General features: G+C 58.4%; 10 protein-coding genes across 16 annotated transcripts; 5 read left to right on the top strand and 5 right to left on the bottom strand.

The window, feature by feature from the left end:
- The first annotated feature begins 2486 nt into the window (after nucleotides 1–2486).
- Nucleotides 2487–8519, top strand: PGAP6 (post-GPI attachment to proteins 6). 3 transcript variants are annotated; one of them, XM_058680406.1, is made up of 13 exons: nucleotides 2487–2628; nucleotides 4660–4837; nucleotides 4928–5120; nucleotides 5388–5515; nucleotides 5639–5907; nucleotides 5977–6296; nucleotides 6756–6846; nucleotides 6932–7055; nucleotides 7132–7268; nucleotides 7352–7530; nucleotides 7605–7751; nucleotides 7927–8043; nucleotides 8167–8519. In XM_058680406.1, exons 1-13 carry the CDS (start codon nucleotides 2502–2504, stop codon nucleotides 8461–8463), a joined length of 2307 nt encoding a protein of 768 aa, XP_058536389.1. In that variant the 5' UTR covers nucleotides 2487–2501; the 3' UTR covers nucleotides 8464–8519. The 3 variants fall into 3 exon arrangements, with proteins under 3 accessions (XP_058536389.1, XP_058536391.1, XP_058536390.1); XM_058680408.1 differs by lacking the exon at nucleotides 2487–2628 and adding an exon at nucleotides 4168–4315; XM_058680407.1 differs by lacking the exon at nucleotides 2487–2628 and adding an exon at nucleotides 4457–4520.
- Nucleotides 8520–9356: 837 nt separating this feature from the next.
- On the top strand, nucleotides 9357–11539 carry MRPL28 (mitochondrial ribosomal protein L28). The gene is made up of 5 exons (XM_004596784.3): nucleotides 9357–9677; nucleotides 10354–10506; nucleotides 10588–10722; nucleotides 10800–10886; nucleotides 11238–11539. Exons 1-5 carry the CDS (start codon nucleotides 9390–9392, stop codon nucleotides 11343–11345), a joined length of 771 nt encoding a protein of 256 aa, XP_004596841.2. The 5' UTR covers nucleotides 9357–9389; the 3' UTR covers nucleotides 11346–11539.
- A 6415-nt stretch (nucleotides 11540–17954) lies between these two features.
- Nucleotides 17955–51275, top strand: AXIN1 (axin 1). 2 transcript variants are annotated; one of them, XM_058680399.1, is made up of 11 exons: nucleotides 17955–18100; nucleotides 22974–23928; nucleotides 37034–37174; nucleotides 40080–40176; nucleotides 41962–42099; nucleotides 46104–46621; nucleotides 46960–47130; nucleotides 48620–48865; nucleotides 49681–49788; nucleotides 50535–50702; nucleotides 50796–51275. In XM_058680399.1, exons 2-11 carry the CDS (start codon nucleotides 23054–23056, stop codon nucleotides 50920–50922), a joined length of 2589 nt encoding a protein of 862 aa, XP_058536382.1. In that variant the 5' UTR covers nucleotides 17955–18100; nucleotides 22974–23053; the 3' UTR covers nucleotides 50923–51275. The 2 variants fall into 2 exon arrangements, with proteins under 2 accessions (XP_058536382.1, XP_058536383.1); XM_058680400.1 differs by lacking the exon at nucleotides 49681–49788.
- A 116-nt stretch (nucleotides 51276–51391) lies between these two features.
- Nucleotides 51392–54183, bottom strand: PDIA2 (protein disulfide isomerase family A member 2). The gene is made up of 11 exons (XM_004596588.2): nucleotides 53969–54183; nucleotides 53329–53535; nucleotides 53121–53254; nucleotides 52909–53046; nucleotides 52654–52770; nucleotides 52442–52567; nucleotides 52173–52370; nucleotides 51976–52096; nucleotides 51720–51901; nucleotides 51531–51629; nucleotides 51392–51447 (listed from the first exon to the last, which is right to left on the bottom strand). The coding sequence occupies exons 1-11, from the start codon at nucleotides 54174–54176 to the stop codon at nucleotides 51403–51405; spliced, it is 1575 nt and encodes a 524-aa protein (XP_004596645.2). The 5' UTR covers nucleotides 54177–54183; the 3' UTR covers nucleotides 51392–51402.
- Nucleotides 54184–54322: 139 nt separating this feature from the next.
- Nucleotides 54323–56269, bottom strand: ARHGDIG (Rho GDP dissociation inhibitor gamma). The gene is made up of 6 exons (XM_004596589.2): nucleotides 55970–56269; nucleotides 55257–55457; nucleotides 55094–55177; nucleotides 54934–55010; nucleotides 54781–54844; nucleotides 54323–54689 (listed from the first exon to the last, which is right to left on the bottom strand). Exons 1-6 carry the CDS (start codon nucleotides 56040–56042, stop codon nucleotides 54490–54492), a joined length of 699 nt encoding a protein of 232 aa, XP_004596646.2. The 5' UTR covers nucleotides 56043–56269; the 3' UTR covers nucleotides 54323–54489.
- Nucleotides 56270–57366: 1097 nt separating this feature from the next.
- RGS11 (regulator of G protein signaling 11) lies at nucleotides 57367–61447 on the top strand. The gene is made up of 17 exons (XM_004596783.2): nucleotides 57367–57502; nucleotides 57629–57725; nucleotides 57832–57882; nucleotides 57964–58070; nucleotides 58482–58533; nucleotides 58638–58696; nucleotides 58771–58847; nucleotides 58947–59028; nucleotides 59196–59264; nucleotides 59567–59596; nucleotides 59669–59730; nucleotides 59805–59918; nucleotides 60009–60124; nucleotides 60193–60280; nucleotides 60359–60497; nucleotides 61152–61234; nucleotides 61351–61447. The coding sequence occupies exons 1-17, from the start codon at nucleotides 57440–57442 to the stop codon at nucleotides 61445–61447; spliced, it is 1386 nt and encodes a 461-aa protein (XP_004596840.2). The 5' UTR covers nucleotides 57367–57439.
- Nucleotides 61448–62641: 1194 nt separating this feature from the next.
- Nucleotides 62642–80540, bottom strand: FAM234A (family with sequence similarity 234 member A). Of its 3 annotated transcripts, none has more exons than XM_058680427.1 (12): nucleotides 68121–68253; nucleotides 66583–66687; nucleotides 66094–66210; nucleotides 65756–65944; nucleotides 64818–64948; nucleotides 64594–64726; nucleotides 64368–64497; nucleotides 64058–64198; nucleotides 63830–63905; nucleotides 63562–63717; nucleotides 63203–63305; nucleotides 62642–63135 (listed from the first exon to the last, which is right to left on the bottom strand). In XM_058680427.1, the coding sequence occupies exons 2-12, from the start codon at nucleotides 66635–66637 to the stop codon at nucleotides 62924–62926; spliced, it is 1443 nt and encodes a 480-aa protein (XP_058536410.1). In that variant the 5' UTR covers nucleotides 66638–66687; nucleotides 68121–68253; the 3' UTR covers nucleotides 62642–62923. The 3 variants fall into 3 exon arrangements, with proteins under 3 accessions (XP_058536410.1, XP_058536409.1, XP_004596839.2); XM_058680426.1 differs by lacking the exon at nucleotides 66583–66687 and adding an exon at nucleotides 80463–80540 and having other exon boundaries at nucleotides 62643–63135; nucleotides 64597–64726; nucleotides 68121–68420; XM_004596782.2 differs by lacking the exon at nucleotides 66583–66687 and adding an exon at nucleotides 80463–80487 and having other exon boundaries at nucleotides 62643–63135; nucleotides 68121–68420.
- Nucleotides 80541–81044: 504 nt separating this feature from the next.
- On the top strand, nucleotides 81045–102084 carry LUC7L (LUC7 like). Of its 2 annotated transcripts, XM_058680443.1 has the most exons (11): nucleotides 81050–81202; nucleotides 82302–82371; nucleotides 83184–83278; nucleotides 85811–85909; nucleotides 95169–95279; nucleotides 95832–95975; nucleotides 97175–97351; nucleotides 100252–100340; nucleotides 101033–101062; nucleotides 101248–101415; nucleotides 101766–102084. In XM_058680443.1, the coding sequence occupies exons 4-11, from the start codon at nucleotides 85814–85816 to the stop codon at nucleotides 101905–101907; spliced, it is 957 nt and encodes a 318-aa protein (XP_058536426.1). In that variant the 5' UTR covers nucleotides 81050–81202; nucleotides 82302–82371; nucleotides 83184–83278; nucleotides 85811–85813; the 3' UTR covers nucleotides 101908–102084. The 2 variants fall into 2 exon arrangements, with proteins under 2 accessions (XP_004596644.2, XP_058536426.1); XM_004596587.3 differs by lacking the exon at nucleotides 82302–82371 and having other exon boundaries at nucleotides 81045–81202.
- Nucleotides 102085–104757: 2673 nt separating this feature from the next.
- Nucleotides 104758–105629, bottom strand: LOC101532728 (hemoglobin subunit theta-1). Its single transcript, XM_004596781.2, has 3 exons — nucleotides 105286–105629; nucleotides 105007–105211; nucleotides 104758–104917 (listed from the first exon to the last, which is right to left on the bottom strand). The coding sequence occupies exons 1-3, from the start codon at nucleotides 105588–105590 to the stop codon at nucleotides 104774–104776; spliced, it is 654 nt and encodes a 217-aa protein (XP_004596838.2). The 5' UTR covers nucleotides 105591–105629; the 3' UTR covers nucleotides 104758–104773.
- A 1713-nt stretch (nucleotides 105630–107342) lies between these two features.
- On the bottom strand, nucleotides 107343–108076 carry LOC101532088 (hemoglobin subunit alpha). Its single transcript, XM_004596586.3, has 3 exons — nucleotides 107929–108076; nucleotides 107654–107858; nucleotides 107343–107491 (listed from the first exon to the last, which is right to left on the bottom strand). Exons 1-3 carry the CDS (start codon nucleotides 108021–108023, stop codon nucleotides 107363–107365), a joined length of 429 nt encoding a protein of 142 aa, XP_004596643.2. The 5' UTR covers nucleotides 108024–108076; the 3' UTR covers nucleotides 107343–107362.
- Nucleotides 108077–110571: the final 2495 nt, after the last annotated feature.

The following is a 110571-nucleotide window of genomic DNA, read 5'->3' as shown; positions in this document are numbered from 1 at the left end:
CACGGCCACTGGGCACAGCTGACGGCTGATGTCCAGCCAAGGGTCACCCTGGCCCTGCGGGCCCCCAGGAACGCAGGGGCCTCTGCTGAGGGCTGCAGCACTTGCTTGTTGTGGGCTAAGGAATTGACTAGTGCTTGTTAGGTTGCGCAGGAACAGAAATAGGAACTGGACTTGGCTAAAAACACCTAGACTAATTGGACTTATCTGTATCTAATATCCTGCTAAATGATGATGGGGGGAATATATAAGGAGAGGTGAAGGAACAATAAAGGGATATTTGGTGGAGACTTCTACCATCACTGGTCTCCTGCCGGATACCCCAGACCCTTTCTGTGTCCACGTTACTGGCTCTGCTGGCCGGAGCACTTGCTGAATTTGTGGGTCAAAGCCCCTCTGGGGCGCTCCCAGGCTGGCCACTGGCATTCCTGTTGGCGGGGTTGGACGCCAGTGTTCTGTGACTCTGCCGGTTTCCCAGATGGCTCTAAGTGTTAAATGCTTGATTTTGGGGCCCACGTGGGAGTGCAAACAGTGAAGCCGCCAGCACCCCTATGAGCATGGGTTCTAGCCCTGGCAGCTCCACTTCAGATTCCGCTCTTGCTCATGCAGAGCACCTACACAACACGGGGCACAGGAGGCCAGGCTGGCGTCATTAGCTCCTGGCTTCCACCTGCCAGCCCACTGGGAGAGTGAACCAGTGGACAAAAGATCTTTCTGCCTCTCCTTTTTGCTTTATATCTGCCTTTCCAATTAAAAAAAAAAAAAAGGGCCTGGCGCGATAGTGAAGTGGTTAAAGTCCTCGCCTTGCACGCACCAGGATCCCATATAGGCACCGGTTCTAATCCCAGCGGCCTAGCTTCCCATCCAGCTCCCTGGATGTGGCCTGGGAAAGCAGTCGAGGACTGCCCAAAGCCTTGGGACCCTGCACCCAGATGGGAGACCCAGAAGAGCTTCTGGCTTTGGATTGGCTCAGCTCCAGCTGTTGCAGTCACTTGGGCAGTGAACCATTGGATGGAAAATCTTCCTTTCTGTCTCTCCTCATCTCTATATATCTGCCTTTCCAATAAAATAAATAAATGTTTAAAAAAAAAAGGATTGTAAATCCTCTGTGATGGGCACCACCACCTCCATACTTTGTGTCTTGTTTTTATTTTTTAAAGATGTATTTATTTATTTTAAAGATATATTTTATTTTTGTTGCAGTTAGATATACAGAGAGGAAGATCTTCAGTCCGATGATTCACTCCCCAAGTGGCTGGAGCTGAGCCAATCTTAAGCCAGGAGCCAGGAGCCTCTTCCGAGTCTGCCATGCAGGTGCAGGGTCCCAAGGCTTTGGGCCGTCGTCCTCGACTGTTTTCCCAGGCCACAAGCAGGGAGCTGGATGGGAAGCGGGGCTGCAGGGATTAGAACCGGCGCCCGTATAGGATTCAGGTGCATGCAAGGCGAGGACTTTAGCTGCTAGGCTACCGTGTCAGATCCGTATTTATTTATTTAAGAGACAGAGCTAAAGAGAGGGAGGGTTAGAGGGAGAGAAACAGCTTCCATACACAGCTTCACTTCCCAGAGGCCCAAAGAGCCATCCTCGCGGGTGCAGGGGCCCAAGCGGTTTCCCAGTGTGTGAAGGTGCAATAGGTGGGCATGGAGCACCAGGTAGCCCTGAGACTGGGAAGGAACCGAGATCTTCCCACTGGAGGAATTCATTGCCCAGTTCCCCTCCCGAGGTCCCTGTGACTGGAAAAACTGTCTTCTAGATCTTTCCTGGTCTCCTTCCCGACGATCCATTCTTTGAACTACCAGGAACCTGCTGGTGGTGGGGGAGCGGTGAGCAGCTCCTGCCACTCAGCGAAGAGAACGTTCTGTTCCTACAGTGTCAGAAGCGCTTTTTCATCTTCCGATGATCAGCAGCTTCTGCACCAAGGCCAGCCTCGCCCCTTCCCGTGACACACCCACGGATCCATCCTGCGACCCTCTCCCCCCGCAGGCCCATTCCTGCCAGCAGGGAGAAGTCACAGGTGCTGCCGCAAGGGTCTCCTGCGCGGTCCAGCGCCCCCTCCGCCCCTCAGGCCTGCGACCACTGCACCCCTTTCCATCCCGCCTGACTGCCCGGTGCGCTCCATCGCCGCACCCGCCTCTGTCCCACATGGCCCGTGCGCCCTGCCCTCTGCCCCTTGCCCCTCCACCTCGCACAGCCCTCGTGCCTTGTCCCGCGTGACTCGGCCGCGCGCCCCTCCGTCCCCTTCCCACCCGCGCCCGGCTGCGCATTCCCTTTCCCACCCGCAAGCCCCGCACGGCCGCCCCGGCCCGCGCCCCCGCCCCGCCGGCTGCCTGCGGGGCGGGGCCGCGCAGGCGGAAGTGCCCGGGGCGCCGGCGACTGGGACCGGCCGGGCCATGGGAGGCCGGGGCAGAGGCGGCGGCGGCGGCCGCACTGGCGGCGAGGACTACCCGGGCGGCGGGGGCGGGCGGCCGGGGACGCGGGCCGGGTAACGCCGGCCGAGCGCGCAGCCATGGGCCGGGCTGGCACCGGGGCCGGGGGCGCGGCGGGGGCGGTGACGGGGCCGCTGCTGCTGCTGCTGCTGCTGCTGCTGCTGCTGGCTCGGCCCCCGCTGGCCGCGGGCGACGGCGGGAAGAGCGGTGAGCGAGCGCGGACCCGTGGCTCGGGCTGGGGGCGCGCGGAGCGCCGGGTGCGGGCGCGGATTGTGACTGAGCCGGGGGCGCCTGTGCGCTCACCTGGCGCGGGCGCGGGGTCCCGGAGCGGGGTCCCGGAGCGGGGCTGGCTCCTCTCCCCTCGCCCCACCTCCCTAGGCGTTCAGGTCCAACCCGACCTACCCGCACCTGCGGGCGTCCCCCCTACCGTGGAGGCTCTACGGGCCGGGCGGCCGGGCACTGGGAGCTCCGGCGCCCACTTTCAACAGCGACCCGAGCAGCCCGGCGGTCCGGGACCACTGGGGTCCAACCTGGAGTGGGGGGCGCGGACTTGCCAGTTTGTCTTTGTGTTTCCTCTCTCTGCTTGCGGGCCAGGTGGCTGGACCAGTGAGGATGCTGCTTTTCCGGGTCCAGCTCGGGGATGAGCCTGTGGCCCTGACCGTCCCTCCGGTTCTGCTGCCAGCCCTCCCTCCCTGAGCTCTAGTTTCTTCCCGGGCTGTGCCTCCTGGTTTCCGAACTTGGCACCGCTTCACATGAGAGGCAGCTTTCCCAGAGGATCGAACACCTGATTAAGTTGTTCCCCTGGAGCCTGCTGCCCTGTTTTTTTTCGTCCCTGGGAGCAGCAGGCTCCTGGGTCACTGTGGGATGGGCGGTGGACTTGGTGACCCGGGTGGGATGCCTGGCAGGAGCCTTGGGGGCTATGAGGCTGGCGGCTCCCTGGTGCCGGGTGTGCAGCAGGTGCATATCCTAGCCTGGTTCCCAGCACAGGCTGGGGTTTGTGTGTCTCTGGAGGGTGTGTTGTGCCAGCAGGGATGCCTGGACCTGTCTCTAACCCTTCCAGAGGCCAGGGGTGGCTTGGGACCACTTAGTTTCAGGGTGGGTGCCAGGGACAGGCTGGGTTCTGGGTAGCAGATGTGTGATCTGCAGGTGTGCCCAGGCTGTGTGCTCAAGGGCAAAGAGGCCCTGGCACCTGCCCTGGTGGTGGTTAGAGCAGCTGCTGGCAGACCTGACATGCTTCCCTGAGCTTTCCTGCCTCCTCCATTCTGTCCTGTGCAGCCTTGGGGCCTTCAGCTGCTAGGTGTAGGGGCATACACGTGGGCGGCCTGGGATGAATCCTCAGTGGACCCAGCCAGCCCAACCTCCACTGCAAGCTTGACCAGTGGCTGACAGGGCCATCTGACAGCTCTGGGGGCCTCTAGGGAAGGGGGCAGCAGGTTGGCAGTAGTCCCCGCGCCCTCACAATGGGAGGAGGGAGGCTTCCTGGGTGGCCAAGCCCTGCTTGCTCCACAGCACATTCCTGTCTCCAGAGCTGTACTGCTCATTAACCTTAGCAGGAGGGCACCCAGAGGACATGCTGTCCACCTCAGCCAGGACCCGGGAAGAGTGCAACAAGCCTGAGGCTGTCCAGGGCCTCAGGCCTGAGTGGCCACAGGGCCTCAAAGTGGTGCTCCTCCTCAGGCAGCACCAGTACTCGAGAACCCCAGGGGCAGTTGCTGACCCCTCCGGACCATGCTGAGAGTCAGGATCGCCCTACCCTCACCTCCATGAGGCACTTTCTGGGAAAGCAGCAGTTTGGGCTGGGGCAGGCTGGGTGCTGTGGTTCACCTGAGCAGGCCTTTACCTCGCCTCTGTCCAGGAGGATGGCCTAGGTGGCCACTGTGCCAGGCTGTGAGAGGTCCCGAGGGGATGAGATGGGAGATGGGGTGTCCTGGGAGGCCCTCCCAGGCTGGACAGTTGGGGCAGGGGCTGTCAGAGGCTTGCTGTGCGGCGTTCCTAGTCAGGGGAGGCCAGGTGACTGGCAGCTCCTGACAAACGCAGGGCAACAAGGAGGATGCCCTTTTGTGCTGTGGACTGTGGCACAAGTGGGAAGGCTCTGGCAGGTGTGGGACAGTCCAGAACCACAGCAGGTCCTCTGGGTGGCACCCAGGAGCTGCAGGGTGCGGCAGGGGCTGCGGGTGCTGGGAGAGTGTGGAGGCTCGTGGGGCCTGTGGGGCACGGCTGACACAGCATCTCCCTCAGAGCCCGGGCTGGTGTTCGAGCACTTTTCACAGGCCCCGCAGAAGCTGTCAACCTACAGCTGGTATGGCAGCGCCAGGCTGTTCCGCTTCCACGTGCCTCGTGACACCGTGCTGCTGCGCTGGCTGCTGCAGGCCTCCCGGGACAGCGGCCTGGCCTGCTCCGAGATGAACATCACCGTGTGGGTGCCCCTGGTCCCTGCAGGCAGCACCCACCCCGGCCGCCCGGGAAGGCTGGCTGGCGCTTCACCTGACCCCTCGTCTGCCTGCAGACACTTCCGCCACGGTGCCCCTCCTGTCATCAACCCACTGGGCACCAGATTCCCGGATGACACCTTGGTGCCCCAGTCCTTCTACATCAAGATGCTGCTGGGCAATGCCTCGGTCAACATGTCCTACCCAGCACCCGGGGATTGGTTTGTGATCGCCCACCTACCCCCGTCCTCCCAAAAGATTGAAGTGAAGGTAAGGGGCTGCCTTTCAGAGGTGGGACCTTGGCTACTCCTCTAGACCCTGCCCTTTCCCTGCCAACTCAACCTCACTGATCCCCCCGCTCTGCACACACACCACACGCATGCATGGACACATGTGCCAATGTACACACATACCCTGTTCCCTTGCAGGGCTGGGTCACCCCTGACATCACCCCACATTCCCACTCAATCCCAATTGTGTCCTCACTGGTACCTGCCCTTCCCATTGAGTGTCCCGCCTGTGTCTGTCCTCACTCAGGGCTTCGTCCCCACCTGTGCATACGTCTTCCAGCCTGACATGCTGGTCACGCGGGTGATTGAGTTCTCCATCATGGAGCCTGATGTGCCTCTTGCACAGACTCTCTTCTCATACCCCAACTACCTCAAGTGAGCAGGGTCCCCTGGTCAGGTTGGGGGGTGGCTGCTCTGCCGGTGGCCCCAGCCTCCTGGTCGGGTGCTGTGGTGGTGCCTCTGTGTCCTGCCAAATTCTCGGAACCCCCCCCCCACCAGAGTCTTCATCCCCGAGTACACCCAGCAACTTCAGCTGGAGCTACAGGGCTGTATATCCAACCAGAGTGGAGGCTGCCCCGTGCGTCTCTCCGTGGGCTCGGCCACCTCTCCCGGCAGCTTCCAGAAGATGCTCTCATGTGCTGGTCGCACCCCATCCTGCCACCTGCTGCTGGTCTCTCCACCCTGGGACCAGTGGTTGCATGTGATGGCCGAGAGTCTGGCAGGACCTCGTGCATCTGTGGCTTTCAGTGCTGTTGCTGTACTTACAGGTGGGCTGTCCTGGGTGTGGGAGCCTGGCTCTGCCCCCTGACCACAGGCTAAGCCTCTTGTTCCCTCAGCCTGCAGGCCCTGGACCGTGCCCTTTGAACCACTGTTGCAGAACCCTCTGAATCAGAGTGGGAATGCCTCTGCCCAGCAGCTGGCCCTGGGGCCTGGTGGCCAGGAGCTCGCCCAGGCTGGCAGGGCAGGCGGTGACCCGTTCTGCCTGCTGCACTACCCGGTAGTACGGGAAGACCTGGACGTGATGTCTGTGCGTTTCCAGCCCCTGGACGGCATCATGGTGCTGGTGCGCTCAGGCATGCCCTCACTGATGCAACTGCGCCTCAACACGGGCATGGACAGCGGGGGCTCCCTCACTGTCGTCCTGCGGGCCAACCAGGTACTGTACCCCATGGCCAGCAGGTGCCTGAGTCACCGCAGCAGGCGGGCCTGGCGGCTGGGAGGCGTCATGTGAGGGCTGGTTGGACAGAGAAGGCCTCCCTGTGCGGGAACCTGGAGAACTAGGAGTTCATCTCAGTGAGGGACAGACCTTGAGGGGGACATCTGTGTGAGGGAAAGGGCTCATCCGCGTGAGGGAGCCTGGGCGGTTGGGGGACATCCGTGTGAGGGAGCCTGGGTGGCTGGGAGGTCCGCCGTGTGAGGGAGCAGCTGGGGGGATGTCCGTGTGAGGGAGCCTGGGAAGCTGGGGGCAGAGGTTTTGTGGGGGAACAAGTGGGATCCTGGGATTGCCCCACTGTCGGGTTCTGGGGCTGCACCCAATGCAGGCTTGGGCAGGAAGCTGCAGGACCTTGGCTGGGGCCAGAGCCCTGGAGCTGAGCTTACCCAGCCTGCCCTGCAGACAACCCTAGCCAATGGCACCTTGGTGGCAGCCTGCGTTACCGTGGCCTCGCCCTTCCTCAGCTTCAACACCTCAGTCAGCTGCACCACAGGTAGAGGGCTGGGTGGCCTCCGGGTGTAGGGCCCTGCCGGCTCCCCATGCCGCCTGCCACCCCTGACGGGCCCTGTGTCCCACAGCCTTCTTCCAGGGCCATGCCTTGTCGCTGAGCCCTTCCTCGTACTCAGACAAGCTCATCATCCCCTATCCAGAGACTGCCACCTGGTACCTTTCCCTGCAGCTCCTGTGCCCCGACAGCCCCCAGTGAGTAGGCGGGGGCTCCTTGGGGTGGCAGCCCTGACGTGTGGACTCCTGCAGCTGCGCCCCAACCTATTTGCAGGGACTGCGAGCAGGTCATGCTGCCTGTGGAGACCTCCGTGTACCTGGAGCCCTGCTGGAATGACTGTGGGCGCTACGGCCAGTGCCTGCTGCTCCGCAGACACGGCTACCTGTATGCCGGCTGTAGCTGTAAGGCAGGTGAGCTCTGCCATGGCCCATCCGCCCAGCGTGCCCCCCGCCCCCTGGTCCCCAGCCACCCTCAGCCACCCCATTGCCCCCAGGCTGGCGCGGCTGGAGCTGCTCGGATAACAGCACTGCACAGACGCCAGCCCAGCAGAGGGTGGCTGCACTGCTGCTCACACTTAGCAACGTCATGTTCCTGGTGCCCATTGCCGTCTCACTGCATCGTGCCCTCCTGGTCGAGGCCTCGGTCTACTGCTATACCATGTTCTTCTCCACGGTAGAGTACGCGGCGGAGATGGAGAGGGGCAGGGGGAGCTGCGCCCCTGCTCATGCCCCGTCTCTGCCCCCCAGTTCTACCATGCCTGTGACCAGCCGGGAGAGGCCGTGCTGTGTATCCTCAGCTATGACACGTTGCAGTACTGTGACTTCCTGGGCTCAGGCGTGTCTGCCTGGGTCACGGTCCTCTGCATGGCCCGGCTGAAGACTGCCCTGAAACATGTGAGTGGCCACCGGGCAGGGCAGCAGCTCTGGGGCCCTCTGTGTGCATGATGCCTGTGGGGAGCTGCAGGGTGGATGCGCTCATGAGACCCCATCCCCCATACTCATGAGACCCATACCCCACGGCGGCCCCAGAGGCTCTCATAACCTGTTGCCATGCCTGTGTCTTGCCCAGGTCCTGTATCTCCTCGGCACGCTGGTTATTGCCATGTCCTTGCAGATGGACCGCAGGGGCATGTGGAATATGATGGGGCCCTGTCTCTTTGCCTTTGTGATCATGGCCTCCATGTGGGTAAGCCACCAGGCCTGGTACCGCCTCGCCCCACAGCCACTGTTGTTCCCCAGCGATACATGTGTGTCCCTCCCTCTACCGTGACACCCCTCCTGTGTGTCCCTCCTGGATCCTCACCCCCAGGTGTACCGCTGTGGACACAGACACCATTGCTACCCTACATCCTGGCAGCGTTGGGCCTTCTTCCTCCTGCCGGGCATCTGCATGGCCTCTGTGGGCATTACCATCTACACATCCATGATGACCAACGACAACTACTACTACACCCACAGTATCTGGCATGTCCTGCTGGCAGCCAGCGCCGCACTTTTGCTTCCGCCCCGTGACCAGCGCACTGAGCCCTGGGCTTGCTCACCCAAGCTCCCCTGCCACTACCAGATCTGCAGGAATGACCGGGATGAGCTGTACACCGTGACATGACAGGCTGTCCCTCTGCATTCCCATCTCCATCCAAATAAAACTGCCCAGCGCTCTCATGCTTGCTTGCCTGGCCGGTGTCCCCCACAGGTACCTGCTGCCCCTGGGCACGGGGAGTCAGGCGGTCAGCACTGCCCGATCGATGGGTAGCACTGTGGACCAAGAGCCCCTCTTCTCTGAGAAGCTGTGCTGGGGCACCCCCACCTGAAGGCTGCCTGCCTGGGGAAGGGGAAAGGCAGGTGGGCACCCTGGACCCTTCCCCAAAGACACAGTGCTGCCAGTCAGCCTGCTTGGGGAGGAGTCCCTGCTGCTGGCTGAGGGGCAGCTTGTGCCGAGGGCTCTGCTGGTAGCCTTGCTCTTGGCCACCACAGCATTTTCTAGGCTTGTACATGAGAAATATTACACATATATATATAGATATAGGGGGTGTTTCCAGGGGTCAGAGATTCCAAGACGTTCATATATATTTTTATGTAGATCTGATTTCGCTATAATTGATGAATTTAATATTCTATGATTTTTTTTCTTTTTTTAATGAAAAATTTGAATTAAAAGTTTATTTTGGTGCAAGAAGATTTTTAAATCAATGTGTAGGTTTTTGTGTATTGTGCATTTTCCATAAACTTCTTCAATACTCGGTATGAGGCTGGACGATCATCCTTGTCAAGCCCAATCTTCACCTTCGTCCTGTGGGGCTGACACGGGGTGCACTTTGCCTGGAGCGAGATGTTTTCCACGGCCGCTAGCTACAGGAAGTGCGTGGGGATAATGGGCAGATGGACTAGTGTAGCAGCCAGTCAGCGGCGGGAGGCGGTGCGAGTTCCGGTTGCGGCAGGGCCGACGGGCGGGCCGGCTCGAGTTCCGGTTGCGGGCTGGGGTAGGGGTCCGCATTCCGGGGTCCTGGGTCCCGGTCGGGGCGGCTCGCAGCCATGCCCTTGCACAAGTTTCCAGTGCACCTGTGGAGGCGGCTGCAGCTGCGGGAAGGGATCCGCGCCCGCCTGCCCGCGCACTACCTGCGCGCTCTGGAGGACACGCGGGAGCCCACTCCCGTGCATTACCGGCCCCACGGGGTCAAGTTCAGGGTCAACCCCAGGAACGGGCAGCGGGAGCGCGTGGAAGACGTGCCCATCCCCATCCACTATCCTCCCGAGTGCCAGCGAGGACTGTGGGGCGGCGAGGGCTGGATCCTGGGCTACAGATACGTGGGGGACGACAAAGTGAGTGGGGACGACAGGGCGAGGGGCGAGTGTTGGGGATGCTGTCCTGGAGGCTGGACTGGGGGGACACGACTGGGTGAGGGGCAAGGGCCGGGCATGCTGGACAGGGGGGACGACTGGGTCAGGGGCGAGGGCTGGGCATGCTGTCCTGAGGGCTGGACAAGGGGGACGACTGGGTAAGGGGCAAGGGCCGGGAATGCTGGACTGGGGGGATGACTGGGTCAGGGGCGAGGGCCGGGCATGCTGTCCTGGGGGCTGGACTGGGGGGATGACTGGGTGAGGGGCGAGGGCCGGGAATGCTGGACTGGGGGGATGACTGGGTCAGGGGTGAGGGCCGGGCATGCTGGACTGGGGGGACGACTGGGTCAGGGGCGAGGGCCGGGCATGCTGTCCTGGGGGCTGGACTGGGGGGATGACTGGGTGAGGGGCGAGGGCCGGGCATGCTGGACAGGGGGGACGACTGGGTCAGGGGCGAGGGCCGGGCATGCTGGACTGGGGGGACGACTGGGTCAGGGGTGAGGGCCGGGCATGCTGGACAAGGGGGCACGAGGTGAGAGGCGAGTGTTGGGGATAGTGTTCTTGGGGCTGGGCTGGAGGGGATGAGGTGAGGGGTGAGGGCCTGGGATGCTGGCTTCAGGGTGGACTGCTGCCCTAATCGCCATCGCCCCCTCCCCAGCTGTCCAAGAGGGTGAAGAAGGTGTGGAAGCCGCAGCTGTTTGAGCGGGAGCTGTACAGCGAGATTTTGGACAAAACCTTCACTGTGATGGTCACCATGCGGACCCTTGACCTCATCGACAAAGCCTTTGGCTTCGACTTCTACATCCTGAAGGCAAGCGGGGTGGGGGAGTAAGGGCGCTGCCCGGGGCCTGCTGGGGGTGGGAGAGCCCTGGCCTCACGGGAGCACCTGCAGACCCCCAAGGAGGACCTATGCTCCAAGTTCGGCATGGACCTGAAGCGAGGAATGCTGCTGCGGCTGGCCCGGCAGGACCCCCAGCTGCACCCAGACGACCCCCAGCGCAGGGCAGCCATCTATGGCAAGTACAAGGTACGGCCTCATGCCCCCTGCGTCCTGGGCCCCCGGCTGGGCCCGGGTCCTCACGGAGCCCTCTGTCCACCTGCCAGGAGTTTGTCATCCCAGAGGCCGAGGCTGAGTGGGTTGGCCTGACACTGGAGGAGGCCATGGAGAAACAGCGGCTGTTGGAGCAGAAGGTGGGGGCCGGTGGGGGCCGTGGGCCAGGAGAGGGTGTGTGTGTGAGAGACAGAGAGAGAGAGAGAGAGAGAAGGTGGGGGCCAGTGTAGGCCGTGGGCCAGGAGAGGGTGTGTCTCTGTGTGTGTGTGTGTGTGTGTGTGTGTATGAGGGGGTGGGGAGAAGGTGGGGGGCCAGTGTAGGCTGTGGGCCAGGAGAGGGGAGTGTGTGTGTGTGTTTGTGTGTGTGTGTGAGAGAGAGGATGTGGGGGCTGTGGGCCATGAGAGGGGTGTGTGTGCTGCCTCAGTCCCCTGGGTGCCTGTCTGCTCCCCACAGTGTGCCCACTGTCTATGGTGACCCCATCTTCCCTTCAGGACCCCGTCCCACTGTTCAAGGTCTACATGGAGGAGCTGATTCAGAGGCTGCAGCAGCAGGCGCTCTCGGAGCCCGCAGTGGTCCATAAGACGGCCAGCAGGAAGTGAGCGAGCAGCACTCAGCCGTCCTCAGTGGGCCCTTACGCCGTGGACTCACTTAGAGCCTGGGCTGACTGAGGGTCGCCTGTGGACAGTGAGTGGCTCCCACACAGCTCCCTGGGCTGCAGTGGGCTTTGCTGAGGCCCGGGGCAGGGCCCCGTGCTGCTGCCTGTGGAGAGGGAGCAAGTAAAGCTTGAGCCAGGGTGTATGTGCTTCTCTGGAGTTCTCTTCGAAGGTCCCGCCCCCACAACTTGCTGCCTAAGGGCTGGCCACCCATCCACAGGCAAGCGCTGGACATCGGGGTGAAAGTGTCCTGGGGCACATGACGAATGTGCTAACCCCTGCCACTTCCGCTTCCCTGCATGTTCTGGAACGTTCTCAGAATCAGAAGATTGGGAGGCAGTGGCCACTTGTGGGCAGGTGAGGGCACTGTTGGGACAGGTTGTCAGTGGCCTGCAGTGGGTGTCCCCATGAGGCTTCCAGCTGGCCAGTGGCTGTCCCATGCCTTCCCTGCCTGCCAGCTAGGGTGTCCACATCTTGCCCAGAGCACAAGTGGAAGATGAAGTAGATGGTTCTAGGCCCAGGACGTGAGCCCTGGCTGCAGGGGAGCAGGAGGTCCCCTCCCCAGCCCTCACTCTGCTCTGGATTCAGGTCACTTCAGACTTCCTACCTACCCCACCCACAGCCTGCTCAAGGGCACTCGGGGCAGTGGCTGAGTTGCCTGCATGAACCGTCTGCTGCTGCATTCCCCAAGTGCTGCAACAGCCTGGATGGCACCAGCCCAGAAGCTGCTTCTGCGTCTCCCTCTTGGGTACAGGGTCTAAGCACTTGCACCATCTTCCGCTACCTTCCTAGGCCATCAGCAGCAAGCTGAATTGGAAGTAGAGCAGCTGAGACTTGCAGGATGCTGGGTGGCATAAACCCCTGACTCGGGAAAGGTTAAGAGCCCCGAGAATGAACAAAAAAAAAAAAAAAAAAAAAGGAAGCCCCTCTCTCCTACAAATAAAACAGTAATCAGGTCCGGCCGGACCCCGAACAGGCTGGGTCAGTGGCACTCTGCTGCCTCTAAGGTTGGCGAGATGGGGCCTGCTCACATGGGTGCAGACTTGTATACATGTGTTCATGCTGTTGGCACACCTGCCAACTTCTTGCTGTATCCACTCCTGCTTTTGGGAGTGCCACTTGTTCAAGCTCTGCAGCCACTGGGGTGCAGGCAGTAGGGGCTCTATTGACAGCTCAGTTTATACCATTGACCCCTAACCAATGGGGTCTGATCGGCTCCAGTACTCAGAGGCCAAGAGAGCCCAGATGTGTATCCCAGAGACCAGCTATAGGAGTGGACCTTCAGGTGCAAGCGTGTCCCATTACTGCATGTGGGGGTCAGGGCCTGCTCAGGTGCACAGAGGGTACCCTGCACCTCAGTGGGATCTTTCTAGAGCCTTGTACCCTGGCTGTCTCCGCCTTCAATCTGTGCTGCCCTCTGCCTTGCCCATGTAAACACTGCCACCTGCCTACAACTGGACCTTTTTTCTGGTCCTGATGCAAAGTCCAGTTGTGTGTTGCCCTGCAGTTCATAAGAGTCCCTTTCTGATGCCCACCATGTTGTGTCAGCAGCAGGGGCCCCTGACCCTGGCCGAGCTCCTGCTACAAAACAACCGTTCTCACCCTTCAGCCCCCTTGGGCCCAGCAGATGGTAGCTTTGGGCTAGGCCAGTGGGAGGGACCCTGGAGTCAAGTCCAGGATGCCTGCCAAGCAGCCCCATGTCAGCCCCAACCAGCATGCCAGGACCCCCTGAGTGTATGACCCTGGGTTCTCCTGGTCTTCCCTCCTCAGTGGCTATTTAAGCTCCCAGGGGTTGTCATTGCTCTAGTGGAATGGCCTGGCCCAAGTGCTGCTGCCTTCTCGCATGTATCCACAGGCCGCCGCATGAGAAGTGGGGTAGTGGGGACTCAAACAGCACCCTGTGGGATACCAGTGTTGCAGGTGGTAGCTTAACTCTGTGCCACCTTGCCAGCCTCCTCCTGAGGCTCATAGAAGGCCTTCCCAGGTGTCTTGACTTCTGGGGCGTGTGGACAGGCCAGCCGTGGTCCCTGTCCAAGGTGATGATGGCTCTCCCCCTGGTTGAGAAGCAAGGCTCTTGGCACAACTAGGAAAGACCCATCTCAAAGGAAATAGGACCAGGGGGCGGGTCTTCCGAAGGCATGTTTGTGAGTCTACAGGCAGTGGGTCCTGAGAGGGGAGTGGACTGGTCAGCTGGTACAGGGAAGGCAGCTGCGCATGGAGAGTCCTCCCTGCCCTTCAGCCCCTGGGGCAAGCCTGACCTGAAATCCTCTCAGGAAGGGTTGCCATGGGGTTGAGGGGTCACCGCTGCTGTCATGGCCAGTGGGAGGTGGTCAGTGTAGTAGTTGCAGTCAGGCCAAGAGAGGGCCCAAGACCCTGCACACCAGGCGTGCATGGAGCATACACCCAGACCCTCAGCAGCTGCTGTGCAAGCAGCTATCATGCAGCCACACCCGGCTTGCCCTCCAAGGGGACCCTGGCACGGGCCCACTGGTGATGCCACCTGCGCCCCAGCAGGCACGAGTGGCTCAAGGGTGGCGGTGTCTAAAGGGGCTGGTTGCTATGGTTACCATAGGGTTTCGAGGCCGTCATCTGGTCCCTCCCTCAGCCAATCGGCAGTGGGAGCCTGAGCTGCAGGCTTCTGCCTCCCAGCCACACAGTGGCCAAGCAGGGACCGGGTGCTAGAGTGGCTCAAAGTGCTCAGTCGGACAACCAAGCCCATCATGGCGGACAGCGGGATGCGGGCAGGTGAGGTAAGCCGGGTGGGTGGACAGCCGGCCGGGTGGACAGGTGTGCAGGTGGACATGCCCCTGGCGCCCATTGTTCTCTGGCTGTAGCCCAGCCTGCTCTCACCCGTGGACCTCTCCCCAGACTTCCCGAGGTGGGGTTGCAAAGACAAAGGCGGCGGCGCGAAGCATTGCAGACCCCCAGCTTGCCTTGGCGTGCCGTCCTTGGTGTGCTGGCCATCGCACTCGGGGCTGGGCGGCAAGCTGTATCGGGTCAGTGCAGTTTAGGAAGCATTGTGATTTTCTTTTTTCTTGAGAAAGAAGAAAAAAAAAGCGATAAAAAGAAAAGAAAATGTCTACCTATAACAGGGCAGCCTACTGGGGTGGATCAGTCGCCAAATCCCATTACTCGGAGCCCAGAGGACAGGCCCTGGGAAAGCAGCTGGGGTCTGGGCACTGGCCAATGGCGTTGCCTTTGGAGATGAAGGGGGGCACGTTTGTGTGATGTGTATGCATGTGAACAGGAGTGCATGCCGTGGAGCCAGCACACACGACATGCAACAGCAGGCTGCAGCCTACCGGGTTCCTGCAACCCGCCACGGTCACCTCACACACTTCCCATGTCCCTGCTATGGCTGTATGCGATGCAAGTGGATGGCTGCGGGGCAGATGGGCTGGGCTGAGGGAGTGTCGATCCTTGGGAAGGTGGTCCTGCCTGGGCTGAGTGCTCCCACCTGCACCTTTGCTGTCTCGGCCTCAGGGCCCTGCCCAGCGGAAGCCATTGGGGAGTGCAGCCCGGCCGTGGGCAGTTGGCAGGACAGGAGCACGGGCCAGGAGGAGAAGAATTTCTGGAAGCCTTAGAGGCTTGGCTGGTGTGGCAGGCATGTCCTGAGAGTTCAAAGCCTCTGTCGGCCTCAATTGTCAGGTTATTAGTGAACTCCAAGGAGCAAATCTTTTAATCCGCTGTGGCTAATCCAGTGTACTTTTGTCTGCACGGTCAACTCCATGGCGACAAAGCGGCCAGAGAGATGCTCAGGACATGGCTGTGGCAGTCCCCAGCTCCTAGCAGCCAAGAGAGACATCTCGGGACAGCAGGGGATGGTCCTCAGGTGGCAAGCTCCCAGGGCCTGGAGAAGCCTTTTGGGAAGGGCATTGCAGGGAGCGGATAGTAGGGGTCAGGTGTGCCCCTGTGTCAGAGCGGCCTGGGGCTTTGAGTGAGGACACTGCAGTTGGTTGTTTCTGGAAGCCAGGCTGAGCACCACCCTCCTCTGATTCATGCCAGGCTTACTATGTTAGGTGAGGCCAGTGATGCCTTCCCCTTCCCACGGATGTCTGGTACTGACCTGGTATTCTGCCTGACAGGAGCCATAGTACCCAGGCACAGGCCAACATACACCTCCAGGGAGGTGGGTGCTGGGGTGGCAGAAGAAGGGTGCCTGGACCTGGCACCCCCACCCTCACTTGCCATTCTCTGCCCTCCTAGGCCTCAGATGGGCAGCATGGTAGGGACTCCACAGCAGAGGCTGGGGAGGTGGGCCTGGTCCTCCTGTGCCTGCACCCTATACCTGCCAAGCCAGCCGCTGGTTGGAGGGAAGCAGGATGCAGTGTGCAGGGAACAGGGAATGTGGCTCTGGAAGCTTCCCCACCCTGGGAGGCCCAGGGCCTGCGCCTGAGGGCAGTGTGTGTCCCCACGTAACGATTGTGGGTTCCTGGGGCAGAACACTCAGCTCCGTCCCCTCTAGAAGCAGCTTCCACACCAGGCACACACTTGCCTTCTGGCTGTCCTGTGCGCCCCCCCCCCCCCCGCCCTTGCTGATTTCATCCTGGCTCCCAGAGAGACAGCCATTCCCAGCTTCAGGTGTGGTTGCATCCCAGAGGACACTCCCTCCTCCAGGGGGAGCAGAGTGCTGCTGCGTCCCCAGGCTTAGAGCCTACCTCTACCTCTCCCCAGGCTGGCCTCTCGGAGGTGTCCCTGCACCCCCTCCGGCCTGCTTGGACAATCCCGTCCCCAAGATCCACCCCTGGACCCCTATCAGCAGGGTTGCTGTAGTCCCCTCTGCTTTCTGACTTCCTTCCTGTCCTGCAGGGCAGGGGTCCCGAACAGCCAGAGGCCCAAGGGCCCTGTTCCGGGGCCAGGGCTTGCGGACACTCATCAGCACGGGCCAGGAGGAAGATGGCCGCGGACAGAACACCAGGTGGCTGGCCTGGCTGCAGCAGCAGCTCTACAGAAGTAAGGCGAGCGTGGGGTGGGGTGGGGTTGCCGGTCAAGAGGCCCTGTTGTCTGCTCAGCTCGGCCAGGCTGCCCTCATCTGATGGAGACTCTGCTGTGTCCTGTCTGCTGTCCAGTCCAGCACCTGCCACCAGGCAGCAGTGGGCTCATGTTGGCCCAGCTTTGCTAAGGCTGGTGACACCAGGACATGGGCCAGGTCTCCAGCAGGCTGGAATGCAACAAGCCTGGCACAGGGCACACACAGGCAAGGGTTGAGGTCTCTGTAGCATGCTTGCCCCAGGCAGCACACATTGTGGGGCAGCTTGGAGGCAGCCCTGAGCTAGGAGTCGTGCCCTGTGGGCTATGAGCTTGGAAAGCCTGGGAGTGCACTGGATGTGACCTGGGGCCTGAGGCTAGGATGCTCAGCATGGCAGAGGCTGTTGTCCCACGTGCCAGTGGGGAGGCAGTGAGCAGGTGCCTATAGAGCTGAAGCTGTGGCCTCCGAGAAGGTGCCTAGCCCCAAATGTTCTGCACAGGTTTGGATTCTGGAGCCGTTGAGGGCCATCGTGCTGGCATGAAATTCCCAGGGGCAGCCATTCCTGGTATGCACAGCCTTCTTGGGGAGCTGTTGGTGATGGGCATATGACCGGGAGTGTGGCCTTGTGTCCCTCGGCTGGTGGGCAGGTGCCTTGCATTGGGGTGACAAGCCATGGTCTGCCCAGCAGATTGTTGTGCAATGGCAACTATACCTCTTGGCTCTCAGGATGGCCTCGGTGAGCTGTACCCCAACAGCAGCGTCAAGGACAGTCGTTGAGGGTTCCCCAGGGGGCAGGGAGAATTGTGGTTAGGGGACTGGCCCAGGGAGCTCCGGGTTGGCTCCAGCCCACAGCTTGTGAGGCTGTGGCTCCTGGCGCAGCCAGGGCATCCACAGGGGTCACTGTGGGGCCAAGGAGCGTGGAATCTGGCTCAGCTCAGCGTCCCGATCAGCTGAGGGACAGCACTCCTGGAGGGAGAAAAACGTGGCAGGGGAGGGCAGGCTGTGACCAGGTCAGATAGGCGGTCCACCACTGGCTGCCGTTCCCTGGGTGACTGCTTACACAGGGCGACGGTCTGGGAGAGAGGCCCACGTCCAGGGCTGACTAGGAGGAGCTGCCCGAGGCTTCTGGCCCGACGTGGGCCTTCATCTCGGGGCCCGCCGCCACCGGGCGCACGGCCTGCTGGACCAGCGCCGCTGCAGCTCCTGCACCCGCCCCCGTCAGCCCCGCCCCCGGCGCCTCGGCCCCGCCCCTTGGCCTGCGGGCTCCGCCCCTCAGCCGAGCCCGGCGCCTGGGCTCCGCCCTGCCCCCGCCCCCGACCGGCCAGGCTCCGCCCGCAGCCCGCCTCAGGTCCGCGCTCCTCAGACTCCGCCCCCACGGCGCCCCTCGTCCGAGCTCTCCAGGCCCCGCCCCCGCACTTCCGGGCGGCGCCGGTGGGGGCGCTCGGGCCTGGGCTTCGGCGCTCTGGGCTCGGGCTCCCGGCTCCCGGCCGTTCTCTCGCCACCGCCGCCCCTGGAGTCGGCCGGAGGAGGCGGGCCGGAGCCGCGTCCCGCCGAGCGGGCGGCCGGGCCTCGGCGGCACCCCCGCGGCCTGCCTCGCGTCCTTTTCTGGCCGCCGAGCCGCGATGGGGGCCGCCTCGGGCCGCGCCCCCGCCGGGTCCCGCCCGCCCCGCCGCTGCTGAGCGCATGGGCCGCGCCGGGAGACGGGCCCGGGGCCTCGCCGCCGCCGCGCGCGGTGAGTAGGACTGGCGGCGCCGCCGAGGGAGCGGGCCTGCACCCCGCGGCCGTCCATTGTAGGCCGCGCCAGGCCGGCCGGGCGGCCCGGACGTGGGACCCGGAAGAAGGACGCAGGGGCAAGGGTGTGAGGATTGAACGCGGGGTGCCCGGTGTGAGGAGGTGTGAGGGGAGAACACGGGGTCCCGTGGTGTGGGGTGTGAGGGGAGAACACGGGGTCCCGTGGTGTAGGGTGTGAGGGGAGAACGCGGGGTCCCGTGGTGTGGGGTGTGAGGGGAGAACGCGGGGTCCCGGGGTGTGGGGTGTGAGGGGAGAACGCGGGGTCCCGTGGTGTGAGGTGTGAGGGGAGAACGCGGGGTCCCGGGGTGTGAGGAGGTGTGAGGATTGAACGCGGGGTGCCCGGTGTGAGGAGGTGTGAGGGGAGAACACGGGGTCCCGTGGTGTGAGGTGTGAGGGGAGAACGCGGGGTCCCGGGGTGTGGGGTGTGAGGGGAGAACGCGGGGTCCCGGGGTGTGGGGTGTGAGGGGAGAACGCGGGGTCCCGGGGTGTGGGGTGTGAGGGGAGAACGCGGGGTCCCGGGGTGTGAGGAGGTGTGAGGATTGAACGCGGGGTGCCCGGTGTGAGGAGGTGTGAGGGGAGAACACGGGGTCCCGTGGTGTGGGGTGTGAGGGGAGAACGCGGGGTCCCGGGGTGTGGGGTGTGAGGGGAGAACGCGGGGTCCCGGGGTGTGGGGTGTGAGGGGAGAACGCGGGGTCCCGTGGTGTGAGGAGGTGTGAGGGGAGAACGCGGGGTCCCGGGGTGTGAGGAGGTGTGAGGGGAGAACGCAGGGTCCCGTGGTGTGAGGTGTGAGGGGAGAACGCGGGGTCCCGGGGTGTGGGGTGTGAGGGGAGAACGCGGGGTCCCGTGGTGTGAGGAGGTGTGAGGGGAGAACGCGGGGTCCCGGGGTGTGGGGTGTGAGGGGAGAACACGGGGTCCCGTGGTGTGAGGAGGTGTGAGGGGAGAACGCGGGGTCCCGGGGTGTGAGGAGGTGTGAGGGGAGAACGCGGGGTCCCGTGGTGTGAGGAGGTGTGAGGGGAGAACACGGGTCCCGTGGTGTGAGGAGGTGTGAGGGGAGAACGCGGGGTCCCGGGGTGTGAGGAGGTGTGAGGGGAGAACGCGGGGTCCCGGGGTGTGGGGTGTGAGGGGAGAACACGGGGTCCCGGGGTGTGAGGAGGTGTGAGGGGAGAACACGGGTCCCGGGGTGTGAGGAGGTGTGAGGGGAGAACGCGGGGTCCCGGGGTGTGGGGTGTGAGGGGAGAACACGGGTCCCGGGGTGTGAGGAGGTGTGAGGGGAGAACACGGGGTCCCGGGGTGTGAGGAGGTGTGAGGGGAGAACGCGGGGTCCCGGGGTGTGGGGTGTGAGGGGAGAACACGGGGTCCCGGGGTGTGAGGAGGTGTGAGGGGAGAACACGGGTCCCGGGGTGTGAGGAGGTGTGAGGGGAGAACACGGGTCCCGGGGTGTGAGGAGGTGTGAGGGGAGAACACGGGGTCCCGGGGTGTGAGGAGGTGTGAGGGGAGAACGCGGGGTCCCGGGGTGTGGGGTGTGAGGGGAGAACGCGGGGTCCCGGGGTGTGAGGAGGTGTGAGGGGAGAATGCGGGGTCCCGGGGTGTGAGGAGGTGTGAGGGGAGAACACGGGGTCCCGGGGTGTGAGGAGGTGTGAGGGGAGAACGCGGGGTCCCGGGGTGTGAGGAGGTGTGGGGTGTGGGGGGAGAACGCAGGGGCCTGGAGTATGAGGAGGGAACACGGGGTCCTGGGGTGTGTGGGGAGGGAATGTGAGTCCCAGTGGTGAGGAGAGAATCGTGGAAGTGTCCCAAAGATGGGTTGAGAAGGCAAAGGGGTTCTAGAGGTGAGGGGAGAGGGGTGAAGGGGTTCTAGGGCTTAGGCTGGGAGGAGAAGGCAGAGGGAGTGCCTGGGTGTGAACACGGAAGGCAGGGAAGTGGGCAGGTTCCCAGCGTGTGCAGGCTGACTGTGTGCAGGCCCAGCCCTGAGAAGAGTGTATTTCAGGGTGTAGGGGGAGGCCCCTGCCTGAGGCCTTGGGAAGGTATGCAGGTGGGAGCTTGGCCTGCCAGGGAGGGCTGCTGCGGAGGACGGGCAAGGCAGGTGCCCCAGGCGTGGGTGTGGGCAGGAGTGGAAGGGAGGGAGCCCAGGGTTGCTGCTGCGCATGTGCTCGCTTCCTGTGGGACGTGACCTGTGGATCTGCGGGGGTTTTCTGGGTGTGGGTGGGCTGCACGTGAGTGGCTGCATCCAGACAGTAAATGCAGGGATCTTGTGGGAAAGGTGGGAATGAGTGAGTTGGAAGCCCGAGGAGGGGTGCCTGGTGGCTGTCCTGAAGTCCACGGCGTGCGTCCTGTCCTGGGTGCGGTTTCAGGCTCTGTCACCCTCTGGGAACTCAGGTTTGCAACCCTCCTGAGCCCGTGTCCCTATGAAGGGCTGCGGCTGTGTCCGCCTGCTGCGTGCAGCCATCTCCGCTTCCTCAGGACACGTCCCAGGCCTGCTGGACCGCAGGCCCTGGATGGGGAGTCTGCGTTCTCAGCCACACCCCCAGCATAGCCAGACTTGCTTGCAGTTCTAAGAATGTCCCTTCACAGACTGCAACACTGCAACACTGCAACAGGATGGGAAAGCACATGAGACACGGTGTTGCCGTGTTCCTGCCAGAAGGTGTTGTCTTGAATTTCTGGGAAGCTGGGGAAACGTGGGTGACGGGTGTAGGCTGGCATGAGACAACAGCGTGCCCCCTCAGGCATTGAGAGTGGAGGTTTGGGAGGTGTCAGCGGTGTGCTGCTACCCCCACATTTCATTTACGCAGAAGGCTCCCAAGTGTGAGCGTTGAGCTGGCTGCCATATGCCCAGGCTATGTGCCTGGTGGGGATGAGAGGGGATTTTAAATACAATGTCAGCCTTGGAGATGGCTTTTATGGAGTTGCTTTATTGACTGTGGTTCCAGGCTGTGGGCTGGATTTGGTGCTTGTGGGCATCTGACTCCAACTTGGAATTAATGTAACTGCTTCATGTATGTGGAGTATGTGTGGTTCTCTGTGTGGCCCAGATGTTTCCATGGGTTCATGTGGTTTCAGGACACCCAAGGTCTTCTCTGCGTTGCTGGCTAAATGGAGATGTGAATTTTCCTGTTGAGCTCTGAAAGCAGCTCCCAGGGACTGGCATGGGCAGGGCTCCCCCCTGAATTACAGTGCTCAGTTTGAAAGAGCCTCAGTTGATCAAGGGGCTGCTGCTTGAGCTTGCTGCTTTTCCCATGTGCAAACACTTGGGTTCCCATTGGTGAATTAAATATTTATCGCCAGATGTGTGCTAAGTAGAGGTCCTGCTGCAACACTGATGTATTAGAAAGCGACAGTAAGTGCCTCCTGCTTGGACACTGTCCGTGTCAAGTAGCTCAGGTCCTTCTTAAGGCTAGAGTGCTATGTGATCTTTAAGGGTCGGGTAGAGGCCTGCTCTTCTGTGGTTCCAACCTGGATGGGAGGGCATCAAATGGCAAGGAGTGGAATCGAGCTGCCAGCACCCCATTTGGATGGGGCACAAGGATCTATCTGGCTGCTTTTGATGTGCCCTTGAGCAGTAGGGTGCCACAACCCCTGGGGCCTGACCTTCAGACTGGCTGCACCTGCTGTGGCTGAGGAGAGCCCCCCTGGTGGGTTTCTGGAAGTCATTAGCTGTGGAAATGTCACTTGGGGCCAGTCTGTCAGCCACTGCGTGTGTGCTCCGTGTGGGGATGTAGGGGGCAGGGATGGCCCCACAGTGTGAGGGTATAGGGGCAGGGATTTCCCTGCAGTGTAGGGGTGGAGGAGGCAGGGATGGCCCCGCAGTGTGTGCAGTGGAGGGGTGGAGGGACAGAGATGAGCCACAGCCTGGCGTGCTGGCGCTCTGGCTTGTTGAGGACTGAGGTGTTTGCTGTTGGTGAGCTGGGTGAAGGCCGCCCTGCAGCACTGGTCAGGCTGGGCCAGGCTGGGCTGGGTTGCTGTGTGTGAGGTGTTGCCGAGCGCATGGTCTCTGGGCTGGTGGAGTCCTGTTCAGGACAGCCTTGGTGCACAGCACCCAGCACCTGAAGGTCTTCTCTTCCATGAGGGCTTGTGGTTTGGTTAGTTGCCGTGTGTGTCACATGATTCCTTAGCAGAAAGATAAATTTATACGTTCATTTCATTCTCTGCAAAACCTTTTCTGATACTCGGAGGGTGCTTTCCGAGCAGGCATGTGGCCTGGTTGCTACTCTGGCTGTTGCTGCCAGTGCCCTGCCAAGTGGATCCTGGAGGTGGCCAGGGTGGTCTCTAGCTGCGTCTCCCCTGGTCCCCCTTGGGTGGGCTGTCTCTGGGATGAACTTCTGCCAGTTGACCCTGTGCAGAGCTGAGTAGCCTTGTAGGGTTGCCTGTGCCAAGCTGCCGATGGCCTCTGTGTGTGGGTGCTGCTGAAGGCTGCTCAGGTGGTCAGTCGTATGTGTGGCAAGGTCTCCCACTTGACAGAAAACTGTGGCGGGGGAATGGAGGACCTGGAGGAGACCTCCCTGCCTGGGGGTTTTTCATGAGTCACCCACGCTGATACGGCTGGAACTGCAGCTTCCTGCCCCTGGACCCTGTGCTTGGCTGGCCGCAGAGTGACGGGCACAGGAAGTGGCTCCCCTGTGTCTTGGGGATCCCTCAGTGTGAGACCCTGCAGTTGTGCCTTTTGTAGGGGTTGTTGGCATGTGGAACAAATCTCATGTGCAGACTGACTGTTTCAAGGCACATCCAGGCTGTGGCCCTGGGCGGGCGAGTGGGTGGGCAGGCGGGCAGGCGCCTGGAGCCCCCGGTCCTAACCCTTGTCCTCTTGATGGTTTCAACAGGACAGCCTGACACACGGAGCTGTAAGTACTGACGTGTTAGGGTGCAGCGCTCCCTGTCCCTTGCCACACAGAGTCCCACAATGAGTGTCCAGGAACAGGGCTTCCCCTTGGACCTCGGCGCAAGCTTTACCGAAGATGCCCCCCGGCCTCCTGTGCCTGGTGAGGAGGGAGAGCTGGTGTCCACAGACCCAAGGCCTGGCAGCCACGGCTTCTGCTCCGGGAAAGGTGCTGGCGTTAGAGGGGAGACCTCGACGGCCACCCCAAGGCGCTCGGACCTGGACTTGGGGTATGAGCCTGAGGGCAGCGCGTCCCCCACCCCACCATACCTGAAGTGGGCCGAGTCCCTGCACTCGCTGCTCGATGACCAGGATGGGATCAGCCTGTTCCGGACTTTCCTCAGGCGTGAGGGCTGTGCCGACCTGCTGGACTTCTGGTTTGCCTGCAGCGGCTTCAGGAAACTGGAGCCCTGTGATGCGAACGAGGAGAAGAGGCTGAAGCTAGCCAGGGCCATCTACCGCAGGTACATCCTGGACACCAGTGGTGTTGTGTCCCGGCAAACCAAGCCGGCCACCAAGAGCTTCATAAAAGACTGCATCATGAAGCAGCAGATTGACCCCGCCACGTTTGACCAGGCCCAGACCGAAATCCAGTCCACCATGGAGGAGAACACCTACCCTTCATTCCTTAAGTCCGACATCTACCTGGAGTACACGCGGACAGGCTCGGAGAGCCCGAAGGTTTGCAGTGAGCAGAGCTCGGGGTCAGGGGCAGGCAAGGGCATCTCTGGGTACCTGCCAACCCTGAATGAAGACGAGGAGTGGCAGTGTGAGCACGGCACTGAGGTGGAGGCTGGGGACCCCGCCCCTGCCAGCAGGCTCTCCCAGAAGCTGCTGCTGGAGACAGCGGCCCCCCGGGCTGCCTCCGGCTGGCGCTACAGCGAAGGCCGTGAGTTCAGGTGAGTCAACACGAGGTGTCCTTTCCTGGTCTCCCTCGGGCACCTGGAGAAGGAGTGAGGCATAGGTGTTGGTGACATGTGATGTTTCCCGTGTACAAGTGGAGCTTTTTAAGGTGTCTGATGTTGGCTGAGAATTGTGACTGTGGAAGTCATTAGGAACACTTGGATCTTGGGGGTCGTTCCGACAGGTGTGGTCGAACCCACCAGGCCTGCGCACCTGTGCTCTTGTCCAGGGCGTGGAGTCATCTGCTGGAGTGGATGTACTGACGTGCAGTTCCCTTCTAGGATCCTTCTAGAAGCTGAGAGACAATGCCAGAGACCTTGGTGGGTGGCAGGTTGTTGGAGCACTTTGAAGATTTATTTATTTTTGTTAAATTTATGGAGGGAAGGAGAGACAAAGAAAAAGATCTATCTGCTGGTTCACTAAATGGCTACACCGGCCAGAGCTGAGCTGAGCTGATCCAAGGCCAGTAGCCAGGAGCCTCTTTGGGTTCTCCATGTGGGTGCAGGGTCCAAGTCCTTGGGTAGTCCTCGTCCTCCACTGCCTTCCCAGGCCACAAGCAGGGAGCTGGATGGGAAGTGGAACAGCCGGGACACAAGTTGGCACTCATATGGGATCCCGGTGCATGCACAGTGAGGATTTAGCCATTGTGTGTCGTGCTGGGCCCTCATTGGAGCATTTTGGCAACTTCCTGTCACTGTGCATGGGGTCCCAGGACCAGATAGCTCTTCCTGCCAGCCAGGTGTGCTGGAATGGCTGGCAGGGGCGTTTTCACGAAGTGCAGGGTTTCCTGGCTGTCTCCTGTGGGCACCCATGGGTGTCCTGGCTGTGTGTTACAGCTTTGGAACTGGTGTCCTTTTATTCTCCATAATCTCTCTGTTTATTGAAAGTTATTTGGTTACCGCTCACGTGTGTTCCATTGGAGTCGTTGGCTTCTAGAACTTGCAAAGCTTGGCGTGTGTGTGTCCGTCCCCTGGCGATTTCATCAAGATTCTGAGGACGTGTTCGCTTGTGGAGACTGTCCTGTGCTATTGCCATGCACTCGGAGAGCCCTTCAAGCTCACCGCAGTAGAGCGGTTGACTACTTGCTAAAAAATGCAGCAAGTTTGGATGTTTTGGTAGGTCTGCTGGCATTGTGGTGTAACAGGTTAAGTCGGTTCAGGTTCTGCTTTCCATCCAGCCCCGTGCTAATGCACCTGGGAGATGGGGGCAGATGGCTCAAGGACTTGGGTGCTGCCCCCCCCCCCCGTGGGAGTCCTGGCTCCTGGCTTCAGCTCAGCCCAGCCCTGACTGCTGAGGCCCTTTGCCGAGTGCCTCTGCAATGGAAGATCTCTTTCTCTCCCTCCCTTCTCTATTTCCCTCTGTCTTCTGTTTAGGGGAACCAGGATTGAAGCCAAGGTGCCCTGATGTGAATTGCAGGTGTCTGTTTCCTTGGGTCATGGTCAGATGCTTTCCCCATGCCACTGTGATTAGAAGTGTCTCCTGTGACATGTCAGTGTCACAGGTGGTGCCTCAGCCCTCTATGCCATATTACTGGTCTCATAAAGAATACATCTTTTTTTAGTGGAATTATGAAGGAATTTAATTCCTCACAATGCATTTATTTATTAAATATTTATTTGTTTTTATTGCAAAATAAGATAAACAGAGGAGAGACAGAGAAGATCTTCGGTCTGATGATTCACTCCCCAAACGATCTCAACGGCTGGGGCTGAGCCGATCCAAAGTCAGGAGCCAGAAATCTCCTCCAGGTCTCCCACGTTGGTGCAGGGTCTCAAGGTGTTGGGCAATCCTGCTTTCCCAGGCCACAAGCAGGGAGCTGGATGGGAACCGGGCCTGCTGGGATTAGAACTGGCGCCCATGTGGGATTCTGGTGCATGCAAGGTTAAGAATTAGCCACTAGACTACCATGCTGGCACAATGAATGTATTTTTTGAAAGTTATATGTTTGAGAGAGAGTCGGGGTTCTTGTTTCTGGCAACTCATCCCTCACATGCCTGCAGTTGCTGGACTGGCTAGTTACTTAAAAACAAAAACAGAAAGGCATCAGCCTAGCCTGATGGCTTAGTGGCTAAATCTTCACTGTGCATATGCCGGGATCCCATATGGGTGCCAGTTCGTGTCTCAGCTGCTCTGCTTCCCATCCAGCTCCCTGCTTGTGGCCTGGGAAAGCAGTTGAGGACAGTCCAGAGTCTTGGGACCCTGCACCCGCATGGGAGTCCTGGAGGAAGTTCCTGGCTCCTGGCTTCAGATTGGCGCAGCACCAGCCATTGCGGTTACTTGGGGAGTGAATCATTGGACGGAAGATCTTCTTCTCTATCTCTTCTCTCTATATATCTGACTTTGCAATAAAAATAAATGAATCTTAAAAAAAAAAGAAAAGCTGTGGGGATCACTGGGTCCCTCCAGAGTGCCGAGAGACTGGTCAGAACACTGTGGTGGAGGGGCCCAAGGAACCTGCCTAATTTTGGCATCACTGCCCTGGTGAGCAGATGGCTTTGTTCCTGCCCTTTGGTAAAGCCATTCCTTGGCTGGGGGTGCTCTGTTCCTGGGTTGCACAGGGAAAGCTGGGTTCATCTCCTGATGGAGTATTTGATGAACTGCTTCAGGGTCTGGGTTCCATTTGTTTGCAGTTTCCTTTGAAATCTGGGCTCCTGTCTGTAGCTTCTCTGTGCAAAGTTCACACCCATCAATCAAAGTGTTCCAGGGGCCGATATTGTGGCACAGTGGGTAAAGCTGCCGCCTGTGACCCTGGCATCCCACATATATTCTGGCTCCTCCACTCCCCGTCCAGCCGTCTGCTATTGGCCTGGGATCAGCAGAGGGTGGCCCAAGTGCTTGGGACCCTGCACCCACGTAGCAGACTCGAATGGAGCTCCTGGGTTTGGCTTGGCCCAGCACTGGCTGTGGAGGTCACCTGGGAAGTGAGCCAGCGGATGTAGAAGTGTGTGTGTCAGTCTCTTCCTTTACCTGTGACTCTTGACTTGAAAGCTTGCTGCACTTTAACCCTTTGGTGGCTGTGTGCTGGCTGAGCCAGCTACTCCATCTGTGTGGGGGCGGCCATGGTCTATGTGGCTGAGCAGCGGTTGACACAGTCAGGGTTTTTTTTTTTTTTTTAGATTTATTATTTTTATTACAAAGTCAGATATACAGAGAGGAGGAGAGACAGAGAGGAAGCTCTTCCGTCCGATGATTCACTCCCCAAGTGAGCCGCAACGGCCGGTGTGCGCTGATCCGATGCCGGGAACCAGGAACCTCCTCCAGGTCTCCGATGTGGGTGCAGGGTCCCAATGCATTGGGCCATCCTCGACTGCTTTCCCAGGCCACAAGCAGGGAGCTGGATGGGAAGTGGAGCTGCCGGGATTAGAACTGGTGCCCATATGGGACCCCTGCGTGTTGAAGGCGAGAACTTTAGCCGCTAGGCCACGCCGCCGGGCCCCACAGTCAGGGTTTTGTAAGTTGGCTTGTCCACAGTTGATGTGAACTGCACCTTCAGCATCCTCTTCCCCCCTTTGTGAAACCAGCTTCCCTTTTGTAAACTGCTGTTTGCTTCGGGGTGTTGTTCACATAAACTTTCCTGCCAGACCCCACCACAGACAGGGTGTGTGCTCTGCAGTGTAGCAGAGTTCATGTTGTCCTCACTGAGGTTCTTTTCTTTTTTTTCTTTTTTTTTTTTTTTTATTTTTTTATTTTTTTTAAAGATTTATTTTTATTACAAAGTCAGATATACAGAGAGGAGGAGAGACAGAGAGGAAGCTCTTCCGTCCGATGATTCACTCCCCAAGTGAGCCGCAACGGGCCGATGCGCGCCGATCCGAAGCCGGGAACCAGGAACCTCTTCCAGGTCTCCCACGTGGGTGCAGGGTCCCAAAGCACTGGGCCGTCCTCAACTGCCTTCCCAGGCCACAAGCAGGGAGCTGGATGGGAAGTGGAGCTGCCGGGATTAGAACCGGCGCCCATATGGGATCCCGGGGCGTTCAAGGCGAGGACTTTAGCCGCTAGGCCACGCCGCCGGGCCCACTGAGGTTCTTTTCAAACTGGTGTCTGTCGTGTGTCCAAGGGGAACCTTGTTTTCTGTTCTTGTTTTTTAAAGATTGATTTATCTATGTTTTATTGCAAAGTGAAATATATATAGAGAGGAGGAGAGACAGAGAGGAAGATCTTCTGTCCGATGATTCACTCCCCAAGTAACCGCAATGACCAGAGCTGAGCCAATCCGAAGGCAGGAGCCAGGAACTTCCTCCAGGTCTCCCATGCGGGTGCAGGGTTCCAAGGCTTTGGGCCGTCCTCCACTGCCTTCCCAGGCCACAAGCAGGGATCTGGATGGGAAACGGGACTGCCAGGACATGAAACAGCACCCATGTGGGATCCCAGTGCATGCACAGTTAGGATTTAGCCGCTAGGCTACTGTGCCAGGCCTGGAGCAGAATTTTTAAAATCTGTGTAGTTGGACCCAGCGCCGTGGCCTAGCAGCTAAGGTCCTCGCCTTGCACGCGCCGGGATCCCATATGGTCGCTGGTTCTAATCCCGGCAGCTCCACTTCCCATCCAGCTCCCTGCTTGTGGCCTGGGAAAGCAGTTGAGGATGGCCCAAAGCTTTGGGACCCTGCACCCGCATGGGAGACTCTGAAGAGGTTCCTGGCTCCCAGCTTCGAATCAGTGCAGCCCTAGCCATTGAGATTGTTCGGGGAGTGAATCATTGGATGGAAGATCTTCTACTCTGTCTCTCCTCCTCTCTGTGTATCTGTCTTTGTAATAACAATAAGTAAATCTTAAAAAAAAAAATCTGTGTGGTTTTCTCATAATATGTATTTTTGTGAATTTGTTGGTGATGAAATGTTTTGAAATCAGCATTTGTGATGCCTGCAGATTTCTTTCCCAAGACTGCCCTGGCTCTGTGACTCCATATGAATTTTAGCATTGTATTTTCTATTTAAGACAGCAAGCTGCAATCCAAAGTTACAGGAGAGCTTGGGGGTGATCGGCAGGCATGAGTCTGCCCAGGTCTGGCTCAGCCATCGCTGCTGTTGGCAGGACGAGTGGGCCGGCTGCACTTGGTTTCTGCTAGCTGTGAACAGGTACGCATGGCCATACCATCCACACTGCAGAGCAGCATGCCCGGGGAAGGCACAGTGTCCACACTGCAGGACAGCACGCCTAGGGGAAGACACAGTGTCCACACCACAGGACAGCACACCCAGGGGTGGACACAGTGTCCACACCACAGGACAGCATGCCCAGGGGAAGGAGTACAGTGTCTACACCACAGAGCAGAGAAATTTCAACTGGGTCTCCCATGTGGGTTCATGGTCCCAAGACTTTGGGCCGTCCTCCGCTGCTGTCCCAGGCCACAAGAAGGGAGCTGGATGGGAAGTGGAGCATCTGGTCATGAGCTGTATCCATACGGGATGTAGGTATACCATAACACTGGTCCCTTAGCAGTTGACTGCCATTTTTCATCTACTAACTCTGTAGTACATGATGGCTGTGGGCTTGGTCATTGCGTCCATAATAGAACCCAGGCTCCGTGCAGTGTGGTGTGACCCCAGGCAGGCAGTGCACTCAGCATTCCTTCTGGGGCCATGTGGTCTTGGGAGCAGGTGCAGACTTGCAGTCTGCCGGGAGGTTGTTGTTGGTGGGCACACACAGGGACCATTGCTCGCCCTGACCTCTCTGCATGGTCTCTGGTAGACCTTGCTTGAAGGGACAGCCTGTGCCCACCTCCCAGTGCCTGTGGCTTTCCTCGACGGCATCCCTCAGTCCTTTGCATTTTATCTGCTTCATTCTCCAGCTGTGTGCAGAACCACTTGGACTCCTGGTTCCCCCTGTTGGGGATCAGGTACTAGGGTGTGCATTAGCAGGAAGTTGGAACTGGATGGGACATCCCACACGGTGGCGTAGCTTGCTCCAGACCCCTCACTGGATGCTGATGGAATCTGCTGACGAGTCCCTTATCTTGGGTGCTTTCCATCATTGGGTCTTTGATCACCCTGGCCCAGTTCTGTCTCCTGGCTCCCCCGTTCCATATGGTTGATTCTGGGAGTGAGTGGGGAGCTCCCTGTGGGTTTGGCTATTCAGCTTCTTCACTGTGGACTGGGTTCTTGCATTTTCCTTGGTCATTGGAGTAGGTGAGGACTGTGTGAGCACTGCCATGGGGCAGGAGACACATGCCTGAAGCTCAGCCATGTCCTCAGCTTGGCCTTTTGGGACGCCACCTAAGCCCTTTCCTGGGTGCCAAAGCCCCTCCCTTGGAAGTAGGCATGAATTGGAGGTGGGAACATGATTGTGGTTTCCCTCCCACCTGTCGTCAGGTGTGGGTCTAGGCTTGCATAGTGGCCAGGCTGTGGGCTGCTTTGGCTGCCCTAAACCCACCTGCCCTCCTCGTGTGGGGAAGATCATTCTGGCTGTGTGGTTTGAGGGCCGGTGCTTTCCATGACTTTCTGCTCCAGGGACTGCGTCCTGAGTTGGGCCTGGGGGACGGAGCTGGCTGAGACCCACGCAGGTCTGTGCAGGTTTCTGCCCAGTCCTCACATGGTCCAGTTGTATGGGTGAGGACCTGAGGCTCCAGATGCTGTGTGCTGACTCCTGGCTGTTGCCCCGGCCCTGAGCATCTAGGACAGAGGGCCGGAGCTTAGCTTCTGAAGCCCACAAGAGCAGTGGCTGCCGGCACAGCCCCAGCCTGTGGCCTGCTTGTAGGCTGCTCCTGGTGGATGCTACTCTGTGGTCCATAGGCCCCAGCCTCTTGGCTCAGGGGCGGTACTGAATCTTTCACCTTGGACTCTCACTGCCATGAGTTCACTGGGCAGGTGCATCCTGCCCCCGACATGTGTCTCATCTGGGGCCTAGGCCCTACCCTGCTGCACCATGTTGGACTGTAGGCCAAGCACCTTGGTGACTGGTCAGCCATCCGGGCTGAGCAGCATCTGTCCTGTGGAACACTCAGGAGAGACCCCTGTGGCTCTCAGAGTGTGGCTGGACTGCTCTGTCAGCAGGTGCCCATGGCCCCCCACTGCCTGGAGAGCCGTCTCCCTCCTCTGAGCATGAGGCTGAGGGGTGTGGGCAGGTCAGGGTTTGGGGCTGTTTGCTCGTAGTGCTTCCAGTGACCAAATCCCCCTCAGGCCACCCAGCTGGGCAGCTTGCTTCCCATCCAAGGAGACTGCTGCTATCCTTGAATGCCCCTAATTATGCTTTCATCTGGTGTTGCTGAGAAAGGCTTGGAATCTCTTGCCTTTAGCAGTCTGTTAAGGGACGCGGTGGGATAGCTATAGATCCCTAAGGAGTAGTGTTCTCTCATCCTCCAATGTGGAGTCGGTGGCCCTGTGCTGGGCGCTGCTGCTGCCTCCTGCCCTGCAGGAGCTGTCGCTGGGTGTTACTCCCTGATAGTGAGCCGAGGTGGTCAAGCACCCACCTGGGTACAGGCAGTGTCTGAGAAGCTCTAGAGGACGTGCTGCGTGGGCAGGGACAGAGCAGGTGTGGACTGCAGGGAGGCTAAGACAAGCACATGGTGATGAGTCAGCGAGGGACAGGTTGGCCAAAGGTGAACAGACGTGAGTCTCCTGACGTGTTTGCTGGGGACATCCCCTGTGGGTGGAGCAGAATCACCACAGGGCAGGGCGGGGCCACCAGCATGTAGCCAGGGTGTCACACTCTTGAGCTGAAGGCCTCCCTTGGTGAACAGGTAGATTGCAGGGTATTCCATGGCCTGTGGACACTTCTGAGTGAAGACCACGTAGATGGGAGGGCTGACTCTGAAGGTACTGCGAACCCAATGCTCGAACTGTACCTCTTCCTTCTAGTCAGGCGGTGTGGGGCTGGGTGTCTTCACCAGGAGGCCCTTGTCCCCAAGGAGATGTGACTGTCAGAGGGCTCTCCCTGGGTGGAACTCTGGGAGTTTTGCTGTGAGATAGAAACCAAGTTCAGAGGCAAGAGCAGACTGTATGCCGACTGCTGTTGGGCCCCCAGCCCCAGAGCAGGGTGCCTGCCGGCTATTGTGGGGACCCAGCCCCGGAGCAAGGGTGCTGGCTGCTGTCGGGCACTACATGTGGTATTAGACAGTAGGATTGGGACATTGGGGTGTGTCCTGTGGTGGGCATCAGCTGACACTGCCTGGTAGGCCCTCCTGTCACATTTAATAATGACAGGCTGTATTTTTATTTTCAAGACTTATTTTTATTTAAAAGGTAGATTTACAGAGAGGAGATACAGAGAAAAAGATCTGTCTGCTGGTTCCCTCCCCAAGTGGCTGGAACAGCAGGAGCTGAGCTGAGCTGAAGCCAGGAGCCAAGAGCTTCGTTTGGGTTTCTCGTGTGGGTGAAGGGTCCCAAAACTATTGTCCGTGTTCTGCTTTTCCAGGCCAAAGGCAGGGAAGTGAAGCAGCTGACACGAACTGGTGCTCATATGGGATCCCAGCACATGCAGTGCGAGGAGTTAACCACTGGGTCATCATGCCAGGCCTGGCAGGCTGTGTTTTGTTTTTGTTTTTTTTTTTTAAGATTTATTTATTTATTTTTTATCACAAAGTCAGATATACAGAGAGGAGGAGAGACAGAGAGGAAGATCTTCCGTCCAATGATTTACTCCCCAAGTGACTGCAACGGTCAGTGCTGCACCGAACCAAAGCCAGAAACCAGGAACCTCTTCCAGGTCTCCCATATGGGTGCAGGGTCCCAAGGCTTTGGGCCGTCCTCAACTGCTTTCCCAGGCCATAAGCAGGGAGCTGGATGGGAAGTGGAGCTGCCAGGATTAGAACCAGCGCCCATATGGGATCCCGGCACGTTCAAGATGAGGACTTTAGCTGCTAGGTCACGGCACCGAGCTCTGGCAGGCTGTGTTTTTAAGGTGCTGTTTTTTGGTCCTGCATGGCTGCCTTTTTGTGTAGAGCCTCCTGCCACTAGCGTTCATGTCCATCCGGCCAGTCCATTGGCACCTCCTGAGGAAGCAGGGTCCTGCACCGCCTTGCTGCTCTCCTGTGCTAACCCCCGCTCAGCTGGCCATTTGGGGCATTTTGCCTTAGAGCTGGTTTCCTAGTGACTATTTATGCAGAGTGCCTCTGTTGGCAGTAGCAGATGGGAATGGCTCAGTGGGACATGATGGCACGCCAAAGCATTACCATCCCAGCTGCTCATGCTCATGAGTTCCCGAAGTGGGGCCTGAGCAGATCTGCCCACCTGTTGGGACATCCAACCTGAAGCCAGCCAGCTGCCCTGCAAAACTTCTTAGTTGAGCCAAGCTCTGGCTGCCACTGGCTTCCAAGACCCATTTGCACAATGGGGCTCTGAGGCTGGGAGTGGATGGTGCTGGTGTGTGGGGTTTGTGGTGTGACCCTGGGGGAGAGGAGGTCTGGGAGCTGCCTTGCACTCAGGGGTGTGGCCCTCTGCTGGTGGCTCTGGTGAATTGCATGCCTGGAAATGGCGGGCTCCCAGCAACCCAGTGGCTTTGTTGGAGGAAAGCTATCCTCACTTGTATCTGCATTCCAGGCAAGCCAGCCTGTCTGTTCGCGCAGTCGAAGCTGCTGGCAGCCTGAACTTCACAATCAACCCTACCTGTGGGCAGCTGTGGGATCTAATGAGGGCCGAGATGTCTGTGCCCCCAGCAGAGCCCCTCAAGTTTACTGAACTGGCTCCTTCTCTCAGCTGCTTGTGCCGTGTGGACCCTACAAGGAGCAGTTCTTGCCGCCACGTATGAGGTCGGAGTTCGCAACTCCCATCTGGGGCCTGATCCAGGTCCAGTCACTGGGCACCCCCTTGAGCCATATGAATTCCAGCAGGAGAGTTCTAGGATGGTATTTCAGTGACTCATCCTAGGAGCACGATCCTGAGGCTTCTGCAGGATGTTGCACATGACTGCAGGATTCCTTCTGGGAATGTCAGAGGAGCATGTGGCCATGGACATGCTGTGGTCTGTCCCCCCCATCACCTGTGCTGGACGTGCTGTGCTCTGTCCCCCCGTCACCTGTGGAAGCATGTGATGGTTTTACAGATGAAGTTACTGTCAGATTTGATTGGTTGTTAATTTTATTTGAAAGTTAGAGAAGCACATATATTCAAAGAGAGCACCCGTCCTCTGGCTTCTCCCCCAGGTACCATAGGGCCAGGGCTAGGCACCACTGAGCTGGGGCCCTAGAACTCGGTCAGGTCTCCAACAAGGGTACTGGGGATTCTCCCGGAGGGGAAGTGGAGCCAGGACCGGAACCAGGAAGATGTGAAAGACTTGCCCCTTGTGTGTGTGTGTTGTGTGAACTCATGCTTTGCTCTTTCCGGGATTCGTGTTGCAGAATGTTAGCTAGGCTGAGATAGCAGCTGCCTGTGTTTTTTTTTTTTTTTTTTAATACACAAACTCTTCTAGAGTGGTTTTCACATTGTATATCCCATTGATCGTGGCAGGAGTGAGCCAGTTTTCCCACATTCTGCCGGCACTTTGTGGTTTTCTTTTTCACTTTGGACTTGGCCAGCTCTGTAGTTGTGCACTAGTGGGTCAATGACTCATCGTACTGCAGATGGTTTTGTGTGCCTATTGCCATTTGAGAAAGTGGAAGCAGTAGGTGACACATGTAGACTCCCCTTGAGCATGTCTCTGTGATGTATGCCCCACTAGAATCTGGAATCTTCAATTAAATGCTCAGTTTTACTCATTTTTTAATTTATTTGAAAAAAAGGTGGAGACAGAGAGAGATAACCCATTATTAATTCATTCACTCCCCAAAAGCCCACAGTAGCTAAGGCTGGGCCAGCCTGACACTGGGAGCCAGGAGCTCCACCAGCATCTCCCAGGCGGGCAGGAGCCAGTGTTCGCTGCCTTCCAGGTACATTAGCAGGGAGCTGGAGTTTCAAACCAGCGTCAGGGTCCCGCTGCCCCACTTCTAATCAGCCCCCTGCTTGTTGCCTGGGAAAGCAGTAGAGGAGGGTAGCCCAACACCTTGGAACCCTGCCGCGGCATGGGAGACCAGAAAGAATCTCCTGACTTCGGGTTGTCTTAGCTCTGTCCATTGCAGTCGCCTGGGGAGTGAACCAGTGGGCGATGGTTCCTCTCTCTCTCTCTTTTCCTCCCCCGCCTTCACTCTGTGTAATACTGCCTTTTACATAAGAGTAAGTCTTTGAAGAAAAAATAAGAGTGTCTTTGGAAAATAATGTTCTGTGATACATAAAGAATGTAAAGTTGCAGGGTAATAGCCATTTCCCTGCTGGGGAGGAGATGTAGACTATGCACAGGATCTGGTGGATAGATGGCTTCTCAGGGCGACTGCCTGGCCCTTGGAGGGGTTGCTGGCTGGGTGGTGTGGTGGTGACAGCCTTTGGATGTCGCGGAGTGTGTTTTCCCTTGTGAGAGACCCTTTCCATCCTATGAGCAGGGTCTTGGTCCCACACTGCAGCCTCTGGGCATTCTTCTATGGTATTCCCAAACCCTAGCACCAGATCTGTTCTTATGAAAGACCCCACTTCTGTGTAGAGCAGCCACACGCTTCCAAGGACCAAGGCCAGGAGTCACCCTGCAAGGGCTTGGGCACCCATGGGGAGATGGCCCTGCCTGCCAGCACACAGAACAGGCTGCCCACGTATCCTCCAGGGGGAGGCCTGACATTTCTGCATGCCCATTCCATCTAGTAAAAGGATTTGTTCTTGCGTGAAAGGAATCAAGGCATTCTAGAAGGTTCTCTTCCGCAGGATGTATCTGTAAGAGGCCCTGGTGGGCAGGCCAGGTGTAGGTGCTGCCTGGGAGTCAGTCATCCCACCTGTTGTGCCTGGCTTCACTCTAGCACCTTGTCGCGTGCTAGTGGGCAGCCCGAGATGGCCCTCAGACCATATCCCTGGACAGAGCACCTGACCATCGAAGGCATTTGAGAAGTGAGCCAATGTGTGGAAGATATTCTCTGTCTCTCTCTTCTTCTCCTTCTCATCACTCAAATAAAAATGAGTAAATAAACATTTTTTAAAGATTTATTTATTTTTATTGGAAAGGCGGATATACAGAGAGGAAGATCTTCTGTCCGATGGTTCACTCCCCAAGTGGCCGCAATGGCCGGTGCTGCGCCAATCTGAAGCCAGGAGCCAGGAACTTCCTCCAGGTCTCCCATGTTGGTGCAGGGTCCCAAGGCTTTGGGCCGTCCTAGACTGCCCTCCCAGGCCACAAACAGGGATCTGGATGAGAAGTGGAACTGCCGGGATTAGAACCGGCGCCCATATGGAATCCTGGCGAGGACCTCAGCCACTAGGTGACCGTGCTGCAGGACATTTTATGTAATTAAGAGTGAGGAAGAAAAAGGCCTGCTTGTGTGAGATACACACACACTCACACACACAAATGTAATGAAGAGGAAAGATTGAGAAATCTGACAAAACTATCATGCAGCTGAAATCACCATCAACAAAAAGTTTAGGGAAGATGCTTGTGATGTACACGACTAGTGACTAATAGCAGGAATGTTTAAGGACTGAGTCACTGAGATCTGGGCCTGCCCAGTGTGGCAGTGATGGTTCAGTGGCTCCGTCGCGCCCTGGGGGACAGCAGTGGTGAGAGGAGTGATGGGTTCTCACCACCCATTTGGATCATATTCTGGGCTGCTGGCCTGGACCTGGCCCAGCCCAGGCTGTTTGCAGGCATGCGGGGGTGAGCCCCTGGTGCGGGGGCATGCGGGGGTGAGCCCCTGGCACGGGGCATGTGGGGGTGAGCCCCTGGCGTGGTTGCTGTCTCCAGTAGACAAATACAGGCAAGTGGTGTGAATGGAGGAGATGTGACTGACAAGTCCTGATACTGTCCCCCAGCTAGTCAGGGAGAGGGCCCCAAGTGGGCTGGGATCTCTATGGGCAGTGTGAAGGCTAGGAGCCGCTCCCTCTTGTGCCAGATGCCAGGCGAAAGGGGCCTAGAAACCGGAGGCAAGCTGGCGTCTGCTGTGGCGCTCACTTGGACCCTGTGTTTGCTGTCACAAAGTCTGGTTCCACGTCACAGCCAGTAGTAGGTGATGGGTGGACATGTTTCTCCTCCTCCTGGCTCAGATCTGAAAGTTGGTGGGGCAAGGTGCTGACGGTGGCTTCCTAACACTCCAGTGTGTAGATTCTGAAACTGGCATGGCCTGAGGAGCCTGGGTACTCACATGTCCTTCTGTTTGTAGATATGGTTCCTGGCGGGAGCCTGTCAATCCCTACTACGTCAACTCCGGCTATGCCGTGGCCCCTGTTACCAGCGCCAATGACAGCGAGCAGCAGAGCCTGTCCAGCGATGCCGACACTCTGTCCCTCACAGACAGCAGCGTGTAAGTCCCGCCCCTGCTGGGGACAGTCTCCCGGGTCACCTGGAAAGGCTCCCTGTCCTGCTGGGACACAGTGCCGGAGAGGCAGCCTCCCCTCGCAGCCCTATGTCCGGGCACCCTGTTCTGTGCTTGCTGCTGGTCACGGGCTGGAGCCACCACGTCAGGCAGTGTGGGGACTAGGCGGAGGAGGCCCTGACAGCTGTGCTGTGCTGAGCCCTGTCCAGGGCCTGCTGCTTCGGGGAGCCCTGCCTGCCACTGAAGCAGTGGTGATCTTTCTCCCCCTCTTCCTCCTCCAGCTCCAGGGAAGCCCTTCATAGCATGTGCTATGCTGGCCTTACAGACTGGTTGTGTGAACTCTAGCTACAGGGACAGTTGACTATGTGGCCTCCTGGGGTCATGTTTTCCCTGTAACCTACTTAGCCTCTGCCAGAGCTGGGAGCTAAATCCAGGGCCCCCGGATTTCCCCTGCAGTGTCAGAAGAAGCCCTGGACACCCCCATGGTTCTTGTCCCTGGGACTCCTGCCCTGCCTGCTGGTCTCTTATGTTTGTGGCTGGAGGGTTGGACAGGCTTCAGTAAGAAGGAAAGGGCCATGTATCCTGTAGGAGGATCCCACTCATCATTTTGTGAATTTTTATTTATTTGCAAGACACAGAGAGAGCTCTGACAGACTGGCTCAGTCTCCCTAGAGACCCACAGTGACCAAGGCCAAAGCTAGGGATGCGGTTCCTGGACTGTCCCTGTTGCCCCATGCTGGCCCAAGGAGGGCCATACGGGAGCAGAGCATCCTGTGCTTGTGCAGAGCCGCCCTTCCTGCTGGCCTGTCCTGAATATTGTCCCAGGCCCAGGTCTGCATGAGCAGGGCAGTTGCTGGGGGCGCAGTGCTGCTTGTCTGAACCTTCAGCCTAGCTCTGTGTGTGATGTTCTGTCCATGTGGCGCTTCCGGCTCTAGTGCTGCTCTGTATGTGGTGGGCATCAGGCTTTCTGAGGTGCCTGTGCTGAGTCAGGTGTGACGCAAGCAGCGCTGCAGGCTGACCGCTCCCCAGCGTCTGCCCTCCTCTCCTGCTCTGGGAGGAGGTGTCTGCCCACAGCTCTCGCGAGAAGGGGCTGCTGATGCTCCTGATGTGCTGCAGGGGCCAGAGTGTGAGTGTTGAGGGTAGGGGGAGGTTCTGTTGGAGTGTGTGCTGTGGCAGCTGCGTGCTTAAGGCCTTGGTGACTGGGAGGAGGGCAGGCATGCCTGTGCTGAGGACCATCTGGGACTCACCTGCTCCTCTCTCCCCTTCCTGTTCCCTACATGGGTCCTGTTGCTGTCCTGGAGACAGCTCAGAGCTCTCACAGCCTTGCAGGGAGCTCCAGGGCATGTGACTTGAAACAAAACAAAGATGTTTTTATTTATTGGAAAGAGAGAGAAGGAGGGAGAGAAAGAAGGGATGACCAGAGAGAGATCTTCATTCGCTGGGTCAGAACCTCTTCTAGATCTCCTCCGCGGGCACAGGGTCCCCCACTGCCTCCCCAGAGGCATCAACAGGGAGCTAGCTCGGAAGTGGAGCCGCAGCTCCTATAGGATGCTGTCATTGCACACAGTGGTAACCTGTGCCACAGCACTGGCCCCAAGGTGTGTGATTTTTTTTTAATATTTATTATTTATTTTTATTGGATAGTCAGATATAAAGAGAGGAGGAGACACAGAGGAAGATCTTCCATCTGCTGGTTCACTCCCGAAGTGGCCACAGCGGTTGGAGCTGAGCACCTCTGAAGCCAAGAGCTAGGAACTTCCTCTGGGTCTCCCACGCGGGTGCAGGGTCCCAAGGCTTTGGGCTGTCCTCCAATGCTTTCCCAGGCCACAAGCAGGACGGGAAGCGGGGCTGCTAGGATACGAATTGGCACCCATATGGGATGCCTGCGCTTGCCAAGTGAGGACTTTAGCCACTAGGCTACTGTGTCAGACCTTGTGTGTGATTCTTTTAAAAGTGATTAGTGCCTTAGCCTTGCCAGCTGGAAGCTACTCTCCTAGGCCCAGGCGCATGAGAGTGATGAGGGCTGGGTGACGCCTCTGGGTGTTCCTGGATCTAAGCAGCTTGCTGGTGTGTGCCCAGGGCGGAGGTGGACACTCACTGCCCAGCAGCCATGTGGTGGGGAGGACTGGCCCTGGGATAGGCACATCACCTGTTGGTAAACCCCTAGCGTATCCAGGTCCAAGACCCGGCTTTGGCCACAGTTTTTGTAGTGTTTGCGGAGAAAACCTGTAGGTAGCAGGTATCTTTCTCTGTCTCTCACATAACTATGGAAAATATGAAGAGAAAGAAACAGCCCATGTCCTGTCACTGTTGGTGTCGCATGCAGCCTGGACAGCCCGAGCCAGGCCCTCACCCATGGCTCTGGCCCTGCTGGCTCCTGGAGCTATTGTCTCCCCAGAGTGGCTTTTGCCTGCATCTGTGAGGAGTTGGGTGAATGTGGCATCTGTCCTCAGGCCCAGTACACTGTCACTCATGTTGCTCATGCCCTTCCTTCCTCTTTGTGCTTGTTTCCATTTGACTTGAAAGGGAGGGAGACACAGGTCTCTGTTTCCCGTGCTGTCTGCTAGGGGCCTGCCCTCAGAGAACTCTTCCTCTGTCAGAGGCGTCTCCAGTTAGCTGTAGCACACCACTTGTGGCTCGTGTGAGACCGTGCTTAGCTGTGTGACCTGCAGAAGCAGGCCTTGTGCTGCCACTTGCTGAGCTCTTTGGTGTGCAGGCTAGCAGCGCTCAGCGTGGTCATGGGGGCCACAAGTACATACGTGGGTTCCCTGGGCTTTGCCATCCAGTGATTGTGGGCACATGTGTATTGTCACCTGCCAGCTGACAGTCAGGCCTGGGAGCCTGTGGAACCTTATTTCGACTGAGTTCATGGCTGCCTCTTTGTCCCATATAGGGATGGAATCCCGCCTTACAGGATGCGCAAGCAACACCGCCGAGAGGTGCAGGAGAATGTCCAGGTCAACGGGCGGGTGCCCCTACCTCACATCCCTGTGAGTACAGCCCCCAGCCCACAGCTCAGCCTCCAGCCTCTAAGCCTGAGCCCACAGCACTCCCCAGCTCCGAGCCCACAGCACGGTCCCCAGCTCCCCAGGCCTGAGCCCACAGCACCCCCTAGGCCTGAGTCCAAAGCACGGCCCCCAGCCTCCCAGACCTGAGCCCACAGCACGGCCCCCAGCCCCCCAGACCTGAGCCCACAGCACGGCCCCTAGTCCCCAGACCTGAGCCCACAGCATGGCCCCCAGTCCCCAGGCCTGAGCCCAAAGCACGGCCCCCAGCCCCCAGGCCTGAGCCCACAGCACGGCTCCCAGCCCCCCAGACCTGAGCCCATAGCACCCCCCAGACCTGAGCCCACAGCACGGCTCCCAGCCCCCCAGACCTGAGCCCACAGCACGGCTCCCAGCCCCCCAGGCCTGAACCCACCTCCCAGCCCCAGCAGGACAGCCCCTTCCTTCTCACACACAGGGCGTGGGCAGTGAGGAAGATACTTTCCTGGCTTTCTGGGAGCATGGCTCCTTGAGGTGTTGGAATGTGACCCAGGTGACACCTGTACTGCAGGCCCCAGTTTGGGCCAGCAGGACAGCCCAGGTGACAGAGCACCCTCTGCAGGGTCGTGGGAGGTGTCCTGGGGCCCTGCTCCACTGTGGCTTCTTCCTGACTAAAGCCATGTACTTCTCGGAGGAGAACTGCTCCAAGCATCCGTCACACTTGGCATCCAGGTCCTGTGCAGGTGCTTGCCCCTCGCTTACCACTGTTGTGCTGCTCTGGTCAAGGCAAGGTTGGAGGTTGTGGCTGAGCTGTGGGAGTCAGCACATGACCTCCTAAAAAAAATTTACTTATTTGGAAGCCAGAGAGTGGGCCTAGCATGGTAGCCTAGTGGCTCAGGTCCTTGCCTTGCAAGTGCTGGGATCCCATATGGCACCAGTTTGTGTCCCGGCAGCCCCGTTTCCCATCCAGCTCCCTGCTTGTGGCTTGGGAAAGCAGTGCACACCAGCCCAAAGCCTTGGGACCCTGCACTCACGTGGGAGGAGGCTCTTGGCTCTTGGCTTTGGATTGGCGTAGCTCTGGCCATTGTGGCCGCTTGGAGAATGAATCATCGGCAGAAGATCTTCCTCTCTGTCTCTGCTCCTCTCTGTATATCTGACTTTGTAATAAAATAAATAAATAAATTTAAAAAAAATCTCCATCCATATGTTGCTGCTCAAATCCCTGCAGTGACTGGGCTGGGCATGACCAGCGCTCAGAGCCCCGGGTGCAGGGATACAAGGAGCTTGAGCATTAGCAGAGAGCTGGATCAGACGTGGAGCAGTTGGGACTTGAACTGACAGAGCCCATGTGGGATGCTGATGCTGCAGGCCATGGCTTAACCCACTGCGCTACCACGTCACCCCAAATAGATCTTAGAAACAAAGTGTTGTGGCATGGTGGGGTTAAGCCATGGCTTGCACCACTGGCATTCTGTAGGAGTACTGGTTTGAGTTCTGTCTGCTGCACTTGTGTCCAGCTGCCTGCTGCAGGGTCTGGGTAAGCGTCAGATGGTGCGCACGTGGGCCTGCTGCCACCTGCAAGAGCCACAGGGACCTGTGGGCGGCTCGTTAGCATCGGTCAGCCCTAGTGTAGGCATTGGGGAAGTGACCCAGCACATGGAAAGTCTTTCTGCCCTTTTGTCTCGGTGACTTTGATTTTCAAATAGATAAATCAATCTTTTTTAGAAAATGAAACGTAGGTTTTGTGTGCGAGGGCGGAAGCAGTCCCGTCTGATGGTTGTGTTCCTCCAGCGCACCTACCGCATGCCAAAGGAGATCCGTGTGGAGCCGCACAAGTTTGCTGAGGAGCTCATTCACCGCCTGGAGGCCGTGCAGCGCACGCGGGAGGCTGAGGAGAAGCTGGAGGAGCGACTGAAGCGCGTCCGCATGGTGAGTGGCCCGCCTCTCGGCTCTGTCTGTCCCTGAGCTGGGACCCTGGACCCTGGGTCAGTGGCTGTGCCAGGGAGGAGATCCAGGGCTGAGGAGTGCAGCTCCCTGTGTTCCCCCTGCCCTTGTGAGTGTCGCCAGGGACTCAGGAGCTGTCAGCTGGCTGTGCTCTGCGTGGGAAAGCTGCTTCCCTCTGTGCCCACTGGTTTACATGGACTGCAGTGGGCAGGCACAGGGATTCCTGTCATTGCAGAGCCCTCCATCCTCTCCACAGTGTGACGTGAACACGTGCGTGCCAACTTAGGAAGCCCAAGATGTGTGTCTCTCCCCGGACTGCCTTGCCACTTGAGGCCCTGGAGACCCTTAGGTGGCTGCTGCCGTTCTCCTTTTGTCTGTTCCTGGGTCCCGGGGCCTTCCACTAAGGGAGCAGCCAGATGGGGAAGCTGTCCAGGAGCTGTCTAGGGAGGAGTCTGCCTTCTCCATCCTCACTGGGGAATCAGGCAGTGTGCCCATACCTCAGGCCCAGCAGCTGAGACATACTGGGTACAGGGTGGCCCTCACGTGGGCACTAGGCTCCACCTGGGCTCCCAGGGATTCCTCCTCCCACAGTTCTTGCCCACAGGCACCTGTGAGCCACCATTTGGCAGTTCTCCTGGGCAGGAGTACGGCTTCCACCCTGTCAGGGGCCCTTGGTGGCCCCGGGTGCTGTGTACTGGCTGAGCCAGGCAGGCTGCAGGAGTGAAGGACTTGGTAAGTGCCTGCTGAGGCCAGCCTGGCAGGACCTGTGGGTGTGGAAAGGGAGAGCCGTGGTATGAGCGTCCCCACTGATGTGTCCAGGCACAGGGTGGCCATGTACCAGGAGGTGTTCAACTCTGTGTCCTGGTTCACGTGTGGTGGCAGGGCCTTGCAGGGTCTTGCTTTCCTGCGGGGCCAATGGCTGCACATGCAGGGAGTCAGGCAGGAGTCAACGCCTTGCTGTAGGGCCCTGTGCCATGAGGGCTGTGCTGGCAGGAGTGCCTCCCCCTCCCCCTGGGAGTGCTGTGTTCCAGGCTCAGTAGCTGCTTCTTGTTGGTAAAATCAGTTACAAAAAAAGGAAGAGAGGGAGGCAGATCTTCCATCTACTGGTTTCATCCCCACATGGCTACACAGGAGTCAGGAGTTTCTCCCTGGTCTCCCACGTGGGTGCAGGGGCCCACACACTTGAGTCATGTTCTGCCGCCTTCCCAGACACTTTAGCAGGGAGCTGTTCAAAAGTGGAGCAGCAGGGACTCAAGCCAGCACCCGTGTGGGATAGCAGGCAGTAGCCTTGCTTGCCATGCCACCACTCAGGCCCAAGTGTATACGTTTTTCTTTTTCTTTCTTTTTTTTTTTTTTAAGATTTATTTATTGGGCCCGGCGTGATGTCCTCACAGCTAAAGTCCTCGCCTTGAACGCGCCGGGATCCCATATGGGTGCCGGTTCTAATCACAGCAGCTCCACTTCCCATCCAGCTCCCTGCTTGTGGCCTGGGAAAGCAGCTGAGGATGACCCAAAGCTTTGGAACTCTGCACCAACGTGGGAGACCTGGACTTTGAATTGGCACAGCCCCAGCTGTTGAGACTGCTTGGGGAGTGAATCATCAGACGGAAGATCTTCCTTTCTAATATCTGCCTTTCCGAGAAAAATAAAATAAATCTTAAAAAGATTTATCTAACTTTCCATTAAAAATAAATAAATCTTTTTTTAAATAAATAAATCTTTTTATTTTTCTCGGAAAGGCAGATATTAGAAAGGAAGATCTTCCGTCTGATGATTCACTCCCCAAACAACTGCAGTGGCCAGAGCTACGCCAATCCAAAGCCAAGAGCCAAGAGCCTCTTTTGGGTCTCCCACATGAGTGCAGGGTCCCAAGGATTTGGGCTGGTGTGCACTGCTTTCTCAAGCCACAAGCAGGGAGCTGGATGGGAAATGGGGCTGCCAGGACACGAACCGTTGCCCATGTGGAATCCTGGCACTTGCAAAGCGTGGATTTTGGCCACTAGGCTACCATGCTAGGCCCAGTGTATGTACTTTCATAAGCATTATAGCAGTGAGCTCTTAATGTCTGCTGGTTCACTCCAAGAGCCAGGCCATGCTAAAGCCGGTTTGCCAGAAGCACAGCTCTTCCACCTGGCAGGGACCAGGTGCTGGGCCACAGTCCCAGGCTGTGCTTGCCCTGGAAGCCAGAACTCGAGCTGGAATCCTGGCATAGGTGCTGGCGACCCAGGAGAGACAGGTAGGGCCGGTAGATTTTATCTTGGTTGGAAATTTTATTCTTTTTGATTAAAGGCAGAGTGACAGGAAAGAGGATGAGACAGAGTGAGTGAACAGGAATGCAAGCTTCCGTCTGTTGATTCTGTTCAGGTTCCCGCAGCCCAAAGGCAGGCCTGGGCGCAGCCACAAGCCAGGAAGTCAGGGTGAGAACTGTTGTGTAGCATCTCATGGCTGCTGGTTCAAGGTTCAGCTGCTCTGCTCCCATCGAGCTTCCTGCTGTTGCTCTGGGGAAAGCAGCAGAGGCCGGCTTGTATTCCTGCACTCACGTGAGGGACCTGGAGGAGGCTGCTGGCTCCTGATTTCAGATCTGCTCAGCCATGGAGGGAGTGCTCTCTTCTCTCTTCCTCTCTGTGTAGCACTGCCTTTGAAATAAACATAAAAGAGTGCTGAGGACTCTCCTTCCATCCCAGGCACTTTGGGAGGCTGGGTTCCCCGGGGTGTTCTGCATCCATCTGCCCTGCGGAACGGTCCTTTTCCACCTTGCTGTCTTGTCCTAGTTGCATTTGTGAGGAGCTCGAGATTTCAGAGGCTTGTTTATGTTAGAATCCAAGGTACAGGGCTCGGCAGCGTGGCCTAGTGGCTAAGGTCCTCGCCTTGATCCCATATGGCCGCTGGTTCTAATCTCGGCAGCTCCACTTCCTCTCTGTCTCTCCTCCTCTCAGTATATCTGACTTTGTAATAAAAATAAAATAAATCTTTAAAAAAAAAAAAAAAAGAATCCAAGGTGCAGTGGGTGTCTCACCTGAGCAGGCAGGACAGTTGATCCTCGTGCTGTTGTGCAGTGTTAAGTTCTTAAGATGCCACCATCCGGGATAGGCCTGCTGGCACTGTGGCTTAGGCTACAGCACATGACCCCTGTGCGGTGTGGGGAGCCTGCTGAAGCTGCCGGTGGCTGACTGTGGGAGGCATCTGCGAGTGAACCAGCACATGGAAGAGTGTGTGTCGCTGTGTGTGTGCGTGCACTTTGCTGTCTTCTGTGACTCTGCCTTGAGAACAAGAAGGCAGAGACACCTGGACTCGAGTCACAGCTCTGCTCAGGAGCACCAGGGGATGCAGCCACCGATGGCTGCAGTGGTTCCTGCCACCTTACGGGGCACCTGGGGCATAAACCAACAGGTGGGAGAACCCTCGTCTCTCTCCACTGCTTCTCTGTTGCTCTCCTTTCAAAAAAAGCAAGTAAGTAAGAACTTACCAATGATAAGTAAAATTCAAGTGTAGCCTAGGTTCCACCTTCTCTTTGATTAATACCAAATTCATTCAACATTTAAAGATTTCTTTAATTTGAAAGGCAGAGTCGGAGAGAGAATGCATATGATCTTCATGTGTTGGCTCATCTCTAGATGTCTGTACTGGGGCAGGTGCAGTGTAAGCTGGAACTCCAGCTGGCACACAGGTGCAGGTGCAGGCACCTCGGAAAGCATTTGAACCTTTTGTGTCACAGGGCCCATCCTGAAATGTGACTCTAGGTTTCTGTGCTGAGATGGTGGCTGGCATACATGGGGTATATACCACGAACTGGTGAGCTGGTGGGTCGGAGCTCTCAGGTTCAAGGGTGCTTCTCTAAGAGCCAGTGTTGACCATGGAGAGGACTGACGGCTGGGAGGAGCAGAACTCAGGCGGCAGCCGCTGAGCAGGGGCACCTGGGCAGAGCCAACAGTGCTGCTCCATCCCGTGTCCCTTGCTGAGGGCTTCCTGCTATTGCCTGTCCCATCCAGGAAGAGGAAGGAGACGATGGCGACCTGCCCCCCGGGGGGAGTCACAAGCTGCCTCCTGGCTCTGCCTGGCACCACTTCCCGGCCCGCTGTGTGGACCTGGGTTGCACCGGGCTGCGAGACGCCCACGAGGAGAACCCTGAGAGCATCCTGGACGAGCACGTTCAGCGAGTCATGCGGACGCCCGGCTGCCAGTCCCCAGGGCCCGGCCACCGCTCCCCTGACAGCGGGCATGTGGCCAAGGTATCGGCTGTGCTGGGCGCCATCTCGGGGCATGGGAAGCACGTGCCCAAGTCAGCTGCAAAGCTGGACGTGGCCGGCATGCATCACCACAGACATGGCCACCACCACGGCCACCACAGCACAGCCAGGCCTAAGGAGCAGGTGGAAGCCGAGGCTGCCCGCAGGGGCCAGGGCGGCTTCGCGTGGGGCCCAGAACCACACAACCACACAGCCAAGCCCCGCAGCCACTTGGAGAGCATGGGTCCTATCCCCAATGCCAGCGACGGCCTGGCCTACAGGTGAGCTGAACACCACGCTGCTGGGGGTCAAGGTGTGAGGCCGTGTCCCTGTGGACTCACAGGACACCCACAGTTGCCACCACTGGGGCCCAGGGCAGAGGGAGCCGGGCCCTGAGCTGCGGTGAAACTCAAGGGATGCCTCTCGGTGTCAGCTCTGCCCATGGTGCCTTCGGTGAAGGGAGCCGGGCCCTGCCTATGGTCAGAGCTGAAGCCGAGGTTTCCTGTAACCTGTGTAGAGAGCACAGAGTATTCCCCATTCTGCCCTCCCTGGGACCCGCCCTCTGCCACAGGCAGAGCTGTGGCTGGCCAGAACCTAACTCTCAGCCCTGTTTTTGCAGTGGTAAAGCTGCTGTGCCCTCAAGAAGAAGTGCCAAAAAGGTAGAGTCCAACAAGGGTGCCAACGCTGAGGTGCCAGGCACCTCAGAGGACACAGAGAGGAACCAGAAGATCATGCAGTGGCTCATTGAGGGGGAGAAGGAGATCAGCAGGCATCGGAAAGCCAGCCACGGGTAAGGTGCTGCGCCCTGCGGGGCCCTGGCCCTGGCTGCTGCACCTGCACAGAGAGGGTCCCAGGGCTGCCAGGGCAGTTGGTACGTTGTGGGCCAGTGTTGGGCAGGCAAGGGATACTCTCCTCAGCTTCCCCAGTGGGGTGGGGGGACAATAATAGCTGCTTCCAGGAGGTTATTTCTGGGTTTCTGGTTGGCGATTCCCCACATCCCAGCCCCCCCAGATTCCTGCTCAAAGTGTGAGAGGTGCCAGCCGTACCCTCTCTCCGTACAGTGTGTAGCAGAAATCTCTGGGCTTCATGAGACCCAGACCCACTGAGCTGCTGGGGGGGGCAGCATGGAGGAGCCTCCCAGCCCCATCTGCACAACTTCCTGTGAAGTTGTCTCAGGCTGTCATGCCCCTCCTGGCTCCCCTTCCTGTGCCCTGGATGATGAGCTGCCTCGAGGTGCTAGGGCAGGCTCTTCTGTGGGTATTCAGGACCCCTGCCCAACCTGGTTACCCCAGAAATAGCAGGCTTCTGTGGTTGACAGACAAGAGCACGTGCAGCACGACCCGGGCTGAGACTGGGGGCTCTGTGTCCCATCTTTGGGGGCTCTGACTAGGACAGGAGCGCCACATTCTGCATTTCCGGAGCCAAACCTGTCTTCAGGGTGCAGAGCCCTCTGTGGGAGCCACTGTCCTGACTGAAGGGCCAGTGGCTGGCGCAGGAGAGCAGCACCAAATATTTATTTTTCTTGGAAAGTTGGATTGGCAGAAGGTGACAGAGAGAAAGGTCCTCAATCCACTGGTTCACTTCCCAAGTGACCGCAAAGGCCTGAGCTGAGCTGATCTGAAGCCAGGAGCTTCTTCCAAGCCTCCCACATGCGTGCAGGATCCCAAGGCTTTGGGCCGTCCTCAGCTGCCTTCCCAGGCCACGGGCAGGGGGAGCTGAATGGGAAGTGAAGCAACTGGGATACAAACTGGAACCCATATTGGATGCCAGCGTGTGCAAGGCGAGAATTTAACCACTAGGCTGCCACGCTGGGCCCCACAGTATTTTTGTTAAGAATTATTTATTTGTGCAGATTTTACAGGGAGAAGGGGAAATAGACAAAAAGATCTTCCATCCACTGGTTCACTCCCCCAAATGGCGGCCACGGCCATTCTGAAGCCAGGATCCATCAGGTCTCCCAAGCGGGTGCAGAGTGCCAAGGCTTTCCCAGGCCACAAGCAGGGAGCTGGATGGGAAGTAGAACAGCCGGGACACGGACCGAATCATCATGTCAGACCCCATTGCCCTGTGGTTGCCCTTGCCACTCGTATGGGACACCTGAAGCTGTTCCTGGGTGTGGGCTTTGAGCATGGACCTGTGCAGGGAATGTCTCCCTCATTTCCGTGGTTCTGCTCCCAAGTATGATTCTACCGTGTGATCTGTGGGGGCACTGAGCACCCTGCCTCAGCCTGCCCATGTGCCCAGCACTGCCCTCTGCCATGTTTTCTTTTTCTCCCAAGGTCCTCTGGGGTGCGGAAGCAGCAGGCTCATGAGAGCTCCAGGCCCTTGTCCATTGAGCGCCCAGGGGCTGTGCACCCCTGGGTCAGTGCTCAGCTTCGGAACTCCGTCCAGCCCTCTCACCTCTTTGTCCAAGACCCCACTATGCCACCCAACCCGGCCCCCAACCCCTTGACGCAGCTGGAGGAGGCCCGCAGGCGCCTGGAGGAGGAAGAGAAGAGAGCCAGCAAGCTGCCCTCCAAGCAGAGGTACACACCCTGCCCCAGTGGGCTGGGCTTCTGGTAGAGCTGGATGTGGGAGTGCCCGGTGGCAGGCAGCTCTGTGGCATTGTGGCATGTCCTGGTCCGTCTCTCGGGAACCCAGAGGCCTTCCTGACGGGTCAGTCATGTCCTGCGACTGTCCCTGTGTGCACGGGGTCAGTGTCTGGAGCCCAGGTCCTAGTGCTGTCCCACAACTACTGGTTTCCTCAGGAGCAAACACCTGGGTTCTGGGCTTTGCTCTGGCCCTGGTGCCAGCTTGGAGGTCAGAGTGGTTATGGCTACCTCTCGACTTGTGCGGCCTGGGCTTAGGCAGGGATACCACATGGGTCTGCCTGGAGCTTGGGACCAAGTGGGATACCTGGATTGGTGGGCCAGGCACTGTGTGGCAGGAGCTAGGGACCATGTGGGGTGATAGGCTGGACACCATGTGGCAGAGTGACTCCACCATCCCCCATGGACAACCTTGAATGGCAGTGTTCACATATACTCTATTCAGCCGGGTGTGTGGCACCGTGAGGCAGGCATGGGTCTGCATTGGCAGGTCTGCCGTGAGCCACTGCAGGGCTGCTACATTCAGAACCAAGTCCCACGGAGCCAGGCAGGGGTGTGTGTACATGGGAGGGGCTGCACAGAGGAGACCACACAAGCAGACAGGCGTCCCAGGGTCCAGTCTGCGCCACAGGATCACCTGGCCACACCACAGGCTGAAGCAGTAGATGACCAGTAGCCACCTCACAGCAGGGAGCCCACACTGGGTGGGCTCCGCAGCCGAAGTGCCCCCCGTGACACGGGTTGTTCCCTAGGTATGTGCAGGAGGTTATGCGGCGCGGACGCACCTGTGTCAGGCCAGCGTGCACGCCCGTGCTGAGCGTGGTGCCAGCCGTGTCGGACCTGGAGCTCTCCGAGACCGAGTATGTGCCCCAGGGTTCTCCCGCCTCTGTCCAGTCAGGCCTCCGCCTGGCTGCATGGACACAGGCTGCAGCCCTCAGGGACGATCTCCCACACGGCCTTCCCTTTGTCTACAGCCGTAGAGGTGCTGACTACACAGGGCGACAGGCGGTCTAAGCATGCTGGCTTGTGAGCAGTGTGTGTGTGTCACAGCCATGCCCAGTGGCCTCTGCCCTCCTGGGCTTCCCAGTCAGGCCTGGAGACTGTGGCCACGGTGGACATGCGAGGTGTGCCCTTCTCAGGGTAGCAGGAGAAGGGTTCTCCCCAAACAGGGCTCTGGGCCAGGGGCGTCTCTGTGCATGCCGGGCCTGTGTTCCCTGGACACTGAGCTGCTCCTGGGCTGTGGTCCCGAGAAGAAAGACCATGAGTGGATTTGCACAGTGGACAGTCATGGGGAGCAGGGTGGGCACATGACCGTCCTGCTGTGACTCAGGCAGTAGAAGTTTGTGGGTACACCCACTGCTGGAGGGGGCCCAGGGGCTACAGGCAGCAGAATGTGCTGCGGTCAACTCACTGCCTCTCGCCAGCCAGCCGTCTGCTGCAGTGCCAGGCTTATCTGTGTTCTTGCTGGGAGCTTAGGGATGGGCAGGCGTGAGGGTTCCGTGCGCTCTCCCTGCAGCCTGCACCTTGGTTCCTGGGCTACTGGGGTAAGGTGGAGTGTCGCTGAGTCCTCATGGCCAGCCCCAGATCACCTTGTCTCTGGCTACAGGACGAAGTCCCAGAGGAGGGGGGCCAGCGGGAGCAGCCAGCCGTGCGACAGCATTGTTGTGGCCTACTACTTCTGCGGTGAGCCCATCCCGTACCGCACGCTGGTGCGCGGCCGCGCCGTCACCCTGGGCCAGTTCAAGGAGCTGCTGACCAAGAAAGGCAGCTACAGGTGAGCTGGACCCTCCCAGGATGGGGAGCCCGGAACCTAGCAGCGTTTGGGTGGTGGGCAGCCCCTCACAGCCCACTGCCCACTGCTCCGCAGATACTACTTCAAGAAGGTGAGTGACGAGTTTGACTGTGGCGTGGTGTTTGAGGAGGTACGGGAGGATGAGGCCGTGCTGCCCGTGTACGAGGAGAAGATCATCGGCAAGGTGGAGAAGGTGGACTGACCGGCGGGCCCGGTGCCTCCGCCACCCACCACTGCCCATAGTAATCCTTGGAGAATGGCCCAGCAGGGCAGCTGCTGGTGGTGGGATTGGCCCACCCTCTCCTGGCTGGGCCCGTGGGGTGTCCTGTGCCCCTCTGGATTGTATGTCACGAGTGCCTTCTCAGCGTCCTGCCTGCCCGTGGGGCGTGACGCCGTCCCTGCCTGTCCCAGCCGGCGGCTCCACGGGCGCAGGACCCCTGGGACACCTGTAAATATGTACATTTCTGAGTAGGGCCCTTTTTCACACCATGACTTGTACAATTTGTCTTTTCAAAGGTACTTGGATAAAAATGAAATAAACATTTTTGAACCTGCCCTTGCCATTGGGGTGCCCCTGCTTGGTGAGGGGGGCACCCTGGAGGGCACTGGCCCTGCCTCCCCCAGGAACCAGGCTGGGTCCAGGAGTCATGTCTTTATTCACACTGAGCCGTGCAGGGCCCGCCTACAGCTCTTCCTTGGGCTCCACCGTGGCATTGGCTGGCGGCTCCTGCAAAGGGCCACAAAAGTCAGCTCAGCGCAGTGTCCGAGCAGCCAGGTCCAGCAGGGCGGGCCCAGGGCAAGGACACTCACTGGTGAGGGGGCCGCGGGCTCCTCTGGAGGCAGCTCGCCCCCGTTGTCTAGAAACTTGGAGAAGGTCTCCACGTCGCGGTTGCTCTTGTATTCGATCATCTGAGGAGGAGGAGGGGAGGCAGGGCTTCAGGGAGTGCCCAGCCCGCCCCACCCCGTGCCCACTCCCGTGGCCAGCCCAGTCCACCTTACCTTGCGACCCGGCCCTGCAGGGAAGTACATGAGGGTCGGGAAGCCGTGCACGGTGAGGCCCTCCAGCTCATTGGATGTGGCGTCCAGCTCGGCAATGACAATGTCCTCACGGTCCCTGTACTTCTCAGCCAGCGCCTCCCAGGCCGGGGCCATCTCCTTGCAGTGGCTGCACCAGGGGGCATCTGGAACAGGGCCTTGGGCTCCACCTGCTGCCCCTGCCCCTGCCCGCCTGCCGCCCACCACCCCAAACACTCACAGAACTTGACAAACACGCTCTTGGCTTCATCGTACACCACCTGCTCAAAGTTCTTGCCCACAAGGGTCTTCACTGGCCGCTGGTCCCAGTCAAGGGGGACCTCCTGGCTCAGGAGGTAGGGCTGGGGAGCCAGGCCAGCTCTTACTGAGGGTCCTGAGAGCCCCCAGCCCCTGCCGCTGGGCAGTACCTTGGGATACCTGGACTTGGCCGTGGAGGACAGCCTCGCAGAAGGCAGTGACTGAGGCTGCAGTGATGGGCTCCCCGGCTGCGGGGGCGTGCTTCTTGTTGGTCTCCATGTTGATGAGACGCAGGGTGGGGGCCTCGTCTGCCTTGAGGCCAAAGTACTGCAGCACGTGGCCATTGTCTGCGGCCACGTCCACCACCACGAACAGCACCTGGCAGCAGAGAGTCCACGCCAGCCCCCTCCATGCCTGGCCTCCCCCTCCTCCCAGCACCCTCCCAGTACCTTTCCCCGGAATGGGGGCGCAGCTTCCGCAAAGCCGGCCCGGAGTTCCCTGTGGGCGGCCAGCGTCTCATTGACAAACAGCAGCAGGTGGTTGAGGATCTTGGCGGCAAAGATCTTGGGGGACGTCTGGGGGCAGAGGAGCAGTGGTGACCTGTGACTCCCGCGCTCCCCACACCAGGGATCCCTCCCAGGCACACCTGCTGCCGATGTACCTGGCTGTTGAAGTCTGTGACGAGATGCATGCTGTGGGTGACCAGGAAGCGTGACAGGTCCCCCAGGTCCAGGCCTAGCTGCATGTCCACCGGGAAGTCAGCTCGCCCCTCGTCAAACTGGACACCAGGTAGGCAGGTCAGTGAGGTGCAGGCTGGCCCCCAGCCCAGCCCAGCCTGGCCCCCCACCCAGCCTGACCCCCACCACTACCTAACCCAGCCTGGCCCCAGGTGTTGACCCCACCCAGCCTGACTCACCTTCTTGAAAAGGACCACAGTGTCCTCCGTGAGGCCAAACTTTTCAAAGAGCTGCGGGCTGTCTGTAAGGCCGAAGGTCAGGTCCAGGGCGTCCCGGGCCAGGTCCAGGAAGGTGGCTACGTCTTCGTCCTGCAGGTCCTAAGGGGCTGACCCTGTGAGGCAGGCAGCACTAGGGACACTGCTCCTAGTGCTGCGCCCCCGTCCTCACCTACCTGGAAGAACCCGATGACCACCACATCCTGGGCGTCTATCAGTGCCCGGGCGCTCTCCTCATCCTCCAGCCTCCTGGCGCTGGCCCCCACCCGCCGCCTCAGCCACTCGGCGATGCCCTCGGCCTCCCGGGGGCCTGCAAGATTCAGTCCCTCTGAGCCCAGGCCCAGTCCCAGGCCCAGCCCCCTCCCTTCCTGGGCCCACCCATACCCGTGTACTCCTCTGGGTGGGTGCGGTTCCCATCACGGAAAAACTTGAGTGTGGGGTACTCGGTCACCCCAAACTCCTCAGTCAGCTCTGGTTCTGCAGATGCATCCACCTTGGCCAGCGTGACTGCTGCTGACTCAGCTGCCAGCAGGGCAGCTGCCTTACTGTACTCTGGGGCCAGCGCCTGGCAGTGGCTGCACCACGGAGCATCTAGGGGACAGGGCCGTGAGTCCCCCTGGTGCCCAGCCCCGCCCTGTGTCTGGCGCGGAGCAGGCACCAGGCAAGCAAGTATGTTCTGTGTACATCTTCCTCTTCCAGGGTCCCCCACCCCCAAACTGAGTGCCCTCAACATGGGACTTGGGGTACGGGGACCAGTGAGGTTTGGGGGGCTGGAAAGCATGTCCAGACTGTGTGGGGCTGTTGGTGGAAGCCTTGGGCTGAGTGGCTTCCATGTGGGTCAAGGTTTGGGCAAGACCCCCAGCTGTGTGCAGGCCTGAGGCCACCTGACCAGCAGGAGTGACAGCAGCAGTGCTGCTCCCCCCACAGGGTCCTACGCTTCCACCGCCTCCTCCAGCCTCCTGACCAGGGAGCCCCACCTGTCCCTGTGGGTGACCCTGCCGCCCCACTGGGCCCATGCACTCACAGAACTCCACCAGCAGGGCCCGGTGTTCCTGTAGGGCCCTGCCCAAGTTGTGCTGGCTCAACACCAGGACCCCGTCCTCCTCCGAGGGGGACTCTGCCTCGGGGGGCTCCTCCACAGGCTCCTGACCCTGACCTTGGAGCCCTGGGGTCCCCAGGAGCAGCAGCAGGAGGAGCAGCGGCGGCAGCATGGGCAGGAGCTGGCACCCCATGGCAGTGGCAGGCCTCAGGGCCACGGGGCAGATAAGGGACCAAGGGGCTAAGCAGCAGCCGCCACGTGGCACCAGCCCACTTGCAGGAAAGATAAGGACCTGGCACCCCCACAGGAGGGAGGAGGCAGAAAGAGGCGACACAGAGGGCACGCAGACAGGGTGACGTTTAATAGAGCTGTTCGGGGCACAGCAGTGGGTCGGGGGCTGGGTCTCGGATCAAGGGGGTGGGGAGCGCTGGGGTGGAGTGGGGGTCCCTGGGCAGCCACTGGAAGAGGTGGGGAGACAGGACCGCAAGCAGGTGCAGCCTGGGGACTCAGTCCTCCCAGGCCCGGCCGATGAGGAGGCCCCACTGCCAGCACAGGTGTCTGGTCCTGTCATCATCAGTGACCAGCGAACACACGACGTAGGGACCCCGCGCCAGCAGGCCCCGTGGCACCTCCTCCTCAGCTGTCACAAACTCGTACTCCTCTGCCCGGGGGCCATAACTGCCCACCATGCAGACGGCCTTGTCCACTGCAGCAGGCCAGGGGAGGTGCAGGGGTCAGGGCCTGCCCCGCCCGCTGGCCCGCCCGCCCGCCCGCCCGCCACCAGGCCCCGTCCTCACCGCGCAGGCCATGCCGGTAGGTGTGATGGACACACTTGAGCCCGCTGACAATCTCCCTGTTGACCTGGTGGGTGGGCAGGGGTGATGAGGTGCTGCGGGGGGGGGGGCAGGATGGGGCTGAGCCGGACGCAGCCCCCCCCCCGGGCACCTCACCTTGAAGGTGATTTTCACCCTGTAGTTGACACCCTCCTTCAGCACAAACACCTGGTCCTTCAGCTCAGCCAGGTTGCCTGTCAGAGAAGGAGCCATAGAGAGCTGGACTCCGACAGGACCCAGTCTCTGCCAAGAGCCCCCCGCAGGGCCGAGGACACACCTGTGAGGTCCATGGTGACGGGCCCTGGGGCCTGCTCCGACAGCAGCGTCAGCCGCATCACCTGCACTTGGGGCAGGCTGGGGTCTAGGGAGAAACCAAGTTACACGGCGCCCCCACCCCACACACACCTGGACGCTGCCGCCCACGTGGCCCCAGCCCATACCCGCAACAGGCGGCAGGGGCCCCAGCAGCACCCGCTTGTACGTGGCCAGGCTGGTGTCCCCGGGGTCCAGCTGCAGGATCTCCATCAGGCTCTTCTGGCTCGGGGCCCGGTACCCCGGCACTGCCTCATCCAGCACCTCCTCCTCCTCCTCCTCCTCGGACGCCGCGACCAGCCGCCCACCCTCCTTGTCGGCCAGGAGAACTGAGGGTCGGGAAGGCCGCATGAGCAGCTGCCCACCGCTGACCCCTGCATCGCAGCACCAACCTGCAGGCCCCTCCCCCCAGACCTAGGCCAGTCTGGACATCCGGGCCAGGGTGGCAGCAACCAAGACCCCAAACAGGAGCCGCCCTCAAGAGGCCGCCAGGGCCTGGAGCAGGCTCAGCCCCCTCCCCTCTCCAGGGCCCCCTACTCCCAGCTCGCTCCCTAATGCGCAGCCCCCTCCCACCAGTCTCCCGGAGGCGGGGAGGCTAGCTCTCAGCCCCTGGCCGCTGTCTCCAGTCTCCACCCACCCTGAAGGACCCCACCGGGTGAGAGGGGGCCCTGCCTCCCCGGCTTCACCAACAGGCCTGGCCCCCCTTCCCCCACCCGCTTCAGGGTACCCCGGCCAGGGCCCTGCGCGCGAGGCTCCCAAAGTTGCCGCAAGGGGGCTGGGGGCGGAGGGCGAAGGCTCCCGCCCGGACCCGAGCCCCCCCCCCGCCCACGTGGCCGCTCACCTCGGGCGCACAGCGCCAGCCGCAGCAGCTCCAGCAGCTGCGCCCCCAGCTCGCACGCGTCCAGGCCCAGCATGGTGGCGCGCGGCCCGCCGCGGAGCCGCCGCCCGGCTCGGCGCTTAGCCCCGGCGCGACTGCGGTGAGCTCATCCCGGCCGGGAGCGCCCCCCGCGCCCAGCGCCGCGCCCGCGCCGCGCGCCCCCAGCCGCTCCGCGGACCCCGCGCAGCCCCGCAGAGACGCGCGTGTCGCCCGCACGGCGCGGGCGCTGCCGCTGGCACCGGGCCGGCCCCGCCGCGACACAGCCGCGCCCCGCACCGAGCGCTCAGCGGCGGCCGTCACGGACCCCGCGTCCGCCCGCCCCACCCCAACCCTCGCCGCCGAGCTGCGGGGATCTCCCAGGAAGCCCTGAGTGCGAGGCCGGGTGGAGCAGGTGCGCGCCCCCCGCCGCGTCCCCAGGCGCTCATTACCAGCCACACCTGGGGCCAGCACCCCACGGCCCCTGGCCTCCTTCCTCCTGAGCTGGGGACTCGGGGACCCCAGGACTGGCACTGCCTGCGGAACCCGGGGGGGGGGTCTTCTCTGTCTCTGGGCAGTGCTGACCCCACCTGGCAGGGGTTTTGACATCTCACCCTGCCACGGCCCCATCCCCCTGCTCTGGGGACACCAGGGTGGACCACACCCTGCCTGGCAGCCCCTGCCCCTCCAGGCTGACCCTGGAGTCTAGTTCCACCCCTGCTCCCGGACACCCCGGGGTGGGACAGCTCTCTGCTCAGGGGTCCTGGGGGATGTACCCTGCAGATGCCCGGGAGGCGCAGCTCCCCGAATGGCTGAGGCCTGCGCCCAGAGCTGGGAGGCCTGCTGGGCACCCTCCAATCCTCCCACCCACACCCCCCTTCCACTGTCAAAGGTGCCTGCCTAGGCGGTTCTGGGCGCCGCAGCAGGGGCCTGAGCCGTCAATTTCCAGGTGACCCCCACCCAGAAGTTCCGCGGGGTGGGGTGGGGGTGTGTGTTTAGAGCAGAAACTAACCAGGCGTGGCTCCACCTGGCTGCCAACTCCCCAGATGGCACTTGCAGCCACCTATCTCCCTCCTCACCCACCACCCCCAGCGTCCCCAATCTTCCCTGCCCTGTCCCAGCAGTCACGGTCACCCACGGGGTGAGGCACCCGGGGAAGCTACCCCATCCTGTACTCACAGCCCCGGCCACACCCCACATCCCCACGAACCCCTTTCCCCAGGCAGGGCCGCCCTCAAGTGCCCCTCCTGGAGCACCTGCCCTCAGCAAGGTCAAAGCCCTGACTGCCCCGGGGGACATCTACCCAGGTGAGGTCCTGCCCCCAGCCCCTTCCTTCTCCGAACCCCCTTCCCGGGCCCCAAGGCCTCCAGACGTGAGGAGGAGACTCGGGGCGCCCCAGCGGCCACGGGATTAACGCTTGGGGGTGGGGCGGTCCAGCCTGCGCCACCTGCTGCGACCATGGCCGCCGGCCTCGCGCCCCTGGGCGAGCGCGCCCGCGCGCAAAAGCTGAACCTGGACAAGGTGGGCACAGCGCACGGCCCTCCCGGTGCCCTGAGCCTGGCCCCGGCCGGGTGTGCCGGCTCCCCTCCCGCCGGCCACCGGGCCCGAGGCCGGTGGGGCGGGGCCCTCACAGCGCGCTCGGCACAGATGGAGCGGATGGTCGTGAGCATGCAGGACCCCGATCAGGGCGTGAAGATGCGAAGCCAGCGGCTGCTCGTCAGCGTCATCCCTCACGCCGTGACGGGTGAGACCCTGCCTGGGTGAGACCCTGCCCGCGGCCGGGTGGGAGGCCCGGGAAGCCTGGCCCCCACCCCACGCCACGCGGCACCACGCCAGTGTCCCCTGCGCAGGTGGCGACGTGGTGCAATGGCTGACCCAGAAATTCTGCATCTCGGACGAGGGTGAGGGTCGGCCTGGGCGGGCGTTTGCGGGGCAGGGACAGGAGGCCAGGCTGCCGCTGTTCTCACCCGTGCCCTTGGCAGAAGCGCTGCACCTGGGCACGCTGCTGGTGCAGCACGGGTACCTGTATCCGCTGCGGGACCTCCACAGTCTGGTGCTACGGCCCGACGATACACCCTACAGGTTTCAGGTCAGGCTTGGGCCCTGTGGGCAGCCTGAGGGTGGGGTCTTCTGGGGAGGCCCCACAATTCCTCCCTCTTGCAAAAGGCCTGGACCCAAGTGCTGTGGGGTGAGAGAGTTTCCCCTTCCTGGGATCCCCACCCTGCCTGCTGGAGTCTAAGTGGCTTGCCCCAAACTGCCAGAGTCTCTTCCTGCCTCCCCTGGACCCCTGTCCCCCGGCTAGCCCCCAGTCATCCTCTGCCCCAGCCTGAATCCTGAATCCACAGTGCCTACCCAAGGCCCCAAGGGAAAAGCGGGCCTTGTTCAGGATGGGCAGTGCCCAGCCGGGGGCTCCTCCCAGGGTGCCAGGCAGAAGTGGGGGTGGCAGCAGGAAGGGGCGGCCATGCCAGTGCTGCACACCATTTTCCCCATGCCATGGCAGACGCCCTACTTCTGGGCAAGCACTGTGTGGCCAGCTGCTGAGCTGGACTATGGTGAGAGCAGGGGCTGGGCTGGCTGGGCTGGCTGGGGTCTGAGGCCCAAGTTCAGACCAGGGGCCAGGGACCTGAGGGCAGGACCGTGCCGCATGTCCCTGCAGCCATCTACCTGACCAAGAAGCACATCCACAAACAGGGCACCCTGAGGGACCACGAGAAGGTGAGGACCCAGGGGTGGCGGGGGCTGGGGCAGTAGTTTCCCCAGAGCTGAGTGTGGCCTGGGGCCTCTCACAGGAGCACTATGACCAACTGCGTCACAAGATTGGCCATACCTGGGACCTGGTGCTCATGCAAGCCAGGGAGCAGCTGAGGTGAGCCTGGCTGGCTGGCTGGCTGGCATGGACACCCTGGACTTGGGCTGAGGCTGGGCAGGGGGTGTGGCATGCATCCAGCTCTCCCACTGCCCCCAGGGCTGCCAGGCAGCGCCGTCGAGCGGACAGGCTGGTCATTGCTTGCCAGGAGCAGACCTACTGGCTGGTGAACCGGCCCCCGGTGAGACCCCAGCCGTAAAGGTGACAGGAGGTGCCAGTTCTGCCTCTGTGAGCTCATAGGACTAGGCCTTCCCGGAAACCTGGACCTCAGAGAACTTGGGTGGGGAGTCCAGAGCTGAGGTCCTTGCAGGTGGCAGGAGGCACAGTCCCCACCTCTTCTTGCTGCAGCCAGGGGTCCCTCATGTGCTGGAGCAGGGTCCAGAGAGGAGCTTGTGTGCCCCGAGCCGCCTGCACACGGTGAGCCATTGCCTGAATCCCCAGTCCATCCCTGCAGCTGGCGTTCCCTGGGAGCTCCCAGTAATGTCTGCCACCTCTGTATCAGAAAAATAGATGCTTTTGAAAATGACTGGCAACTTTGAGAATCTCTGTGGAACATTCTGGAAGCTTCCAGACTCAGTTCCCAGAGGTCTCCCAGAGAGGGATCTGAGAATCCAGGCAGGGGTCCTGTGCTGCATCCTGGGGACTTGGGACTCAGCATGCGGGGGAGGGGGGGTCCATTGGGCCAGGGTCCTGACCACTGGCCTGCTATTCCCTTTCAGTGCAAGAGCCTGCAGTTCTACAAGTGGGAGGTAGGTGTGGTCAGCGGGCAGGGTCAGGGGCCCCAGGCTGACCAGGCCCTGACTCACAGACCTCTGTCCTAGATCGAGTACGCCAGGAGAGCGCTGGGCAGGAACCCACTCAAGTCCTCCGACTGCCTTGAGGCGTGAGTGGGGTGAGGGGTGGCAGCAGACCCCGGCCCTGTTTCCGCGGGGCACCAGCCTTGCCATCCTTGCCCAGGTACCTCAAGTTCAGTGGTCAGCGTGGGTCCCACGACCCCATTCTGTCCGGATGCCTGCCCAGCAACCCCTGGATCACAGACGACCAGTCCTATTGGGCTGTGAACGCGCCCATGTGAGCCAGCGCAGGGCTGCGGGTGGGCAGGGCCATGGGCAGGCCCGCCTGAGATGAGGGACAGCTGGAGACCACCCTCCTCACCTCCAGGGTGCCCATGCCCACGCGCCTTCGTGTGGAGCGCTGGGCCTTAAGCTTCCGCGAGCTCCTGGACGACCCTGTGGGCCGGGCGCACTTCCTGGACTTCCTGGAGAAAGAGTTCAGTGGTGAGCAGATACCCCCTCCCCTGCTGCCCTCTGCTTGGGGGACCCCTGACGCAATGTCCGGCCTCCAGCCGAGAACCTCAGCTTTTGGGAAGCCTGTGAGGAGCTGCGTTATGGAGGGCAGGCCCAGGTCCCCGCCCTGGTGGACACCGTGTATCAGTGAGTATGATGGGCTGGGCGCGGGGTGGCGGACTGGCCAGCCTGCTTGCACCTGCCGCCCCTTCCCCCCTCCCCCAGGCAGTTCCTGGCCCCCGGGGCTGCCCGCTGGGTCAACATCGACAGCCGCACGATGGAGTGCACCCTGGCGGGCCTGAGCCAGCCACACCGCTACGTGCTGGACGACGCGCAGCTGCACATCTACACGCTCATGAAGAAGGTGGGCGCCTGCTGCAGGTGGTGCTGTGTGGGGAGGCTGAGCAGAGAGGCCCTCCCCCCAGACAGCCACGCTGGCCAGGCTGCAGCTGAGGGCAGCTCTCCCACGTGGGCTGCAGGCCCGAGTCCCACACCTGGTGGTGTGTTTTTGCCAGGATCTCCGCGCGGTGTTTGCACCCTGCTGCATGCTGGGATGTGGGTCTGTGAACAGTGTGACAGGGCAGGGGGAATCAGCTTGGTTGTTTCACACACAAGACAGTGCAAGAGGGCCCGAAGTGTGTGGTCACTTTGGGTGCCCATGGCAGCCAGGGGACCTCCCACACCCGTCTTCCATCCTGAGATGATGGAAGGTGGCTGTGGTCACCATCCTCTAGTGAGCTTCCTGCTGACCCACTCCGGGACAGGGCCAGGTGCTTCCCTAGCCCCATTAGCAGGGAGCCAAGTTGGAAGCGGAGGCAGAACCAGAATCCACACGGGGAGCCAGCATTGCGTGTGGCTGCCTAACCAGCAGGGCTGCAGCTGGCCAGTCTGACTTCGTATCCATGTCCTCTCTTTAGGGCAATGCCCTACTCTCCTCCATGCCCTCCCTTGGGCCTCCCAGGGTAGGACTGACTAGGACCAGCTGGGAGGGGTCAAGGGCCAATGCCCCCTTTTGCAGGACTCCTACCCGAGGTTCCTAAAGTCGGACCTGTACAAGGGCCTGCTGGCCGAGGCTGCGGTCCCTGCTGAGACCAAGAGGCGGTGAGCCCAGATTGTTGCCTGCTGACTGAGGCTGGCAGGTCCCCAGGACGTGGGTGAGGCTCTGTGGTGAGGGCAGGGAACCCCAGTGCTGGCTCTCAGCTGCTTCTCACCCACAGGGTGTTCCTGTTCCTGCGGAAGCCATGGCACCCCAGCCCCCGCCCCGCACTCCTTCCAGTTCCTGGGGAGCCCACCGCTGGCCACCAGGAGGCTTAATGGACTCTAGTTTCCGTCAGTTCCCAGCCCCTGGTTGCCCCACACCCTCCTCAGCCCAGGGTTCCTGCAGCTGCTGATCACTTGCTGCCCTGTGCCTACTCACTGTGCAGCCCTCCAAAGCAAGCCTGGCTCAGGATGGAGGTCGCTGACAAGCGAGGCTGGGTGAGACTGGAGGCCCCCTGGAACCACCTGCGTCCCGGTGGTCCCCAAGGCAGCACTGGGCTCCAGAGGTCCCTTCTAGAAGAAAACCCCTGGAAGATCCCAATCAGCCCGTCAGGTCCAGGAGCGGGCCCACTCCTGCCCTGTGGGACCCCTGGGAGCCCCCATTCTATGGAGGCCACCCTGGGCTTGGTGTGTGTCTGGGTTACAAGCTGTGGCTGTCCTGACAAGTTGGCTCACAAGTAATTGTGCTGGGGGCCTCCCTGACACAGGGTGAATGCACAGCTGGTTCCTCCAGGCAATAAAGGATGGTGGGCACAGCTTAGGGTGTGCACATATGGTGGCTGGTATGAATGAGCCTCCAGGCAAAGTTCCCAGTGTGTAGGCTGACCATGAAGTGACGCAGCCCTCCCAGGGTCCACCTGGATCCCAGGAGGCAGGGGCTGTGGGGGTGGAAGGGCAGCAGTGCTGGCACGAGGGGTGAGCCTGCTGTGGGAGGTAGCTGCTCTGAGGTAGGGACCTCTGCCTTGCTGGTCCTGGGTGGCCGACAGTGGGCTGCAGACTGACCTCACCCACGGTGGGAAGGGCGTCTGCTGGGGTGAGAACGCTGCTTCTTTGCAGGGCAGCCCAGAGCTCAGCAGCCCATGGGGACCCAGGGCAGCGTGGCCACTCATGGAACCCAGCTTCTGTCCACACACATCTGGGGGCATCTCCCCTGCAGCTGTCCCCCACCTCAGCTTCTGTCACTCCTCAGAGCCACCGACTGACCAGGGGTAGGGTCACAGTGCAAGTGGTTTATTTGGTTCTCCTGGGATGGAGGGTGCTGCTAGGCAGCTCTGCTATGTGCTCAGGGTGCTGAGCCGCCCGGAGCAGCAAGGCACAGAGGTGAGTGGGGTTGCAGACACCTGGGCAGGCAGGAGAGAAGGGGTGGAGGCATTCACAGACCGAGGTGGGCATGGGGGTACACACAGCTCCAATGTGGCCCACTGTATCAGAAACCTCAGCATCTCCGGCTGGCTGCAGCCCCAGGCCGGAGCACCCAGTGCTGCTCTGGGCAGTGCTGCAGCTGCATCTGGTCAGCTCCCCTGAGGCTGGTGTGGGGAGACATGGGAGGACAGGTCCTGGGCACTTGGCGAGGCACAGCTGGCAGTCAAGCTCTGTCCAGTGGACCCAGGAGACACAAGGGAGGCGGAAGGGGCACCTGGAGGAGGACCCTGACAGCCCTGACTCCCTGCTGGACATGGCAGGAAGGGCTGGCCAGTGGTTGCCACCATGTACCGCCCCCCCGCCCTGCCCCCAGCTTCCAGTGATCTCCACCTAAGTGTCACTCCGATAGCGCAGCTGGGAGAAACGGTCTCTGACGGCCTGGTCACTCTCCGGGCCCCCCTCACCCAGGCGGACTACTCTGCTGCCCGGCACGAGGTCGCGCACCTTGTGCTTGGTCACAGACACCAGCCCGGGCCTGTCGGAGCTGGCTGGGCCCGTCAGGAGGATGTAAGCAGCATGGCGGCTCGGCTCGAACAGGAGTACTGTGGGGACATGGCCGTCAGTGGGCAGCAGTATGCCAGCGGGGGCCTGGCCCAGGGCCTCACTCACCATCTGCAATGACGATGTTGGCAGACACGTTGGCCAGCTCCAGCAGCACGTGTGGCAGCGTCGGATGGAACATATACAGGCTGTGCCAGTTGGCCTCGGGCTCCTGTGGCAAGAGCCAGTTTCACATACGGCCTCATGGCCCAAGGAGGCTGCAGTGGAGCAGTTCTGCCCCAATAGGCTCCCCCACAGCACTGGCTCCAAGCTCCTTACCCCAGCCAGGCTGTCCCCCTCCCCATCTCAGGCCCATCAGCCTCCAGGGAGGCCCTGACTGGCATTCAGCAGCCCCCGGGTGCATCCAGGAAGACTCATCCTGGTACTGGCTCCCAGCTCGGGTGTCCTGAGTGCAGCCTTGGCCATACCGTCTCGTTGGTGCTGGCTAGTTCATGCAGGCCCCAGAAGAAGAAGGCAGAGCGGTGGTCTGCGGTGGGAAGGGTGGTGGATGGTGGACCCTGTGGCAGGCTGGGGAGGGCCTGGCTCCACAGGGTGTTTCCAGAGCTGAGGTCCAGGAGGAGGATCTACGGAGGGAGGGGAAGGGGGCACTGAGGGGGGTCCATCCTGTGAAGACAGCCCCAGCCTCTGAAGACAGCCACTCTGCCCACAGAGGGTGGCAGGAGAAGGCACAGCCACCTGTCTGTCAAGGCCGGTTCCGTTCTCGATGACCACAGCCAAGGCATCTGGTTTGTAGTGGCCGAGGACAGGTTTTCTGGAAGGAGGAGGGGAGAACTCACAGGGGTGTCTAGAGAGACCAAGGCAGAAGAGGCACTTGGGCACCCAGAGTGGGCAGCACCCAGGATGAGTGCCAGGCCTCATCCCCACGGCCCAGGAAACCTGGCTACACCCAGGGCTGCCGAGTACCTCAGGACCTGGGCCATGCCCAGCGTCCACCTGGGTGTGAGCTCCTGGCCGTCCAGCAGCATGCAGGCCTCAGAGCCCACGAGCAGCAAGTCCTGGCCGCCTTTCCCTGGCACGTTCATCAGGTGGCGCACAGCCCCGGAGCTACATGCGGTGAGAGGGGAAGAGTAGTGGGCAGGTCTTGGCTGACCCTGACACCCCTCCAGCTCCCACGGCTGAGCTGCCCGTTCCTGTGGTCCAGCTCAGCCTGCGCAGCCGCCAGCAGCCTTCCTCCTTGGCGCTGACCCAGCTGCCGCCTGGGTGCCGCACCCACCTGTGCAGATGCAGCCTGTGACCCGTAGAGCTGAGCTTCCTCTCCCACAGGGGGTCCGTCTGCAGGGAGCCCTCCTCCCCGGTCACCTCCTTGTACAGACTCTTCACGGAGCAGCCACAGAGGGAATTTGCTGTCCAACACACAGGACACCCATGCCATTGGTCACAGGCAGCCATGCCCTCTCCCACCTTAGTGCTGCTTCGGGGGCCTCGGGTAGGCCACTTACCACAGGGGAGGAGAATGTAGTGTGCGCCCGTTCTGGTGACATGAAGCAGGGGGCTGCTGTGCCCGTCGACACCCAGGCTACCCCCACGGCCGATCTGGTGCCCGGTGCTGCCTGAGTAGAGGTGACCCTGCACCTGCAATGACAGGGTGGCAGGCAGTGAGGGGGGCCGGGGGACGGTGTCAGGCCAGGCCTTGGGAGGGGCTGGCAGGGGCACTCCTCCGCACCTCCATTCCCTCCCTGGTGAGGAGAAGCAGGTCTGGGGCTCCATCATCATTGATGTCCGGCACATGCAGCAGAGGTCGCAGGATGGACGTGTTGCTGCCAAAGCCGCTGGGGTGGCTCCACCGGATCTTGCCTGTAAGCAGGCGGAGTGCAGGATCCAGACTGCCTGTGCTGCCTCTGGCCGAAGCCCCCCAGCAGGTATGTCCCACACCCAGCATGCACGGCGTAGACATGTGGGGGGCACGGGAGTGTTCTGCCTATACCTCCCCAGTCCCTCCCAGGCCAATCAGCCTCGTGAAGATCATCTCCAAGAAGGATGCCAGGGAAACACCCTGTTTCCTACAACAGTGTTATCTGAGGGGGTTGGTGAGATACAGGGAGAGGGCTCCTGTTCTCTGGGGCACCTGCCCCCTGTCCCCAAGGGCCCCAGGCAGAGCTGCAGCGAGCAGCCAGGCAGCTCTCTCAGCCTGTTCTGTGGAGCCAGCACCCTAGGGTGTGCACTGGCAGCACCCAGCTGGTTTCCAGGGCCCCAGGGTGTGTACTGGCAGCACCCAGCTGGTTTCCAGGGCCCCAGGGTGTGTACTGGCAGGGGGCGGGACTGGATGCAGAGCCAGGGCTGAAGCTGGAAGTTCTCAGGTGGGAAGGTAGGTTTGCTCTGCCTTGTTATTTCCAGTAAAGATTTATCAATTTGGAAAGCAGAGTTTCAGAGAGAGAGGGAGGGACAGAGATCCCCCATCTGTTAACCATATAATCTGACACATGCCCAGTGTGAGTGCTCACAGCCAGCACCCACCTCCACCTCTTGGCAGGTGATGACAGGACAGCAGCCCCGCAGACCAGTGTCTACCCCTCCCCAGTCCTCCTTGCCAACACCGACCCCCTGAGCAGCCGGTGGTGCCACCCCTGGGGAAGAGGCCCTGGGAGGGCATAGCTGACCCACCTGTGAAGATATCCACGGCAATGAAAGATCTGGGCCTGCCCACAAGGACACAGGTGGGTGCTGCCTTGGCATCTGTCAGCTGGGGCCCGACACAGTCTGCGAGGGCCACGTCAGGGGCCACGGGCCTCTCCCACAGCACGCTGCCATTGGCCCCTGACACCGCAGCCACAAAAGCACAGGGGGAGGAGCCTGGGAATGAGATGGATGTTGGCTGGGCAGCCCGAGTGATGGCTTCGACCCCTGCCTGGGCTGGGGCTGGCCTCTGAGCCCCTCCCCACCCCTGGGAGAGTGACGTAATGTATCCCAGAGCCCGGTAACCATGAGAACACTGCAATTACCTTCCTCAGTGCAGGAGTGGTTAACAGCGTCGCTAGCGTTGGTGTTTTTATAAAGAAAGAGGATGTCCTGTATCCTGTCCCCGTTAATGTCTTCTAGGGCCAGGAAATCATAGGTGACTGGAAGAGACAACCAGGCACAGTACATCCTGGGCTGCACCAATGCCAGACCACTTGGCAGCCATGGGCAGTCCTGGAGCATGCAGGTGGAGACCACCCAGCAGGCATGGGCTGTCCCGGGCCACACAGGCAGAGATCACCCAGCAGCCACAAGCCAGGATTAGGCACCCTGCTGTCAGGAAGGATGGGGTGCAGGGTCACAGGGGGTATTCTCAACAGCCCCCATCCAGGAAGATAATGTCTTGGCATCCCTTTGGGGCCCTCTCAGGGCATGCCCACATCCCACACTTTAAAGAAACTGCTTCCTTTCATCAGGGGCCTCCCGCCACACACCCAGAGATTAACGCCAACCCTTGGCTGCAGGTCACATACAAGTAGAGTTTTGGACTTTGATCTCTGTTGACTTGTGCTCGCTTCCACAGCACATATACTAAAACTGGAATGATCTCTGTTGACTGAGGGGCTAGTACCGTGAAACTGAGAACAGGGGGAAAATCTTTGTACCACTGGATGCACTGATGCCAAAAGCAAGGCAACAAAAGAAAAGGCTGATTTCATCAAAATTAAACCCTTCTGTGCAGCTGGAGAAGGGGCGAAGGACAACGGGAAAGCCCAAGGCCTGGGAGCCAACCCCTGCTGCCATCGGGGTCACAGGCAGGGTCATTGCAGGCCTGAGGAGCCGAGCTACAGGACAATGTCGGAAAGTCCCAACGATCCACAGCTCTGAAATGAAGCCTGTCTCTTCATTCCCCTGGGTAGGACCATCCCACAGTCCTCCTCACAGTGGACTCAGACAAAACCTTAACCCCTGTTCGGGCAAAGGTCATAGAAGGCCTTTCTCTATAGACACACAAATGACCAAAATGACATATAAGTTCACTGCCCCTGTCCTGTCATCAAAGAAATGGACACTGGGCTGGGATGACGGCTTACTGCCTAATCCTCCACCTCCAAGCACCGGGGTCCCACACAGACACTGGCTTGTGTCCTAGCTGCTCTGCTTCCCATCCAGATCCCTGCTTGTGGCCTAGGGAAAGCAATAGCGGATGGCCCAAAACCTTGTAACCTTGCACACATGAGGGAGACCTAAAAGAAGCTCCTGGCTCCTGGCTTCTGATTGGCTCAGCTCTGGACATTGTGGCCATTTGGGAAGTGAACCAGCAGATGGAACATCTGTCTCCTATTCCCTATAAAACCTGTCTTTCTAATAAAAACAAGTAAATGTTTTTTAAATAGGACAAGGCATGGGCCCGGAGTGATAGCGTAGTGGTGAGGGTCCTCGCCTTGAACGCACCAGGATCCCATATAGGCACTGGTTCTAATCCCAGCAGCGCCACTTCCCATCCAGCTCCCTGCTTGTGGCCTGGGAAAGCAGTCGAGGACGGCCCAAAGCCTTGGGACCCTGCACCCGCGTGGGAGACCCGGAAGAGGTTCCTGGCTTCGGATTGGCTCAGCTCTGGCCGTTGTGGCCGCTTGGGGAGTGAATCATTGGATGGAAGATCTTCCTCTGTCTCTCCTCACTGTATCTCTGCCTTTCTAATAAAAACAAATAAATCTTAAAAAAAAAAAAAAAGTCCAAGGCACAAGACAGTGTGGGTGTGCTTTTCTAGCTGGCGACAGGGCCAGTGGCTCTGCAGGCATTGTGGCAGAAGGGGACACAATCTGTGGAACATTTGCAGGCTTCTCAACAGCCTCGGCTACAACTGCTACTCCAGTTCTGTTACACTGGGGGCTGTCCGTTTTAGGGATGTGATCAGAGGGACCATTTGATTCATTTTGCCCTCATTCTTTCTGTGGGGGTGGAGCACTGAGCTGCCAGATGCTCAGCAGGACTTCACCAGAGGCTACTCAGGCCAACAAGGGCAGCCTCAGACACTCCCTGAGAGAGAGGGGCAGCCTCAGACACTCACCTGCTGCATTGTAGTCAAGCCTCCACATCCTCTTGGACACAGGTCGGTCAGGACAGGGGATGATGAATGAGACCACAAATACCACAAAGAGGCAGAGGAAGAGTGAGAGGAAAAACGCCACGGCTCGGCACCGTGAGAGCCGGGACTGAGCAGGCGAGCGCGGCAGGCGGTCTTCAGCTTTAACTCGGTTTCCTGGACTCTGTTTTGATTTTCTGTCTTCGCTCTTCAAGGGGTGGCTCTCAGCTTCTAAGTCCTTGTTGTCCATAGTCACATGCACATCCCAAGGCCTATTCCTGGTCACTGTGTTAATAAGCCAAATATGTGGGGCATAATGGGAGAAGCGGCCACCTTTAATGCTGCACCGTTTCAAGTCTGGCTGCTCCACTTCCAAGCCAAGTGTCTGCTAACTACCTGGAAACACAGAGGAGGATGGCCCAAGTGCTTGGGACCCTGCAGCCATCAGGAAGACCTAGAAGAAGCTCCTAGCTGCTGGCTTCAGCACAGCCCAGCCCTCCCTAGCCATTGCAGTGATTTGGAGGATAAACCAGCAGATAGAAAATTCTCTCTCTCTCACTGTGTGTCTGTCCTGCCTCTAAAAGACAACAGAGGTGTCTTTAAAATAAATAAAAAATTTTACTGAAAAGTCAGACACACATAGAGGAGGAAGGACAGAGAAGAAGATTTTCTGTCCGATGATTCACTCCCCACGTGGCCACAATGGCCAGATCTGTGCCAATTAGGAGCCAGGAACTCCTCCGGGTCTCCCACGCGGGTGCAGGGTCCCAAAGTTTTGGGCTGTCCTCCACTGCTTTCTCAGGCCACAAGCAGGGAGCTGGATGGGAAATGGGGCTGCCAGAATACGAACCAGTGCCATATGGGATCCTGGCGTGTGCAAGGTGAGGACTCTGGCCACTAAGCTACTGCACTGGGTCCAATAAATAAAATAAATCTTAATACAAAGCCCAAAAGCATTAGGACATCAAAGTTCCCAGAGCGGAAAGCCCTGCCCACCCAGTTCTGCTCCTTTCCCGCTTAGGAGTTTGGGCGTACCCTAATCACGGACCACCAGCAAACAACATCCAGGGTGCTGGTTGACAGATTGCGCTATGGAACATGGACTTGGGGAGCCAGCTTCAGGAACTGGAGCCTCCCAGCCTGCCTGCCTGCCTGCCTCCCCTGAGGAGTCGTAGTGTGGGGCAGAGTTGCGAGGCCCAACAAACCCACACAGGACACGGAACCAAGCCTGGCGCTGCTTGCCTTCCCCACAGTGGAAAAGGTGGCCCAGGTGAGAACTTGCTCTTGCAAGGTACTCTGCGGGGACCATGCCCTGTGGTACGTGGGCGTGGGCGGGAAGGTGGGTTGTGTGGTCACAGCCTATCACTTGGAAAGGGAAGTCATGTGACTTCATCTGTGCAGGGGAAGGCCACTGACAGCACTGCCTTACTAAGTGCTGCTCAAAGCGCCAACAGCAGCACTCAACAGGGTCCAAGCCAGCAGGCGCTATTTCCAGCCACGGTGTCAAGGAAGGTGGGCACAGCGTCAGGTGATGGGGCATGAAGAGCACGTCTCTGCTCACCCACTCTCCTCCTTCTGGCTGGGTCCCACACACGACGGGGGGAAATATGCTGCGGCTGGAAGCCACAGTCCACATACGATGGGAGCGTGGGCCACGTAAGCCAGCGTGTCAGTCCCACCTTGTTTCTGGCTTGAGAAACAGATTTCTGCTTGTGAAAGGTATGGTGCTCTCATTTCCTTTTCCTGTTTGCTTGTTTTAAGATTCGCTTACTTGGGCCCGGCGGTGTGGCCTAGTGGCTAAAGTCCTCGCCTTGAACGCCCCGGGATCCCATATGGGCGCAGGTTCTAATCCCGGCAGCTCCACTTCCCATCCAGCTCCCTGCTTGTGACTTGGGAAAGCAGGAGAGGACGGCCCAATGCATTGGGACACTGCACCCGTGTGGGAGACCTGGAAGAGGTTCCTGGTTCCCGGCTTCGGATTGGCGCAGCACCGGCCGTTGCGGCTCACTTGGGGAGTGAATCATCAGATGGAAGATCTTCCTCTCTGTCTCTCCTCTCTGTATATCTGACTTTGTAATAAAGATAAATAAATCTTAAAAAAAAAAAAGATGTCGTTTACTTGAAAAGCAGAGTTACAAGAGAGGAAGAATATGGAGTAAAGATCTTCCACTCCCTGGTCATGCCCCGGTGTCTACAATGGAGCCCACACCCCTAAGCCATTCTCTGCGACCTTCCCAGGGGCATTAAGCAGAGAGCTGGATCAGAAGTGGAGCAGCTCAGACTTGAACCATGGCTAGGCTATGGGATGGGGTGGGTCCTAGGTGGTGGCTCAGCCCACCACACCACAATGCTACCATCCAAAACAACAGGATGCAGCCTGAGGGGATGGCGGGGTCACACAGGGATCAACAGACAGGGCAGGGACACGCCTGCCCTAGTGATGGGGAGGGGGAGACAGAGGAAGACAGATCTAAGTGCGGGCGTGAAAGTTCTGCTCTCTGACCTTCACTATCTTCCTCTAACTGTTTTTAAAAATAGTTCTTACTAGAAAACCTTGATATAGCTACCAGAATGGCTTTAATTCAAAAAGCAAAAGCTGACATGTTTGGGTAAGGATGTGGAAGTCTCAGCTCTCCTGGAGCACAGCAGGGGACTCCTCCCAGGGGACAGAGCTGCCAGCATCACCCAGCCATGCAACTCCAAGAATGAAAAAGTAGCAAATAAATGCTTGTGGCTTCAGCGTGCTGCCCACTGAAAGCCATCCAAGTGGCACAGCCCGGGGACAGGAGGCAGGCAGTGGGGAGGGCTGGAAGTTCTTGTCGCACCCTCCTGGGAAGGGCTCATCAAGCCTGGCAAGTGACCTGGGCGTGGGCCAGGTGTGGCAGCAGGACCAGGGGAAAAGCCACCAGGAACCTGGGCACGGCTGTCTGCGTGCCTCGGCACTTGGGAGGAACTGGGCCAGCAAATGCAGCCTCCAATTCCGGGAGGACAAAGGTGCACAGGGACACTGCCCGCCTGAACAGGATGCCACTTCACCCCATGGCGCATTTCCCAGACCCACCTGGTCACAGCAGCACTGGCGGTGCACTCTGCTCCAGCCCCTAGCGCATGGGTCTCTGTGTCTGACTTCCTGAGCTGTCCTCTGTGGACTCTGGTGGGGGGTGGTGGTGTTAGCAGCCACCCGCAAGATGTTCTCTGGAACAGCCTGGAGGTGCACAGAGGCTCTCAGCCTGGGCTCATCCAGCCCTCAGGCCACACCCCAGGCAGGGAGCCCTGCCTCCCCTGGGGCGGGAGCAGGGCGGGCAGGGACAGAGCCAGGATCAGAGCCAGGATCAGAGCCAGGAAAGAAAAGCACAGCGAGGGGACAGTGCGCTTGCCCCTTGCATCAAGTCTGCGCGTGCGCTCCCGGCCTCCTCGTGCCAGACTTCTTCAAGCTCAAGGAGTGCACTCGCACCCTCGCGTATGTCGGCCGGAAGGCGGCAACCCCTCCACAGGCTGACTTCTCCATAGGCACACTTCACACTTGTCCACCGACCTCCATTTCTATTTCTATTTTTTTTTTTTACCATTTACTTATTGATTTCACAGGCAGAGTGATGGGAAGGCAGAGACAGCTTCCATCGGCCAGCTCACTCCCCAGGTAGCTGGAACAGGCTAAGCCAGGGGCCCACCTGGGTCTCCAGGGCACCAAGGGTCCCCTGTACTGTTGCCTGCCCAGTGGATCTGAAGCACAGCAGCTAGAGCTCAAAGCAGCACTGTGACAGGGATGCTGGGCAGTGAGTGGTGCAGACTGGCAGCTGTGCTGCCCTGCCCGGTGGTTCTGAATAGGACTAGAAAAGGTAGGTTATGCAAGTGGCCTCTGACCAGTGGGGGGAAATAAACTCAGATCACATGGGACATCCTGTTAGGAAGAGAGGGCTGGGACAGTGCTGCAGTAACACACAGCCCCTGGACGGAGTGCAGAGGCAGAGGGGGGAAACTGCTAATCTCCCATGAGGTGGGCAGACAGAGCCTTACACAGGCAGGCAAGTTCCACTCAGGAGGCAGGTGCTCAAACCACTCCCATAGCCATGGTCTCCTGGGGCTCCTGCATCCTGCAGTGACCACAGGCAAGCAGAAGCAAATGTGGTCAGGCGAGTTTCACCTGCCGGCCCAATGGCCAACCTCCCTCAGCATCCCTGAAAACCTCTGCCATGGGCCCGGTGCAGTAGCCTGGTGTCTAAACTCCTTGCTTTGCATGCACCAGGATCCCATATGGGCGCCAGTTCTGACCCCAACAGCGCCACTTGCCACCCAGCTCCCTGCCTGTGGCCTGGGAAACCAGTCAAGGACAGCCCAAAGCCTTGGGACCCTGCACCCATGTGGGAGACCTGGAAGAGGCTCTTGGCTTCAGATTGGTGCAGTTCCGGCTGTTGCAGCCACTTGGGGAATGAATCAGCAGAGAGGATCTTCCTCTCTGTCTCTCCTCTTCTCTGTATATCTGACTTTGCAATAAACAATTCACTCCCCCAATGGCTGCAACAGTTGGGGCTGGGACAAGCTGAAGGCAAGATCCCAAGCACTTGGGTCATCCTCTGCTCCTTTCCCATGTGCATTAGCAGGGAGCTGGCTGGGAAGTGGAGCCACCAGAACTTGCAGCACAGGTGCTGGATTAATTCTCTGTGCCACAGGAATGGAGACTGAGGACCCGGGCAGTAGAGCAGGAGTAAGGCAAATCTGGGGCCGCCCGTGCTTGTGGCTGACCCCGCCTCCCACCTGAAATGCAAGGGGCACCATCCCAACCCTGGGCAAAGCCCAATGGGACACACAGCAGAACTGTACCCCACCCTGTCCCATCCCTCCCTGTTGCCTGAGCCTCACTGCAATGCAAGGGGCTGCTGTCCTCACTCCAGGCAAAGTCCAGGCCGCAATGGGGTCTGAGTAATTCACAAACAGCAGGTGTGGATTGCCACCTGCTAACGGCCAGCCAGAAATGACTGAAAGGCTTCTCACGGAAGGTGACAGCAGCCGGTCCTGTTGGCCAAGGGGCCCTGTCCACTAGAGAGTCCCGAGTTATCAGAGCACTGGGAGGCAGCAGGTCAAGTGTGGGTTTCCCTGACACTAAGGAGACCTGGAGGGAGTTTCTGGCTCCTGGCTTCAGCTGGGCTCAGCCTAATCTGCTGTGGGTATCTGGGGAGTGAACCAGCTGGGAGACCTTTGTTCTTTTCAAATTATTAGGAAGGAAGGAAAGAGAAAGAGAGAGGAAAAGGGAGGGAAGGAGAGAGAAAGGCAGGCAGGGGTCTGGCACGGTAGCCTAGTGGTTAATTTCCTCACCTTACACACACCAGGATCCCATATGGTTGCTGTTTCTGATCCTGGCAGCCCTGCTTCCTATCCGGTTCCCTGCTTATGGCCTGGGAAAGGAGCTGAGGATGGCCCAAAGCCTTGGGGCCCTGCACCTGCATGGGAGACTCGGAAGAGGTTCTGGACTCCTGGCTTCAGATGGGCGCAACTATAGCCATTGAGGCCACTTGGGGAGTGAACCGGCAAATGGCAGATCTTCCTCTCTCTTGCTCTCTGTATCTGACTTTCCAATTAAAATAAATTAAAAAATCTTAAAAGGCAGGCAGATAAGCAGATAGGCAGGCAGGGAGGGAGGGAGGGAGGAAGGCAGTTAGGTAGGAAGGAAGGGAAGGAGGGAGAGAGGAAGGAAGGAAGGAAGGGAGGAAGGGAAGGAGGCAGGGGGAGGGAGGGAAGGAAGGCAGGGGGAGGGAGGGAAGGAGGCAGGGGGAGGGAGGGAAGGAGGCAGGGGGAGGGAGGGAGGATGGCAGCCAGCCGGCCGGCCGGCTTGCAGCAAATGTAGTAAACTGCCTTTGTCACGACAGGTGACAGGTCAGTTCTGGGTCCTGAACTATCAAAGATTTCATAAAGTCGGATTAATGCATAAAGAATGCACATTAAGGCTGGGCAGAAGGACCAGCACCATGGCTTAGCCGGTAGAGCTGCTGCCTGCAGCACCAGTATCCCACGTGAGTGTCAGTTCAAGCCCTGGCTGCTGCACTTCCAAAAACAGCAGGAATGGCCCCAGTGCTTGGGCTCCAGCAGCCGCGTAAGACACCTGGATGGAGCCTGACTGCATCGGCCCAGCTCTGCCCACTGTGGACAATTGGGCAATGAACTAACAGATGGGAAAATCTTTCTTTCCATCTCTCTTTGCAACTCTGCCTTTCAAATAAAAAGGAAGAGAACAGTTAGTGAAACCCAAAGGCGTGGGGTTCCTGTTCCAGATCTGTCTCCCATGTTCACGGCCTGACCTCAGCTCTGTCCCGACTAGCCCACCACAGGCACCAAGGACGGCTCTGTACTACTGCTGGTAGTCTAGGATTAACTTACAATGGAAAATTCTTTACCAAAGAACACAGGTCTTTTAGCAGGGCCAGTCAGAGAGGCCAGCGAGGCAGAGAGCAGCCCCAGGCAGGCCAGCAGGGCTCTGTGGTCACCCCGCAGCAGCTACCTGTGCTCTCCATCCCCCGCTCCTCGGTCCTGACTGCCCCACCTTTGCAGGGCTCCTGGCCTCAGGTCTTGACCATGAACAGCACACAGAGAAGACCACTGTCCAAGCAGGGTCCCTTTAGCCCACCAGATGGGCACTCCTCCTAAGAGCACCCCTCCAGGCCGCAGGGCTTGCCTTGTAAGGACTGGGACCCATGCGGGCAATGCTGCTTTTGAAAGCAGGCAAAGCTCACTTGAAATTCCTTCTGAGGATCCCCCAGCACAGCATTCTTCCTGGAAACGAGCCTGCGTTGGCCAGTTCACCACGGGCGACAGGCTCAGACTGGTCCTCCACGGCGAGGAGGCACGTGTGCTGTGGTCACTGCAGACATCTGGAGTGCCAGGCAAAGCTCACCACAGGGGAGGGCAGGGAGAGGTCACTGACACCCCTGAACACGCAGTAAGCCAAGTGTTTAGCCTGGTGCGTGAGGCCCACCACCCACACTGGCCCCAGGAGGCCCTAGGGCCCTGCCTTGCAGTGGGAGAGCTGGGCTCCACAGGGCTCTGAGCACTGCACAACACTGTCCTCCGACACGTGGAGCACAGCCTTCTGGAGCAAGCCCAGCCTGCCTTCTCGGGCTCTTCATCCATGCTGCCTGTGCCCCAGTGGCTCTTAAAAAGGAAGGACAGGAGGCTCAAAATGCCAGACTCTGACCCCAACAGCCCCCCAAAATAAGGTAGTTCTGAGGACTCCAGGCTTCTTTGCTTCAAATTACAACCACTGCTGACCTCTACTCAAACAGAAGGCAGGAGTGAGGGGAAAGGTATTTTGCCTCTGCACCCGTAACGGGCATCTGCAAACCACAGACTTAGCACAAACTTCCCTGGCACCCCATGGTGGCATGAGCAAGCCGGCACCCATGTCTTGTCAGGTTCTGCAGAACCACTTAAGCGTGGAAGGCTCCTGGAGTCCCAGCTCGGGCGCAGTATGCCTCTCTCAGCCGACAAGAGGCTACATGGAATCAGTATGTCAGGATCAAGGTGACAGAGATGTAAAGGAAGGCACAATCTGTATCTGTGGACATGCCAAAAGAGATGAACCCTGTCAGTGGGGGTATCAGACACTGGATCCTCGCCTCGCCCGCATCCGGTCTTGTTCCGCTACTTCCAGCCAACCAGGGCTCAGGGACAGAGCCTGGGAATTCATTCACAGGAGGTTCTCCCCATCTAAAATGATGGTTATCAAGTCCATTTCTTGACTTTAATGTCAAGCAAAACAAGAAAGAAACAAAACACGAGGGTAATAATGTGACTTAAATACAAACTAGCATGGACACACAATGCCCAGGGGCGACTACCAGACGAGTTCCCTGGCCAGTACATTACTGGGGCTCTGCGCAGCTCCAAGGCCCTGGGCTGCCCCACCAGTTCTGAGGGAAATACACAGGGACAGTGAAAGCTTCACCCGGTATGAGCAGCTAAGAGCTGCAGGGCCACAAAACACTCTGAGCTGCAGACAGGAAAAGAACGGTGTCTCTCAGAGCAACACACCAAGCCAGTGGGCAGAGATGAGGCTGGCTCCAGAGAAGGACGCGGCCACCATGTCCCCTGCTGCCCGGCCGACTTCCTGCTAACATACACTCTGGGCAGGTGGCAGGAGACCAAGCACCCAGACCATTAGCAGGGAGCTGGACCAGAAACGGAGCAGCCCCTGATGACGTATGTGTTGACTCTGGACTCCCTTGCTGAGGCAAGAATTATCCAGAACAGAGGGTCCTTGCTGTATAGCCCCTGAATTTGTCCCTTCATCTGTGGATTGCCTGGGGATCACCTCTTGCCACCAGCCAGGACAATGATTTGACAAGCAAGGGACACACATGTTGGACACTTCACATGCATGTCAGCTTCAAACTTCAGAGCTGCTCCCACGCAGCCCACACTAGGGAGCTCAGTACTTTTTCTTCCAGTATTTAGCACACTCTTCTCCCCTGTTGTATGGGACAGTTAAGGCCAAATGGGCATCTGCAGTGTCCCTGGGGCCAAGCCAACAATGCATACTCAATAAGCACAGGTGATGCACAGGTGGAGTTTCACGAAGCGTTGTCTCCAGGCAAAACAGACCCAATACAGTAACGCTCCTGAGTCCTCAGGTCCTCCACAATTACCTAGCCATTTTCCCGCAGGCGTGCCCTCTGTCTGCCCCATGTGGACGAGTCCGACCACAGCCAGGAGTGGTGTGCAGCACCTGTGAAGTCCTTCCACTGAGCAAGGCAGACATCAGACAACGGCAGTTAGTGTGGAGCTGTTTACAGCCAACAGCTGCGCCTTCCCAGCCCCAAGAACAAGTCCAAGAGAAAGAACAAGCCATAATTATTCCTCCTGAGAACAGACATTAAGATCATGGCTCCCTGCCAAAGGCGAGAGAAGCCCAGCACATGTTCCCCAGCCCTTGGTGACTCCTTCCTTCTGTAACTGAAACAGGTCTTTAATTCTGTTTACTTCTCTATTTTGAAAGTCAAAGTGACATTTCTCTCATCCACTGCTTCACTCCCTAAATGCCGGCCACAGCTGCAGCCAGCCACGCCTAGGCAGGAAACCAAGGTCTTCAGCCATCAGCTGCTGCCTCAGGGCGTCAGCAGGAAGCTGCCCTGGGACTTGCACCCAGGCACCCCAAGTAGCATTCTAACTGCTCTGCTGAATTCCCAGCCCCACAAAACATTCAGCGTAATTGAGAATGGGTCACAATATCTCCTGAAGTGAGGCTGTGGATGGATAGCTAAGTGCACTGCAGACAGGAAGCACCTCCTCCTATTTCTGGTTTTCCAAAAACTACAGGCAGTCAGCTTTCTTCATGGATTAAAGCTGACGTTCTCATGGAGAGGTCTCCACACCTTACATTAAGGAACTGTGGGACAGAAAGCAGTGAGACTCTGTGAGAGGAGTTAGACTGGGTATTAGGCAGTCAGGGTATACTGGGTCCCCATGTCATTTTTCCTCAAATATAAAAAGAGTATTTTCCCCACCATGTCTTGGATTCACCAGAGCAAGTCTCTTCCAACGGACAAGGGTGATATTAGCATATCAATTCCCCACCTGAAGCATCGGCCATTATCTCCAGGCTGTTCTCCTTATCATTGAAAGGGGACTGGAGGCCAGGAATGTCCAACGTCTGACACCTGTCTGGTCTTTTGCCCCAAAGCCAGATACCAGGCGGACCAGGAATTTCCTTCTGTTCTTGGAGAGCCCCTTTGAAGTAAGCCTTTAAAAGGTGCATTCCCCACCATTAACACGGGTCTCTTTTTTTCTCCACTTCTCCTGCCACTATGGCAGGGGGTAAGGGTCCTTTCTATCTCACAGCCTCCTCCAGTCACTAGGACGGGAGTCTCCTTTCTCCACTTTTCTAATAAATCTTGCTTTAAAACTAAACTGTGTCCGCACGAAAATTGTTCTTTCCTGCGAGACAAGAATTGAGGTTGCTCCCGTATTCGGGGTCAAAAACCCTACAACAACTCCAGCCTGATCCCTCTGGACCAACCCAGAGAAGACTGGGTGGGCCTCGGATTCCATCCTTCCATCTAAAGAACCTGAACAGGCAGACCAGAGCAGCACCTGCTGCCCAGTGCCAACAGGTTTCTGTGTTATCCCCATGGTAGATTCAGGACTTGCTCTCTCAGTACCTCTTTCTGGTATTTAGGTCTGGAGCCAGCCTTCTGTTTTAATGTCCTGACAACCTAAGTTCCACAAGGGGTTTGCAAAGCTAGGGCCGGATAAGAACCCCCTGTTGGACAAGAAGCTCACCTGCCAAACATGTGAAAGGCAGGCGGATGGCTCATAGCACCCATGGCAAGCAGGGTGGTATCCACAGGGACAGAGAGTCACCCATGTTGTATCTTGAGTTCACTCCCCAAATAGTCCTAAGGGACTGGACTGGGACAGAGCAAAGCTCAGAGCCTGGGTCTCAACCTGGCTCTCCCATTGTGAGTGCAGAGGCATCTACTGCTTTCCCAGGGTCATAAACAGAGAGCTGGATAGAAAGTTGGACAACTAGAACTCAAAGTGGTGGCCACATGGAATGCTGGTGCTGCAGGCAGTGGCATTAGCCGCTAAGCCAGAATGTAGGCCGCCTATCCTCCCGTACAGCCCATCCTCCCGCACACAGCGTTGGACAGTGGTCTTCTTCCCGCAAAGCCCCTCCTCCTGCACAGTGCCTGGGGTCGTGGTCTTCCTCCCGCACAGCCCCTCCTCCTGCACAGTGCGTTGGGCCACGGTCTTCCTTCCTTCTGACTATCCTATCATGCCACCCACTTCCCCCCCGCTGTCTTTGGATGACTGGCGGTCAGCTCCAGGTCTCCCACACCTGGCTGCTGGTCACCTCAGTGCCAGTGCCTCTACCCTTACCCACAGGCAGCATCTGTCCTGGTGCTACTCTTTTACACTCACAATTGCTCTGCCCTGCAACAAGTAACAGCCACCAACTCTTCCAAACCCATGGGTGCCTACTGGTGTCCTGGCTCAGGGGCCTCTTGCTGCTCAGCCTTGCCTTGGTTGGTGTCTAGCACAAAACCAGCATTCCTGTTGACATAGGACCCATTCTTCTGCTCATTTACTTTCTTGAAGGAGTTGTATATTAATGCATTCACTAACCACTTGCTTTGAAACTCACAGCTTGCAGACACAGTGGATGGTGTATGGAGCTAGGGTGGGGACACCGTGGGGAACACCCATGTTACTCACTGGAATGAGCAGCCGGAATGCAGCTTCACTCTGGGTTCCTGCTTCCCACACAGTAGGCCTGCACAGAGCTCCTGTCTTTAGCCCAGCCCAGCCCTGACTGCTGCAGCCACTGGGGCGTGAACCAGCAGACACAAGCTCTGTCATTCTGCTTCTCATAAACCAATAAATAGATCTAGATGTAGGGCCCCTACGGGCATCCGCCACTCACTTGCCCTCCAGGAACAGTGGGTGTGCTGGTCTGGTGGAACACCCCGGCCAGGGCCTGACCTTGGGGAGGGCTCCTTTCCCAGGCTTGTCGGCTAAGACAAACAGCAGGACCAGGCACAATGTCCAGACCCCAGATGCTTGGGCACTCTTTCCAACGGGTATGTTAAGGGCTATAGTGCGCTGCATGCCTCCCTTCAGAAGGCAGAATCGCAGTGGTGGGGTGATGTCATTGGGATCTGGCAGCAACCTCTCCTCACTGCCTGGCTCCTTCCCCATTACCAGGTCCTCCTGGAGCGGTGGTCACCCCGAGGCTTTTTCTTCCTGGTTATCTACAAGAGTGAGACCGAGATGCATTCTCACCCAGCAGGGGCTAGGGGGCTGAGGTCACCCCTTGGCCTCCAGCCTCCACAGGAGGAGGGCGCTCGCTGCCCTGGGCACCAGAAAGCCACAGCCGCCCAGCCTACCACAAGCATTCCTGAGCACCCACAGGGAGAGGCACCCAGCGTGATGAGGCATCAGTGTGCTCCCCGCGCTCCTGGCCCCTGCCCTGGGGGACAGCTCAGAGGTGCTCGCGGCCCTGACCTGGGGACAGCCCGAAGGTGCTCACGGCCCTGACCTGGCGACAGTCCTACCCAGGGGACGGACGGCGGTGCTCTGCTCGCAGCCCTGACCTGGGGACACTTCCGTCTCGTCCCCAACGACGGGGCGGCCTCTGAACCCTAACCCTCCGCACACCTGTCCACCTGACGCAGACAATCCTCGGGCGCTCAGCGCGCGCCCTGACCACCTGCCGCGGAGTCAGCACCTCTCCCGCCCCGACAGCAGTCCGCACTCGAACCCAAGGCCAGGCGGCCGGGAGGCCCTCGGCGCCCGCCCCCCGCGCTCCCTCCGCGCCGCAAACTAGCCGACACTCACCTGCGCCGCGCTGTCCGCCGGGGCCGCAGGCGCTCCGGGCCCCGCCCCCGCGTCACTTCCGGCCGGCCGGGCGCGAACGGCCGGAAGCCCGCCTGCCCCGGCCCCGCCTTGTTGCCTAGCAACGGGCCCGCGCCCCCGCCCTCTCCTGGCGGAGGCCAGAGTGGGCACAGCATGCATCGGGTGGCCATGGCCATTTAAGGTGACAAATGAGGGTAGCCCCAGAGAACGCCAGCTGGACAGACCCAGGATCTACGACACGAGTCTCTGGGTTCAGGTGCACACGCTGTGTGTGCTGCAATGGAGACTGGCGTGAGCTCGCGGAGGGCTCGGGTGAAGCACAGCACCGGCCTAAGCGGCTACCCCACAAAGCTCTCCTGGACCGCCTTGGGAACCCGCACCTTGCAGGTCTGAGGAACCCCAGGAAGCACCGGGTTGCTCTTCTCGATCCCATGTCATTTATTAAACAAACTCCGGTCCCCCAGGGGCGGGGTCGGGACTCTAGCCCCGCCCCCTAGCCGGCCCTTGCCGCCGAGAGCCACGCCCCGTCCGCGGGGGACTACAGCTCCCGGCAGGCCGCGCGCCGGCGTGACGCGCGTGCTCCCGGCGTCCCGCGCGGGGCCGCATTGCCGATCGCGCTGTGTCTCCGCGGACGCGCCTCTCCGCGCCTGTTTCCGCCGCCATGTCCGCTCAGGCGCAGATGCGGGCCCTGCTGGACCAGCTTATGGGCACGGCGCGGGACGGTGAGTGCGGCCGAGCCTCGGCGGGGGCCGGGGGCGGTGAGGCCGCGGCCGCCGGGCGGCCCGAGCGGGGGCCGCTCTCTCTGCGTCTGCGCGAGCCACCCCTCGGGCGCCGGGCCTTTGTCTGCGCGGGGCGCCCGGGGCACCCGGACTGACCCGGACAGAGCCTGGACTGACCCCGGACAGACCACTGACTGACCCCAGACTGACCCGGGACAGACCACTGACAGACCTGGACTGACCCTCAACAGACCACTGACAGACCCTGGACAGAACCCAGACTGACCCCGTCAGACCCCGGACAGACCCTGGACTGACCCCCAGACTGACCCGGACAGAGCCCGGACTGACCCGGGACAGACCACTGACAGACCCTACCTAGACTGACCTGGGACACACCACTGACAGACCCTGGACTGACCCGGGACAGACCCCGGACAGACCCCAGACTGACCCCGAATAGACCCAGAAATGACACCGGACAGAGCCTGGACTGACCCCGGACAGAGCCCGGCCTGACTATGGGCAGACCCTGGACTGACCCCGGACAGACCACTGACAGACACCAGACTGACCACCGACAGAGCCCGGACTGACCCTGTGGCCCATGTGGGCTCCCCAGACTGATCCCGGTTTGCCATGCAGGCACCCTGGACTGACCCTAGCCCGCCTGGACCATGATGCAGGCCCTGTGGGCTTGGTGCCCATGCCACTCTTGTCTTGTTCCGCTGCCGAGGGAGCCTGTGTGGGGCCCTTTCTTGGGGGTTCCCACGGGCTGTAGGTGGTCAGGGAGGTCGCACCGTAGGGAGGTGAGCGAGTCCAGCGGGAGGTGAGCGAGTCCAGCGGTTGTTATTGAGGTGCGGGGGTGGCCCCGTGTGGTTGGTGTTTTCTTCTGGCCGGAGGTGCAGAGCTGGAAGGCCACCTGGCACAAGGGCAGGGCAGGGCAGGGCCTTTGCACCTTATGTCCTAGCTGGGCTAGTGTCTGTTTTAATTTTAATTAAACATTTTTTTTAGCTTTGTTTATTGAGTTGCTTTTGAATTGCTTCCCGTCTTTTGACTTCCTACAAACTGAACAATTGTGGCCTCTATTTTGTCCATAAAGGTTCAGTGTATCTTTCCTGCCTACACCACTCTGCAAGGGAGTTGCAGAAAAGCCTCATGTTCATCGAGCCGTGAGTCACAACTGATTTCTAAGCTGTTATAACCAAAAGTGTTTGCTTTTTTCCACCAGTAATTTTAAAAGTGTAGTTTAGAAAGAAAAGCATTTTCAATTGAAAGACACTACCTTAATGCTGGGTGCTTGCAAGTGCTAGGTTCGTCCCCCCTGGCGTTGCACAGACTAGCTGAGAGCGCATCACCTCCCCCCTTGCCTGTCTGTTGATGTCCCCCCCAACTTGTTGCTGCAGGTGTGGGCACCAGCACTTTCCCTTTAGCACTTTCCAACAGCGGGCATAGCCTTGTGAAGAATGCAGATGGTACAGTCTGGGTTGCAGCTCACAGTGTGTATCCACTAACCTAGTTGCTTCCTGCTTTTTTTTTTGTTTGTTTGTTTGTTTTTGGTATTGTCTCCTGTAAAGTGACTCCAGGTGCCACCTCTGAGGGTGGGCAAAGGGGGCAGGAGAAGCAGGCCTCGATGACCTCACAGTGACCAGCATGCGAGGGTAGAACGCTGCCCGTGCGTTTGTAAAAGCAGCTGTGGTGGTGGGAGGTAGCAGCCAGCGGTCCTAGCGGTGGCCCTCAGCCATGTGCGGGCCAGTGGCTCCTCGGGCTCAGCCTTCAGCTGAGTCCCCGACTTGGGGAGCACAGCGATGTGTCAGGTGTCCTGTGGTTCCTGTGGACACGGAGCCTCAGGAGGGAAGACGGAGATGGGTGCCGCAGTCTGGAGGCCGCTATCTAGGCCAGGCCTCAGGGTGGTGGTCAGCTCCGGGACCCCTGTGGGGATTGGGAGAACAGTGTCTTATTGAAAACCAAACATGAATTTCAGGAGATGAAACCAGACAGAGGGTCAAGTTCACTGATGACCGTGTCTGCAAGAGTCACCTTCTGGACTGCTGCCCGCATGACGTCTTAGCCGGGACGGTAGGTGCCCTGGGGCTGCGCAGTTTCTGCTGGGTGTGGCTGGCCCTTTCCACATGGCAGTGAACTGCCATTCAAAGGCAAAGTCAGAGTGACGTTAAAAAGAGACTTTTCAAGTCGGTAAAGCTTTGAGGGTTCTGAGATAGTCAGACATTGGTTTGTTTGAAGTACGGAGTTAGAGATTCCCCCATTGCTGGTGCATTCTCCGCTGGCTGCAGTGCCGCAGCAGGGTGGATCCTAGTCAGGAGCTAGGAGCTTCCTGCAGGGCTGGTGGGGCTGCAGTGGTCCAGCTCCTGCTCTGTCACCTGGTGGGGGGGACGTGCTGGTCTAGGCTTAGGGTTTCTCTGCCACACAGGCTTCTCACTCAGCTCTGGCGGCCCTCGGGCAGCAGGTGGCTAGCCTCACTTTTCCAGGCAGGATCCTCAGAGTGTTACCCTGGCAGAGTCCAAGCCAGTCGGTCTTCAGATGAAGCCCATGCTTGCAAACCCACATTTCTCTTCAGCACAGCAGCTCTTGGGGAGGCAGGAGGGGGCTGACCTCTGAACTGTCCTCAGGGAGGGTGCCAGCCGAGCCTGCTGTCCCTGGGCACTCACTGTCCTGTCTCCTGCTGCATCCTCGTGGGATTGCTAAGGGTCACCTCTCGATGCGGGAGAGGGACAGTGCACTTGCTGCCTTCCTAGGAGTCTAGGGCTCCTGCTGAGGGTTCCTGTTGTGCCCTGGGTGGCAGCCGCTGAAGCACCTAAACCCACTCCAGCCGCTCCACGCAGGAAGCTCTGCATGCCAGTATTCTAACTCAACAGGAGGAGAAAGTGGTTTTAGTCTGACCATTTTTCTTCGAAGATTCTGGGCTGGTTGGTTTAATTTCTGCTAGGTTGCATGCTAGGCTAGATTGTGGCTTTGGACCAGCACAGCTCTGGCAGCATTTGGGGAGTGAACTTGCTGAGGGAGGATGTGTCTTTCTCACTCGCTCCTGTAACTCTGCCTTTCAACTGAGTCAATATTTTTTTTTTAAAGATTTAATTTTTTTTTTTATTGGGAAGGCAGATTTATGGAAAGGTCTTTCCTACACTGGTTCACTAAATGACCACAATGGCCTGGGACTCAGACGATCGAAAGCCATGAGCCAGTACCTTTTTCCAGGTCTCCAACATTGGTACAGGGACCCAAGGCCTTGGCCCATCCTCTATTGCTTTCCCAGGCTACAGGCAGGGAGCTAGATGGAAAGTGGAGCAGCTGGACGCAAACCAGCGCCCATATGCAATCCCGGCATGTGCATGGTGAGGATTTAGCCACTGAGCCATGGTTCTGGGTCCTCAGCTAAGTGAATCTTTGGGGAAAAAAAAAAAAACAAGGTATTCTCTGGGTTCGGCATGATAGCCTAATTTCTAAATCTTTGCTTTGCAAGCACCAAAAACCCATATGGGTACTGGTCCATGTCCTGGCTGCTCCACTTCCTATCCAGCTCCCTGCTTGTGGCCTGGGAAAGCAGTCTAGGACGGCCCAAGGCCTTGGGACTCTGCACCCACGTGGGAGACCAGGAAGATGCTCCTGGCTCCTGTCTCTGGATCGGCTCATCTCTGGCCATTACAGCTACTGGGGAGTGAATCAGCGGATGGAAGATCTTTTTTTTTTTTTCCTAAAAGATTTATTTATTTTTATTGGAAATGCAGATATACAGAGAGGAGGAGAGACAGAGAGGAAGATCTTCCGTCCAATGGTTCACTCCCCAAGCAGCCGCAACGGCCGGAGCTGGACCAGTGCTGTGCCAATCCGAAGCCAGGAGCCTGGAGCTTCCTCTGGGTCTCCCACAAGGGTGCAGGATCCCAAGTCTTTGGGCCATCCTCAACTGCTTTCCCAGGCCGCAGGCAGGGAGCTAGATGGGAAGCGGGGCCGCCGGAATATGAACCGGCACCCATATGGGATCCTAGTGTGTTCAAGGCGAGGACTTTAACCGCTACGCTGTTGTGCCGGGCCCCAAGATCTTTCTTTCCCTCCTTCTCTTCGTAATCTGCCTTTTAGAGTTACTGGGAAGAGGAGAGACCGATCACTTCCTTGGGTTTTTTTCTCTGTAGAAGCCGCAGTGGCCAGGGCCAAGTCCGGCTGCAGCTTCACTTGCTACACCACAACACCAGCCCTTTATTTCCCTCAGCGTTCAGACACTGTGCAGACCGGTGGGTGGTGACGCCAAAGCCCACCTGCCCTTTGCTTCCTTTTGTGTCTGTGTCTTGGGCGCGAAGCTTTCTGGAAGCATTGCCTGGAGTTCCCAGGAAGCAGTGAGGCTGTCTGCTGACCCACCCTGCCTGCACACTGGTGTTTACTGAAGTCTTGGACACACACACACACACAAATCAGCGGAAGCATGTTACCATCCAGTTATCTCTTCATTTGTAAGAGGGACAATCACCCTGTTAGAGGAGCTCCACGTGCCATGCTCCGTGCTGGGCAAACAGCAGAAGTGTGTGGGGGGCTCTGGAGGTAGCAGACCTGCGCGCTTTGTACAGTGTGCTCCTGTGTTCATTGTTGTTTCTTCTGCAGCGGATGGATTTGGGAGAATGCACCAGAATCCATGACCTGGCCCTCCGAGCTGATTATGAGATCGCAAGTAGAGATCGGGATTTGTTCTTTGAGTTGGATGTAAGTTTGGTTTGCCCTTGAGCTCCTCCCTATTGTGAAGAACCAGATGCTGTGCTGACCAAGTATGTCACATCCGTGAGCTGTGCTGCAGCTGCTGCCACGTGGCAGGTCCCCCCCCCGCCCCTTTGAGAGGCAGCGAGAGAACTCTGCAGATTGTTCCCAGGGTGCATGTGATGCGTGGAGCTGAGCTGAGAGGCAGGGCCGGAGCACTTGTGCCCTTGCTGCTGCGTGCCAGGGTGCGTGTGAGCAGGACATGGAGTCCGGTAGAGCCAGGGCCTCCAACCAAGGTGCCATGATGGCACTCCCAGGCCCCTAGCAGGGAGGCACGGCCAGCACCCCCACCCGAGACACTGTACCGCATCTTTGCGGCTGCCACTGCCTAGCCGTCCTGAATGAATTGTTGCCATATCCCTTTAGTGATGCTTTCATCACCTTCAGTGTTTCTTTGAACGTTTCATTCTTTGTTTTTGAGTTTTTATGAAAATTGTTTCATAGAATAGCTAGTCTTCAACAGTTTTTGTCTTTTAAAGATTTATTGTTTGAGAGACAGAGTCACAGAGAGAAGGGGCAGGGAGATGCCCTCCGTCTGCAGGCTCACTTGCAAATGGCTGCAGTGGTTGGAGTTGGGGCAGTCTGAAGCCAGAAATCACAAGGCAGCCACTTTTTCCTGGTTTGCCGTGTGGGTCATGGGCCCAAACACTGGGGCTGTGCTCTGCTGCTCCCCTAGGCTCAATGGCAGGGAGCAGCTGGGGCACAGACCTGAACCCCCATCCTCCACCTGTGGGGCCGCTGCTGTGGGCAGGGGCTTCACTTGCTGCACCATGGCCCTGGCCACTAACAGCTTGGCTTTTTTGGTTTTGTATTGAATTCATCCAAGTTGTTGGCTGACATTTGTTGTCATTGCTGCTTAAAATACATGGAAGCACTCCTTTCTTGAGTCACAGGCCTGTGTGCATCTCCTACTGTGTGCCCCGTGCCAGCTGCTCCCTGGGCTGGGTGTCCACTGTGTGCCCCATGCGAGCTGCTCCCTGGGCTGCGCAGGAGGCCCTGGGCTGGGTGTCCACTGTGTGCCCCGTGTCAACTGCCCTACTGCCCGTTTTGTGCCTGTTCTCCCTGTGACTGTGACCGGTGCCTCCTGCACCTGTTGTTGGCGCAGCGTCTGTCATGTCATCCCTCCACTCGGCACAACTACCCTGTTGCACTTCGGCAGCTGGAAGTTCTGGGGTAAAACTTTGTGATGCCCTGGTTTCTCTTTTTTTTTTTTTTTTTTTAAGATTTTGTTTATTTTTATTTTTATTGGAAAGTCAGATATACAGAGGGTAGGAGAGGAGGAGACAGAGAGGAAGATCTTTGGCCCGCTGGTTCACTCCCCATGTGACTGTAATGGCTGGAGCTGCACTGATCCGGAGCCTTCTGGGTCTCCCACGCGGGTGCAGGGTCCCAAGGCTTTGGGCCGTCCTAGACTGTTTTTCCAGGCCACAAGCAGGGAGCTGGATGGGAAGCTGAGCAGCTGAGATGCGAACCGGTGCCCAGCTGGGATGCTGGCACGTGCAAAGCGAGGACTTTAACCACTAGGCCACCGCGCTGGGCCCTGCTTAGCGTGCAGCAGTTACGATCTTGGCCGCAGCAGTAGGAGCACTCACAGTTCATCCTTTTCAGCCTTTGTGTCATTATCGTCCTGCAGAGCAACCTGTCTTGGACCTTGAGTCCGAGTCACGGCCACACGTGCATGTGACATTTTGACCCCATCTGCCCTGCGTGTCTGTTGGTGTGCTTGCCATTGCTGGCCACACCATTGGCAGTGTCTGTTCTCACTCTGAGAACAGTTTTTCTTTTGGGCTCCTTTGAGCAGGCACGATTGAGTCATCCCGTTGCAGCTGCTTTAGGGTAGGTCTCCATTACTAGCAGAGACGAGGTATGGCATGAGGGCCTTGCAGCACAGTGGTTAAGGGGTCACTTGGGGTGCCTGGTTCAAGGTCACATCTTCCTATTCGGTGACCCACTTGTGTGCCTGGGAGGGGCTGACGGTCAGAGCCTCCTTGCAGAGAGCCTGGTTGAGCGCCTGGCTCCTGGCTGCAGCCTCAGGAGGAAAGTTCTTCCTCCCCTGCTCTGTTACTTTGCTTTTCAATAAACCAAAACCACAAAACTCAAGCAAAGGTTTCTTTCCCCTTCAAGTTACATATTTTCTTTCTTATACAAAATTATTGGTTTTACAATTTTTAAAAAAAAAATTTTTTTAACTTCTTTGAAAGGCTGTGTTAGCAGAGAGATCCGTCTGTTGGTTCACTCCCCAGGTGCTTCCTCCAGGTCTCCCATGTGGGTGCAGGGGTCCAAGCTTTGGGGCTGTTCTCCACTGCATTCCTGGTCCATTTGCATGGAGCTGGATTCAACATGGGGTAGCCAGTTCTTCAAGCAGTGCCCATATAGGATACTAGCATTGCAGGCAGCTGCTTAACCTGATGTACCACAATACCGCCCCTGATGTTTGTGAGTCTTGGGGGGGGCAGATGTTGTTGCAAAGTGGGTCTCTGCTTCTGATCCGGCTTCCTGCCAATGCCTGCCTGAGAGGCGACAGTTAGTGGGATGAGCGCTTGGTCCGCTCTATGCATGCAGGGGTCCTGGCTGGGCTTGGGTCTTGCTGAAGCCCTGGCATCCCCAATGGGCCCCGACTCCATGTCTCCAGCTTGCTGCTAATGGCCTGGGAAAGCAGCAGGTAATGGCCCCAGCCCTTGGGACTCTGCAGCCTGTGGGAGACCCAGAAGCTCTTGGCTTCAGATTGGCTCAGCTCCGACCACTTGGGGAGTGAACCAGCAGATGGAAGATCTTTCCCTCTCACTTTCCTTCTCTCTGAAAATCTGCCTTTTCAATAAAAATAAATCTTTGAAGAAAAACTGTTCTACACTTGATCTTAGCTAAAAGGCCAGAGTTACAGAGGAAGATCTTCCATCCTCTGGTTCACTCGTGGTTGAGCCAGGCTGAAGTTCCCAGCTCCGTGTGGGGTTGCTGTATGGCTGGCAGAGCTGCAGCACTTGGGCCCTCCTCGTCTGTTCTCTCAGGCCGTTAGCAGGGAGCTGCGCCATGGAGCAGCACCCTTTGAGAGGCTGCCATCATAGGTGCCAGCTTTACCCACTCTGCCACACTGCCTCCTCCAAAGTTTTTCTCATTGAAAAATATTTGTACTTGATTGTGGGCTACGGTTTTATAATATGATATACATGTTAGGGATATGTTGGTCAAATCGATGTGGTTGGTATTTGTGTCTCTTCAAATATTATCATTTCTATGTGCTGGACACCTTTTAAACCCTTCTCCTAGATGTGTAATTAATTGTTATATCCATATGACAGCATGGAATAAATTTTTCAAACCAGTAGCCTTAAGCAGTGATTAATAAGACACTGTCGACTCAGAGTGGGGACATTTGAACGGAAGTCAAAGCATCGGTGCAGTTTGAATAGTTGGATTTAGCGCTATAGAAGGAATACGTCAGTGGCTGAAATGGAGACAAGTGCATGATCACTTATTGTGAATAATGTGTGCTAACCAGTGTACAGTCAATAGAGTGCCCATTGAACAGAGTTGAAAATTACGGGTTCGCCAGTCGGTTCTCTTGGCTTGATTTGTGTCGTGTTGAGACGTGGTGAAACGCGGAAGCTGGGGAGAAAGGTAGATCCGTCGGCCCTGTAGATGGACGCCTGTCACAGTGAGGTGGGAGAAGGGGACGGGTCTGTTCAGGAGCCTGGCTGCAGGGCACATTTCCTGGGTCCCCTGCATGCAGCTTCTGTTAACCCTCCTGCAGAAAGCCATGGGTCAGAGGACTGGGACAGTGTTTGCAGTGTCTGCAGGGGTTGGCATAGGGCAGCATGGCTTGGAACAGACAGGTGGAAGTCTAGGGGGTTTGCTCAGGATTGGCCGCAGTGTCGACGTAGGCAGCTGTTCTGAGCACACCTGCACATGGAGTGTTCCCACGCTGTAATGACTGTGGAAGGCAGGAGCCCAGCAGGTGGACGTCCTCTGTACACTGGGCGCAGTGACACAGTCATGCCGTGGGCTAATGGGATCTGATTCTTCCAGAAAGTTTTGTCTAAAAAAATTTTTAAGAATCATTTATTCTTACTTGAAAAGTAGAGCTATCTTCCATCTGCTGTTTCATCCTCAAATGGCCACAGCAGTCGGAGCTGAGCCGATCTGAAGCCAGGAGCATTCTTTGCCTGTCTCCTATGTTGGGGCAGCTGCCTAAGCACTTCGGTCATCGTGCTTTCCCGGGCCACGAGCAGGGAGCAGCCGGGACTCAAGCTGGGACCGTGTAGGACACTGGCACCACTGGTGGAGACTTAAGCTGAGAAGCCGTTACACTGGCCCTTTTTTTTTTTTTTTTTTAAGATTTTATTTTTATTGCAAAGTCAAATATACAGAGAGGAGGAGAGACAGAAAGATCCGTCCAATGGTTCACTCCCCAAGTGGCCGCAACAGCTGGAGCTGAGCCAATCCGAAGGCAGGAGCCAGAAGCTTCCTCTGGGTCTCCCACACGGGTGCAGGATCCCAAGTCTTTGGGCCGTCCTCGCTGCTTTCCCAGGCCACAAGCAGTGAGCTGGATGGGAAACAGGGCCACTGGGATAAAAACCGGCGCCCATATGGGATCCCGTTCAAGGCGTGCAAGGTGAGGACTTTAACCACTACACTATTGTGCCAGACCCTACACTGGCCCTTTAAATGTCCTTTTGAAAGAACAGAGTACAAGGAGACGTGAGAGAACACCATTCCACTGGTTCATTCCCTGGGTCACTGCAGCACACTGAAGCCAGTGGCCAGGGAAGGGGTACCAGAGTCCATGTGCTTGGGCATTGGACAAGTGGACTAACCTAGGTTTGAACCTGCACTCTGACTTGGCATGCTGACTTGGCAGAAGCGTTGTCTTAACCCACTGGGCTGTACCCTCAGCTTTGTTTATTTCTTTGAAAGGGACTGAGCTCTTGTACCCCAGCTGCTGAGCTGAGCCGGAGCTGAGCTAGGGCCTGCATCCCGGGCTTCCTGTGGGCAGCAGCGCTTGAGTAGATCGGGAACTGGACATAGGAACTCCAAGCCCAGTCTAACCCATTCACTTCCTGGTGGTGGTGGTTGTTTGCTACTTGAAAGGCAGAGTACAGCTCCTATTTTGTGGACTTGCTTCTAAACACCAGTAGGAGGCAGAGCTAGGCCAGCCTCCATGGGAAGCCTGGGGCTGCATGCCAGGAGTCCCGCAGGGTGTGGGCAGCAGACCTCTGTCCCCAGTGGGCACCTTCATGTGAAGGTTTGTCTCGAAGGCCGTTACAGCGAGAGGGAGACAGGCCTTCTGTCTGCTGCTGAGTCCCTTAGTGACTGCCAGGGACCGGGCTGGGCTGTGCCGAGGCCAGGAGCTCAGAGCTCTGTCGGGGTCTACCTCACAGGGGTGTGAGTAGTTTTGTGAGAGGTGTCTTTTGCTGTTTCCCCAGGGGACTGAGTTGGGAACTGAGCAGTGGTGCTTCTGCAAAGCAGGGAGGGAGGCCTTTACCACATGCCCACCTTGCTCGGCTTTACGTGATGGTTGTTAGGCAGAGCGAGGCATCTTTCATGCACTGGTTGTTCCCTAGCCCTAATCCCTGAACTGTGCTGAAGGCAACAGTCTGGAACCTGGAACCCAGAATCCCACCTGTGTCGCACACGGCTCTCTTCCGGGTGTCGCGTGTGGGTGCAGGAGCTGCAGGACTTGGGCCGACCTCTACTGCTTTCCCAGGCCACAAGCAGGGAACAAGATGGGCAGTGGGCAGCTGGGTGCCCATGTGGGTGCCGGCACTTAGAAGTAAAGGATTAGCCAGTTGAAACATTGCCCTGGCCCCAAGAAAAAACATTTTTAATTTTTTTTTTTTTGAAAAGTTACAGGATGGAGTGACAGCTCTAGAGCTCTCCAGGTGCCCAGCTGATACTGGGTCAGGCCAAAGCCAGAGGCCAGAACTGCAGTCCACCTGGACCCAAGTACCTGAGGCAGCGCCCATGTGGCAGCACAGTGCCAGCCCCTTGAATCAGGGCTTTACCCAGGTCTCACACTCCCACATGAGTGAGTCACAGAGACCCAGTCCCTTGAGTCCTGCCTGCTGCATGCTCCCCGCCCCAGCCCCTGCCTGGCAAGAAGCTGGAGTGAAGAACAGAACTCGATATTCCGCTGTGAGATGCTCATGGCTTATGAAGACGCAGTTGTTTGGAAGGCAGAGTTAATAGAAAAGTTAACTTCTGTTCCCTGGGTCAGTCCCCACAAGGGCCTCACTGGACCTTGCCAAACCCAGGAGCCGTAGAGGGGTTGGGGACCTAAGTCCACCAAACTGTCATCCACTGGCCTCCCAGGTGCTTTCCAAGAAGCTGGCTCAGGACTCTGGACCCGCCTTCTGATTCACGTGCTGGCATTGCAGCTGTTAGCCTCATGGCCTCCAGTGCCGGCCCCTGAGATGCTCATCCAGAAAGCTAACAAGCTGAGTTTTTGAATTTATCCAAAAGTTAGACAGCGGTGCATTTCTGTACTGTTCACATAGTAAAGATGAAAAGATTGGGTCTCCAGTTCAGCAGAAGCATAGCTAGCCTTTGGTCCTCACGGCATCTTGCTTGTGGTGTATACCAGGTTCCTGGAACAACATGGATCAGCTTGTCTCTCAGGGTCCTTAGTTGTTCAAATGAAGCCGGCTCTGATTATAACTAGGGAGTTGGCACCCATGCAGTCGGTGTAAGAGCCCACAGTAGTAAGCAGTTAGCATCTATGCAGTCCGTGCAAGAACCCACAGGGCTGGGCGCAGCCAAAGTCCTCACCTTGAACACACCGGGATCCTATATGGGTGCCGGTTCTAATCCTACAAGCTCTGCTTCCCATCCAGCTCCCTGCTTGTGGTCAGGGAAAGCAGTCGAGGACAGCCCAAAGCCTTGGGACCCTGCACCCGCGTGGAAGACCTGGAGGAGATTCCTGGCTTCTGGCTTCAGATCGGTGCAGCACTGGCCATTGCAGTCATTTGGGGAGTGAACCACAGGACTGTAGATCTTCCTGTCTGTCTCTCCTCTCTGTATATCTGACTTTGTAATAAAAATAAATCTTTAAAAGGAGAGAGAAAGAGAGAGAGCCCACAGTGCTGAGGCAGTTCACAGCCACACAGTTGGTGTAGGATCAATCAGGGTGGGTAGAGCCATGTCTCTACTGTACACTTGTGAGGAGAGTCCTGAGGGAGCTGGGTTGGCAGTGAGCTGCTGGTGTGACCCCCGAGTACTTTGCTTCAATTCTAGACTGCGGCTAATGCACACCATAGGAGGCATTGGGAGAATCAAGTGGAATTCTGGGGTCCTGGCTTCTGCCTGGCCCAGACAGCACTTGGGGAGTACAGCAACAAATGGAAGATCTTTCTCTGTGCATTAAGAAATAATAGTAATGTTTATTTTACTTGTTTGAAAGGTAGGATTAAGTGTTTGCTTCGGCAGCACGTATACTACAGCTGGAATGAAACACAGAATTAGAGATCTTCTGTCTGCTGGTTCACTGCACATATGGCCACTGGGTCTGGCCTAGGCTAGAGCCAGAAACTTCTTTTGGGTCTCTTACAGTGGGTCCATGAGTCCAGTCACTTGGGCTATCTTCTGCAGCTTCTCCAGGTGCATATCACAGAATTGAATTGGAAGTGGAGCAGCTGAGACATGAACTGGCACCCTTGGGGATGCCACCCCTGCAGGTGGAGGGTTGGCGTGTTGAGCCATGATGCCGGCTCCCACACTGGCATCTTCATCCCTTGGCCAGGCTGCTGTCCCAGCATCTGCTGTTGCATTAGGACAGAGGCAGTAGAAGAGAGAACCCCCTGTGTAGTTGACAGAGATCTCCCATCTGCTGTGTGCTTGCGGTGACAGGGCCGCACGTCGCCAGGATCCATTAGCAGGAAGCAGAAAGGGGATGTGCAGAAAAAGCCTCCCAGCGCAGGGCAGGTTTGTGTCTGATCTTGGCTCATCTGACGGCCAAGTCCATGGTGTCAGTGCTTTGGGTGGAAGTGACAGATGTCTCCTGCCCTGTCAGCTGTTGTCCCTATGGGCTCTGGTAGGCCATGTGCAGCTCTGCAGGGGCTGGCAGAGGCGCTTGTGCCTGCTGTCTGAACATTCGGCATCTGCAGAAACGGGCTGCACTCCGGGGCGTGGTCTTACCCCTGGAGTCACACTTGGGAAATCTTGGTGCTGCCCCGAGTCTTCTCCCATCCTGACTACGCCCAGGTCTCTTTGCTGTGGAATATTCTAGGAGTTCCTGTTACCCATTTGGTGTTACCAAGAATTTCATTGTGCACCCATTTTCTCCTCTCCATCTCAGGAAGAGTATGTAGTGGCCACCCTGTGGGCTCTAGCTTAGGTGTGCACTTGGTGCTGGTGGGCACCAGCCAGTCCTTGGCGTCCTCGCTATAGAGGTCGAGGTGAGCAGGATGCCTCCAGGTGTGACAAGGAGGCTGTCCTTCCCGCCACAAACCCGTGGGATCTTAAAGACCTCCGCCTAATTTTAACGTGTCGTGACAGCTCATCCCATGACCGGTGACTCTAGGGTGTGTCCCCTGGGTGACCAAGAAGCAGCGTCCCTGTCACTTGAGGCAGTAGACAGTGATGAAGGTGCTCCCAGTTCCCAGTAATGTTTGTTCTGTTGTGTCTTTGAGGTGGGGGTGGGGGTCTGTACCTTCAGGACATACGGGAATGAGTGTTCATGGTTCTTGGAGCCAGTGGGTACATGGCCTGCGTCCCCATACCCCTGCAGGAAAGGGCTTTGGGTGTCTGTGTTTGCGTATGCTTAGAGGGAACAGAGATCTGCCATGTGTACCCGTGAATTTACCACTAGGCCAGGCCAGCCTGGGCTGTCCTGTGGATGGCAGGAACCATCCTCTGCTGCCCCCCTGGAGTGACCAGGACTGTCCCAGGCACTCTGCCCGGCCCCCTGGAGTGGTCCCAGCCACTCTGCCCAGAGTGGCAGCTTAGCTTGCTGTGCCACAAAGCTTGCCGAGTTTTAAATTTTGCCTCATGATGTCTTGGTCATCTTACTGAATGTTACAGATGCCTTTGCAAATTTAAGGCATAAATAAGAATGAGATTAGAGGGTGCCTGGGTGTGGGAGAGCCCAGATTTAAAACGGTGTACTGCATTAGCTACAGCACAGCTCTTGAATGCAGCCTGCAAGCTGTGGGTAGCCACTGTGGTGGGGTCCTCAGGTGGACCTGGTGGATGAGAGCTCTCTGCTTTTCCTGAGCAGGCGATGGACCACCTGGAGTCCTTCATCGCAGAATGTGACCGGAGAACAGAGCTGGCCAAGAAGCGGCTGGCAGAGACACAGGAGGAGATCAGCGCCGAGGTCTCCGCGAAGGTACGCCTGCATGCCCTGTGCGAGCTGACTAGGCCTCGGGGCGGCCCTGGGTGTGGAGTGGGTGTGTTCTTGGGCCACAGATCCAGGTGTTGGCTTCTTACTCTTGGTGAAGGTCTTCTTTTCGGGTCTGGTTAAGAACAGTGAGGACACGGGCTGTGGACTTGCAGATAGCTGGCATCCGGTAGGGCTTGCATGCCCACCTGTTGCTTTGGGATGACTGCATCAGCACCAGCTACTCCTCAGCATGGAGTCTTGTGATCTTGGCCATGACTGCTGTCTGGTTCCTGAAGTTGCAGAGTTTGTCCTGCATACTTGGTGTATTTAAACCTAGACATGTTGTCACCTGTAATTAAAGCATAAAGAGACAGCTCAGAAAAGGAGCAGCTTGTGATGGGCCTTGGTCAGGGCACAACACACTGTTGGCTGATGGAGAAAGGCACCATGAACATGTGCTGGCTGTGCGGCTCCACCTCTGCGCTGGAGAAGCGTTGCTTCCTTGGCATTCCATGTCTTGTGTTTGGACTTGGCTTACCTGATTCTCTCCCGTCTCAGGCAGAAAAAGTGCACGAGCTGAATGAAGAAATAGGAAAACTCCTTGCCAAGGCTGAGCAGCTGGGAGCTGAAGGAAATGTGGATGAATCCCAGAAGATTCTTACAGAAGTAGAGAAAGTTCGCACTAAGAAAAAAGAAGCAGAGGTGTGTGTGTGTCTGTGAGGTGGTGGGGCACTGACCATGGCGGTTAGTACTCAGGCGTGCCTTTTTGAAATTTATTTTTAATGTATTGGAAAGGCCGAGAAACACAGAGCTGTCTTGCACTGGTTGGCTTACTCCCTCAGTGCCCACAAGAGTGGGGCTGCCAGGAGCTCTACCCAAGTCTCACACACGTGTGTCAGGGTGGTTGTCTTCTTTCCTCCTAGGGCATTAGCAGAAGCATGGATCAACAACAGAGTGAAGCTTCCTGTAGCTCCCTGGTGCAGGGTACCCGCTGCCACGTGCAGTCATAGTCAACCCTTTGTTGTGCCATAACGCCTTCCCTGTAGGAATTTTTGGCACAGGCTTTTCTTTTTCTCCCCTGCTGGTTCTGCTGCCCGCACCATGTAGTGGAGCGTGTCCTGTCTCTCCTCCCGTCCCCTCCAGCTTGCTGTCAGGAGATGGTGTGTGATGGCTCAAGGAGTTGTGGGACACCCAGACTCTCAGCCACTGTGCACGTTGAGAGTGAATCAGAATTTTTATTAAAGATTTGTTTATTTCACTTGAAAGTCACAGAGAGTCTTCCATCCATTGGTTCACTCCCTGGCCACATATGTCGGACACAGCCAGGCAGAAGGCAGGAGTCAGGAGCTTCTTGGGGTCTGCCATGGGAGTCAGGGGCTCTCACATGGCCACCCTCAGCTGCTTTCTCAGGCATGTTAGCAGGGAGTGTCATGGAAAGTGGAGCAGCTGGGACTCAAACTGGTGTCCATAGAGGATGCCAGAATCACAGTGGAGACTTGGCCTGCTATGCCACAGTGCCAGATATGTCAAAATTCTTAATGTTTATTTACAAGTACTCTCGAGCCTGGCACGGTAGCCTAGTGGCTAAAGTCCTTGCCTTGCAACCACTGGAATCCCATGTGGTCACCAGTTCATGTCTCAGCTGCTCCACTTCCCATCCAGCTCCCTGCTCGTGGCCTGGGAAAGCAGTCAAGGACGGCCCAAAGCCTTGGGACCCTGTGCCTGTGTGAAAGACCTGGAAGAGGCTCCTGGCTCCTGGCTTCAGATCAGCCCAGCTCTGGCTGTGGTAGCCACTTGGAGAGTAAATCAGCGGATGGAAGATCTTTCAAGTTGTCTTCTCACCACTTCCTTGTTTTACTGTGGAGGACATATGGATCCTCACCTGTTTTCCTTCTCACCAGGAGGAGTACCGGAATTCCATGCCCGCATCCAGCTTCCAGCAGCAGAAGCTACGTGTCTGTGAGGTCTGCTCAGCCTACCTTGGGCTCCATGACAACGACCGCCGTCTGGCAGACCATTTTGGGGGCAAGCTGCACTTGGGTTTCATTCAGATCCGAGAGAAGCTTGATCAGTTGAGGGTACGTGCGTTTCTGGGAGAATCTCAGGAGTCTTGTGATTATCACCTTTCTTATGTTCTAAGTTTCTTAAAAATTTTTTTTTTAAGTGTAATTTTTTTGGGGGTATTTATTTATGGGGGTGGATAAAAGCAAACCTTGTGTTGTATTTCTTTCCCAGAGTTTTATTGATATTAAAACAAGTTTTCTTAAGACACAGGATTCTCCACCCATTGGTTGGTACATTTCTGGAGCACCCAGGACTCGGCCACACTGAGCTGGACCAAGCTGTCAGCTCCTTGTATCCCATGGGGGTGGCAGTGACGCCCTGCTGGGACCATTGCATGTTCACCAAAATTGAGAAATGGTTTCTTTTTAATAGTTTTACTTGCAAGGTAACATGACAGGTGGGAGTAGGGGACAGAAAAAGATTGTCCATCTGCTGGTTCACTTCTCAAATGGCCTCAGTGGCGGGAACAGGGGGGCTGAGCCAGGCAGTGGGATTCAAGCTGAGTCTCCCTCTGGGGAGCAAGGGCACAGACACTTGGGCCGTCGTCCACTGCTTTCCCTGGCGCATCAATGGTGTGTGGAATTGGAAACACAAGATCCAGGGCTTGAACCTGAGTTTCCAAAAGGGCGTGCTGATACCCAGGCAACGCCCTAATGAGCTGCACTGGGGGAGGGGGATTGTCTGTTTTGTTTTGAGATTTATTTATTTATTTTATTGGAAAGGCAGGTTTTGAGAGAGAAGGGGAGAGATCTTTCATCTGAAGGTTCATTTGCCAAATGGCTGCAATGGCCAGAGCTGAGCCAATCCAAAGCCAGGAACTTCCTCCAGGTCTCCCACGTGGGCGCAGGGTCCCAAGGCTTTGGGCCGTCCTCCACTGCCTTCCCAGGTCACAAGCAGGAAGCTGGATGGGAAGTGGAGCAGCTGGAAGTTGAGCCATTACCCATATGGGATCCTGTCCCTGCAGGTGCAGGGTTAACGTAGCTATTGCCACTGCACTGGCCCCCGCATGAAGCTTTTGAATCCCTGGTCTTTGAACACAGTGGTTAACACTCAGGTTGATGTCCATGTGAAGCTGGGCAGGTGTCCTTGTGGATGTCATATTTGGATACGTGACTTGTGGTCGTGTCTTGGAGCCCACTGGGGGGGGCATTGTGAGGTTGTGGTTGTTGTGTCTGTGGGGGGCTGGGTGTAGGGTTAGGGTTGGTGTGTCTGTGGAGGGCCGGGTGTAGGGTTAGGGTTGGTGTGTCTATGGGAGGCCCGGCGAAGGGTTCTGGTTGTTGTGTCTGGGGCTCGGTGTAGGGTTAGGGTTATTGTGTCTGTGGAGGTCCCAGTATAGGGTTCTGGCTGGTGTGTCTGTGAAGACCCCTGGTGTAGGTTTGTGGCTGATGTCTCTGGTATAGGTTTTTTTTAGGGTTGACTGACACTTTGACCTGGGTTTCCCACCTCGGTGGTCAGGTGGGCAGCTCCTTGGGGAGTATGAATGCTGACTTGGTGGTCTTCAGGGAAGGGTGGTCCCTTTGGGCACCAGGCAACCAGGTGTCCCTCACCCCAAGGGTGCCCTAGGTGACTGGCTTGGGGCCTGGAAGCTGGGATGGAAGTATTCTCTTCTCTGGGCTTCAGATTCCTTGTGATTACACTAGAAGTTTTGCTTGTACATTCCTATTCACTTACATTTTATTTGAAAGACAAGATAGAGAACTTCCTGGTCTGCTCCTGGGAGGACTGGATGAGCCAGAGCTGAGCCCAGCCAGGGCAGCAACAGGGCTCCACATTGGTGTCCGTTGGTGTCCCTCGTGGCTGGCAGGGTGCATGCACTTGTGCCATCACTGCTGCCTTCCATGTGTCACAACGGAAGGCTCCTCTATGCAGACCAGCACCTGCGTCATCCCTCACCACTCTGTGCCACCTCCCCTGCTGGGCGTGGGAGAGCCTGAGTGCAGTCAGGGCTGTTCCTGCAGGGAACACTGTGGCCCCGTGTGGTGTTGCTTGTGCCCATGCATCCCTGTGTGCACGGCTTTGCGGCTGCTCCCGTCTTTCTGCTGTTGGTTTTGAGGCTGAGCAGAAACCAGCACTGGAGTGAGCTAGTGCCTGGCAGCAGGGCTGCAGGGTCACAGGGCTGTTCTCTTACCATGATGTTCGTGAGGCCTCCTTTGGGTGAGAAACTTCCTTTCTGGATTAGTTACAAAGAGTCTGGGCAATTTCCTGTGACTTAGGCAAATTGGTAAGATTTAATGAGGAGAATGGACCCGGTGGCATGGCCTAGCAGCTAAAAGTCCTCGCCTTGAAAGCCCCGGGATCCCATATGGGTGCCGGTTCTAATCCCGGCAGCTCCACTTCCCATCCAGCTCCCTGCTTGTGGCCTGGGAAAGCAGTTGAGGACGGCCCAAAGCTTTGGGACCCTGCACCCGCGTGGGAGACCCGGAAGAGGTTCCTGGTTCCCGGCCTTGGATTGGCGCGCCCCGGCCCGTTGCAGCTCACTTGGGGAGTGAATCATCGGACGGAAGATCTTCCTCTCTGTCTTTCCTCCTCTGTGTATCCGGCTTTCCAATAATAATAATAAAAATCTTAAAAAAAAAAAAAAAAGATTTCATAAGGAGTTAGTTTTTGGATAAAGGTTTATTTATCTAAAAGATAAGCTTTTACAGAGAGATCTCCTGGACCAGGCTACCACCAGGGGCTTCGTCTGGATCTCACACGTGGATTCAGGGTCCCCAGGACTTGCCATTGGGTTTGGAGGTTGAAGCACTCGTCTAGGTGTTTATCCCTAAGTCAGGTCTCTGTGTGCTGTCTGCTGCCTTGGTGGGGAGTTGCAGTGTCCTGATGCCTAAGAATGCCCTGAGGTTGCAGAGCATCAGTGTGGGTGTGAAGTTCTTCTGTTACACTGCAGTCACACCCCTGTCCTCGTGTTTGTCAGAAAACTGTGGCTGAGAAGCAGGAGAAGAGGAACCAGGATCGCTTGAGGAGGAGAGAAGAGAGAGAACGGGAGGAGCGGCTGAGCAGAAGGTGAGCCTGGTGTGTGTGTGGACAGGAGGCGGCGGGGGAGGTTCCTACGGCCAGCTTGAGAGCAGCGAGTGTCTGGGTAGGGGCCGACCCTGAGGACCTGATCGGGAGGGTCCAGGACCCCAGCCATGGGGCAGAGCATCCTGGATGTGTTAATGGGACCTGCCTATGGGCTGCGCGGGGAAGCAGCATGGCTGACCTTGTTTGCTTGTATGTCTGTGTGGTGGGGGTGGGATAGGGTGGTGGTGACAGGTTTGGCTGTGGACAGCCTCACTTTAAGAGTTCTGGAAGCCATGGAGCTACAAACACGGCAGACGCTGGAGACGGGTAGCTGTGCTCAAGTTCTCGAAGCCGCACTTGTTTTAGTGGAGAAATCAGAAAGAGCAGTGTGTCCTGTGCTGGTCTTCTGCAGAGGTGAGCACAACTGTGGTTGGGCACTCGTTTGAGTGGTCCTCTGTAGACTGCACATGGCAGACACGTGCGGGGTCCCTGGCTTTGCTGGCCGCTCAGGGCGAGAATGGACGTGACGTGAGCTCTGTTGGTAAATAGGGTGTAAGCAGCGCTAGTGATGAGCCTGTGTTTGGAGTCGCGTGGCTCCATGTCTGCACAGCTGGGGTGTATGAGCACCAGTGTCCTGCAGAACGCTGGGGGGGTGGCCTGCTTGGGGGCTCACTCATCTTGTTCTTGCTTTTCAGGTCTGGATCGAGAAGCAGAGACCGCAGGAGGTAGGTTTGTAGATGTGTCAAGGCACTCTGAACTCTCCTGCACTTAGCGGCAGGCAGGCCTGCCTGGGGGTGGCATGGGCATCAGGTGGTTGAAGGAGGTGATGGTGAACGGTGACCCCAGTAAGGCGGGGGCTTGAGGCTCCTCTGCAGTCCTGCCCCTCTAAGCTGCTGTTTGGATTTTCTAGGTCACGTTCCCGGGAGCGCCGTCGGAGGCGGTCAAGATCTGCCTCCCGAGAACGAAGAAAGCCATCGCGGTCCCATTCACAGGACAGGCACCGGCGCCACCGCAGCCGTTCCCGGAGCCACAGCCGGGGTCACCGCCGGGTTTCCAGGGATGGAAGTACAAAATACAAGTAAGTACTCAGAATGCCTGAGGAGTTGTCACTGGCTGGGAGCCCCTCCCAGAGCAGTGGGCGTCTGCAGCCAGGCCTTCTGTTCCCACTGATAGGGGTGGGGCTGGCCATGGGTCCTCAGCTGGACCATGCCAGAGGCTGCCTTCCTGCTCCCCTCTCCCTGTCCCTTTGGTCCTGCTCACACGGTGAGGGTGCTGGGCTGGGTCCCCATGTACTACCGTCCTTGTCCCGTTGGTCGGAAGCTCTCCCTCAATGTGGAGTTATCTGGCTGTTGCTTTGAGCAAGTACTTGGCTTTCCCAGGGTGTATGGGGGTGCATGCTCACACTGACCTTCTGGTTCCTCTTCCCAGGTTCTCCAGAGACCGACCTTCAAGAGAAGAGTCCTGGGAGAGTGGGCGCAGCGAGCGGGTGTCCCTGGACTGGAGGCTTGAGGGTGCCAATGGGAAGGCAGCAGTGCGGAGGTCGGAGGAGAAGGAGGCCGGCGAGATCTGAGCCACGCTGGCCCTGGACCCTGCGTGTCCTGTGCGGCCGCCCTCCAGTGTGCTGGCCACGACTTCTCTTTTGTAGTCAACTTTATTGTGTTGATGCTAGCTGTGAGTTTCCAGAGTTGTTCAGTCACTTCTGTGTTCTGGGGCTGGGCGGAAGACGAATAAATGATGGGCAACTCACCGTGGCTCTGCGTTGCCCTCCTGCAGGGCTACATGATGTGGTGGGGTGGACACAGCCCATTGTGCAGGCTCCAGTGCGGAGGGATGGCACTGCCTCACCCTGTCACCAGCTCCTGTGCCCTGCACTCCCTCTCCCAAACAGACATGTGGGGACACCGTGCTGGGTGTTGGCAGCCCCCTCGGACCGTCAGTGGTTGTCCTCTGGCAAGGCCAGCTGATGTCCTCTCCCAGTTCCACACGTACTTGAGGACCAGACTGGATGCCAGGGTTGTCTCACAGTCACCCCATCCTGTCCCTGCAGGGTGCAGAGGTTGCCTTGGAGCTGGCCGGCCCTGAGGGGCCAGCTCTCTGTCCTTGCCAGCCATCTGCACAGGACAGGATATCCCGGCAGGGTTGGGGTCCCAGTGCCTGAGTCGCCGAGCATATGCTGACACATTGTTGCAAGGAAGACCCAGCACCCTGCTGGGAGTGGGAAGAGCTGAATGGCTTCCAACTTGGCGGGCTGACTTTTTTTTCCGAAAGATTTATTTATTTTTACTGAAAAGTCAGATTTTTTTAAAAGATTTTATTTTTATTGGAAAGTCAGATAGACAGAGAGGAGGAGAGACAGAGAGGAAGATCTTCCATCTGATGATTCACTCCCCAAGTGACTTCAACGTCCAGTGCTATGCTAATCCGAAGCCAGGAGTCAGGAACTTCCTCCAGGTCTCTTACGTGGGTGCAAGGTTCCAAACCTTTGGGCCGTCCTCCACTGCTTTCCCAGGCCACAAGCAGGGAGCTGGATGGGAAGTGGAGCTGCTGGGATTAGAACCGGCACCCATATGGGATTCTGTTCAAGGCGAGGACTTTAGCTGCTAGGCCACGGCCACGAGCCCTGGAAAGTCAGATTTATGGAGAGAAGGAGAGAGATTTTCCGTCCGCTTATTCATTCCCCAAATGGCTGCAGTGGCCGCAGCTGAACCAACCCGAAGCCAGGAGCTTTTTCAGGTCTCCCACATGGGTGCAGGGTCCCAGGGTATTGGGCCGTCCTTGAATGCTTTCCCAAGTAGGGGGCTGGGAAGTGGGGCTGCCAGGAGATGAACTGGTGCCTGTATGGGATCCTGGCACATACAAAGCAAGGACTTTATCCAATAGGCCACTGTACCGGACTCTGGCCTTTTTCTTTCTTTCCTTATTATTATTTTTTTTTTTTCTAAATGTGTGTTTTCATTGACAAAAGGCAGAACAGTAAAGATCCTGCATCCTCTTGTTCATTCCCCAGTGCCCTTGGGCTGGGGCTGGGTCAGTGTCAGCCAAAGCTGGTCCCTGCCTGGGTCTGCCAGGTAGATGCCAGCAGAAAAGCAGATCAAAGCCCCTCGTGTGGCTGGTGGGTGTTCCTTGGGGGTGGCCGACCACCCCAGGCCAGTGCTGTGGCCGTGGCCAGGGCTGCTCGGGCAGTGACTTGAGGGCCCTGGCCACACAGTCTTTCCTCAGTGGATTTGGGGCCTTTTCTCTGGTTGTAAATTGTTGTATGCACAAGTAGTATTTTACCAAAGTCTGTGGCCCAGGAGTGGCATTGACCCACGTGTTGTGCTGGGAGTGCAGCATAGATGACACCCCCTTCTCTGGCAGCCCCAGGCTGTGGCTGCTGGGGCCCCATCCTCCCAGCAAGACGAGCCAGCAGTGCAGGTCCAGTTGACCCCAACCTGCCCCATGGCTCTTCGTCTGCCTCTGATGACCTACCACGTCTGGGGCTCGGAGGTGCAGCTCCCTCAGGTTTGGGGGTTCATGGTAATTTGGGTGGTTCCTGGAAGGGGGACTTCCACTTGGGCAGTGCCCCAGTGAGCTGGATGACAGCAAAGCACACATGGGATATCTCTCCTTTGAGGCCTGCAGGTGAGCTCAGGCGTTGGGCGGGCCCCCACACTGACATTGGCAGGGATGGCGTCCATCTAGCAGCAGTGTGACGAGACACCATGCCAAGCTGTTCACAAAGACACGACCTGGGGCAGTCCTAGCAGAAGGGTACTCACCAAAGGAGGGAGCATCTGTGTGGGCATGGGGAGCTGAGGGACACTGGCCCACAAAGGAGCTGGGTCCCTGACCTCTGTGAGGGATCAGGCTCACCCTGGAGTGTTCCTCCCTGGCTGAGTCCTGACCAGGTTTGGCCAGAAGAGGGCAGTGATGGCAGGTATGCTGGTGAGTGCCCAGGAATGGAGCTCAGAGCTCTGCTGTGTGGCTTGAAGGGCGCCCTGGTTGGGAACCTCACAGGATGTCCCTGGTAATGTGCAGCACTTTGGGGACCACCTCACTGCAGGTCAAGCTGGGAGCGGGGCAGGGGGTGGTGAGTGGGGGCAGCTGCAGGCCTTCCTACCCAGGCTGGACAGCCACCCACCCTGGTCCAGAGGCCACCTCCACCATAGAACTGCAGGTCCCAGCCTGGGGTAGCAGAGACCCCCCCCCCCGTGGATCCGCTGGAGAGCCCCTCATCACCAGCAGCCACGAGTGAGGATCTTGTGGGAGCCATCCGACTAGGGAAGGGCTGGCTGAGCTGGTCCTGCAGCAGCTCTGCCCGCCAACTTCTGAGGCGCCCAGGGCACAGGTGTGTCTGAGCCTGTCCGGGCCAAGGATGTGTGTGGGGATTTGGGACCCGGAGGCCCCCCCCGCCCCCCCGGCGCCCCAGGGAGGACACTCGTAGGCTGCAGGATCCTTTACTCCACCACTGGGACCTCCTGCCCAGAGGTCAGCGCCAAGATCACATGGTCCAGGAATTTGTCCACTGCGAGCTGCAGGGCAGGACTGAAGTCTCCAGGGAAGTGTCTCACGAGGGTCACCAGCAGGCAGTGGCCCAAGAGCTGCGGGGACCACATCATTGGTACACCCGGTTGACCGGCTTACCGGGTCCCCCCACCCACCCCCCGCGCTCCCTGGCCCTCGCACTCACCCTGAAGTGGACTGGGTCCACGCGCAGCCTGGTCGTGTGCAGGTCGCCCAGAGCCGACAACGTGCGGGGCAGGTCGTCCAGGTGATCAGCAGCGAGGGTCAACGCGGCGGCCACCTTCTGGCCGTGCGTTCTGATCTGAGCCGAGCCCGGGCGCAGGTCCATGTGGGAGAAGTAGACCCTGGTGCCGGGGAAGGCCAGGAAGGTTCTGTGGGAGGAACTGGGTTGTGTGGTGCGTCCGGGGGTCCGGAGAACCCGCGCGGGCGCCCCCGGGCTGCGCACCTCTCCAGGGCCTCGGTGACATAGATGCCCACGTTGCTTCCCAGCTTCTTCCAGAGAGCCCGCAGCAGGTCCCGCTCCTCCGCCGACAGCTCCATCCCGGCGAAATGGCCGCGCCAGTGCTCAGGGGGCGGGACGCCACACTCGCACCGCCCCTTGGTCTGGAACTGGAGCTCCACCTGCGACCTTGCTCGCCTCGAAGAACCCCAAAGCCTTCTGCCGGAAGCATGTTTGGGTTTCCCCCCCCCATTTAATGGTTTCACTTGAAAGGCAGAGCTACAAAAAGGAGGGCAGATGGGGGAGATCATACATGGGCTTGTGGACAGGACTGGAAGTGGAGCTGCTGGGATCCAAACACGGTGCCTATATGGGGTGTTGGTGCCGCAGACGGAGACTTAGCCTACTATGCTATGGTTTATTTTGTCTTTTTTTTTTTTTAAAGATTTATTTATTTTATTACAGTCAGATATACAGAAAGGAGGAGAGAGAGAGGAAGATCTTCCATCCGATGATTCACTCCCCAAGTGAGCTGCAACGGCCGGTGCGCGCTGATCCGAAGCCGGGAACCAAGAACCTCTTCCGGGTCTCCCACTCGGGTGCAGGGTCCCAGTGCTCTGGGCCGTCCTCAACTGCTTTCCCAGGCCACAAGCAGAGAGCCAGATGGAAAGTGGAGCTGCCGGGATTAGAACCGGCCACCATATGGGATCCTGGGGCGTTCAAGGCAAGGACTTCAACCGCTAGGCCACGCCGCCGGGCCCACTATGCTATGGTTTATAAAGTTTATTGAGAGAGCACACTAAAAAGGCGAACCCCTCCATGGGTTCCCCCCAGTGCTGCCCCCACTGTTGGGATCATAACCCAGGCCTTGCCATTGGCCCCAAGCCCCACCCCCAACCCCCACCCCTCACCCCGGTCCAGGGCTTATGACAATGGCATACAGTCTGCCCGTGGGCAGGGAGACCAAGAACAAGGCCACTCTCCCACCTAGCAGCAGCCCCATCCCGGCCCCTGGCTGCCCCAGCCTTGTTTTCTGCCACCGTCTGGTTGCCCAGGAAGTGGTTGTGTTTTACCAGCTGGCAGAGTGTTTTAGTGCTTGAGCATTGTTACTGTTATTTTGGCGAAAACCAATGTGAAATTAACTGGAATATAGATTTATTATCCCATCATGCAACAAGGTACCCACAGATCGGCCCTGGGTTTCAAGTACTGAACATGCTGAAATTCCACTTCTAAATGAGGCACACCCAAGCATGTCCATTAGCTGCTTTGTCTTGACAGGAATTATTTCTGCCCCACAGGTTTGCCAATAATAGCTCTAACTGGGTTACCGTGGGCAGGATGGAATTCAGACTTCCAGGTAAGCAAGGTGCCATATCTGCTATATTGAGGTATGCTGAAAAGGGGGTCCCTCTGGGAGCACGTGCATGTCGGGGGCCTTTGGGGTTTGCTTGAGGCACCAGGCACCCCTGGAACCCAGGAGGTACAGCATGATGCACCAAGGGCTCTCACCCGGTGCTTCCCCATTCTGTCTGGTTCCCTGGTAGGCTACCCAGGGCCCATGGTGCACGGACACCTTCCAGGAAAAAGGGCACTGGTCTTGGGACATGGAGCCCAGGACTGCCAGACCCAGTAGCCCAGTGAACCTTGGAGTGGCAGACCAGGCACCCAGCACCCCTGGCTCCTCTTCCTGCTATTGGGGCCCCAGGACACATGAGGTCGTAGAGTGGTGTTCACAGACAAGTCCCACAGCCACCCCCCCCCGGGGGTGCCCCGGGAGTGGGGGAATGGATGGCTGCAGGGACATTGGAGGACCCAGTGGGGTGCTGCACCAGCCCCCGAGCCTGGGACAGCTGGGGGTCCCAGGTGGAGGCCGGTGAGCGCAGGTGCACACTGGAAAGGGAGCCTGCACCCTAACCTGCGGCCTCTGGAAGGAGGCACCGGGGCGGGGGTTCCCACTTCAGCGACGCAAAGACTCAGGCACACACAGGCTGCCACTCAGACTTTATTCAAAGAAGAGCGGGGCGCTGCGGGGCGGGGCGGGCGGGACAGAGGGGCGCCGGACACAGCCCCGGCCTCCACTTTAACGATACTTGGAGGTGAGCACGGTGCTCACGCTGGCCAGGAACTTATCCAGGGAGGCGTGCACCGCAGGGGTGAATTCATTGGGGTGGTGGTTGGCCAGGGTCACCAGCAGGCAGTGAGCCAGGAGCTGCAGGGAGAGCGGCAGGGGGCGTCGGTGGGTACAGCCTCCTGTGGCCCCTGTCCCCCCCGCCATGCACCGTCCTTGGAGGGGGACGGACTGCCCCCAGAGCCCACGCAGCCGGCCTCCCGCCATGCACGGTCCTTAGAGGGGAACCGGCTGTGCCCTCACCTTAAAGTTAACAGGGTCCACCCGCAGCTTGTGGGCGTGCAGGTCGCTGAGAGCGGACAGGGCGCTGGGCAGGTCATCCAGGTGGTCGACGGCCTGGGTGAGGGCATCGGCCACCTTCTTGCCGTGGGCCTTGACCTGCGCGGAGCCGTGGCTCATGTCGAAGTGGGGGAAGTAGGTCTTGGTGGTGGGGAAGCTCAGGAACATCCTGCGGGGAGAGGCGGGTGAGCCGGACGCGGGGGCGCTGGGCCCCGACGGTAAGGCAGGAGGGGGCTCACCTTTCCAGGGCCTCGGCGCCATACTCGCCGGCGTGGCCTCCGACCTTGCCCCAGGCGGCCTTGACGTTGGCCTTGTCAGCGGGAGACAGCACCATGGTTGCTTTCTCCGAGTCTGTCGGATCAGAAGCGTGAGGATCCCGGCGAGCGTGGCGCTTTTATGCCTGGCGTGTGGCGGCCACGCCCTCCAGGGCCTCGGTCATTGGCTGGTGCTGCCCGGTGGCGGGGCTCGCGGACCGCCCCGGGGCTCCTGGTTGGAATCTGGCCGCGGTCCTTCGGCCCTGCTGCCCACCGAGACCCCGGCCCGACTGCCCACCGAGACCCCCGCTGCCCACGACCGGCACGGTCCCTGAGCCCGGCCCCAGTTCCCCTCGGCCCCCGCCGTCCCCGCCGGACTCTCCTGTCAGTTCTGCCCTGAGCGAGGGCGGATATGAAGGCGCAGGAGGGAACCGGTGCCTGGCAGGTGGGGCGATGTGGGGTCCGCGGTCCTGTGCCAGCCCTTTCCTCGCGCGCTCTGCGGGCTCCCCAGGAGTTTTCCCGTAGAACCGGTAAAGGACAGATGCCTTCTGAAGAGAGTTTACAGGACTGCTGACAGACCTTCGGACAAAGGTGTCCCCTCGGTCCAAGGGCGAGCGGTAGGGGAGCGAGCAGCCGACGCAAGAGGGCAGTGCAGGCGCAGTCACTGAGCAGGGAAGCGCTGCACCTCAGCCCCACTGCTCTCTCTCCTAGACCCCACACCTCAGCACCATCTGCTGGCTCTCCTAGACCCCACACCTCAGCCCCACCTGCTGGCTCTCCTAGACCCCACACCTCAGCCCCACCTGCTGACTCTCCTAGACCCCACACCTCAGCCCCACCTGCTGGCTCTCCTAGACCCCACACCTCAGCCCCATCTGCTGGCTCTCCTAGGCCCCTGTTCATGTGCATTCCCCCAATCCCAGGCTGTGGCAGCCAGGACTGCCATCCATGTGGAGTGTATCAAACAAACACTGAGACATGGATGGATTTGAGTTTATTTCTTCATTGCTATGTTGATCTACTTCAAAGGCAAAGATAGAAGGAAGAGAGAGAGGGAGGACTTCGTCTGTGGACTTTCAGTAATATTCACATAAGTTGAGGCTGATCCTGCCAAGCCCAGGGACTAGGGTCTCTCATGCAGGCAGCAGAGAAGTTCTTACATCATCATGTCCTGCCTTCCTAGGAGCACACAGAAGTTTATGCGACATATAGTGTGTGGCCAGGATTCAAACCCAGGCAGTCAGCTCTGGCCTGTGGGAACCTCAAAGAGTGGCCCCTTCACTTGGCAGACACTCAAATATGGTTTCTCTCAACTGTCACTCTTTTTTTTTTTTAAGATTTATTCATTTTATTACAGCCAGATATACACAAAGGAGGAGAGACAGAAAGGAAGATCTTCCGTCCGATGATTCACTCCCCAAGTGAGCCGCAACGGGCCGATGTGCGCCGATCCGATGCCGGGAACCTGGAACCTCTTCCAGGTCTCCCACGTGGGTGCAGGGTCCCAATGCACTGGGCCATTCTCAACTGCTTTCCCAGGCCACAAGCAGGGAGCTGGATGGGAAGTGGAGGCGCTGGGATTAGAACCGGCGCCCACATGGGATCCCGGGGCTTTCAAGGCGAGGACTTTAGCCGCTAGGCCACGCCGCTGGGCCCCACTCTTTTATTTTTTTAAAGATTTATTTATTTTTTTATTACAAAGTCAGATATACAGAGAGGAGGAGAGACAGAAAGGAAGATCTTCCGTCCGATGATTCACTCCCCAAGTGAGCCGCAACGGCCGGTGCGCACCAATCCGAAGCCGGGAACGAGGAACCTCTTCTGGGTCTCCCACGCGGGTGCAGGGTCCCAAAGCATTGGGCCGTCCTCGACTGCTTTCCTAGGCCACAAGCAGGGAGCTGGATGGGAAGTGGAGCTGCCGGGATTAGAACCAGCGCTCATATGGGATCCCGGGGCGCATTCAAGGTGAGGACTTTAGCCACTAGGCCACGCCGCCGGGCCCCCAACTGTCACTCTTTAATTAAAATCAGATTGGGCTGTGAAGGGGGCAGAGTTGGCAGTGGGATGGGTTGGCAGTGGCCCTGGGCACACAGAAGCTCATCACAGGGCTGAACACTGTCAAAAGTCCCACACGGGGCTCCGGCCCAGGCTGGTCCTGACATTGTTTGGGCTAGGAGCCCTGGTGGGGCTCTCAGGGCCTTCAGCCAAATGAGGTGCAGGACTGCCTGGAGTCTGGGCCGTCAGCACCTAGGACAGGAGCCCCTTCCACTGGAGCTCACAGGAGAGGACAGAAAGGCCCAGAACTGGCCACAGGGCTGGACACTGAGTGAGCTATTGATACCACTGCCCAGCTCCACTGTGCCCGCCGCCCTCAGGGACCAGAGACCCTGTACCCACACACCTGAGCAGCTCATTACCCCAGAGTGCCTTAAGGTCTAGGTCTGAAACCGAGCGTTTCTGCATTTCCTCCACCTGCCCACTCTTATCTCTCTCTCTCTTTTTCTTTTTTTTTTTTGAAGGTCAGAACCTCAGATATACAAAGAGGAGGAGAGACAGAGAGGAAGATCTTCTGTTGCTACATGGCTGGAGCTGAGCCAATCTGAGCCAGGAGCCTTTTCTGGGTCTCTC

Source organism: Ochotona princeps, chromosome 24 (assembly GCF_030435755.1).
Source record: "Ochotona princeps isolate mOchPri1 chromosome 24, mOchPri1.hap1, whole genome shotgun sequence".
Lineage (NCBI taxonomy): Eukaryota > Metazoa > Chordata > Mammalia > Lagomorpha > Ochotonidae > Ochotona > Ochotona princeps.
Note: the sequence above shows the minus strand (reverse complement) of the source record. Positions and strands in the feature narration are given on the sequence as shown.

What these genes read in the sequence shown, in the direction of transcription:
- PGAP6 (XM_058680406.1), top strand. Translation starts at nt 2,502, where the DNA reads ATGGGCCGGGCTGGCACCGGGGCCGGGGGCGCGGCGGGGGCGGTGACG. An exon ending in CCCAAAAGATTGAAGTGAAG is followed by an intron (nt 5,121 to 5,387) that starts GTAAGGGGCTGC and finishes GTCCTCACTCAG; the next exon opens with GGCTTCGTCCCCACCTGTGC. An exon ending in CTCAGTCAGCTGCACCACAG is followed by an intron (nt 6,847 to 6,931) that starts GTAGAGGGCTGG and finishes TGTGTCCCACAG; the next exon opens with CCTTCTTCCAGGGCCATGCC.
- MRPL28 (XM_004596784.3), top strand. Translation starts at nt 9,390, where the DNA reads ATGCCCTTGCACAAGTTTCCAGTGCACCTGTGGAGGCGGCTGCAGCTG. An exon ending in CCATCTATGGCAAGTACAAG is followed by an intron (nt 10,723 to 10,799) that starts GTACGGCCTCAT and finishes TCCACCTGCCAG; the next exon opens with GAGTTTGTCATCCCAGAGGC. An exon ending in AGCGGCTGTTGGAGCAGAAG is followed by an intron (nt 10,887 to 11,237) that starts GTGGGGGCCGGT and finishes TCTTCCCTTCAG; the next exon opens with GACCCCGTCCCACTGTTCAA.
- AXIN1 (XM_058680399.1), top strand. Translation starts at nt 23,054, where the DNA reads ATGAGTGTCCAGGAACAGGGCTTCCCCTTGGACCTCGGCGCAAGCTTT. An exon ending in AGCGACGGCCTGGCCTACAG is followed by an intron (nt 46,622 to 46,959) that starts GTGAGCTGAACA and finishes CTGTTTTTGCAG; the next exon opens with TGGTAAAGCTGCTGTGCCCT. An exon ending in AAGCTGCCCTCCAAGCAGAG is followed by an intron (nt 48,866 to 49,680) that starts GTACACACCCTG and finishes GTTGTTCCCTAG; the next exon opens with GTATGTGCAGGAGGTTATGC.
- PDIA2 (XM_004596588.2), bottom strand. Translation starts at nt 54,176, where the DNA reads ATGGGGTGCCAGCTCCTGCCCATGCTGCCGCCGCTGCTCCTCCTGCTG. An exon ending in CCACCCAGAGGAGTACACGG is followed by an intron (nt 53,255 to 53,328) that starts GTATGGGTGGGC and finishes TGAATCTTGCAG; the next exon opens with GCCCCCGGGAGGCCGAGGGC. An exon ending in CGCCCCCATTCCGGGGAAAG is followed by an intron (nt 52,371 to 52,441) that starts GTACTGGGAGGG and finishes CTCTGCTGCCAG; the next exon opens with GTGCTGTTCGTGGTGGTGGA.
- ARHGDIG (XM_004596589.2), bottom strand. Translation starts at nt 56,042, where the DNA reads ATGCTGGGCCTGGACGCGTGCGAGCTGGGGGCGCAGCTGCTGGAGCTG. An exon ending in GCCCCTGCCGCCTGTTGCGG is followed by an intron (nt 55,178 to 55,256) that starts GTATGGGCTGGG and finishes GTTTCTCCCTAG; the next exon opens with ACCCCAGCCTGCCCCAAGTG. An exon ending in GGGTGAAAATCACCTTCAAG is followed by an intron (nt 54,845 to 54,933) that starts GTGAGGTGCCCG and finishes CCCACCCACCAG; the next exon opens with GTCAACAGGGAGATTGTCAG.
- RGS11 (XM_004596783.2), top strand. Translation starts at nt 57,440, where the DNA reads ATGGCCGCCGGCCTCGCGCCCCTGGGCGAGCGCGCCCGCGCGCAAAAG. An exon ending in ATTCTGCATCTCGGACGAGG is followed by an intron (nt 57,883 to 57,963) that starts GTGAGGGTCGGC and finishes TGCCCTTGGCAG; the next exon opens with AAGCGCTGCACCTGGGCACG. An exon ending in GGCTGGTGAACCGGCCCCCG is followed by an intron (nt 59,029 to 59,195) that starts GTGAGACCCCAG and finishes TTCTTGCTGCAG; the next exon opens with CCAGGGGTCCCTCATGTGCT.
- FAM234A (XM_004596782.2), bottom strand. Translation starts at nt 68,385, where the DNA reads ATGGACAACAAGGACTTAGAAGCTGAGAGCCACCCCTTGAAGAGCGAA. An exon ending in CACAGGCTGCATCTGCACAG is followed by an intron (nt 64,199 to 64,367) that starts GTGGGTGCGGCA and finishes CACCGCATGTAG; the next exon opens with CTCCGGGGCTGTGCGCCACC. An exon ending in CAACATCGTCATTGCAGATG is followed by an intron (nt 63,136 to 63,202) that starts GTGAGTGAGGCC and finishes ATGTCCCCACAG; the next exon opens with TACTCCTGTTCGAGCCGAGC.
- LUC7L (XM_004596587.3), top strand. Translation starts at nt 81,142, where the DNA reads ATGTCCGCTCAGGCGCAGATGCGGGCCCTGCTGGACCAGCTTATGGGC. An exon ending in ATGACGTCTTAGCCGGGACG is followed by an intron (nt 83,279 to 85,810) that starts GTAGGTGCCCTG and finishes TTTCTTCTGCAG; the next exon opens with CGGATGGATTTGGGAGAATG. An exon ending in GATGGAAGTACAAAATACAA is followed by an intron (nt 101,416 to 101,765) that starts GTAAGTACTCAG and finishes TCCTCTTCCCAG; the next exon opens with GTTCTCCAGAGACCGACCTT.
- LOC101532728 (XM_004596781.2), bottom strand. Translation starts at nt 105,590, where the DNA reads ATGATCTCCCCCATCTGCCCTCCTTTTTGTAGCTCTGCCTTTCAAGTG. An exon ending in GTCACCGAGGCCCTGGAGAG is followed by an intron (nt 105,212 to 105,285) that starts GTGCGCAGCCCG and finishes TTCCTCCCACAG; the next exon opens with AACCTTCCTGGCCTTCCCCG. An exon ending in TGGACCCAGTCCACTTCAGG is followed by an intron (nt 104,918 to 105,006) that starts GTGAGTGCGAGG and finishes TGGTCCCCGCAG; the next exon opens with CTCTTGGGCCACTGCCTGCT.
- LOC101532088 (XM_004596586.3), bottom strand. Translation starts at nt 108,023, where the DNA reads ATGGTGCTGTCTCCCGCTGACAAGGCCAACGTCAAGGCCGCCTGGGGC. An exon ending in GGCGCCGAGGCCCTGGAAAG is followed by an intron (nt 107,859 to 107,928) that starts GTGAGCCCCCTC and finishes CTCTCCCCGCAG; the next exon opens with GATGTTCCTGAGCTTCCCCA. An exon ending in TGGACCCTGTTAACTTTAAG is followed by an intron (nt 107,492 to 107,653) that starts GTGAGGGCACAG and finishes CTCTCCCTGCAG; the next exon opens with CTCCTGGCTCACTGCCTGCT.